This window comes from Mobula birostris, chromosome 11, assembly GCF_030028105.1.
Source record: "Mobula birostris isolate sMobBir1 chromosome 11, sMobBir1.hap1, whole genome shotgun sequence".
In the NCBI taxonomy this organism is placed as follows: Eukaryota; Metazoa; Chordata; class Chondrichthyes; order Myliobatiformes; family Myliobatidae; genus Mobula; species Mobula birostris.
The window spans coordinates 7,788,503-7,932,681 of record NC_092380.1 but is presented as its reverse complement, the minus strand read 5'-3'; the positions used below and the strand labels follow the sequence as shown (position 1 = coordinate 7,932,681).

Genomic DNA, 144,179 nt, shown 5'->3' with positions numbered 1-144,179 from the left:
CTGGCAACACCAAATCTGCAGAGAGAGAGAAACAAAATGTGCGAACAATAAAAGTAAGCAAATAGCATTTGGAATGGAAGTGCAACCTCGGGCATGGAGCCCAGAGCAGGCCACAGCCTTAGCCTCAGTTCAGTGCAGAGCCAACGGCAACAGAGAGCAACGAGCAGAACCGACCCCCAGAAGTGCATTCCAGGCACCCACCACCCCCACGTGTAAAAAATCTACTTCTGACATCTCCCCGAAACTTACATCCACTCACCTTAAACGGATGTCCTCTGGTACTGGTCATGGGAAAAAGGTGCTGCCTGTCCACACTATCTATGCCTCTCGTAATCTCTATCAGTTCACCTCTCATCCTCCATCACTCCGAAGTGTAAAGCACTTCAGAAGGTTCAATAGGTACATTTTAATGTCAGAGAAATGTATACAATATACATCCTGAAATTCTTGTTCTTCATAAACATCCACGAAAACAGAGGAGTGCCCAAAAGAATGAATGACAGTTAAATGTTAGATTCCCCAAAGACCCCCCTCAGCTCCCCCCCCCGTCCCGTGCATAAGCAGCAGCATAGCGACGATCCTTTCTAAAAGCCTATTATATGTCTTTTCCTCATGAGACATGAGAATAAACCTTTCCTCATAGGACCTATTTCTTAATTCAGGCAGCATCCTGGTAAATCTCCTCTGCACCCTTTCTAAAGCTTCCACATCTTCCTATAATATGACTAGACCGGAACACAATAGTCAAGTGTGGTCTGAACAAAGTTTTATGCAGAGCTACAACATTAATTCACAGCTCTTCGACATTCAAAGTATTATCAAAAGTATGTATACATTATGCAACCTTGAGATTTGCCTCCTAATAGTCAGCCACAAAACAAGAAAGCAAAAAGAACCCATTAAAAAGAAAACACGAGGAAATCTGCAGATGCTGGAAATTCAAGCCACACACAAAGTTGCTGGTGAACGCAGCAGGCCAGGCAGCATCTCTAGGAAGAGGTACAGTCGATGTGACGAAGGGTCTCGGCCTGAAACGTCGACTGTGCCTCTTCCTAGAGATGCTGCCTGGCCTGCTGCGTTCTCCAGCAACTTTGATGTGTGTGCCATTAAAAAGAAGACTGTCAAACAATAAACGCAAGCAAATGACACTGTAGAGGGAGCTTTACTCTCTGTCTAACCCACACCATCCCCGCCCTGGGACCATTTGATGGGATATTGTAGAGGGAGTTTCACTCTGCGTCTAACCCACACCGTCTCTGCCCTGGGACCGTTTGATGGGATATTGTAGAGGGATTTTCACTCTGCGTCTAACCCACACCATTTCTGCCCTGGGACTGTTTGATGGGATATTGTGGAGAGAGCTTGGCTCTGTATCTAACCCATGCTGCTCTTACCCTGAGAGTGACTGAAGGAACAGTGTCGTTGAGGAAGATTTATAGTTCGTGCTGTTGTGGAACTGAGAAGGTTTAATATTAGTTTTCGGATCATTGAATGAAATAGTTGGATTCCACCACGTCTTATCAGAAGAAAATAATAATCAAGAAACACACTAAACCAAGACTTTTCTTTTGAGTGCACAGCAGGGCAGAACAGTATTATTTTCCAGTCACTAGCAGTGGCTTTTCACCTCACAAAATGAGCTCAGGTGATTTTAATAAGTAGTTTCATCATGATTTCTTTTTGTAACCTTGTGCACTCAACCTTGCTGTATAGGTTTCAGCCGCTGAGACTCTAATCTTCCCATTACCACAGAACAAACAGCGCTAAGAGATAATTAATATGATGGTATAACCTTGTTGCACTCCCTGGTCGCTTCCAGTTGGATGGTACAGTGAGTCTCTCCATCACAACATTGTCGGGGGGGGGGGGAGATATTCCATCAAGACTTCAGCACAGTCACCCCCCCCCCATGGTCTGACTACTCCTTTCCACTGTTGATACTGTGCTCCACTCCGCTCAAAGTTCAATGGTTCCATTTACTAGACAGTATACAACCTGAACTTCTTACTCTGCACAGACATCCACGTAACAGAAGAAAGATCCCAAAGAGTGAATGATAAAAACATTAGAACCCCCAAAGCTCCCCTACCCCTCCCACACACAAGCAGCAGAGAAAGCACTAACCTTCCCCCTATCTGCCTGAGCAAAAGCATCAGCCCCCCCGACTCTGCACCATACAAACAACAGCAAAGCCCCCAAAGAGACCATGATCTAGAATCCATCAAAAAAACATCATTCAACCCAACACCCTCAGCACCCCACAGGCTCCCTCCCTCTCCCACTAATGAGGGAGAGAGAGATATCGCTTCTGCCACAGCGAGAAGAGGGAGGCCAACGACTCGCGGCTTCGATGTTACGGTCTGCAGCGCCGCCCATTTCAACAGCAGCGTGCGCTGCTCCCTCGAGGTTCCAGTCTCCCGCCATGCCTCAGCCGGCGACACCCCGGTGGGGAATCAGGTCGCCCATGGGGGCTGCACCCGCAAGGCACACGTCTTTCAGTCCGCTCCGGGAGATATTGAAATCACTAGGCCGCTCGGCGAGCCTGGGAGTGGGAGCGCGCCGCCTTGTAGAGCCGCAGTTTGAGTGCAGCTGTCGATCACCGACTCCAACAGGAATCCCAGCCACCTTGAGAAGGAGAGAAGGTATTAAAGAGAAGAAATTAAACTTTATGCGGATGAACTGGAAGAAGTCGCCCTCTGGTGCCAACTTCAGCTCCTCCTCCATTCCTCCTCCAATGTTCAAAGTAAATTTATTATCAAAATACCAGACACTAGCTTGAGATTCATTTTCTTGCAGGCATTTACAGGAAGAAAGAAATACCATAAGACATAGGGGCAGAATTGGGTCGTTCAGTCCATTGAGACTGCTCTGCCATTCCATCGGAGCTGATTTATTATCCCTTTGTAACGGGCTGGGTCGATCAGACCCAAAAGGTGTGAACAATTCAAGTGACCAGGAAATATTGCAATAAGCTTACAAGCAAAACAAAGTAACTTAAACGTAATTTATTAACGTAAGTAAGAAAGCACAAATAGACCACACAAACTACTACGTGGTAGGTTACAACGACTTCTGGGCTCCCGGTTCATAGTCTCCAGTTGATTGCCACTGCTGTCGGGGGGGGGGGTCCGAGGTATTATGGTAACCGTTCAGTTCAAGGCTACAGGAAACCGTGGAAAGTTGTGGACGTAGGTCAGCCCCTGGATAATGCCTCACAGCACAGGCCGCCCAGGTTCAATTCCCGCCACTCTCTGTGAGGAGTTTGTATGTTTACCCGCACCCCTCATGTCTGCATGGGTTGCCTCTGGGGGTGCTCCAGTTTCCTCCCACAAGCCAAAGACGTTCCGGTTCTTAGGTTAATTGATCATTGTAAATTATCCTGTGATTAGGCTAGGGTTAAATCATTGGGTGTTTAGGTGGTGTGGTTCGAGACGCCGGAAGCGCCTATTACACGCTGTACCTGAATAAACAAAAATCATAGAAAACAACCCCCCCTCCTCCAAGAACTCTACCTGCACTTCTTGCTGCCTCAGGGAAACAGCCAACATAATCAGACTTCTCCAAACCTGGACAGTCTCTCTTCTCCCAGGTAGAAGGTACAAGACACCGAAAGACTGTACCACAGATTCAAGGACAGTTTCTATCCCACTGCTATAATTGAATTAAATTGGCTTTACTACGTACATCCTCAATATACATGAGGAGCAAAAATCTTTGTTACATCTCCGTCTAAATGCGCAATGTGCAATTTGTAGTAATTTAAAACAAATAGAATGTACAACAGGATAGTCAATATAACATAGAAATACAATTGTGTCAGCTTGAGTTAATCAGTCTGATGGCCTGGCCTGGTGGACCTCTGAATGGACCTCTTGGATGATGGGCTCTCAACTTTATAGGCCACCTTGTCATGTTCTTGCACCATATTGTCTGCCTGCATTGCACTTTCTCTGCAACTGTAACACTTTATTCTGCATTCCCTTGAACCACCTCAATGTACTGACGTGATGGAATGATCTACATGGATGGCATACAAAACAAAATTTTTCACTTTACCTCAGTACTCTTGATAACAAAAAAAAATGCAGTTTGCCGATTAGTCAGTAATCCCAGCCTCTAACCGGTCTAACCTTGGAGCCTAAATCACCTATCCCTGGAACCATTCCAGAAAATCTCTTCTGCATTTGCTTAGCAACCTTCAAATCCTTTCTGAAGTGTGGTAACCAGAATTCAATACTATACTGTTGTTTGGTTAGATGAAGTTTCTATAAGGGTTCAGCCTAGTTTCCAAGCCTCTATCCACATTCTGGACCCCCTTGCCCCCACCTCAACCCACAATCACCCACATTCATAACTAACCTTTATAGTCAGTTATAACCACTTAGATCTGTTTTATTTAGAAAAGTGTAGGAGAGGATGTTTCCTATAGTGGGGCAGTCTAGGACCAGAGGGCACAGCCTCAGAATAGAAGGATATCCCTTTAGAACAGAGATGAGGAGTAATTTCTTAAGCCAAAGGGTGATGAATCTGTGGAATTCACTGCCACAGATGTCAGTGGCGGCGAAGCCATTGGGTATATTTAAAGCGGAGGTTGATAAGTTCTCAATTAGTAAGAGTAGGGAGAAGGCTGGAGAATGGGGTGGAGGGGAATAATAAATCAGCCACGTTGGAATGGTAGAGCAATCTCGATGGGGCAAATGGACTAATTCTGCTCCTATCAAAGTACATTGATTAACAATGTATGGATGCAGAAAACAACCCTGATATTCGTCTTCCCCACAGAGATCCACGAAACAAAGAAAACCACGGAACTCGTTCAAAGAAAGACATCTAACCGGCACCCCCAATGTGCAAAAAAAAATCATGCAAGTGGCAAAAAAAACAAGTGAAAAACACAGAATACAAAGCACAAAATTGAAAGAGACTTTCAGCTCAGCTCAGATCAATCTAGTCCTGTGTTGTTCGTTATCTCACGCCGCCTCGTTACAAATTGCACGGAACAGCAACCAAAAAAAAGGAGTGACCAGAAACCAGAAACACATCGTAACGTGAACTACAGAGTCCAATCCAGAAACTGCCTGAGTAAACCCTGCCCAAGACCCAGAACTCCAGCAGCACCGAGTGAGAGGCTGGTAGACGGCGTTGAGAACTTGCTCAGTTTCCACACTCGCTTCTATAATTCCAGTCTTCCTTGACACTTCAATTGGCGAGCAATGGAGTCAACCATGGGTTCACACCCTGTCTTCAGTCTCCTTGGCCTCGAGACTGTATGCTTCACTCGAAACCTCACCGAACCCCCTCAAAGACAGCAAAGCCTACGCCTTATGGTTTAAAGTTTCACACTGAGACTAGTTTTCCATTAAACCTGTCAACCCACAAAGTTTTCCCCCAAGGTATGAAAGGTAAGAAAAATTAAATTAAACCCCAAGCAGCATGAAATGTATTTGTAGCAAGGAGATTTGATAAACAATTTTTCGATTAGTCTCAAGCGCTCCCTTAGGAAATCTATCTCGGCAAGATCGCTAGACTTTTATAATTTAAATTATATTAACCACTTGCGTCCAAAGATACATAATGCATATTAATATTGTATTTTTTTTAATGATCACACGAAGTTACAATAGACTTCAAGTGCCTCTTGTTGGTCATGTTAGAAATCCTGGCAAGGTTAGGCAGAGTCAAGGACAGGAAAGTCAGCTGTGAGTTAATTTTGATGTGATGAATTTTCTTTGTGCTTCATTCCAGAGTTAGACCACACTCAGAGGCCACTTTATTGGGAACACCTGTACACCTGCTCGTTAATGTAAATATCTAATCAGTCAATCATCAAAAATTTCAAAGGACATTTATTATCAAAGTATGTCTAAATTATACAACCTTGAGCTTTGTTTGCTTACAGGCAGCTACAAAGCAAGGAACCTGAAATAACCCAATTAAGGAAAAATCATATGAAGACCAACACCTGGTACGCAGAGAAAGGAAAGGAATCACAAATCATACAAACAATAGAAACGAGCAACAACATTCCGAACCAAATTGTGTCCTCAGATCCGAGTCCTGGGGCAGCCCAGAGTAGGCCCAAAGCCTCAGTGTCAGTCCATCGTATTAGCAGGCACAGAGCACAGCAGCTGGGACAGTCTTCACCGCCTCCGTGCCATGGACAGAGGCATGAACATTGCGGGAGAGCGAGAGAAATCAGCTCTGGCCTCTGATCCTGATACCCTGTCTTTCCGATATATCACTTAAGTTGTCCAAACAGTGTATTGTACCTCACACTAGGACCTGGGCACTGTTGTAGCAAAAGGCTCCAGGTCTAGAAGACGCCTCCCAGCAACTTCCTCATGTGGTGGCAACCCAATGCATAAAAGCATGCAAACGTGGTCAAGAGGTTCAGCTGTTGTTCAGACCAAACATCAGAATGGCGATGAAATGTGATCTAAGTGACGTTGACCATGGAATAATTGTTGGTGCCAGACAGGGTGGTTTGAGTATCTCAGAAACTGCTGATCTCCTGGGATTTTCACGCACAACCATCTTTATAGTTTACAGGGAGTGGTGAGAAAAACAAAAAATAAAAGTTCTGTGGATGAGAATGACTTGTTAATGAGAGAGGTCAGAGGAGTATGGCCAGACTGGTTCAAGCTGACAGGAAGGCAACAGTAACTCAAATAACCACGCTTTGCAACAGTGGTGTGCAGAAGATCATCTCTAAACACCGGACATCCCACCTCTCCCGGAAGTTCCAGAAGTCTCCCGCATATTGATAGCGGCTTCCTGATGCCTGCAAATTATATCCTGGAAATTGATTTTTTTGAGAGCAAGCAAGAGAGAGAGCAAGAGAGAGTGCGAGAGAGAGAGAGAGAGAGAGAGCGCGTGCGCGCCATGGCAGAGTGTTCCAAAATAAGAAAATATAAAACGTACGTCACTCCAGGCTACACTAAAGTGTACCCCTGCCTAATAGGGGTCAAAAATAATGACAGTGTTGCTCGCTGCACTGTTTGCAACAGTGACTTTTCTATTGCCCGTGGTGGGTTAAGACTGTAAAAGACATGTCGAGGTGAGTTTAACAGGTGTCATTCGTTCATTTGCATAGCTAACGTTATTTAAACTAGCCGGCTGGCTGCTCAGGAGCTACTCTATTGCAAACATCCCACCTCTCCCAGAAGTTCCGGGAGTCTCCCGCAAATTGATGGTGCTACCTCCCTGAAATGAGTTTTTGCAGGGTGGGATGTCTGAAACACACAGCACGTCAAACCTTGAAGCGAATAGGCTACAGCAGCAGAAGACCATGAACATACACTCAGTGGCCATTTTATTAGTATCAGACCACAAGATCTTACAGAGTATTAGGTACAGAAGGTAACTAATAAAGTGGCCACTGAGTGGGGTGGAGATACAACTTCACCAAAGGAGGTGGAAGGCGCTCCTTCCTTCTGCTAGCCTGCAGGTCACCCTTCGGCAAGGTGTATCACCTGCTTAGCCCCACCCCTCCACCGATCAGGATCACATGAAGCCATAGGAGCTGGTGGTGGATGGTCGTATGACCATCTGGGGTAGATCACAAGTCCTGGTTATGCAACCACTGATGCCAGGCAGACAATCTCTGAAGAGTATTGATAATGGCTGGGGTCACCCGTCTTGTAAAGGCACCGTCCAGAAGGCAATGGCAAACTACTTCTATAGAAAAATTTGACAAGAACAATCACCAACTCTCCCAATCATCATGAAGATCAAGAGGTGCACAAATTCGACTGGGCACCAGTGAAAGTCATGGCATAAGCAAACACAGGGCATGCAGGAGAATTCCTAGAGGTGTGGTTTTCCATAAACAATTCTATAAACAAACATATAAACCTTGATCCGATTTATGAGCTGATGTTGGCAAAATTCCAGACCACAGCGCACAAAGTTCGCTACACAGCCAGTCAGCGACGGGATTTCCTCCCCACATCACAACTCAGTTTCTGTAATGACGACCAGTCAGCTGGTTGATAAGTACAGAAAGGCCAAGCATTCGGAGGACAAATGACAATTTTATCAGCACACTGATCAGCACTCCTCGTATGGTGACGACATGTTTGCCAAATAAGTTGCCAAGATCGGAGAACAACTCATCCCAGCCGTCGAACACCCAAGCCACACGTTTTCCAAGTTATTGCCAAAGGACAGTCATGGTCAAAAGACCATGATCACCCACATATCGCAACAAAGCACATATCGATGGTGACTGATGCATGCTCTCCAGTGTTACCGTGAAAGAGATTGTCAGAATGCAAACATCAATCAAAAATATGGGCAGAAAGAGCTCACGATATTTTGCCAACGGACAATCTACCTCATTATGACCTTGCATCTCATCGTCTACCTCCACTTTTGTGGTAACTATAACACTTTATTCCACATGCTTGCTTTTCCCTTCTACTGCCTCAACGCACTGCATCATGAATTGATTTGTATGAACAGTATGCAAAAGCAGTTTTTCACTGTATCTTGGGACGTGTGACAATAACAAACCAAAACCAAATCCATTATTTGCATCTTTAAAACATGCCAAGTATCACCACAGGAGTTTCACCAAACATGAAAACAAAGAAACTCAGCACAGAGGATTTTATAAACCAGGAAACTCTGCAGATGGTGGAAATCCAGAGCAACACACACAGAAAGCTAGAGGAAATCAGGTGGCATCTGTGATAATGAATAGACAGTCGACATTTTGGGCCAAGAGCCATCTTCAGGACTGGGAAGGAATGGGGAAGATGCCAGAATCAACAGGTGGGGGCAAGGGGAAGGAGGCTAGCTGGAAGGTGATGGGTGAAGCCAGGTGGGTGGGAAGGGTCAAGGGCTGGAGAAGAAGGAATCTGATAGGAGAGGAGAGGGGACCATAGGAGAAAGGTAGCCTCCAACCTGATAGCATGCATATTGATTTCTCCTTCCAGTAAACAAAATTACCGCCCCCTCCTCTATTCCTGACTCTGACCTTTTACCTCTTCTTACCTGTCAAGGCGGGAGGACAGAGAGCAGCGCGCCGCACGCGTGCAGCCTCCCAGTGAAAATGATATCGTATCTGTTAAATAGGGGCCATGGACAATTCTGATTTGATGGAGACGGACGTGAAAGCAGAGAGGAACATCTGGAGAAATTTCTGAAACGCTGCTGTTGTTTGCTGCGCAATCGAGAATCTTCCAGAGGGAAGGCCTCAAAATCCCCGGCTTTGCCTGCTGCTGGCGACCGAGATGGAGGTCGAATCGTTCGGATAGAGATGGTGCTCAGTACTCGGTACTCGGTGTCGGAGAGCTGGTCGGAGGCTCAAAGTTTTCGGATGAATCAGAGTCGGACTGTGGTCAGGCATGGCAGGGAGAGTTTTCTTCCTTCTCCCGTCTGCGTGAGATGTGGGACATTTAGCAGACTTTGAACTTTTTACTGTGCTCATGGACTGTTCTTCATCAAGTTATGGTATTGTTGCACTGTTGTAACTATATGTTATAATTATGCGGTTTTGTTAGTTTTTTCAGTCTTTGTCTGTCCTGTGTTTTGTGATATCACACCGGAGGAAATATTGTATCATTACTTAATGCATGCATTACTAAATGACAATAAAAGAGGACTGCGTGTCTTCATAATCTAATCATCCCTCCCTGGGTCCTCTCCTCCTTCCCTTTCTCCTGAGGTCCACTCTCCTCCCCTATCAGATTCCTTCCCCACCTGGATTCACCTATCACCTTCTAATTTATCCTCCATCCCGTCCACCATACCTTTTTATTCTGGCATCCTCCCCCTTTCTTCTCAGTCCTGAAGAAGGGTCTCAGGCCAAAATGTCAACTATCTATTCATTTCCATAGACGCTGCCTGACCTGCTGAGTTCCTCAATTATTCAATAGTTAAATGGTTCCATTTAATATCAGAGAACGTCTGCAGTATACAACCTGAAATTCTTACTCTTCACAGACAACCATGAAACAGAATCAAACCCTGTAGAATAAATGACAGAAAACATTAGAACCCTAAAGCCTCCCCTCCCCTCTCATGCACAAGCAGCAGCAAAGCATCAATTCTCCCCGCTCGCCCTCCCCCAACTGTTCCAGCAGAAAGCATCAGCCCCCCGCCCCACTGTCCACCATGCAAGCAACAGTGAAAGCCCCCAAAAAGACCATGATCTAGAGTCCATCAAAAGTCACAGTCCATAACCCAGCACTTCAGCATGCCACAGACTCTCTCTCTAATGAGAGAGAATATCACTCCTTCCACAGTGAGGGGGGGCCAACTACAGTGCTATAGTCAGGTTCCTCCGACTCGAGGATCGGCAGTGGGTTCTCTCCCACCCTCGAGAGGGAGAGATTGATCGCTCGAGTGCAGCGGCCTCTGGCTGCTGCACCCGCGGCCTCGACGTTCCGATCTCCCGCGACGCTCCAGCCGGTGACGAGGAGTCTGGTCGTCTGCAGGGCCGCGCCCCGAAGAAGCCTGTCTCCCAGGCCGCCCCTGAGAATATCGAAAACACTAGGCCGCTCGGCGAGCTCCAAGACTGGGGGCCCACCGCCGTGAAAAATTGTCTTACAGAGGGTTCCTGTTGTAAATGTCGGAACCTTTAGAGAGAGAGAAGGGGAGGCATCAGGGTTTAGGGAAGGATCCGTACGGCCCAGGGAGTCAAGAGGATGGCTACTAGTGATGGGATGGTTATACTGTCAGACCATTCGGCTCAGAGGCTGTGCACCCATCTGCACTAATCCCACCTTATAACCCCCCCTCCTCCACCACCAATATTCCAAATTCTATCAGTCGCCCAATCTAAAGGGAACTTATAGCGGCAGATCAACCTACCTTTCAGACATGGGAGCACCAGACGGAACCCACACTGCCACAGGGAGAACGTGGAAACTCCACACAGACAGCGCCAGGGGTCGGGATTGAACCGGGGTTGCTGACGCTGCGCGGCGATGACTCTGCCAGCAGTACCACTGTGGCCCAGCTCCAAGGGAAGACAGCAGGAGAGGGCGGCGTGGAAGCTGCAAGGCATCGGACTGCAAGACCTGACAGAGTGCGGCAAAAAGCCACCAAGGGGATCACCAGGGTCTCCCGCCCCACTATCAGTGACATTTACTGCGAGTGTTTATATGAAGCATTGTTGAGGACCTCTACCAGCCATCCCATAATCTCTCTGACCCATTACCATCAGGAAGGAGGTACAGGAGCATCAGGACTAGGACTGCCAGACTGGGTAACAGCTTCTTCCCTCAGGCTGTGAGATAACAAATACCCTGCCACCACCGAGGTCTCACCTCGAGGACAGCGAGCTATTTACTGTTTGGTGCTCACCTGTTCTGCACACTTTGTGTGCATTTTGAATGATATTTTATTAACTTACTTGTGGTAATATTTTGTTTTAGGTAACACACGCAGAACGCTGGCGGAACTCAGCGAGACAGACAGCACGAGTCCTGATGCAGGGCCTCGGCCCGAAACGTCGACTGGTTACTCATTGCCGTAGATGCTGCCTGACCTGCTGAGTTTCCGCTGCATTTTGTGTGTTCTGTTTTTAAGTGCTGCGTGTGGGTGCACCGTGATCAGGAGGAAATATGTTTCATATGTGTACAGTCAGATTCAAAGATTCAAAGTACATTTATTATCAGAGAATGTATAAATTACACAACCTTGAGATTTGTTTGCTTACAAACAGCCACAAAGCAAGAAACCTGAAAGAACCCAATTAAAGAAGAAAGAAAAACGATACCCGATGCACAAGAGAAAGTAAAAGAATGCAGATCAACAACATTCCGAACCAAATTGATTCATCAGATCAGAACCCCGGGATGCCCGGAGTAGGCCCAAAGCCTTGGTATCAGTTCATCACATTAGCGGGCACGGAGCACAGCAGCTGGGGCAGTCTTCGTAGCCTCAGTGCCATGGAGAGAGGAGTGACTACCGCGGAGAGCGAGTGAAATTGGCTCTCGCCTCGGATCTCAACACCTTGCCTTTTCAATCTACCTGTGCCTGTGTTTAAATTGATCCAACCACAGAACAGCAAAAGGCTCCCGCACCCTGGATAGAGGAGTGAACATCATGGACAGCGAGCAAAATCAGCTCTCATCTCCGATCTGGGCCGGCATATAAATCGTGTAAACAGTGGATCCTACATTGCCCTAGGACCCGGCTACTGTGAAGAGTTCGGGGCCTAGACCACGCCACCCAGCAACATGCTCCGGGCCCAGATTTCGCCACCCAGCCCAAAGCCGCTCTCAAGCTCTTCAAATCAGCTTGGCATCCAGAGTGATCCAACCTCACACTGGGGCCAGTTGAAAAGGCATTGAATCTCCTCTGCCCTAACTTCTCCTCGGCACCCAGTCCAGTTGTACGGGTCTCGAATCCCCTCTGACCCAGCCCCGACTTCTCCTCTCTGAATGGCTCACTCGATCTGCATTGATTCTGCCACACGCCATCTCGGCACAGCAATAATTTGACTTTAATCTAAAGACGATAATTTAACTAGAAGACAATAAACTTGAATGTTGACCTTGAGAAGTCCCCCCCTGCGACACTGGCACAACAGGAACTTCAGGTCTGGGGCTTAAGGCAAGTGAGAAAAAAAAACAGGAGCAAGCAGAGGATAACAGAGAAGTTCTGCCGTTTCAAAATTGAGATTATTCAGTGAAGCGAGCCCAATGGAAACAGGAAATGCAAACAAGGTGGATAATTTTAGAGTGTGAAGTGCAGCAACTTCTGTAACCTGGGTCAAGTGAGAGAGAGTTCGGTCCATCAGAATACGTGTCACAGCTCCTCCATCTCCAGCCAGCTCTCGGTCTATTGGCAGATGACCAACTTTGACCGGTCTTATTTCCAGCCATTACGTGACAGCCCATAGAGGAGAAGTTGACACCCTGACACAGTGGTGCAAGATAACAACCTCTCTCGCACGGTCCAAAAAACAAGACAGCTGATGGTGGATTACAGGAGGAACGGAGACAGTCTCGGCCCGATCAACGTCAATGGGTCTGCAGTTGAGAGGGCGAGTAGTTTCAAGTTCCTCGGTGTACACGTCACCAAAGATCTCACCTGGACTGTAAAACACTGGCTGTGAGGCAAAAATTATTCGACCTCTCCCCGGCCGCTGAAACACGCAAAGCCGAGGATTTCGGGGCCTTCAGCTCCGGAGATTCCGGTTACCACACAGTAACAGCGGCAGCGAAGCGGACATTTCAGAGGTTTTCCAGATGTTCCTCCGTACTCTCACGTCTGTCTCCATCAAATCAGAATTGTGCACGGTCCCCTACTTGACAGATAACAGACACCATTACCGAAGTGGCCGCGCGCGCTCGTCGCGCTGCCATCTTCTCGCCCCTCCTTCCAACTTGATGCCAGAAATCCAGACCAAAGCACACAAAACGCTGGAGGAACACAACAGCTCAGGCAGCATCTATGGAGAGGAATAAATAGTCGGCGTTTCAGTCCGGGACTCTTCATCAGCACTGGGCCTCAGCCCGAAATGCAACTGTTTATTTCCTTCCATAGAGGCAGCCGGACTTCCTAAGTTCCTCCAGAATTTTGAGTGTCTTGCTGCCCGTAAGGAGTTTGTATGTTCACCCCGTGACCACGTGGGTTTCCTCCGGGTGCTCCGGTTTCCTCCCACCGTCCAAAAGGCATATGGGCTCGTTGTCGGCGTGCGACGCCGGTGCCGGATAGATGGCAACACTTGCAGGCTGCCCCCACCCCCAGCACATCCTCAGACTGTGCTGTCACTGACGCAAAACGGTGCATTTCACAATGTTTCGATGGACACGTGGCAAATAAAGCTAATCTTTAACATGAAAAGTTAATGATTTTATTAGATCAAAGAAATGTTGTCAAGAGCAACATTCAAAATGCCGTGTTAGGGACAGTGGTGGGAACAGATATAGCAGCAGTGATGTTCAAGAGGCTGTTAGATAGACAAGTGAATATGCTGGGATTGGAGGCATGTCGATCATGCGCAGAAAGAAGAGATTTCGTTTAACCTGGCATCAAGTGGGCAGAGTTAAAACAGCGCTGTGGCTGCCTGTTTGAGCTCATCTGCGAAAAGCAGCTTAATTTCTCTCTTTAAAATCTATTTTCTTTTTCCTCCTCAAGGTGGCTGGGGGTTCTATCGAAGCCCTAATCTGCAAGTGGCGCTCAAACTGCGTCTTTTTACAGCGGATGAGTCTCCTGCTCTCTGGCCGTCTCGGAAAATGGCACTCCGGGGTGCGGCCCTGTGGATGACTGATTCCAGGCTGGTGTCGCCGACGGAGGTGCCGCGGGAGATGAAACGTCAGGATTTCACTGCGGAAGATGTACGGAAAAGCGACGCAGCAGGCTGTAACATCGTAACAGCGATTGTCAGTCTCCCCTTTCGCTGGGAAATGGGTGTAATCTCTCTGTCCCTTGTTAATGACAGAGAGCAGACATCCCACCTCTCCCGGAAGTTCCGGGAGTCTCCTGCATATTGATAGCGGCTCCCTGATGCACACAAATTATATACAATATCCTGGAAATCGATTTTTTTGAGAGCAAGTGAGAGAGCAAGGGAGAGCACTGAAGAGAGCGAAAGAGAGAGAGTGAGAGAGATGCCATGGGCAGAGTGTTCCAAAAAAAGAAAATATAAAACGTACGTCACCCCAGACTACACTAAAGTGTACCCCTGCCTAATAGGGGTCAAAAATAATGACAGTGTTGCTCGCTGCACTGGTTGCAACAGTGACTTTTCTATTGCCCATGGTGGGTTAAGACTGTAAAAGACATGTTGAGGTGAGTTTAACAGGTGTCATTCATTCATTAGCATAGCTAACGTTATTTAAACTAGCTGGCTAGCTGCTAAGGAGCTACTCTATTGCAAACATCCCACCTGTCCCGGAAGTTCCGGGAGTCTCCCACAAACTGATGGTGCTACCTCCCCGAAATGAGTTTTTGCAGGGTGGCATGTCTGAGAGAGAGCCTGTGACATGTCGAAATGTCGGGTAAACAACAGTATTTGTTGACTGCAGATCATGGTCTCTCTCTGCATGCTTTACTGTTTCTTGGTGGGTGGTGGGTGTGGACGCATTTTTGCTGAAATGAGTGGGGGAACCAAAGGGTGATGCTTTGCTGCTGCTTGGGCAGGGGAGGGGGGAAAGGGGGGAGCTTTGGGGTGGGGATCTAACATTTTATTGTTGCTCATTCTTTTGGGGTTCTATTGTTATTTGTGGATTTCTTTGAAGACAAGTATTTCAGGTTGTATACTGAATTGAACTTTCTTACTTACATCCTTCACAGACATGAGGAGAACTTGAGGTACTGTCCCAGGACAGACGACAGCGAACTGCTGTCAGAGGCCTATGCCCCGGCAGGGCTGATGGGCTGAAGGGATGTGGGGTGGACACAGGAATGTAGGATGAGGGTAAAGGATTGACCGGACAGAATTCTCCTGTTCCCAAGAGTGGAATCAGGATCACGCTTTTAAAATCTCAGCCCTCCCACAGTACAGCGTTTTGCTTCGGCGCTGCACTGTGAGTGTCAGCCAGGACACATTCCTACCTTGGTCTCCAGAATGGAGTCTGAACCCAACAACTTTCTGATTCGGGGGGTAAGTTTCCAGCCCCGTGAGGAGCAAAGATGGACTGTGACATAACTGCGCCCTGCTCACCCAATCGTACCGCAGAGCAAAAGCCCCAGCCCCTCAATCATCTGAAGAGCGGAACAATCTTGTCGAAGAGCTCATGAATATCTATTCAAATCGCAACATGCTTCTGCAGAATCAGAAGCAGATGGTTCATTTAAAATACAGGATTTATTATTTTTAAAGCTGAATCATCATACAGCTAACCCAGAACAATTTATAAGTGTGAAATGGAATATTTCACCGACTGTCAAATGATATGAAAGCACTTTATATTATCAACTGCTCTAAAATAACCACCAACTCCAAGGTATGACTTAGAAATTGAAAGCAGGTGCTCAGGTGATTTAAGACTAATATGTAGTGTATCTTTTAACAGGGAAAGTGAAACTCATTTTGAGTTTCATTTAGATATCCAATTCCGACCTGACACTCAACTCGTATTAAGTCACAACCCAGTCTCCTTTCTGAAATCAGATCTCAGACAGTCAATGCAAAAGAGACGTCCCATTATAAAGTCATTACTCTGGTGTCAGTTTTCCGAATGTCGGACTGTTGATGGACAGCTGGAGGTGGGGATGCGCATTATTTCAAGGGAAATATTAATATTTGTTTGGGGAAAAAAAAAAGCAGAGTGGAAGTTACACGTGGTGGAGTTACCGCAATGTACATTCCGCATCAGAAACTTGAACCTACGTTCAGCGGCCACTTTATTAGGTACACTTGTACACCTGCTCGTTAATGCAAATATCTAATCAGCCAATCATGTGGCAGCATCTCAGTACATGCAGACATGGTTAAGAGATTCAGTTGTTGTTCAGACCAGACATCAGACTGGGGAATAATTGTGATCTAAGTGACTTTGACTGTTGAATGATTGTTGGTGCCAGATGGGGAGGTCTGAGTATCTCAGAAACTGCTGATCTCCTGGGATTTTCACACACAATAGTCTCCAGAGTTTACAGGGAATGGTGTGAAAAACAAAAAAAAAAATCCAGTGAGCAATTCTGTGGGTGAAAATACCTTGTTAATGAGAGCACTCAAAGGAGAATGGCCAAACTGGCTCAAGCTGACAGGAAGGTGACAGCAACTCAAATAGCCACGCATTACAACAGTGGTGTGCGGAAGAGCATCTCCGAATGCACATTTCGAACCTTGACGTGGACGGGCTACAGCAGCAGAAGACCATGAACATATACTCAGTGGCCACTTGATTAGGTACCAGAGGTTCCTAATAAAGTGGCCACTAAGTGCATAATCTATACAGACAAGGCAATGTGGAGGGAGTGCGGCATTGTTGAAGGAGCTGTCTTTTGGCTGAAACTGTTCCCATCTCAGGCAGACTCAAAACATAGAACAGTTCAGCAAAGGAACAAGCCCCTCAGCTCACATTTTTGTTCCAAAGTAATTGACTAACCAATCAATTGTATCAATCTGTTGTATCCTTGAACTGCATGAAGAAATCTGTGCAAGAGAGGGTTTAAAGTGGGAAAGCCCTAGAGAGAGTGTGCAGAGGAGATTTACAAGGATGTTGCCTGGATTGGGGGGCATGCCTTATGAGAATAGGTTGAATGAACTTGACCTTTTCACCTTGGAGCGACGGAGGATGAGAGGTGACCTGATAGAGGTGTATAAGATGATGAGGGGCATTGATCATGTGGACAGCCAGAGGCTGTTTCCCAGGGCTGAAATGGCTAATACGAGGGGGGGCATAGTTTTAAGGTGCTTGGAGATACGTACTGAGGGGACGGCAGGGGTAAGTTTTTCACAGAGAGTGGTGGCTGCGTGGAATGCACTGCCGGCGACGGTGGTGGAAGCGGATACAATACGGTCTTTTAAGAGTCTCTTAAGTACGTACATGGAGCTTAGAAAAATAGAGGGTTATAGTCATAGTCATAGACATACTTTATTGATCCCGGGGGAAATTAAAAGCTTATGCGCTAAGGAAATTCTAGACAGTTTCTAGAGTAGGTTACACGGTCGGCACAACATTGCGGGCCGAAGGGCCTGTAATGTGCTGTAGATTTCTATGTTCTATGTTCTATGAACTGAAGTGCACAAAGAAAGTCCGAGACCCATAGTGCCATGCAGAGCCAAGGGAACGTCGTGGAGCAGTGATCTGAACCGGCCAGTCTCTCGCTTTGGGCCCCAGCACCCTGACCTGTTCAATCTGGCCCGGCACCTAAATTGCCGTCCAAACATCGGGTTCTGTTGCTTCAATATGCTCTGGGGCCACGACCCCGCCGCCTAGATTCGGCCTGTGGCAGACCTTTCTGATTCTGCACGGCGCTTAAATCTCCGTCCAAGCACCAACACCCCTGGAAAAGAAACTTACCTGGAGAAGCATTATTTAAAAGCTTATTTACAGGCACGTGGCCAAGTGGTTAAGGCATTAGACTAGTGACCTGAAGGTCGTGAGTTCGAGCCCCAGCCGAGGCAACGTGTTGTGTCCTTGAGCAAGGCACTTAACCACACATTGCTCTGCGATGACACCGGTGCCAAGCTGTATGGGTCCTAATGCCCTTCCCTTGGACAACATCGGTGTCGTGGAGAGGGGAGACTTGCAGCATGGGCAACTGCTGGTCTTCCATACAATCTTTCCCAGGCCTGCGCCCTGGAGAGTGAAGACTTTCCAGGCGCAGATCCATGGTCTCGCAAGACTAATGGATGCCTTTTTTTTATTTACAGGATGGAAACAAAGTGGCCATTTAATGACAGTATCTAACTATCCTTGAGAAGGTGGGGTTGAGCTTCCTTCTTCAACACCTGCCATTCCTCTGATACGGCAGTTCCCTCAGTGTTAGGAGTTCAGCGTTCTGCACGAACAGCATCATAGTCGCAAGTTTTGGGTTTAGAAATGAAGATCACCAAATCCACTGGCAAGTAAGGCAACAACACGGAGAACTGGAAGTGGAGAGGGTTAGTCACTTTAAATTGCTGGGTGTTACTATTTCAGAGGATCAGTCCTGGGCCCAGCACGTAATTGCAATTCTGAAGAAAGCACAGCAGCACCTCTACTTCCTTATGAATCCGCGGAGATTCGGCATGACATCCAAAACTTCAACAAACTTCTGTCACTGTGTGGTGGAGAGTTTATTGACTGGCCACATCGCAGTCTGATAAGGAAACACCAATGCCTTTGAACAGAAAATCCTACAAGAAGTAGTGGATTTGGTCCAGTAAAGCCCTCCCAACCATTGAACACATCTACGTGAAACGCTGTCATAGGAAAGCAGTATCCATCATCAGAGACCCTCGTCACCCTGACATGCTCTCTTCTCGTTTCTGCCATCAGGTAGAAGGTACAGGAGCCTCAGGACTTGCACCACTAGGTTCAAGAACAATTACTACCCCTCAACCACCAGACTCTTGAATAAAAGGGGATAACTACACTTAAACACAAAATAATCTGCAGATGCTGTTGTCAAAGGAACACTCACAATGTGCTGGAGGAACTCAGCGGGTCAGTCAGCATCAGTTGAAAAGATTAGTCAATGTTTCGGGCCGAAACCCTTCGTCAGGACTGAAGGAAGAACTTTGGGGAGGGTTTGAAGAATGCTGGTAGTTGAAAAAAACAGTAATTTGAAAGACAAAGGGGTGGGGTAGGGGAAACAGGGAGGTGATCGGCAGGAGAACAATGTGCAGTAGTAGAAGGAGGCGGAACTATGAGGGAGGTGATGTGAAATAGGGATGGAGGAAGGGAGGGGGAGGGAATTACCGGAAGTTGGAGAATTCTATGTCCATACAAAGGGGCTGGAGACTACCTAGATGGCATTCTTCAAACCCTCCCCAAAGTTCTTCCTTCAGCCCTGACGAAGGGTTTCGGCCCGAAACGTCGACTAATCTTTTCAACTGATGCTGACTGACCTGCTGAGTTCCTCCAGCACATTGTGAGTGATAAATACACTTACTTGCTCCATCACGGAGATGTTCCCACAACCAATAATCTCACTTTAAGTACTCTTTATCTCATCATCTTATGTTCTCGCTATTTATTGCTATTTATTTATATTGGCATTGCACAGTTTGTTGACTTCTGAACTCCAGTTGATCTTTCATTGATCCTGTTATAGTTACTATTCTATAGATTTGCTGAGTATGCCCGCAGGGAAATGAATCTCAGGGGTGTATATGGTGACATATATGTACTTTGATAATAAAATTTACTTTGAACTTGACGTTGAGAACACAGAACAACAACAGGCTCTTCAGCCCACGAGGTTGTGCCAAACTTAGTAAACTAATAATTAATTGCCAAATTAAACTAACTCCTTCTGGTGACATAAGGTCCATCCATGTCCCTCCATTCTCCGCACATTCAGCATTCTGCCCGCACAGCCCCAGGGTGGGGGGTGGACACTGTATGACACGCTCCAAGTAACAAAGGTCCAAAGTTCAAAGGAGTACGTACGATCCTTTATTAATGAGCCAGCAAAAGACGAACAATCTTGTAACGACAAAAAGCTAATGGAACTAAAACCAGCGATATAACAGAATTAGCGGTCTAAGCAATGGTGTTACTGATCTTGGTGTATTTAAGTGTTCAACAAAAAATATCACTCCCTGGCTCTAAAATGAACCAAACCAGACAAAGCTTGAACACATAACTAAACTTGCTCAATTCTACCACGCTCCAGCCACATGACATAATAAACGTTCAATACAGACAGACAGAAAACATGGCCCCTGCTTCCCAGCTCCTAATTATTGCACTATAATGATTACAATTATACACTACTAAAAATAGGAGACAAGAAATCTTCAAGGGTAAACATCTTAATATTCATACAAATGTTCTCTTTTTTCTTCCAAAGAGTTCATGCAGCAATCATCTAGACCGGAGGTTACCAGCACTTAGCCCAGTGCAGTGTGATCTTTACCTCCACTCTCTATCGGTCAGTAACTCAAGTCAAAGTCATGAAGCTCCCAGAGCTGCAGCTCCGCAAACTTCTGCTCTTGGTTATAGGCCTGTCCAGACAGCTGGACTTCGTCTTGATGCGCACCTGCCGCACGTATCGTCTTCTGTCTGGAAAAACTCAAATGACTCTTCGCATGATCCCATGAGACGCTGTGTCGTCAACTACCCGCACAATGTTTCCCGGGAGGAAGTTGTGTTTTATACCTGACCATTTCTGATGTTCTTGTAACTCTGGTAAATACTCCTTGACACACCGTTTCCAAAATAACTTTGACATGTAGAGGACCTGCTTCCATCTACGATGAGAATCCTTTTGGAACTCTCCTGGTGGTAAAGAAGGTGAGGTCCTTCAGAAGCAACAGATGATTGGGTGTTAATGATCAGATGATGCTTTAGTAATTGGATGACCATTGATAATAGCCTCACAAAGAACAGTGTGGAAGCCCTCTTTGTCAGGGTGCTGTACCTTCATGGTGGAATTGGGGACCTTTCGCACAGACTCTATCAATCTCTCCCTTGTTCCTCCATGATGTAAACCAGGGGGTGAGTGGGGGATTAAAATCCACTTCATCTCCAATTGCAAGCTTGAGAATTCATCTGGAAACCTCTTTCTTTGGCAAAGGCCAGCGATCTCCATTTCGGTCCTTCTGAGCTGCTCCATTGAGACAACCTCAGCTGATCTGACGTTTGGACTTCTCAATCTCTCTCTCTCCAAGGAATCTCCTTCTTGTTCTTCATCCAAGTCAGACTGAGCAAGAGCGATCTTCACGTGCTTCCTCTTTCAACTAAGAAACAAGAGCGGGTTCTTAAATCTAAGAATCAAGGCCACCATCTCGGTCAAAAGGGTTGAAGATGAGAAATGATCTATTATATGTGTTCCTGCGTCCACCTCCTCGTCAATCTGCACAGTGTTCATTGTAACACTCCTCCTGACTTCCGGCTCATCTAGCAGAACAGTTGGGATTAACAGGCCATTCCCTTTCAGGCTGAAGAAGGTACTAAGGCCCAGATACCCAAGTTTCATCCTTCAGGAATGCTTTCACCTTCAACTTTCTAGAGACCACGTCTTCTAGGTTGCTTGAAGTGTTTCCATACCTCCGTTGAGATGCTTGTGAAGCTTTAAGAATTTCTGAAACCCTACCCGCAATGAACCCTGGAAGTTTCATTCCAAATATACTTCAGTACAGATGTACCATCAATGCAAAAAGCTGAGTCCTGAAGCCGCAGGTACAACTTTATCCTCCACAATGTGTCCATATGTCTTGCCATTGTAGCAGCAGTGAGCTCCATTAAGAGGGATGGCTACTGACCTCAATAGAGCTACCTGAGATTTACACATGAGAACACAAGTTTTGCAACAATAGGTAGGTCACTGCTCCACAGCCATCTCCACTCGCATCTATAAGGTAGTAACTTCTCCAAAATCCAGGGGTTTCAAACATCTAACAACCTTAAAGTCTCCCAGCTGGCAGACTTCTTCCAGCCAGCTTGTTCACTCATGAGCAACTGATGTTGGTATAGTGTCATCCCAGCTAAGCCCTTTCTTACGTAGATCTTATAGAATCTTCTTAGCAGATAATAAGATTCCTAAGTGGAGCATAGATGGAACTAATTGTGGAGAGGATCTGCCTTCTGGTAAATGGTCTTTCCTGGATGGTAATCTTAAACCTGAAAGTATCAGACTGAATGCACCATTTCACACCCAGTCCGCTCTCCACCAAAGAAACATATTGATTCAAATCCAAATCCTTCATGTCTTTCGCTCCTTATTCTTCTGGTATAACAGTTAGCACACCATGTCTACGTTTCGGGCCGAGACCCTTCATCAGGGTGAAGGGTCTCGGCCCAAAATGTCGACTGTACCTCTTCCTAGAGATGCTGCCTGGCCTGCTGTGTTCACCAGCAACTTTTATGTGTGTTGCTCGAAATTCCAGCATCTGCAGATTTCCTCGTGAGCACACTATGTCTGTTGCTTATCCACTTCGTGAGTCAAAAACCACCTCTAACACAAATGGGTACAAGGTCATGGTAGAGAGACATCGCTTCTTCCTCAGAGGACACTGACACAAGGCAGTTGTCGACTTGGAAGCAATGCAAAACCTTGTCCACCATCTCGCGGCTGAACTGCTCTTCATCATCTTCTGTGCATTTCCTAAGAGCAAATTGGCGCAGTTCGGTGATTATGTTGATTCAAAGAGATGCACCCCCGTTCTAAAGCATACCATATCTTGGCTGAGGTCACCACCAGGCCATCAAAGGAACCTCAGCAGATCTGTGTCTTCCACTGGTACTTTAACCTGATGAAATATTGACTCAGTATCTCCCATGGTCACCACAGGTTCCTTTCTAAATATGGTTATGACTCCTATCAGTGAGCTAGTAAGATCTGTGATATCCAAAAAGAAGGAGAATCCTATCTGCAGGCTGAGAATAAATGGGGAAGACATAAAACAAGTACAGAACTTTTGCTACTTAGGAAGCTGGGTGACATCAGATGGCAGGTGCGACTTGGACATCAGAAGGAGAATAGGGATGGCAAAAGACACCTTTACGAGAATGAAGAGTATACTGACCAATACTAAACTAGGCATGACAACCCGCCTCAGAGTGTTACGTTTATCCAGTGATGTTATATGGTTCAGAATATTGGACAATATCTAGCAACATGAGGAAACGAAGCAGAGATGTGGTTTTTGAGGAGGATGTAAAGCATATCATGGACGAAATGAATATCTAACGAGGATGTCATGAACAGAGCAAACACAATAAGAGAAATAATGTATGAGATCATGAAAAGACAATGTAACTTCATTGGACATGTGATTAGGAAAGAGGTGTTAGAATGCACAGTAATTATGGGAAAGATTGAAGGGAAGAAAGCAAGAGGAAGACAAAGACAAATGATGCTGGAGACAGCAGCCGGAGAACTGGAAATGAATACCAATGAATTGATCCACTGGACCTGAAACAGGAGTGTGTGGGCCATGGCAGTCAAAGCTCAAACTGGGCACGGCACCTGATGATGATGATGATGAGTAAGACCTGATCCCTGTAAAAGCTGAGCATTAATTGATATTCAGTGAAAAGTCGCTCCACAGTCAAACCCAACACAAAGTTCCCCTTTTCTGGAGTGGTGAGCACCATGATGTGGAATATACCAAACATTCCCATCACTGCGTTCCAGATCTTCTGCTGGCACTCCTTTGATATACCCTTGGAGCAGGAAGTTTGATGCCCTGTCGCTCGGGTTTATGGCATCCTGTGGGTCCTACCATGCCCCAATAACATGACAGATTACCCATAATAAATGTGCAGCGCAAATAATACAGACAAACCGAAAGTAGATACCTGGCTCCTACACCTGAGATTCATTTTCTTGCAGGTATACTCAATAATTCCATTAACAATAATGGAATCAATGAAAGAAACACCAACAGGATGGGCTAACAACCAGTGTCAAGAGACGCCGAACTGTGCAAGTACAAAAATAAATAATAATAATAAATATTGAGAACATAAGATGAAAAGTCCTTGAAAGTGAGTACATAGAACAGCTCAGTGACGGGACAATTGAAGCTGAGTGAAGTTATCCCCTCTGGTTCAAGAGCCTGATGGTTGGAGGGCAATAACTGTTCTCGAACCTGACAGTGTGAGTCCTGAGGCTCCGGTACCTGCTTCCCAGTGGCAGTAGTGAGAAGAAAGCTGGGCGATGGCTGTCCCGGATGATGGATGCTGAGTTGCTACAACAATGCTCCATATAGATGTGCTCAGTGGTGGGGGCAGTTCACCCATGATGGACTGGGCCGTATCCACTACTTTTTGTCGGGTTTTCCATTCAAGGGGATTGGTGTTTCCGTACCAGGCTGTGGTGCAACCAGTCAATATATTCTCCACTACACACCTATAGAAGTTTGTCAGAATGTTCGATATCATACCGAATCTTCACAAACTCCTAAGGAAGCAGAGGTGCTCCTCTGCTTTCGTCGTAACTGCACTTAAGTGCCGGGCCCAAGACAGATCCTCTGAAGTGACAACCCCAAGGAATTTAAAGTTGCTGACCCTCTCCACCTCTGATCCCCTGATGAGGATTGGCTCATGGACCTCCGGTTTCCTCCTCCTGAGGTCAATAACCAGCTCTTTGGTCTTGCTGACGTTGAGTGAGCAGACCCCTGTTGGTTATTGTTGTGTCATCATTCAGCCAAATTTTCAATCTTCCTCCTGTATGCTGATTCATCGCCAGCTTTGATTTGGCCAACGGCTGGTGTCGTCAGCAAACTTGAATATGGCATTGGAGCTGTGCTTAACCACACGGTCATAGGTGTAAAGCGAGTAGAGCAGGGGGCTAAGCACACAGTCCTGTGGTGCTCCTGTACTGATGGGGATTATGGAGGAGATGCTGCTGCCAACCAGAATGACTGCGATCTTTTAAATGAAGGGTATAATTAGCCACAGCACAACAAAGAAAGTCTTTCACATTTCATAAACTTTGTCTAGCTGTGTCCAATTCCAGCTGCGTGGCAACAAAGGCTATGTGCGTGGGAGCATTCAGTTATGGTGCAGCCACGCACCCTCACAGCTTTAGAGGGAACAGTGGATGATGCTGTGTGTCTGTGATGCATAGGGCAATAAACTCAACTTTGACTTTAAAACGTGGACAATTCTTCTCCCATTCCGACCTCTCCCCGCAGAAGCTGCTCAACCCATTGATTTTCTCCAGCAGATTGTTTGTTGCTACAGATTCTGACATCTGGAGTCTCCCTGTGTCCCCACTTCACTTATTCTCCTCATGTTCCCATCAATTCCCTGCAAGTTCTGGACGCAATTTATAGCGGCCAAGATAAGCCACCAACCCACTCGACTTTGAGGTGTGGGAGGAAACAGGAGCACCCGGAGGAAACCCACATGGTACACAAGGAGAGCCTGCAAACTCCACATAGGAATCACCCGAGGTCAGGATTGAACCCTGGTCTCTGGCATTGTGAAAGCAACAGCTCCGCTAACAGTGCTAAGAAACTCAGTCACTGACACTTACCCAGAGCAAGTTCCAACAGAAATTCAACAAATCTAATTGAATGCTTGGCTGTTCAGCAGTAAATATGGAACTTCGTGAGGTAATATTGTACAGAGATAATCTGCTTTTCATTACAGAACAGTACAGGCCCTTCAGCCCACAATGTTGTGCTGACCTATTAACCCACTCGAATATCAATCTACCCCCTTCCCTCCTACACAGCCCTCCATTTTTCAATCATCTGTGTGCCTACCTAAGAGTTTCTTAAAGACCATATTGGTTCTGCCTCAACCACCACCACTGTTCCTTCTAAGCTGCGCGGGTGCACAGCCGCACAGTAACTGAAACGCTCCCATGCACATAGCCTTTGTTGCCATGCAGCTGGGATAAAGACAGACGAGAAAAAGGTCATGAAGCGTGAACGATTTTCTTTGCTGTACTTTATTTCATTATATCCTTTAATTAATACATAAGTGATTTTTCAGTTTTCATTTTAAATATTCATAGCACGCATATTACAAAAAAAAACATTTAAAGTGCCACACAGTTTTCAGGCCATGTAAAAATTTCCTGCTCAGAGCAATACAGCTCAACACAGCTGTAAAGAATATAATGAGAGGGTATGTTGGTACCCTTGGCAGGGTGTTCCATGCATCAATCACTATTTGTGTTTAAAAAAAACTGCCTCTAGCACTCCCCGCCCCCCCCCGTACTTTCCTTCAATGATCTTAAAATGATGCCTCCCACATGTTTGCCTTTTTCCTCCAGGAAAAAAGTATCTGGTTGTCCACTCTAATTATGCCTCTTATCTTGTACACCTCTGTCAAATCACCTGTCATCCTCCTTCCGTAAGACAGAGGAGTAGAATTATAGGACATCAAAGAGAAAAGTTTCTCAGACCTACCTCGTCGAAAAGCATCTAGGAACCTTTCGAGAAACTCTTTGAGCGAGCAGGTGTTTGTCGCACCCGTGGCGGCCACGGGGAGGCGCTGCTGAGCCTCTCAGCTCCATTAAAGACCGAAAGTGACGATTCTGTGTGCAATTGAGGAATGCGGAAAAACAGCTCCTGGCAGTTTTTTTTTGCTTCTCACCTCGCCTGCTTCTTCCGAAAATCTGCTTTTCATTAATGCACACCATTTTGTTTTTTCTTCTTCTTTGCAAAGAACCGAACAGAGAGAGAGAGAGAAAATAAGTAGCCGTTCTTGGATTGCCGAGACTGGAAACCCGCGGAGCGGTTTAAAATTAAGCGACGAGGTATCTGAGTTTACCGGAGTTTTCAGAGCCGGTGCTTGAAGTGCCCTCGCTGTATTCAACCTCTGCATATCAGCCGCTTCTGCGATTTACACTAGGAGGACAAGTAATGTCAGCTGAGAAGGGGAGGATTTTTAGAGCGTTGAAGGAGATGGTACAGAGACCCGGGAATGGGGTCTGCGCCGACTGTGGGTTGCCAGGTAATGGTACAACTTTTCACTTATGCGGGAGAGGGTCTGTGAGATGTTTTTTTTTGGGGTGGGACTCTGAGTGTCAGCCCTACCTCGAGGGCACAGATCTCCAGCCAGGCACCCACCGTGGCGTGAGAGGAGAGGCGCGGTCTTCAACTCCTTTCTGATTGCGAGTGTTCCCGCGGTATCTAAAGGAAGCGTGCAATATCTTGATCGCTTTGTTGGAGTTTACTGTGCATACATTGGCAGTCTGGATAAGCACATGGATGGGAGGGGTATGGGAAATGCTCCTGCTGTGGGCAGAATAGTTCGGCAGGGACTAGATGGGCCGAAGGGCTGCTTCGGTGGCGTAGCAGGAGTGACACTAAAAGTACAGTACAACTGTAACTCATGATTGGACGGATGAAGTGGTTGAACGGCCTAGATAGTGTGGACGTGGTGAGGATGTTTCCTATAGTGGAGAAATCTATAACCAGAGGACAGAGCCTCCGAATGGAAGATTATCGCTCTAGAACGGAGGTGAGGAGGAATTTCTTGAGCCAGGAGGCGGTGACTCTGTGGCTTTCATTGCCACTGACGGCTGTGCTGCGGAGGCCAAGTCGTTGGGTATATCTAAAGCAGAGATTGATAGGTTCTTGATTCGTAAGGCATTAAAGGTTACGGGGAGAAGGCGAGAGAATGGGGTTGAGAGGGATAATAAATCAGCCATGATTGAATGGCGGAGCAGACTTCATGGGCAGCACTGCCAAAATCTTTACTCCTGTGTCTTATGGTCTTAACTTTAATCTCTCTCTCTCTCTCTCTCTCTCTCTCTCTCGATCTCGCTCTCGCTCTCGCTCTCTCTCTCTCTCTCTCGCTCGATCTCGCTCTCTCTCAAGTTGGCACTAGTTCAATGGAAACTTTATTAGAAAGCTTTTCCGCCGCAGTACCTTTCACTCTGAGGGCCTAGGCTGAGGATTTCCTTTAGGACATCCCAAAGCTCCCCGGGAGCAATTGAAACGTTTTTTTTTGAAAGTTGTGTCGGAGGAGACTTGAGGGAAGTTGCGCACATCAGACTCCCACAATCCATTGTTTTGTATTACGAACCAGGGATTTATATATTGGTGAATCTCTTCAGGTGGGATCTTTGCGGTATTTTCAGGTTCAGGTTTAAGTTATCACATGTACGTGGAAACATAGTGAAATGTGTCGTTTGCGTTAACAATCAACACACACGAGGGTGCGCTGGGGGGTAGCCCGCAAGTCTCGCCACACATTCCAGCGCCAGCATAGTATTTTCACAATGCTGGGCAGGGCAAGGCGAAACGGGGTACATTAAGGTAGGGCACAATAAAACAAGCCCCATTCCTCCTTCCAACCCACGCGCATACACAGTCCCCTAACCCAGGGGCAGGCTGTGTTCTTCAGCCCCTGCTGGGGTCTACATTAAACCAAGAGGGCAGGGGAAGCTGCACTCTAACATCTAATCTGAGAGCCATCTCATTGTTGCACCGGGGCATCAACATCAACCTAAATATTTACACCTAAGCCTCTGGGCATGGATTTGAAACTAAAATGCAATGACTCAGAATTGGGAGATGCTGGCAGCTTATTCACACCAAGTACATTATGTCTCCAATTCATTGTAAGCAATAAGATCAGAAATGGACCACTTGGCCCCATAAGCCTGCACTGCCAGTCAGCAGGATCGTGACTGGTGCTCACTGGTGGAGAAATTTAAGGGCTTGGTGCAGACCGCGCGTTGCCTGCGTCAGGCGTTGGAGTCAGTGCACAAAGGCAGAGGGCAGTCTAACAGCAGCCGATTGTCTTGGCCATTTTTCTTGTGATCACAAGACCCTGTTGGACGCAGGTGATGCAGAAAGCTGGAAGCCTGAGTCACTGACTTGGTGGCGGACAGCAGTGGCGGATGGCGGGGGAGCTGCGTGGCGTCGGTTGTAGCGAGGACTAGGCCTCAAGCCGCAGTGTCGCCTGTTTACAGCTGCCCAGGAGAGAGGCTTCGGGGTCGCTGCACTCCACCGGGGCGCTGTGCCGCAGCATCCAAACTGGTGTCGGTGCTGCCCCCCGGTGTTTGCTCAGCAAAATACAAGCTGGATTGTGTTCGACTGCAGACTGCTGCAACATTCATGCACTCAGGGACTTGGACTATATATTTGTTGTGACTGTATTTTAATGATATCTTTTATGTGCTGTATGTGACTGTTGACACTGTGTTGTGCACCTTGGCCCCAGAGTAACACTCTTTTGTTTGGCTGTATTCATGTGCGGTTGAATGACAATTGAACCTGAATTTGTTCTGAGAGTGTGTCTCCTGGTTCTAGACTAATCGGGGGGGGGGGGAAATGTCCTCCCAATATCTGCTCATTTTGTGCAGCTTTGGTCATCATATTCCAGGAAAAATGTCACTAAGCTAGAGAGAGTGCAGAGAAGATTTAGAGAACAAGAAAATTTAGTTTTATTAGTCACATGTACATCAAAACGCCCAGTGAAGTGCATCGTTTGCGCCAATGACCAGCACAGTCCACGGACGTGCTGGGGGCAGCCCGCGAGTGTCGCCATGCTTCTGGTGCCAACATAACGTGCCCACGCAACTCACTAGCCCCGACCAACCAGTACGTCTTAGGAATATGGGAGGAAACCCACACGGTCACAGGGAGAGCGTGCAAACTCCTTACAGGCTGTGGTGGGAACTGAACTCTGACTGGTGCTCTAAGGTGTAATACTAACTGCAATGTCACAGTGCCACCCCTTTATAAAGGCACTGCCAGGTATCGAGGGCCTTGAGCTACAGGGAGAGGTTGGGTGGGCGAGGACTTTATTCCTTGGTATGTAGGAGATTGTGAAGTGACATGACAGAGGCATATAAAATCATGGGGGGGGTTATTGATAAGGGGAATGCGCACAGTCTTCCCCACCCCCCGAGGTTGAGAAGTCAAAAACTAGAGGGCATAGGTTTGAGGTGAAGAGTGAAAGATTTGAAAAGGCCTGAGGGCCAACTTCTTCACACAGATGCTGTTGCTGGAGAAAGTGCTTCAGGCTGGTATAATGACAACATTTAAAAGATATTTGGGTAAGTGCATTCATAAGCTGGATTTGGAGGTAAATGGGCCAAACGTGAACAAATGGGACTAGCTTGGTGGGCACCATGGACACCATGGTCAGCATGGAAGAGATGGACCGAAAAGCCTTCTTCTGTACTGTATTACCCTGTGACTCTAAACACAAGAGACTCTGCAGAGGCTGGAAATATTGAGGAATGCACAGAACACTGGGGACTCAGCAAGTCACACGGCATCTATGGAGGGGAATAACTAGACAATGCTTTGGACCAAGACCCTTCATCTGGATGAGGTGGCCACTGGCTATAGTTCATTAGGAGTTTGAGGAGATTTGGTATGTCACCAAAGACTCCAGCAAGTTTCTACATGGAGAGCATTCTAACCATTCTCTGTAAACTCTAGAGACTGTTGTGCGTGAAAATCCCAGGAGATCAGCAGTTTCTGAGATACTCAAACCACCACGTCTGGCACCAACGATCATTCCACCATCAAAGTTACTTAGACCACATTTCTTCCCCATGATGGTGTTTGGTCTGAACAGCAACTGAACCTCTGGACCAGGTCTGCATGCTTTTACCCGTGGTCCCCAACCTCCGGGCTGCGAAGCATGCAGTGGTGCAGTGGTAGCCAGGACGCACCCAGCACATCATTAAGAGAAAAGCCGAAATAAACAAGCTAATTAATTACGTGATCTAACTAGTTGTATCACCCTCTAGTATGCACAAGATCATGAACAAAAACCTCAGGAAGTTGTAAACTCAGCCAGCTCCATCACGGGAAAAAAAGCCTCCCCACCATCAAGGTCATCTTCAAAGGGCGATGCCTCAAAAAGACGGCATCCAAAATTAAAGACCGCCACCACATGCCCTCTTCTTGATACTACCATCAGGGAGGAGGTACAGGAGCCAAAAGTCACGCACTCAATGTCTTAAGAGCAACTTCTCCCTTCCGCTATCAGATTTCTGAATGGACAATGAACCCATGAACTATTTTTGGTCTCTTTTTGCACTACGTTTAATTTATATTATAATTATCATTATAATTATATATTTCTTAATATAATTTATAATATATTTTATGTATTCCACTGCACTGCTGCCGCAAAACAGCAAATTTAACGCTATTCTGCATGTCGGTGATAATGAACCTGATCTGATTCTGAGCACAGTTGGAACAGCAGGGAGATGTTTGGCTTCAGACTTGCATCGCCCACTGTTCTCTCAACCCCAGGTTCGGCACTCCTCCCTTCTGAGCGTCGGCCCCAGGAACTCGTGCTGCTCGGGGTGCAGGAAGAAGTAACTTCCATCTCAAAGTTCAAAGTAAATTTATTATCGGAGTACGTGAGATTAATTTCCACCTGAGATTCATTTTCCCGGAGGCATTCACAGTGGAACAAAAAATACGATAGATTCAATGAAAGATTACACATAAAAAAGACTAACAAACAGTCAGCGTGCAAAAGACAAACTGTGCAAATACAAAAAAATGTTACTACTACTAATAGTAAATACATATTACTGAGAACATGAGTTGTAGAGTCCCTGAAAGTGAGTTGTGGAGTAAGTCCTTTGTTGAGGTGAGTGAAGTTAGCCACGCCGGTTCAGGAGCCTGATGCTTGAGGGTTAATATCTGTTCCTGAACCTGGTTGTGCAGGATCGAAGGCTCCTACCCTTGCCTGATGGTAGCAGTGAGAAGAGGACATGGCCTGGATGGTGGGGGTGGTTGATGATGGATGCTATTTTCCTGTGGAAGCATTCCTTGTAGATGTGCTCAATGATGGGGAGGGATTCTCCTGTGAGGGACCACACTGTATCCACCACTTTTTTATAAGCCTTTCTGGTCAAAGAACACTGAGGCTGTCTACAAGAAGGGTCAGAGCCGTCTATTTCCTGAGGAGACTGAGGTCCTTTAACATCTGCCGGACGATGCTGAGGGTGTTCTATGAGTCTGTGGTGGCCAGTGCTATCATGTTTGCTGTTTTGTGCTGGGGCAACAGGCTGAGGGTAGCAGACACCAACAGAATCAACAAACTCATTTGTAAGGCCAGTGATGTTGTGGGGATGGAACTGGACTCTCTCACGGTGGTGTCTGAAAAGAGGATGCTGTCCAAGTTGCATGCCATCTTGGTCAATGTCTCCCATCCACTACATAATGTACTGGTTGGGCACAGGAGTACATTCAGCCAGAGACTCATTCCACCGAGATGCAGCACAGAGCGTCATAGGAAGTCATTCCTGCCTGTGGCCATCAAACTTTACAACTCCTCCCTTGGAGGGTCAGACACCCTGAGCCAAGAGGCTGGTCCTGAACTTTTTTCCTGGCATAATTTACATATTACTATTTAACTATTTATGGTTTTATTACTATTTATTATTTATGGTGCAACTGTAATGAACCAATTTTCCCCCGGGATCAATACAGTATGACTAACTAACTAACTAACTAATTTCTTGGGCATTGGTGTTTCCATACCAGGCCATGATACAACCAGTCAGGACACTCTCCACTGTGCATCTATCGAAGTTGGTCAAAGTTTTCGTTGACGTGCCGAAACTTATAAGAAAGTAGTGGTGCTGTCGTACCTTCTTTGAAATGGCACTTCCATGCTGGACCTAGGAAAGATCCTCTAAAATAACAACAAAAAGATTAAAGTTACTGATCCTCTCCTATTCCTTTTGTTCTTCAATGAGACAGTCCCAAGTTGATAGTCCTGGTCAAGTCTGGCCCAATCCATCCTCATCCCCTTGTAGCTGCTTCTATTGAGATAATTAGATCCAGAGAAGGTGGAATAGGTTGCTCCTGACAGCTAATACAAACGCCCCATCCCCTTGGGCCTCATGACCAAGTGCTGTCATTTAGATACGTATCTATCTTCGCCCGGTCCTCTCATTATTTCTTATTGCTGTGGTAGCAGCCATCCTATAAGGTCCTCAGATGCCAGAGGAGATGTCTCGGAGTAAACCTATTATTTTTTTTTTATCCCTCTACAAACAGGTGGCCTCTTCCCAATTAATTAGGTCTCAGGGACCTTGGGACTTCGTAGTCCAAGTAAACTTCCCAACTCATCTTTGTCAGTTCGGGAAACAAAGGGCAAGTTACAATTGGCAGCAATCAGAACTCTTATCTCAAACAGTTCTGGTTGCAGCCTGTATTATATTGATTTTATAGAGTTTTAAATGAAGCCAATGGTTCCTCAAGGCAATTCCTGGCTCCAAGAGAAAAAAAAAATTCCTGGAGATCAATCAGATTCACTCATTTCATAAATCAGTTACATTTTATTAATGTTTACAAGGAACTTCACAGATCATTAACCATCCTTGTGTATGTCATCTTCTCAAAGTGGAAATACTGTCCCTCTTCTGGGATGGTTGCTTCTGACTGATTAACAACCACATTTCGCTTGCTTAAAATGGTGATGCTCTTCCTCCTGTTTCTGAGTCATAGAATTCGGGGTTCAGGACCCATCCCAGAGCATATAATCCCTTAACTTTAATTCCCTTGGCGCTATCGTATCAGAAGACCTGTTCTGGGAGGCACAAAAGTCCCTCTACTGTCTTAAAGGTTTGCACAGATTTGGCACGTTATCTAAAACTTTGACAAACTTCTACAGATGCACAGTGGAGAGTGTCCTGACTGGTTGGATCATGGCCTGGTAAGAAGGGACCAGTGGCCCTGAATGGGAAAGCCCACAAAAAGTGGTGGATGCAACCCACTACGTCACAGGGAAAGCCCTCCCCAGCATTGAGCACATCTACAAGGAGCAATGCCATAAGGAGGCAGCGTCCATCACCAAGGACCCTACCGTCCAGACGATGCTGTCATCCCACTGCTGCATTCAGAAGGGAGGTACAGGAGTTTCAGGAACAGTTACTACCCTTCAACCATCAGGTACCTGAACCCATGCAGATAACTTCACTCAGCTCAGCTCTGATCGATTCCATAACCTATGGACTCACTTTCAAGGACTCTACATCTCATGTTCTCAGTATTATTTATTTACTTACTTTTTTATTGACACGATTTCTCTTCTTCTGCGCATTGGCTGTTTGTCAGTCTTTGTGTGTAGTTTTCCCATTGTTCTTCGCTGTCCTCTTCTGAATGTCTAAAAGAAAATGAATCTCAAGGTAGTATCTGGTGACGTATACGGTACGTGTTTTGATAATAAATTTTACCTTGATGCTAAAATCTGTGCTGATGTGGATACCTGTGTGTAGCTCCGAGACATTGTCTGGGCAGGATGATAAACTGCAGACCCTTCTAGATGTAAAATTAGATTAGGTGAGATTAGATTATGAGGACACGCAGTCCTCTTTTATTGTCATTTAGTAATGCATGCATTAAGAAATGATACAATGTTTTTCCAGAATGATATCACAGAAACACATGACAAACCGACTGAAAAACTGACAAAAACCACATAATTATAACATATAGTTACAACAGTGCAAAGCAATACTGTAATTTGATAAGAACAGGCCATGGCACGGTAAAAAGTCTCAAAGTCTCTCGAAAGTTCCATCATCTCACGCAGACGGTGAACCTCCAGCGCCGCCAACTTGCCGATGCAACATCCTGGAAGCACCCGACCGCAGTCCGACTCCGAGTCCGTCCGAAAACTCCGAGCCTCCAACCAGCTCTCCGACACCAAGCACCGAGCACCATCTCTGCCGAGCGCTTTGACCCCGGCCCCGGCAACAGGCAACAGGCAAAGCCGAGGATTTGGGGCCTGCCCCTCTGGAGATTCTCGATTGCACAGTAGCAGCGGCAGCGAACCGGGCATTTCAGAAGTTTCTCCAGGTGTTCCTCCGTGCTTCTCACGTATGTCTCCATCAAATCCAGATTGTGCACGGCCCCTAGTTAACACGTTATGATATCATTCGGAACGACTGCGCGCACTGCGTCCGCTGCCATCTTCTCCTCCCTTTCACCTGCTCTGAAGGACTCATTCTGAAACTAGAATCAGAATCAGATATATTATCTCTGAGTTAAATGACATGAAACTTCTTCCCCTGCAGCAGCAGGACAGAGCAATGGCATAAAATTACTATAAATTACAAAAATAAAAGTGAGATAGACACTACCTCACCATTCCTTTTTTGGCCTTGTGCTTTGATTCTTGGTAGGGTCACCCATGCCAACCAGGTCAAAGGGTAGAGGCCAGACTAAGAGTGGTCTGCCGGTCCTCCAGGGTCGGGGGTTCAGCTCAGGGCTAGCAGCCCTGACTAGTCAGAAACAGCAATGAAGAATCCTCCTATACAGGCAGAGAAGAAGGACCTTCATTGCTGCCCTAAACGCTACTGGCGTAACAGGCGACAAGTAAGTAAGTGTTAGTGTCGAAGAGACTTCCGGTGGTGCGTCTGGTAGATCAGCGGCTGATGATCCGGGTTCAATCCGGACCTCAGGTACAGAGTGCGTGGTGTTTGAGTGTTCACTCTGAGGCTGCCTGAGTTTCCCCCTGGTGCTCTTGATTTCCTCCCACATCCCAACATTGTTAGGATAAATTGCCCCCAGTGTAAGGAAGGGGGGCATTAGAATTTGTCAGGGGGAGTTCAAAGTTCAAAGTACATAGATGTCACCATATCCAACCCTGAGATTAATTTTCCTGTGGGCATACTGAGCAAATCTATAGAATAGTAACCAGAACAGAATCAATGATAGGCCGCCCACCTACACCATTCAACCGGAGTGCAGAAGACAACAAACTCTGCAAATTCAACAAGAAGCCAATAATAATAAATAAAGAAGCAATATATATTGAGAGCATGAGTTGAAAAGTAGTCCTTCAGACAATCGAGGGATCTGTAGATCATTGAGTTGATTTAAAAGTACATTGCTTCGGGGGAAGTTTCATGCTGCAGATTCCTGAGCATAATTTGAAAGAGGTGTATTTAAAAGGATATCTGGACTATTGTCTACAGCTCACAAAACGTCGCTGTTGATCACTGACGCCATCTTGTCTCGTACCTGTTGGTGAGAATGTGGGGAGAGTATAATAACGTTAATGTAGGACGAGTTGTAGGGTAATGTAATGGGTGACAGGTGATATATATTGTTCACAATAGAAACTGTCCTTCATAATACAGTTCATCCACCTACACCAGGAGCGAGGTTTGATCAGCCTAAGCACCAGGCTGATTGTGAATGGGCGGGCATGGGCCGGAACGTGGCAGTGGGCTGCGGGCCCAGAGTATGTCGAACTGACTGGGCCCGGCTCCTAGTACGGGAAACGACCCGAGGTTTGGACCATTTAAACGCCAGGCCAGACGGATTGAAAAGGCAGCGTGTCAGGACCGGAAGGGCGGTGGGGGGGAGGGTCAGTTCTGCTCGCCGCTCAGCCACGTTTGCTCCGCTCTCCGCGGCGCTGAGGCCCAGGCGGTGAGCCCCCTCCGGGTTTGGGGTCTGCAAGCTCCGTGACGTTTTGCACGGCCGTGTGATGAACTGAGGCTGAGGCTCTGGGCCTGGTCCGGCTGCTCTGAGCTTCACTTCGGGGACTCACTTCCGTTCTGAATGCTGTCACTTGCATGGCCTGTGTTATTTTTTTTTCTTTCTCTCTGCTCGTTTGGTGTTTGTCGTTTTTACTTCATGGGTTCCTGCAGGTTTCTTGTTTTATAGCTGCCTTTAAGGAGATAAATCTCAAGGTTGCATAATTTATACATACTTTGATAATAAATTTACTTTGAACTTTTGAACTTTAATTCACAGACACCGTCATTCAGTTGTGTTCACTTTAGGAGGCAGTGTCTGATATAATGATGTCAGTGTAAAGCGACTGCCTTTGGTTGGCTCATAATGGAAGTGAAGGGCTACAGCTTTTATTAAGCACATTAAAACGACTCTTGGGTGTTTTATTCACAAGATCCTACATAGCGTGGAAGGCAGCTTGTTGATCATCGTGGACGAGGTTGGCTCCCATGCTGTGTATCCACGAATTATCAATGACATCGAGCAAGATGTTTGACTGGTCCAGCTAGCTGCTGTCGGAGGAAAATGCAGGCATTTTGGGATCCACATTAGCAGAATTGAGGCTGTGGGCTTATTTTGAGGGACTTTGAGGTCCATATTCAATGAGTTCCTGGATCCTGGTTACTTTTTCTTTTGCTGGTTTTGAGCGGTTTGATCGGGGCGATCGATGCAGACCAGGGTGCTTCGGCGAAGAATGGCCCTGTGTCCTGCATTGGCTCGCGGTGCAGCGCTGAACGGAACTAAACTGAGTACTTCTGGTTTGATGTTTGATACTCTACGTGCAGTTTGCTCGCCTTTTGCTTCGCACAACTTGTTTTTCTTTTCACGCTTTGGACGTTGGATGTTTTCTTGAACGGGTTGATTGGTGTTTGTTTTGTGGATGCCTGCCAAAGGATGAACCTCAGAGTTGCACACACCTTGATAACAAATATACTTTGAACTTTGAACTTCAAAGAAAAGGCAACAAAGACAGAAAATGATGGAAGCACACGGTAGTATCGAGTAGAAGACATCGGTCCAGTTCTGATAAAAGGTCAACCACCTGATACGTTCACACCGTCTCTTTCCCCACAGCTGCCTCCTGACCTGCTGAGCATTTCTGATTTTTATTTAGGACTTGTAGCATTGCTGGTTTCTCCTCTCGCTTTCCAAACGAGGACAGGGTCTTGAGGGGAGCTGCCGAACATCTCTGCGGATGAGCAGCTCAACGACCAGTTGGACAGGAGGCGATGATCCCCGGATCACCACCCCGTGGTGGCAGAGCGGCTCGTGCGTTCCTGAGAGACCGTGAGGGCAAAGCTGTCTGGAGCTTGGCTCCTGGTTGGGTCAGCCGTGGTGTTGAGGTCAAAGGAGAGGTTCCTAACAAAGAGCAATCCAACCAAGATCTCAACAGTGGGGCTGGAGGAAGATGAAGACACATCACGATGGCAATGAAGGTGGAGGGAGGCTTCTGCAGTGAAGGGCCCCCAGTTGTCCTGCATTCCATGTCACCGGACCCAGACACTGACCAGACATGGACTGTGTGGTGGCTCCCTATGCATCAGCACCCGCCCCCCCAATGTTAATCAAAATCACACATATGCATTCTCCTTTTAGGGAATCCACCGTTGGGAGAACATCATACTCTACTTGTGAGATTGCATTGCTACTGCTACTAGTAGAACATATATAGAATATTACAGCACACTACAGGCCCTTCGGCCCACATTGTTGTGCCGACCTTCAAACCCTGCCTCCCATATAACCACTCACCTTAAATTCCTCCATATACCTGTCTAGTAGTCTCTTAAATTTCACTAGTGTATCTATCTCCACCATTGACTCAGGCAGTGCATTCCACGCACCAACCACTCTCTGAGTAAGAAACCTTCCTCTAATTAATCTTCCTCTAACCTTCCCCTTAGGGTGGAGAAACGTTGTACTCCATCTGTGTAGCCTCCATCCTGATGGCATGAATATCGATTTCTCGGTTTTTTTCCCCCATCCCACTTCCCTCATCTTCTGTTCCTCACTCTGGCCTCTAACATCTTCTCCTCACCTGCCTATCACTTCTCCCTGGTACCCCCCCCCCACCTTCCCTTTCTCCGATAGTCCATTCTTCTTTCCTGTGACATTCCTTCTTCTCCAGCCCTTTACCTTTCCCACCCGCTTGGCTTCACCTATCACCTTCCAGCTAGTCCTCCTTCCCCTCTCCCCACCTTTTTATTCTGGCATCTTCCCCCTCCCTTCTCAGTCCTGAAGAAGGGTCCCGACCTGAAACGTGGGCTGTTTATTCAGTTCCATAGATGCTGCCAGACCCGTTGAGTTCCTCCAGCATTTTGTGTCTGTTACTCTAGAAAGGACAGCTCAGTAAGACACCTTGTACATCTCAGAAGCACTTAAGCAAACATATCTTTTTTTAGAGGTGTGCATTAATAGCGATAGAGGGCTGAGTTGAAATAACTTCTGACTCTGCTGTGTTGAGGTTGGAGATGAATGCACCAAATGATAAACGGACACTAAGCTGTTAAATTTAAGTGCAAGATGAAAAGCAGTTGTATTGTGCAGTAGTTCACAGGACGTAGATATTGCAAGCAGAGGCAGTACTAAAAGGACGTTCCTTCTTGCCTCGCAGTTAGAAATTCCCCTTCTTCGCCTGGTTCCATCCCAAACATTTTAACCACCTCCCCTCCTCAATTCCCTCTGTCCCTTGAATCCCCAATACACTGAACAACAAAAATTTTCCTTCCTGAATACTTTTGGGTGTATCTTACAGATTTGGAGCTGTTGATCATGAAAATCACCTTGAAATTTCCCTATCACACACCTTTTTATTTTAATCACCCATATTTGTTATTTCAGTTCATAAGTCAAGTCGGAATAATTGATGCCAAGATTGAGGAAGGCACTTTCGTTGGTCCACAAATCAACCAGGTCACCAATAACAAGCGACTTGAAAAACTTATAGTGGGACTGGAGAAAATTGCATAGAAGTCACTCAAGAATATTTCTGAAAATTTTCTTAGCAACTACAGAGTACTAATCTATGTGCAGCTGGTTGACAACACACCTCTGACTATCACCCACCTGACTTAGCCTCTAAAATCCACCCCTCGCCTTTCCCCACCGATCTCTCTCTGCCCATCACCCTTCACTCCTCCTTTCACCACCTATCACCTACTGGCCCGTTCCAGACCCCTCCCTCTCCCCTCCTCTCTTAGAACATAGATCATAGAACAGTTCAGCACAGGAACAGGCCCTTCATCCCACAATGTTGTGCCAAACCAATTAAATTAGTAACTAAATGGCCAACTAAACTAATCCCTTCCGTCTACACAATGTCCATTTACCTCACATTTATGTGTCCATGTTAATGGCTATCTTCCCACTCTTAAGTCCTGACCTTTCCCCCAACAAACCACCCACACACACACACAGATTCCTCTCGACCTGCTGAGGTCCTTCAACAGCTTGTAGATTTTTTTCTTGGCCTCAATCACGTTAAGGTCCTCCCCCGGTTCTGTTCCGGTGAACTCCTCATTAGCCACGCCGTTCATAGGTCCATAATGCGGAGGTGGACCAGTTCCCATCTGGCAGAAGATGTCTGCAGCCGGCAATCCCATCCCATCAGCCTCCCAAAGCTACAACGATACATAAGGGCTGAGCATGCACGCAGTGTCCACCTTATCATGTACCTAATAAAGTGGCCACTGAGTGTATGTTCGTGGTCTTCTGCCACTGTAGCCTGTCCATTTCAAGGTTCGATGTGTTGTGCGTTCAGAGATGCTCTCCTACACACCACTGTTGTAACATGTGGTTATTTGAGTTACTGTCGCCTTCCTGTCAGCTTGAACCAGTCTGGCCATTCTCCTCTGACCTCTCTCATTAACAAGGCGTTTTCACCCCCAGAACTGCGGCTCACTGATGCTTTTTTGTTTCTCGCACCATTCTCTGTAAACTCTAGAGACATTTGTGTGTGAAAATCCCAGAAGATCAGCAGTTTCTGAGATACTCAAACCACTCCGTCTGGCACCAACCATCATTCCACAATCCAAGTCACTCAGATCACATTTCTTTTGCCATTCCAGACATCCCACCTCTCCCAGAAGTTCTGGGAGTCTCCCGCATAGTAATAGTGGCTCCCCGATGCCCGCAAGTTATATACGATATCACGGAAATCAATTTTTTTGAGAACGAGCGAGAGAGCGCAAGAGGGAAAGCAAAAGAGAAAGTGCGAGAGCAACCACGAGAGAGAGCGAGAGCAAGCGAGTGAGAGAGAGAGAGCGAGAGAGAAAGCAAGTGAGAGCGCGCGAGCGAGAGAGAAAGCAAGCAAGAGAGCGACCACGAGAGAGAGAGAGAGCACGCCATGGCAGAGTGTTCCAAAAAAAAGAAAATATAAAACGTACGTCACCCCAGACTACACTAAAGTGTACCCCTGCCTAATAGGGGTCAAAAATAATGACAGTGTTGCTCACTGCACTGTTTGCAACAGTGACTTTTCTATTGCCCATGGTGGGTTAGGACTGTAAAAGACGTGTTGAGGTGAGTTTAACGGGTGTCATTCATTCATTAGCATAGCTACTGTTATTTAAACTGGCTGGCTAGCTGCTAAGGAGCTACTCTATTGCAGATATCCCACCTCTCCCGGGAGTCTCCCACAAATTGGTGCTACCTCCCTGAAATGAGTTTTTGCAGGGTGGGATGTCTGCCATTTGAAGTTTGGTCTGAACAACAACTGAACCTCTTGACCATGTCTGCATGCTTTTATGCATTGAGTTGCTGCCACATGATTGACTAAATAAATAATGCAATTAGCAGTTAGGTGTACTGTTGCACACCTAATGAAGTGGACACTGAGTGCATGCTGAGCCCTTTTATACAGCTGAGGCTTTGGGAGACCAATGGGATGGGGTTCCTGACTGCAGACATCCTCTGCCGGATTGGGAATCGATCCACGTCCGCATTATGGACGTGAACAGAGTAGCTAATAAGTCAGGGGTTCACGAGCTGGAGGGAAGTTTGGGATGGATGTGAGAGGTAGGCTGGAGGGGAATCTGCAAGGTGACGCTCTTCTGCACCCTCTCTAAATCTTCCACACCCTTTCTATAGTGAGACAACCAGAACTAAACACAACACTCCAAGTATGGTCTAACCAGGGTTTTATAGAACTGCAACATTACTTCATGGCTCTTGAACTCATTCCCCAAAATTAATGAAGGCCAACATCCCTATATGTCCTCCTAACCACCCTATCATAATGACTGTTTGAACAAAAGACCTGCATGTATACAGCAGCTTCCATATACCCTGCCCAACTATTTCCGTGTAGTGTGTTCAGTATTGGCTACCTTATTTAAGTAATAATGTGTATGTATTGGAACCATTTCAGATGCAGTTTATTGGATTGAAACCTAAAATGGCAAAATTATCTCATGAGGAAAGGGTTGGAGCTGAACGCTATCTTCTGGAGTTTCAAAGAGAGCGGGCTTGACTGAGCTTTCTAAGGGCTCGTAATCTTGTTATTTATTGCTATTTACTTATATCTGCACTTGCACAGTTTGTTGTTATTGATCCTGTTATAGCTACTATTCTATAGATTTGCTAAGTATGCCCACTGGGAAATGAATCTCAGGGTTGTAAATGGTGACATATATGTATTTTAATAATAAAATTTACTTTCTACTTTGAACTTCCAACTTTGGGAGGACTATGTTCAAGATGTGGGTTGATAAGACTAGGTAGAATAACAGTTTAGCTCCCACTAGATGGGCTGAAGGGCCTGTTTCTATGCTGTAGTGCTCTCTTGTCTATGTCTTGATCTTGTACTAATTAGTCAGGGTATCAAGGGATATGGGGAAAAGCCGGAAATTGGAACTAGACGAGAGAATAGTTTAGCTCATGGTGGAGTGGCAGAGCAGACTCGATGGGCCGAATGGCCTACTTCTGCTCCTTTGTCTTGTGATCTTGTCTCACACTGCTTCCACTACCCTGTGAGAAAGAGAGTTGCAAAGATCCATCACGATCTGAGAAAAGAAGTTTCGAATCGTCACTGCCTTAAATGGGTGACTCATTGTTAAAAACAGAGACGCCTAGCTCTAGATCCTCCCACAGGAATGATCAGCTACACACCCACTGTTAGAAGCTTTGGTTCAGGATTTGGGAAGTTATGTAAGACTGAGATGAGGTGACACTTGAGAGTCCAGTGTCGAGTTTTGATCACCCTGAAAGCAGAAAAGATTTAGCAGGATGTGGAATGGACTTGGGGGCCCCGAGGTGCAAGGAGAAATTGTATAGATTAAGATGTTATTCCCTGGATTGTAGAAGACTGAGGGGCGAACGAATAGAGGTATATACAACCATGAGAGGCATGGACATGGTGACAGCTCAGAGTCTTTTTCCCAGGGAGGGGGAGCTAAAAACAAGAAGGTTTAAGACCAGAGGCTAAAGTTTTAAAAGAAACATCAGGATGACTTCTTCTCACAATATGTGTCTGGTATGAGCTGCCGGAAGTACTGGTTGAGTTGGGCACGTTGAAAGGACATATATACAAGCACATTGAAAGGACATGTATTCAACCACATTGATAGACATTGATATACATTGATATACATCAATATAGATATTGATATACATTGGAACCATTGAAAGGACATGTATACAAGCACATTGATAGACACAAGAGGCTCTGCAGAAGCTGGAAATCCAGAGCAACACACACAAATTGCTGGAGAAACTCAGCAAGTCAGGCAGTATCCGTGGAGAAGTATAAATGATTATCGTTTCAGGCTGAGATGTTGACTGTTTATTCCTCTCCACAGAGGTTTAGAAGGCTACCTGTCAAGCGTGTGCAGATAGGACCAGCTCTCTGGGAAACACAGACAGTCAGTATGGATGAGACGGGCCGAAGGGCCTGTTTCCATGCGAAATTTGTTGTGTTTGCAGCAGCAGTACAATGCAAAACATAATAACCAGGAAAAAAACCTGAATTACAGTAACTATATACTGTATATAAACATGAATTATATATAAAATAGTTAAATTAAGTCAGTTGTGCAAAAATAGAAGTTAGAAAGTAGTGAGGTTATGTTCATGGGTTCAATGTCCATTCAGAAATCAGATGGCAGAGGAGAAGAAGCTGTTCCTGAATGGCTGAGTGTTTGCCTTCAGACAAATGATGATCATTTAGACCTCTTTATTAATGCTGCCTGACCTCCTTCCTGATGGTAACAATGAGAACAAGGCATGACCAGGATGATGGGGGTCTTAACAATGGACGCCGCCTTTTTGAGGCATCACTCCTTGAAGATGCCCTGGATACTACAGAAGCTAGTGCCCATGATGGAGCTGACTAAGTTTACAACTCTCTGCAGCTTACTTTGATCCTGTGCAGTGGCACCCCCCCCCCGATACCAGACAGTAATGCAACCAGTTAGAATGCTCAGTGAAACCATCTCAAAACTTCAAGCCATCTTAAAAGTTCCTTCCCCCAGGCAGTTAATCTAGTCAACCATTCGAGTTAGCCCCCCACCAACCCCTTTATTGCCTCAAGTTCAAAGTCTGAAGTAAATTTTATGATCAAAGTACATAAACGTCATCATATACAACCCTGAGATTCATTTTCTTGTGGGCATACTCAACAAATCTATAGAATAGTAACTATAACAGGATCAATGAAAGATCAACCAGAGCGCAGAAGACTACAAACTGTGCAAATGCAAATATAAATAAATAGCAATAAATAACGAGAACATGAGATAAAGAGGCCTTAAAGTGAGATCATTGGTTGTGGAAACATCTCAATGATGGGGCAAGTGAGTGTAGTTATCCCCTTTTGAGGGGTAGTAACTGTTCTTGAACCTGGTGGTGCGAGTCCTGAGGCTCTTGTATCTTCTACCTGATGGCAGCAGTGAGAAAAGGTGGTGAGGATATCTGAAGATGTCTTTATCCAAACCTCTCCTAAATGTTGAAATTGGAACATTTGAATAAGTGACGTGTTTAAGTATTTCTTTCAGCTAGAGGCAAAGAGATCCTTGATAAAGCAAGGATTGAAAAGTTGCGGCAGCTAGACAAAAATGTGAGGGTTGTGGTTAAAATTAATTAAAACGTAATACCATTGAAAATAGGAGAGGTGTTTAAGTCAAGTGGCCAGCTCCTCCTGTTAATTTATTAGCTTGTAAGTATGCAGTCAGTGGCCATTTTACCTCCTGTACCTAATCAAAGAATTTCAGGGTGTATATTGTATATATTTCTCTGACTTTAAATTGATCCTATTGAACATGTATGTCACCATAAACAACCCTGAGATTCGATTTCTTGCGGGCATACTCATTAAATCCATTCTAAAATAATAACCATAATAGAATCAATGAAAGACCGCATCAACTTGGGTGTTCAACCAGTGTGTAAAAGACAACAAATTGTGTAAATGACAAAAAGAAGGAATAGTAAATAAACAAGCAGTAAATATCGAGAACAAGAGATGAAGAGTCCTTGAAAGTGAGGCCATAGGTTTTGGGAACATTTCAACGATGGGGCATGTCCCCACATCCTGTGGACTCAATGTGTGTGTGACAAATAAAGCACATCTATCTTTAATCTTTATATCTCCCTTACACAACATAAATATATGCTTCACCTGGACAACTGTGGTTTCTGCCCTATCAAAAGAGTTTGTACGCTTTCCCTGTGACTGCGTTGTTTCCTCCAGGTGCTCTGGTTTCCTCCCATGTTCCAAAGACGTACAGCTAGGGTTAGTGAGTTGTGGGCATGCTGTGCTGGTACCACAAGAGTGGCAACACTTGCGGCTGCCCCCTGCACAATCCTCAGGCTCTGGTGGCCATTGACGCACGAGGCGCATTTCACTGTATGGTTTGCTGTTTTGATATATGTAGACAAATAAAGCTAATCTTTAATCTTTAAATCTCGCCCAGCTCTTTGGATGCAGGACCAATTGCCATACCAGGTACAAAGTGAGCAATTTAGTCCGGAACCATGAACCTAATGGAGATACTTAAGAATGCAGATGCCAGAATCTGCATTCACAAACAATCCGCCAGTGTCGCCATGCTTCTGACCGCAACAAAGCATGCCCACAACTTGGTAACCCTAATCCTAACAGCCTTTGGAATGTGGAAGCAAACTGGAACACCCGGAGGAAACCCACATGGTGATGGGGAGAACACACAGTCTCTGTACAGACAGCGGCAGAAATTGAACCCTGGTCACTGGCACTACAAAGCATTACAGTCGCTGCTCCGCTCAGTACCTAGCTCCAAACTTAAGAGAAAGTAATAGGGAAAACTCTGGGAAAGTGCAAGAGATACTCAGCAAGTCAGGCAGCATCTGCAGAGAAGGGAATTGCCATGTACCATTCAGCTAAGTCTTCTAAGTATACAGTAACAGACTACAACAAATTCAGAGTGGATCAAATTATATGCATTTTCATTACTTGCAAGGGAAGTCTACCTCCATAGGTTATGTCTTTAGAAAGCTTCGATCTTACAGCTCAAAGCAGATCATTTATGTATCCACAGAGTCCAGTGAGCTTCATGTCTTTGAGGTTGTTCCTTCTTTTAATTGCATTCCTGCCTTTTCTCGCCTCTGTCTTAAATGAGCCACATTTCTCTTTTAGGCTCCCCCCACTGCACCTCCCAACAGACATGTCCTGTTTTTCTCTGTTTTCAATCACGCAGTGTCAAAACACTCCCTGCTATAAATCACAGAGCCTGCAAGCTTCCCATCCAAACACGTCAACAAGCCAGCAAAGCACTCTGGGGGTCACACGGGTTCCATTTTGTCACATTGCATTTTACAACAGTTATAAATTCCTCGTCTTCAGGGTTACAGATGTATTTCCACAAAACATAGTGTTTAAAGAAAAATTCAAAGATTGAAAGTACATTTATTACCGATGTATACAGTATAAAACTTCGGGATTCTTCTCGCAGGCAAAACAAAGAAACACAATAGAACCCATTTAACAAAAAACCCCACTCAACAAGACTATCAAACACACAATGTGCAAAACAAAAGGAGAAAGAACACATTGCGCAAAGAATAAAAAGTAAACAAATAACATTAACCACGGCACTGCGCTGACGGCCACAGGCCGTAGCTGCAGAGTCAGCTCAGTTCAGCACCGAAGCGCCCTGATCAAATCATGCAAATAACAAAAAAAAAAGAAGTAAACAAAGACATGAGGAACGTGAACTACAGGGTTCCTGAAAATGAATCGACAGCTGCGGAGCCAGTTTATCGCTGAGGCGAGTGAAGCCTGCACAGAAGCCGGATAGCTGCAAGGCATCAACCACACCCAAACCCAGCAGCATGGGACCCAAGACTCCTGCACCTTCTGCCCACTGGCTGCAGTGAGTAAAGACTGGTCAAATGCAGGCAGACAGCACTGATTGCCAATTCATTTTCCGTTCTCATACTCAGTTATTTTAATCTTGATCAACATTTAATCGTCGTGGAGCAATGAAAACACCCTTGGGTTCGTGGACTGCCATTAGGAACTGATGCGGTGTAAACCCCATTGTAGCTGTAGCAAATCCCCTGGAAGATCACAGAAGAGCCATGTCGTTCAGTGGACACAAAAATACATTCTTAGAAGAATAATTGCAGGCTGCAATCATTCTTAGAAGAATAATTGCAGGCTGCAATCAATCGTAGTTCAGAAGAAGAAGTATATTTAGAAGAAGAAGAGTATCTAGTAGTTTTGTAAGCTGTCTGCAAGATGTCACCATTGGTCATTGGTGCTATCTTGCCAGCAAGTAGAGGGCTATGTGGGAGAGAAGGGGAAGTTTGAACTTGGATTAAGATAAAAAGGGCAACACAACATTGTGAGCCAAAGAAGCTGTACTTTGCTGTACTGGTGTATGTTCTATGTTAACTTCTGGCTTGTCAACCTCCCACCAGAACAGGAGAAAACAATTGTGCTAGAAGTGCAGAGAGGGACGGAGGGGTGGCTAGGACAAAGACAAGGTCTATGAGAGGGTGGAGAGCACAGTCGTCCACGTGACACGTGTTGGTGCCGTGTTGGAGAGCATGGTGAATGTCAATTCATTGGAGCTGATCTCTCTGAGGGGGGTGAATGAAGGCAGTGGAGAGAGGGAGATAAGACACACAACAGCTGAGGGGATGCAGAATCCAACTGTTGGTGGAATTTAACGTAGCAGTAATTGTAACACTATGACAGAGCTAGTGACCGAGTTCAGTTCCTCCCTTGTCTGTAAGGAGTTTGTACGTTCTCCACATGTCCACGTGGGCTTCCTCCAGATGCTCTGGTTTCCTCCCACATTCCAAAGTTAGTATATTAATTGGTCACATGGGTGGAATTGGATGGTGCAAGCCCATCAGGCTTGAGTGGACTGTTACCCTGCTATGTCTCTAAACACAGTGGAGAGTTTCCTGACTGGTTACATCATGGGCCCCCTATAGAAATGCCAATTCCCAGGAATGGACATGCTCTACAGGGAGCAGTAGACTGAGTTTGTCCCGTCCCAGCAAAGTCCATCATTGAGCAAGGAGCACCGCCAATGCACCCATCATCAAGCAGCCCCAATGTCCAGTCTATACTCTCCTCTCCCTACTGCCATTGGGCAGGACGTACAGGAGCATTGGGTTCCACACCACCAGGTTCAGGAACAGTTATTGCCCTCTAACCATCAGGCTCCATAACTTCATTCACCACAACACTGAACTGATTCCACAACCTCTCATGTTTTGTAACTTCGAAGCATTCAATTAATTCAAAGGAAGGCACAGGAGTCTGGGAAAGTGGGTCTAACTTTGTGTTTACTTTAAGTAGGACACACAAGTATCACATGGTGGTGTGATAACATATGCAATTCACGTATTCACACATATAACCACTAATGAATATGTGTATATGTATATATATATATATATATATATGTGTGTGTGTGTGTGTATATATATATATATATACGTGCGTGCGTGTGTGTGTATGTATATATATATATATATATTATTCAAATCTACTGGAATATTAAATACACGACACAACCTACAGACTCACTTTCAAGGACATTTTATAGCTCATGTTTTCAGTATTCTTTTTATTTACACAATTTGTCTTCTTTTGCACATTGGTTGTTTGTCCGTCTTTGTCTATGTATAGTTTTTCATAAATCCTATAGTATTTCTTTATTTTCCAGTAAATACCTATGAGAAAATGAATCTCAACATAATATATGGTAACACATCCATCATCAGCGATCCCCACCACCCAGGCCAAACTCTCTTCTCACTGCTGCCATCAGGTAGAAGGTACAGGAGCCACAGGACTCGCACCACCAGGTTCAAGAACAGTTATTACCCCTGAACCATCAGGCTCTTGAACAAATGGGGATAACTTCACTCACTTGCCCATCTATTGAGATGTTCCCACAACCAATGATCTCACTTTAAGGACTCTTCAAAGGTTTACTTATTATCAAAGTGTACAACTCAAAATTCTTCTCCGGATAGCCATGAAACCAAGAAAGAAAGGAAAGGCAGCATGATCTTCAACCCCCCCCCCCCAAAATGTCCCCTCCCCACACAAAAAATGACCAAAAACAGAACAGGCATATCAACCTCCAAATCCCTCCTCCCACACAAAAAAGCAAACAAAGCAGAACAGGCACATCAAACCCCAAACCCCTCCTCCTGCACAAAAAAAACTGGAAAAATTGGGTGAAAAACACAGAATATAAAAACTATAAGGCTGAAAAAAAAAGTCTACAGTCCAAGTCCACATCCAAAATGCAGAAAACCTGGACAACACACTTCGGGCCCAGCGGCAGAACTTTCCCTCTCCGTAGCAGAGCCATCAAGAGACAGGCAGCCGGCGCTCACCCTCCACACTCGCCCTGCCGTTTCAATCTCCCTCGTCACTTTAATCAGTGAGCCGAGCAGAAGCTTGAGCCCCGTCCTGCAGGCTTCTCGCCACGAGGTTTGTGTATGCCGTCTCTGTCTCGCAGAATCCTGTGGGAGACTACAGAACGCTCGAACACCCAAGCGATTCCAAACGGTAAATCACAGGCTCCAACAGTCCCAGAATCACATCCAAGGCAAAAAAAAACGTAAAAGACATAGAAGAAGTGAAATATATGGTTTCATGAACTATCTAGGAGATGTTACCTGAAGAAGCTTTGTACGCAGGCGCCATCTTGACTGAATGACCCAATTGAAGGTCTTTATCTCATTATCTCAGGTTCTCGTTCTTTATTGCTATTTATTTATATTTGCATTTGCACAGTTTGTTGTCTTCTGCACTCTGGTTGATCTTTCATTGATCCTGTTATAGTTACTATTCTATAGATTTATTAAGTATGCCCGCAGGAAAATGATATACGGCGATACATATGAACTTTGATAATAGAGTTTACTTTGAACTTTGATACACATTTCGATAATAAATTTTGCTTTGACTATGACTTTGCAATAAGTGAATTAAATTAAATTAAATTCAAAGAGGATTGCTGGATCTGCTCAGCAAATCAGGCAGTATCTGCAGAGGGGGAAATACCAAATAGCGTTACAGTTGGATGGCCATACATCAGAACTGCCCATTTCTAGCACAAACAGGAAAGAATGCTTACCATGTTCTAAATTGGTTATGACCCAATGCACTCTTGCAGATTACGTCCCACTACAGAAAGCTGACAGCTGTATTAAGATCCGTTAAGAGGCTCATAAAATTAAGAGAGGCATAACAGAGTAAAAAGCGCGGAAATGTTGAATAGTGGGGATATATCATTGTAGTAGGAGGAAAGTTTAAGGGACATGTGCGGGGCAATTTTTTTACAAAGAAAGAGGTACGTGCTTGAACAGCCTACCAGGGGATATTCATAGTTCAAACTACATATCAAAGTACTAAGTTGATGTTTTTCTTTGAATGTCTTCAATAGTTTTCTTTGTTTCATGGCTATCTGGAGAAGGTGAATCTCAGAGTTGTATACTGCATACATACTCTTATAATAAATGAAGCTTTGAACCTTGCATATGTCACCATATATTACTCTGAGATTCATTTGCTCGCAGGCATTCAAAGCAGAAAAATAAATCTAATATTTACAGAAGGCACCGTGAAGCATATTGTACAGTGAAATGTGTGTCAGTGACTAACACAGTTCGAGGATGTGCTAGGGGCAGCACACAAGTGTCACCAATGTAGCATACCTATCCAACATAGTGAGATTAAGGAACTTTTAGGTAGACTCCTGAACCCTACTGGATATTGGGAGGTCTAAATAGAGTGGATGTGGAGACGATTTTTACAGCAATGGGAGTCTAGGACCAGAGCAAACAGCCTCCAGAGATGGAGGGAATTTCTTGAGCCGGGGGTGATGAATCTGTGGAATTCATTGCCCCAGATAGCAGTGGAGGCCAAGGCACTGAGTGCATTTGAAGCAGAGGTTGATAGGTTTTTGATTAGTCAGGGTGCCAAAGATTACGGGGAGAAGGCAGGAGAATGGGATTGAGAGGGATAATAAATCAGCCATGATGAAATGACAGAGCAGATTCAATGGGCCGAATAGCCAAATTCTGCTCCCATGTCTTACAGTATTATAGACTGGAGGGGTTTGGATCATGTGCGAACAGAAGAGATTATTTAGAATTGGAATTGTATTTGTTATTACTGACTTAGATGTTTGATATTAGTTGTTTTAGTGCAGCCTTCTGGGGCAACAGAGAGCAGGAGCCACAGTTTGTCCCTGTCTGAAACAATTGTGACTGAGTGAGGGCCCCCCGCACCCCATCCGTCCATCACGGTCGACCGTGGATGTTGCTGTGCACAGACAGGCAAATGCATTCCCTGCATTGCAACAGTCACTCCAGAAGTATTTGGTGGGATGTACTACATCGCAGGTGCCCGGGGCTATAAGAATCCGAGCGTTTTTAAATATAAATACTGTTGGGTGTGTCAATGTGCAGCCCAGAGGCAGCAAATACTTATTGAGTGCCAGGTGCTTTTGAACATTCCTCTGCTCAGATTTAGGCTTGCGCTGCCCTGCTTTTGTCCGCCTGCCTTTCGTGCCCGCAGTGGCTAATGACTGGGTTCCAACCTGCCCGGACTTGGCCTGGTTCCGACGGAGATGCCCCACCCTCTACACGCTGCTGGGGCTCATTCTTCACTGGATCAAGGCGTCCAGGCAGCTAAAGCTCCAACCCTGACTGTTGGCTACTTGTTAGACCGCAAGAAGATTGAGACTGTTTCACAGTGTTTTCAGCATTAGAAAATGAAGAGCGTAGTATGGTGTTTGATATTATTAAAGTAGCAAAGTGGTGGAAGGTTCCATGATATCGTAGCGTTTTGTGCTACGCTATCACAGCTTGGGGCTTCGGAATTCAGAGTTCAATCCCGGCATCCTCTGTAAGAAGTCTTGTACAACCTCCCCGTCGTTTTCTCTGAGTCCTCCCGTTTCCTCCCATAGTTCAAAGGGTAGAGGGAGCTTCACTCCATGTTTAATCAATACCCTCCTTGATCCTGGAGTGTGTGATGGGACAGTGTAGAGGGAAAATCCACTCTGTATCGAACACGTGCTGTCACGGCTCTGGGAGTGTGTGGCGGGACAGTGCAGAGTGAGCTTTACTCTGTGTTAGTGGGTAAATTGGTCATTGTAACTTGTCCTGCGATTGCGCCAGGGTTAAACCGGGGCGGTCAGGGGTTGCTGGACAGTGTGGCTTGAAGGGCTGGAAGGGTTTATTCTGTGTTATATTTCTAAATAAATTTAAAATTTTAAAAATGCTCTTGGGATCACGTCAGACTTTCCAAGAGCAGGGACACTGTGGGTCAGATACAGAGTAAAACTCCCTCCACAGGGACAGTATGGGTGACATAGATAGTGAAACTCCTTCTATACCAGGGGTTCCACCCTGGGGTCCCTGCATCTGCGCAGGTGCGTCGAGCTGCAGCTCCTTAGGGACGGGGTTAGGGAACCTCACTACAGGAAGTATGTGGAAACTATAGAAAGGGTGCAGGGGAGATTTACAAGGATGTTGCCTGGATTGGGGAGCATGCCTTATGAGAACAGGGTGAGTGAACTTGGCTTTTTCTCCTTGGAGCGGCGGAGGATGAGAGGTGACCTGATAGAAGTGTATAAAATGATGAGGGGTATTCATCGTGTGGATAGTCAGAGGCTTTTTCCCAGGGCTGAAATAACTAGCATGAGAGGGCACAGTTTTAAGGTGCTTGGAAGTAGGTACAGAGGAGATGTCAGGGGTAAGTTTTTTAACGCAGAGAGTGGTGAGTGCGTGGAATGGGCTGCCGGCAACGGTGGTGGAGGCGGATACAATAGGGTCTTTTAAGAGACTTCTGGATAGGTACATGGAGCTTAGAAAAATACAGAGCTATGGGTAACCCTAGGGTAATTTCTAAAGTAAGTACATGTTCGCCACAGCATTGTGGGCTGAAGGCCCTGTATTGTGCTGTAGGTTTTCTGTGTTTCTTTGGACGCCTTGGTTAATGATAGGGGTCCATGGCATAAAAAAGATTGGGAACCCCCATTCTATTCTGTCCAATCTCACACTCCCAGGGCAGAGACAGAACAGGTTAGATACAGAGTGAAACTCCCTCTACACTGTCCCATCACACACTCTCAGGGCACAGACAGAACAGGTTAGATACAGAGTGAAGCTCCCTCTACCCTGTCCCATCACACACTGCCAGGACAGGGACAGCATGGGTTAGATACAGAGTGAAGCTCCCTCTACACTGTCCCGTCACACACTCCCAGGGCAGAGACAGAACAGGTTAGATACAGAGTGAAGCTCCCTCTACACTGTCCCGTCACACACTCCCAGGGCAGAGACAGAACAGGTTAGATACAGAGTGAAGCTCCCTCTACACTGTCCCATCACACACTCCCAGGACAGCGACTGTATTTCTTGGGTACAGGTCCTCCGCCCCCCCCCCCCCATCTAGTCCATTTCAGGGTTCACAGCACTCCTGCTCACTCTTAGTCTCCACCGCGTCCTCTCCTGCCACCAGGGGGAGGAGGCATCTGAGGGACTGCTCAATGCCCAGCTCCATGGGACAGCCTACTGCGTCTCTTTGCCCTTCGACAGTGTGCGGTGCCACACCCGAAAATGGGGCGCGATCTGAAGAACTAATCCAAATTCTAGACCACCCTTTGCCTATCGGCAGCCCAGGATGGTGGGGCTACCTCGAGCCCTCAACCCCTTCCCTTCTGCCTCGTGTGACCTTCCCATTTGGGGCATGGTCGCTTCGCGCTAAGGTTAGTGAGTTGTGGGCATGCTATGTTAGTGTCAATTGCGGGGTTTCCGGCACAATCCTCACATTAGCACATTTCACCGTATGTTTGAATGTGCATCTGACAAATAAAGGTAATCTTTATTTTCCTCCTGCTTTGTTATAATTTTACCTTATTCTAGCTCCATAAACTGTGTAATGATCTGATCTGTATGAACAGTAAGCAAGACAAACTTTTCACTGTATCTTGATACACGTATCAATAAAAAAACCACAAAACTAAATTTTGGAAGTCTGGGGGACTGAGGGCTATTGGGAACTGGCACAGAGGAGGAGTTAAGGCCTAGGGCACATCAGCAATTACACTGGAGGGAAGGCCAGGCCTGAGGGGCAGAATGGCCTTCTCCTCTTCTTTGTGTTCTTGAGGTACAAAGGCCACAGGAGGTTAGATGCAGAGTAAATCTCCAAACTTGCCTCACGATAGACTTCAGCCCAGAATCTGATCCTTACCCTCTTGTCTTGGTTCAAGACTGTGGTTAATCCATCACGAGGCACATTGGCCACAAGTACACGACCGCACCCATTTCATGGTGACATCACTTGGCCAGACTTGACTTGGTTTTCAGACAATGGGTGTAAGCTGGATGGGGAGTTGAGGACGCCAACGTGCCATCTCGCCTCCCCAACTCTAGATCGGTGGTTCTCAGCGTGGGTCGTACAGCTCCCCAGGGGGCCATGCCAGATTTCATAGGGCCCACAAGTTAAAAAACCACAAACTAGAGGCAGCAGGAACTTCTGAATGGGCTTTGATGAGTTTACCGTTCTAATGAAATATTACTCAAATATATAAATAAAAAAGAAATTAACATAATTTAACTGAATGAAATACGAAAATATGCAAGATTATGCAAATGAGGCAACAAAGCAGCTTAGCTGTGTGTGTGTGTGTGTGTCTGGGTGTGGGAGGGGTGGGAGGTGGGGGGGAGTGTAGTGGTATGGCACGTCAATCGTTATCTGTCGCTCCCTCTTGACCACACACACAATCACTGTTGACATTCTGCTGGACAGTCCGTTGAACCCCGCTCCACATTGACCACCCCCCAGTCACAAACTGCAGATGGGGCAGGACTCTCTCCAGCAAAGTCAGTCAACAACTATGCAGCAGGAAGCTGGTTTTGTTTGCCTTCCACTGACCCGTGCGTTTTGTAATAAGAGCTTTGAAGTAGTTTTGTTTTTCATATACACGTGAAACATTATATTTAACATATAAAAATACATATAACATAAAAATTGATTGTATATAAGAACAATAAGGGTTCAAAGATTCATTTGTTATCAAAGTATATATGCAGTTTACAACGCTGAGATTTGCCTTCTCCAGATAGCCACAAAACAAAGAAAAGCCATGGAGGTTGTTTAAAGAAAAACATCAAACCCACCCTCCTCCCCACAAAAAAAAGAACACCGCCAACATGATTTTCAAGCCCCAAACCCCTTCCCCTCGCAGAAAATGTATCAAGAACATCAACCCCTAAACCCCCCTTCACAAGAAAACTAACAGAACGCAACAAGAACAGTGATCTGCAAACCCCCTCCTCACAAAAAACACAACAAGATCATCAACTCCCCCAAACCCCCTTCCTTCACACAACAAAACAGAAAGGAATGGGTGAAAAACATAGAATATAAAAACCATACATCTGAAAAAGTGCACAATCCATAAATTAGTACAAAGTTCAAAGTAAATTTATTATCAAAGTGCATCTATGTTACCATATACAACCCTCAGAATCATTTGACCAAAAACCACTTAACAGCTAACTAACAGAGACTATGTAGGGTGGGGGCCACAGAGTTAACGGAAAGTCACAAGTGACCCACAGGCAGAAAAAGTTTGAGAACCACTGCTCTAGGTAACAAGTAACTCAAAGTTCACAAGAGCCCACCACTGGGAAGTTTGGCTGATTCAGGTCTGGTACATCCAAGGGGAGAGGGGTCTCCAGAGTTTGCCCCCGCTGGCTTCCAGTTTGTTCTGTCAGCTCATGTTGATTCTCTTCCACAGAACCTGAATGGGCTTCGACCACGCTCGGAATCTTCATTTGCCTCAACTGTTCGGGGATCCATCGGAACATTCCGGATGTTAGCGTCATCAAATCACTCCTCCTGGACCCTTGGAATGATTCCCAAATTCAGGTAAGAGATAGCAGGATAATGTTCACACAAAGGGGGAAAAAATCTCCGTTGCCTCCCATTTTTGAAGCCCCCTGTGTGCTCATTTATAGGGTGTGGGCTTCACAGCGAAGACCAGCATTTATTACACATCCCTAATAACCTTTAGAAAGGTGGTGGTGGTGGTGAGATCCTTCTCAAACCACTGCAGTCCTTCTGGTGAACTTGCTCCCACAGTATGAAATTGGGGAGGGAATTCTAGAATTTAGATGCCCAGCCATCAAAGGAACAGGAATGTTTCCAGGACAGAATGGAGGGGATTGTGTAGTCAGTGGTGTCTCCATCCTCCAGCACCTCTTGCCCTTCCCAGTGGCAGAGGTCACAGGTTTGGAAATAGATGCCTCAGACTTCAGTCATTGGGCATTGCTACCCTATCAACCACCAAGCGCTGTTGAGCTTCTTGAGGATTATCGAAGTTGAATGGAGGAAGTGGAGGACCTTCCTGTCTTCCTCTGTTTTCTTTGATTGCACTTCTAAGCACTGTTCCCTCTAAGCTGCGTGGGTGTGTGGCCGCAGAGTGGCTGAAATGCTCCCACACACATAGCCTATATTGCCATGCAGCTGGAATTTTCTTTTATATAATATTAATATAACTTTCAAATTATGCTAATATAATTTTGAAATCTATGTTCATATAATTATATGTTAATGAATATAATCCATAAATATCTAAAAATTAAACATACCACAGCCTTTACTTTGAAATATTTTAAAACATTGATGTATTTACATTGTCAGTGTTTCAAGTTGCCCGTTGGGAGGGGGAGGGTTAATGTTTTTCTTTGAATGGGTTCCATAGTTTTCTTTTTTTTGTAGCTGTCTGTGGGAGGCAGAATCTCAGGGTCATATACTGTATATAGCCAGCCGCTGGTGTAGTGGCAAACACCCCGGACTTTGAGGCATGTGGTCTAGAGTTCGAATCCGGCCGGCTCCTTGCACGTTTTCCATCCGTGCTGGGTTGAGCTTCGAACCGGCAACTTGACCTCGTAAAAAACAGACAAGTGCTAAAGAAACAGTAAGGTTGCTGCCCGATGCGCCACAAGGCACAGAGGGGAACAACAATACTGCATAAATTGCCCACCATTGAGAACATCTGCCATAAACGCTGCCTGGGCAGGGCGAAAAGCATTATCAGGGATGCATCTCTCCCTAACCATGGACCTTTTACTCTCCTCCCATCCGGTAGGCGCTACAGGAGCCTCCGCTCCCGCACCAGCAGGCACAGGAAGAGCTTCTTCCCTGAGGCTGTGACCCTGCTGAACCTCACATCACAGCGCTAAGCAGTATTGCACCCATATTGTACAGTCTCAGTACTTTTATATTTGTGTGCTGTAGCACTTACTTTTTATTCACAGTTATTTTGTAAATAACACTATTCTCTGTATTTCTGGTCAGATGCTAACTGCATTTCATTGGCTTTGTATCTGTACTCGGCACAATGACAATAAAGTTGAATCTAAACTAATCTAAATGAGAGAAAATCTGCAGACGCTGGAAATCAAAGTAACACACTCAAAATGCTGGAGGAACTCAGCAGGCTAGGCAGCATCTATGGAAAAGAGTTAAACAGTTGACGTTTCAAGCCAGGACAAATTCTTGGGTAATAATTGTACTTTGCAACGCTGAGTCTTTGAATGTTTGAATCTTGAATCTTGTGATACCGTACAGTATCTCTAAATAAAATAAAATAAAAATAGCAGCAGAGCAGAGACTCAAACAATCAAAAGGCCTGTTTCTGTTGTACAACACAGGAACTTCAGTCCACAGTGTCTGCGTCAAGCAGGTTGTCACGTTAAACTATTTAGTTCTGCCCGCATGTAAACCATATCCCTCCATTTCCTGTGCATTTACGTGTTTGTCTAAAAGTCTCTTAAACATCAATTTCACATCTGCTTCCACCGCTACCTCACCATCCTGTTCCAGACACCTATTATAGTGTAAAATTCACTCCCCCTTTTAAACCTTACCCCTGTCACCTTTAAACCTTGCCCTCCAGCATTTGATATTTCTACCCTGGGGAGGAGGTTCCAGCTGCCTGCACTACCTACACCACACATAAAGCTACGCTGTCTGGGCAGTGTGTGTTGCAGACAGTGGTCAGTTTATGGAACGAGCTGCCAGAGGAGGTGATCGAGGCAGGTAAAATAAAACTGCTTTTACATTTGTACAGGTGCATGAAAAGGGGAGGTTTAGAGTTGTGGGCCAAGCACAAGAAAACACCTTGGGGAATCTCGTGGGTTCGATGTCCATCGGAAATCAGATGGCAGAGGGGAAGAGGCTGTTCCTGAATCATTGAGTGTGTGTCTTCAGGCTTCTGTACCTCCTTCCTGATCATAGCAATGAGAACAGGGCACGTCCTGGGTGATGGGGTCCTCAATGATGGTTGCTGCCTTTCTGAGGCACCACTTCTTGACGATGTCTTGGATACTACGGAGGCTAGTACCCATGATGGAGCTAATTTTGCAACTTTCTGTAGTTTCTTGTGATCTTGTGCCATACCCACTTCCCCCGCTTCCCCCCATACCAGAAGGTGATTCAGCCTGTCAGAAGGTTAGCTTTGTTTGAAACCTGTACATCCAGACAGAGAGTGAAAAATCAAATCATCAAGGATTGTGCTGGGCAGTGTGCGAGTGTCACCACACTTCTGACACCAATACAGTTTGGCCGCTACTCACTCACCCTAACTCGTACATCTTCGAAATGTGTGAGGAAACTGGAGCACCCAGAGGAGACCCAGGCGGCTTACAGATAGCAGCAAGATTAGAATCCCAATCTTACAACTATCACTGTAAAGTGATTACGCTAACCACTACGCTTGCCACCATAATAGGATAGTGTCATGACAACAACCTTCCCCTCAATATCGACAAAACAAAAGAGCTATTCCTCCAAGAGGACCACATTCCTCCAAGAGGTTTGGAGGCTAGTGAGCCTCAGTGACCCAGAGAGCGATGATGTCTGCAGTCCGGGCTTTTTGCTTTGGCTCTTGGTTAGGTCTCCCATGCCAAACAGGTCAAAGGGTAGAGGTCAGACTAAGAGTGATTCACCAGTCCTCCAGGTTCATCTGAGGGCTATCAACCCTGACTGGTTAAACGATGTAAAATCCTTCTACATCTGAGTGTGACGGTATTCCTGAGTCTCCACCCGGGTCCTGCATGACTGACAGTAGTGAAAACCAAGAGGAAGCTGCTGCCATGACGAAGGAAGCCCTGAACACCCCCAGAGATGGAGGACCTTCATTGCTGCCCTAAACAATGTAGTGTAATGGACAGTAAGTAAAAGAGCTGGTCGTTGACTTCGGGGAGCAAAGTGGGTTACACACTCCTGTGTACGTCCATGGTGCTGAGGTTGAAAGGGAGGACAGCTTCACGTTTCTAGGAGTGAACATCACCAATACCGTGACCAGGTAGACGCCAAGGCCAAGAAAGCTCACCGGCACCTCTACTTCCCCAGGAGGCTGAAGAAATTTGTCACGTCCCATCGGAGCACACCAGTCTTTCCAGATGCACCACAGAAAGCTTCCTATCCAGATGTGTTACGGCTTGGTACGGCAGCTGCTCAGCCTGCGACCGCGAGACACTGCAGCGGGTTATGGACACATCTCAGCGCATCACAGAAACCAGACTCCCTCCCCTCCTTGGACTCTGTCTTCAGTTCTTGCCAGCAACGACCACCACCCCCTGCCCCCGGCCCCCACGATCCCTGAACATTCTCTCTTCTCCCCTCTCCCATCGGGCAGAAGGTACAAAAGCTTGAAAACACATGCCATCCGGCTCAAGAACAGCTTCTATCCCACTGTTATAAGAACACCGCTCTCTCAATTGACCTTGTCATGCCCTCGCACCTTATTTCCTGCTTCTTCCCTGTCACTTGTAGCACTTTATTTCTGCATTCTGTTATCATTTTCCCTTCTACTACCTCAATCTTCTGATGTGATGAAACCATTTCTAGGGATGACATGCAAAACATGAAAATAATAAACCTATTTACCACCTTGGTCAGTATGGATGAGTTAGGCTCAACATTCCCTCTGTTTTTTTTACAGCTGTGCCAACCAACCATTGCTCTGAGCAGAATATTTTTACACAGCCTGAAAACTATGCGCACTTTAAATGCTTTTTTTTGGTGATATACACGTCAGACGAACACAAACCACAACTCACAACACAAGTAAACGACATCAGGCAGTCAAAACAATTGACAGGCACAATGACAAAAGTAAAATGTTTTGACTAGATGGCGTCGGCGTTCAGTGGGCCAGCAGTTCATTACCAATGAGCTACTGACTTCCAATCTGTGTTTATTGTTACAATTTGTAACTTTGAACACTGACAATGTAAATACATTGAAGTTCTAAAATGTTTCAAAGTAAAGGTTGTGGTACGTTTAATATTTAGAAAATGTATGGATTATATTCACGAACAATTAATTACAGGGTATTTCATAATTGTATTAGCATGGATTTAGAAATTATGTTGGCATAATTTCAAAATTATATTAACATAATTTCAAACATTAACATCATATAAAAGAAACCCAGCTGTGCAGCAACAAATCTATGTGTGCGAGAGCATTTCAGTCACTACATGGCCGTGCACCTGCGCAGCTCAGAGGAAACAGTAGTTGGGTTGAAGGGCCTGCGTCTGTGCTTGGATATATGTACCAACCTTCTTTTGGTGTTGCTGGGTCAGACTCCAGGTTCTTCCCCCCTCCCCCACATCAACAGCACAGTCGGAGCACCTTCAACACACAGACTGCAGTAGACAAAAACCTAGCTCACTGTCCCATTCTCAGGGGGTAACGCTGGAAGGTTAATAAATTCTGGTCTTGCCCGTGATGTCCATGTGCTGGACTCTGATACACCTGTTCCAGAGGTTCTGACAATCCCTGCCACAAATGTACACTGAGGCCCTCCGTTGGTCAGTGTCCTAGCTCTCTATGAGTCAATACGCAATCCTGGGCAGTACAATACGGAAAGCAAGCTCACGCTCTCTGCGAATCTCATAAACCCAAAGGAATGGCTGAGACCGGTACAGTTTGGTACCAACGGCATTGCAGGAGCTGTCAGTCAGCTTTGAGCTCAATCTTGGGGACTCCAGCTCCCGATTTTCCCTCGGGGTTTACTCCCGAAGCCTTCCCCATGAGTGGGTATAGCCGCAAGACAGCAGAGGTTTGAAATCAGAGTTTTCCCTCTCCTAGATGACACGGCTGACAAGCCCCATCTGCCTGAAGCGACTGGTTTTAAAGCACCAGTAACCCGCCTTTGCCCCTTCTCCTGTCAGTAGAAGTGGTTCTGCCAGGCTTAGTAGCTAAACCACACGTGAAGGCCTGGAGCTGGATTTGGTTGTCAGAGGCTATTGGAGACGCACGCCTTTGGGAGCATTTAGTAGGTAGTGGGGGCTTATCTCCACTACCCCCTCCCCGAACATTTAACAGGCAGTGGGAGCTTATCCCCACTACCCCAACCTCCCCAGCTATGATAATCTTAAGGAACAAATGTACAACTTCAGAACATTAATGCAGAACACTGTTGAAATCATAGTCCAGAGTTTCCTGTCAGGAAGTTCTGTGTCAGCTTGGTTGAACGCTCTTGACAGAAGGTTCAGTTGCACGTTTTGCTGCGGAGACTCTAGCTCAGAGGCCCAGTCCGCCGACACAGTGCCGCACTGAGGGGCGTTCCGCTTCGTGGGAGTCCCCACACTGCCAGTGGTGCTGCCTTTCTGCTGAGCCGTTGAACTGAGCTGCCATATTCGCCCTGCTCTAGAGATTACCACACAAACATGAGGAAATCTGCAGACGCTGGAAATTCAAGCAACGCACACAAAATGCTGGTGGAACGCAGCAGGCCAGGCAGCATCTACAGGAAGAAGTCCTGACGAAGGGTCTCGACCCGAAACGTTGACTGCACTTCTTCCTGTAGACGCTGCCCGGCCTGCTGCATTCCACCAGCATTTTGTGTGTGATTCTAGAGATTATCAGCTCATTATCACGTCATCTGCAGGAGATCTCCAAGCAAAGGACGGCTAAAGCCAAATTAACGAGTAGATTTAACACTGAGGTTGACAGGTCCTTGATTAGTAAGGGCAACAAAGATTAGAGGGAGAAGTTAGGAGAATGGGATTGAGAGGGATAGTAGATCAGCCATGAACGAATGGTGGAACAAATCCAATGGGCCAAATGGCCTAATTCTCCTCCCATGTCTTATGGCTGCCAGGCTGGAACTGGATTTGGTTCATTATTGGTTTATTCTGCGCGAGATGGATTGATGGATCTGGTGATATTGATCCAGAGGTTCTTCAGAAGTCAAGAATGAAGCATAGAACTTGTTGGTCACAGCCGTTTGATTAAAGTGTTCCGATAGCAAAGAACCAACAAGGAAGACGAAGAAAAAGAAGTTGTGGTCATCTCATCTTCAGACTAGAGATTAACAACATTCCAGTAATAACAATTAACCTATGAAACAGCCAAAACCATAACATATAGGAGCAGAATTAGGCCATTTGGCCCATCAAGTCTACTCCACCTTTTCATCATGGCTGATCTATTTTTCCTCTCAGATCCAATCTCCTGCCTTCTCCCCATATCCCTTCATGCCTTGTCCAATCAAGAAACTATCAACCTCTGCCTTAAATATTCGTAAAGACTTGGCCTCCACAGCTGCCTGTGGCAAAGAATTCCACAGATTCACCACTCTCTGGCCAATTAAATTCTTCTTCTTCTCCGTTCTAAAAAGACATCCCTCTATTCTGAGGCTGTGTCCTCTGGTCCTCGACTCTCTTACCATAGGAAACACGCTCTCCACATCTACATTGTCAGGGCCTTTCACCATTCGATAGGTCACCCCTCATTTTTCTGTATTCTAGTGATTACAGGCCCACAGCCATCAAATGCTCTTCATGTGACAAGCCGTTCAATCCTGGAATCATTTTCATGAACCTCCTTTGAACAAAAAAAAGAGTGTGGCACCTGCTGCAGAAAAACTGAGAAGCTTCTAGAAAGTACAGAATCAGCTATGCTACAATTGTGTCGGCACGTGGCCAAGTGGTTAAGGTGTCAGTCTAGTGATCTGAAGGTCGCTAGTTCGAGCCTCAGCTGAGGCAGTGTGTGTGTCCTTGAGCAAGGCACTTAACCACACATTGCTCTGCGATGACACCGGTGCCAAGCTGTATGGGTCCTAATGCCCTTCCCTTGGACAACATCGGTGGCGCGGAGAAGGGAGACTTGCAGCATGGGCAACTGCCAGTCTTCCATACGACCTTGCCCAGGCCTGCGCCGTGGAAACCTTCCAAGGCGCAAATCCATGGTCTCACGAGACTAACGGATGCCTATATCTATACTACAATTACTGGAAAATTTACTGAACAATTACACATACAGTATATATTAAAACATTTACGCAAATATTGGAGAATTAGAACTACAAGTAAAATACTAGAAAATAATGCACCCTAATCCAGCATAGTCTGGTACACTGTTCATATAGATCAAAACATTGCACAGTGTAGTGAGGTAGAACAAGGTAAAACAATAACAGAATAAAGAGGTCAAGAGTCCAACTTATCATACTAAGGACCATCAAGAGTCTGATAACAGTGGGATAGAAGCTACCCTTGAGCCTGGTGGTACGTGCTTTCAGGCTTTTGTACCTTCTGCCCAGTGGGAGAGGGGAGAAGGGGGAATGTCTGGGGTCAGTGGAATCTTTGGTTCTCCTGTCTACTAAAGCAGCAAGAAGGTTAGACCAGTTACCAAGGCATTCTGGTGATGGTGATTCTGGAATCCCAGCCCTGTAAGATGTGCCTCAGGTGTTGATGGAGGGTTCTGGACCGAAGCTTGAAGGTAGTAACCATAACCATAACCATATAACCATATACTTACAGCACGGAAACAGGCCATCTCGGCCCTTCTAGTCTGTGCCGAACTCTTACTCTCACCTAGTACCACCGACCTGCACTCGGTCCATAACCCTCCAATCCTTTCCTGTCCATATATCTATCCAATTTAACTTTAAACGACAACATCGAACCTGCCTCAGCCACTTCTGCTGGAGGCTCGTTCCACACAGCTACCACTCTGTGAGTAAAGAAGTTCCCCCTCATGTTACCCCTAAACTTTTGCCCTTTAACTCTCAACTCATGTCCTCTTGTTTGAATCTCTCCCATTCTCAATGGAAAAGGCCTATCCATGTCAACTCTATCTATCCCCCTCATAATTTTAAATACCTCTATCAAGTCCCCCCTCAACCTTCTATGCTCCAAAGAATAAAGACCCAACTTGTTCAACCTTTCTCTGTAACTTAGGAGATGAAACCCAGGCAACAGTTTAGTAAACCTCCTAAAATGTTGGATTTGATTCTCAAGACAATCTTGGGTTCCTGTCCTCTCCCTGTCTTCTTAATGAGGTCTGTGCCTGCAGCTCCCTAACCCACCAGAGAAAATTTTGAAAGGATCCATGAGTCCGTCTTGTCCTTTGCCCTGTCCTGGTAACGAACAGCTTCTTTTCCTTCCAGCACATGGCCAGTCAAGGAAATGAAGCAGCCAAGAACAAGTATGAAGCATTTGTTCCTGCCTACTATTACATCCCGACGTACAAGGACTGCCAGTAAGTACAGAGCTCCATCCCGGGCTGCCTCTGTGTGCATCCTGATTGGATTGGGGACTAATTGGAGGTGTAGAGAAAGACTCAGTGATATGTCAGAGTCGTACGTAGATCAGGAGAGTCAAGTCAATTTTATTGGCACCGTGGTATTGTAGCGGCTAGCTCGGTATTGTGACAGATCTGTGTGTCAGAGTTCAGAGTTCAATTCCGATGTCATCTGTAAGGAATCTGTACGTTCTCCTCATGAAATGCGTGGGGCTTTTCCAGGTAGTCTAGTTTCTTCCCACAGTCTGAATCCTTACTGGCTGGTAGGTGAATTGGTCATTGTAAATTGTCCCATGATTAGGCTGGGGTTAAATCTGGGGTTGCTGGATGGTGGGGCTCAAAGGGCCGGAAAGGCTTATTCTGCACTGTATTTCAATAAATACATGCTGTGACATACACAACTGGGGTAGGGAAAGACTTGGAGACGTGTCTGAGTTGTTCGTTCATCAACACAGTCAAGCTGATTTCATTGTGACATTCACACGTTCAGTGTGGTTCAGTACAATGAAGATCTTGTGCGTGCAGACAACACAATATAAGTTGCACCTAAAACCATCCCATACAAAGACCGCTGAAGAGCAACACACTCAAAGTACTGGAGAAACTCAGCAGGTCAGACGGCATCCGTGGGGGCGGCGGGGGGTGGGGGGGGGAATGAAGAGGCGGCGTTTTGGGCCGAGATCCCCCAACAAGACTCAGAAGTAAAAGCAAGACCCTGGTACAAAAGAAAATGAAGGCACAATTGAAGATGTGTCGATTATAGTGCAAGAGGTGGTCTGTGTGTTCCATTGCTGACATCGAGGTCACTTTCTCTTCTTGTGCCCCTTTCATTTGTCTTCACTGAGATCCCCACACTGGGCAACCTGGAGAACTCAGATGGTCACCATATTCCCGATGGGATGGGTTGACAGGGTGAGGGGCAACAATGATTGGTAAATTTGTGGTGGGCGGAGATCAAGGGCAATGATTGGAGAATTCATGCTGCGCGGAGATCGAGAACAGTGAATGGTGAATTTATGCCGGGTGTAGATCAAGAGCAGTGATTGGAGAATTTATGGGAGGCGGAGATCGAGAGCAGTGATTGGAGAATTTATGGGCGGGCAGAGATCAAGAGCAGTGATTGGAGAATTTATGAGGGGTGGAGATTAAGAGAAAACTGAAGATGTGGTTAAGATTTGAGATTGGACTTGTGTGAGGAGAGGGTAAGAAAGGATAAATATCTGTATGTAGCAGAGGCAGTGGGAATGGGGGCACAGCTGAGCTCTGGAATCAAGGGAGAGAATTATTGATCCTTGGCTGTTTCAGGGTGCTGAGGGAACAATGGATACGAGCAAAGTACGAACGCAAGGACTTCAGTGAAGAGAACAAGAAACTGGCTTACGCCACTGGTACGTAGATTAATTTGTCTCGTCCCTCTTTACTTACTCTGGAAAAAGCAAAATCTGGCAGATATGGGGGCGGCTGAATTTAAAAAAACACTACATGTTGGTAAGTCCCAGCAGATTAGGCAGCTTCTGTAGGGAATGTAACCGAGTTAACATATCAGGTCTTTGATCTTCCACCTCAGAACTGGGAAAGTTGGTGATAAAATGAGTTTTAAGATGCTGAGAAGAGCTGAAGAAGAGAAGGAATGGATAGAGTGGGAAAGCAGGAGACCATGAATGATAAAAAAAAGCGATGGACCATCTGAAAGAGGCTGGTAATAGAAACAATCAAGAAACAAAAGATTAAAATCTTAAAGGCAGAAGCATTGTTTGAAATTGCAAAAATGCTGCAGATACCGGAAGGCTGCAACAAATACTTTATTATGTGAAACGGTTAAACTCATTGTTGAGGTTGGAAAGCTGTAGTCGACCCAGCCAGAAGATGAGGTGCTTTTGCTTCAGTTCATGAAGGGCTTCATTCAGTCGAGTAGGGAAATGAGAACGGCGCGATCGGAGCTCGATCTCTATCAAGTCCTCCTGGGCTTTGGAACATCCACAAAATGCTGGAGGAACTCAGCAGGCCAGGGAGCGTCTATGGAAAAGAGTAAACAGTCGACGTTTTGGGCCGAGACTCTTCATACGATCCTGATGAAGGGTCTTGGCCCAAAACGTCGACTGTTTACTCTTTTCCATAGATGCTGCCTGGCCTGCTGAGTTCCTGTTGCTTTAGATTTCCAGCATCTGCAGATCTTCTCTTGTTTGGACCATCCACTTTGAGCAGCTGTTGTACCCATGTGGGTGGTGTAGAGTATTTTCCAAATAAGGAGTGCATTCAGAAATCAGAGGTGCAAAGGGACTTGGGAGTTCTCGGAAGGTTAACTTGCAGGTTGAGTTGGTGGTAAGGGAGGCAAATACAATGTTGGCATTCATTTTGAGGACTGGAAAAGCTGGGATATAATGCTAAACCGATATAGTTTAGACTACATTTAGAGTATTGTGAGCAGTTTTGGGCCACATATCTAAGAAAGGATATGCTGGCACTGGAGAACATCCAGAGGAGGTTCATGAGAATAATCCCAGAAGTGAAAGGGTTAACATATGAGGAGTGATTGATGGCTCTGGACCTGTACTTGCTGGAGTTTAGAAGAATTAGGGGGAGATCTTATTGAAAACTACTGAAGATTGAAAGGCGTAGACAGAGTGGGTATGGCGAGGATGTTTCCATTAGTGGGAGAGTCAAGGACCAAAGGGCACAGTTCAGTCAGAAGCCTGTCCCTTTAGAACAGAAGAATGTCCCTTTAGAATTTTTTAGCCAGAGGATGGTGAATCTGTGGAATTCATTGCCACAGAGGGCTGTGGAGGCCAAGTCGTTGGGTATATTTAAAGCACAGGTTGATAGGTTCTTGATTAGTCAGAATGCCAAAGGTTACGGAGAGAAGGCAGGAGAATGGAGTTGAGAGGGAAAATAAATTAGCCATGATCATATGGGGGAGCAGACTCGATGGACCGAATGCCCCTAACTCTAATCCTATATTTTATGGTAACATCACTGAGGCAGGAAACTTCATCCGTCTGCTGGTCATGTAGACCGGCATGCAGAAATCAGGAAGTGTGCTGGCATCCAGCAGTTCAGAACTCTGATCAGTGATCTGTAAGAGAAGGGGTACCCTGTGGGTGCAGAGTAACAGAGGGAAGGCAGTAAAGAATTGACATAGACATAGAACAAGGGACTTTCTCAACCAGTCGCTGTGAATCCTGTTGACCAGCTAAACCCCAGAAGCTTCCTTTGCTCTTTGCGACAGAGAAGGCCATCAAGCTACGGCAGTCCCACTGTGGTGGACAGGCTCTACAACACGTAGCCAAAACTGCCCAACAAATCACCAGAACCAGCCTACCCGCCATCAAGGATCTGTATACAGAAAAAGTGCCAGAAAAGGGCCAGTAACACCATGGTGGATCCCACCCACCCTGCTCATGGACTGTTTGTCTCACTCCCATCAGGGGGTTAGGGCAGGAGTCCCCAACCTTTTCATGCACCGCGGACCGGTTTAATATTGACAATATTCTTGCCAACTGGCCGATCAGAGCGGGGGCGGGGAGGGTGTTCAAGTAAGGTTGCCAACTTTCTCGCTCCCAAATAAGGGACAAAAGTAGCAGTCAAATACGGGACACTTGTGTTTACCCGGAGAAAGACTACCATGACCATGAAGCCTTGCGCGGGCACCTATGTGCACATGCGTGACGTGCGCATGCGTGTACGTGCCGATTTTTTTTCTGCAAGTCGATTTTGGCTTAATTTTCCCGATTCTGTTAAGTGAAACTACACTGTACATACATTATTTCTACTTTATATAGGCTGTGTATTTATCATATCATTCCTACTTTTACTATATGTTAGTGTTATTTTAGGTTTTATGTGTTATTTGGTATGATTTGGTAGGTTATTTCAAGTTCAACAGCGCGTGACAGGGAATGAGGAAAGGTGCAGCTGACTTATATCATTTCATATCACCAAATCATATCGTTTCCTCGCGGCCCGGTAGCACATGCTTTGCGGCCGGGTGCCGATCTGCGGCCCGGTGGTTGGGGACCGCTGGGTTAGGCTACACAGCGTCCGCACCGGTGGCACCAGACTCGAAAACAGTTACTGTCTCCAAACAGTAAGGTACCTCCACCCAGCCACCACTGCTTTATCACCTGATGCACAAACACTCCTGTGCCTAGCGTCACTTTACGGACGTACAATCAATCGATGTACCCAGGCTACACAATGCTGGAAGAAACTCAAGCGCCATCTACGGAAAAGAGTAAACAGTCAACGTTTCAGGCCAAGACCTTTCTTCAGGACATTCTCGTGTTTATGTACATAAGCTATCTTGTGCTTTGATATTTATTGTGGGTTTTTTTTAACTATTGTATTCTTTATCTTACCGTAAAGATAAGATCTTGTGCAGCATTGGATCCAGAGTAGCAATCATTTCATTCCCCTTCACACTTGTGTACAGGAAATGACGTTAAGCAAGGGCCAGCATGGTAGTGTAGTGGTTAGCACAAGGCTTTACAGCACAGGAGACTGGGGTTCAATTCCCACCACTGCCTGTAAGGAGCTTGTACGTCCTCCCCGTGACTGCGTGGGTTTCCTCTGGGTGCTCCCACAGTTCAAAGGCGTACCGGTTGGTAGGTTAATTGCTCATTGTAAATTGTCCCATGATTACCCTCCAGTTAAATCAGGGGGTTGCTGGGTGATGCGGCTCGAAGGGCCATAAGGGGCAACTCTGCGATGTGTCCCAATAAATAAATATCAATAAAATCTTGAATCTTGAATCTCAACGGAACTGTTCTCCCTCGTCTGCCCCATCGCCTGTTTGCCATTAACCTGCGTCAAGAGGTGATTTGCGGCAGGCAGTCAGCCTCCCCGCGCGTCTTTTCGATGCGTGAGGAAACCAGAGCGCCCCACGGGCGTCTGCGCCGTCACGAGCAGGGCATGCGGACTCCACGCAGACGGCACCCGAGGTCAGACGTGAACCCGATTCATTGGAGCCGCGCGGCGACAGCACTACCCGCTGCTCGCCAGCCCGCTTCCCAACGCATCTGGCCTCAGTGCAGATCGCTCCAAACGCCAGAAGAAAATGGATCTGGGCTACGACAAGTCTTGCTGGGCTGAAACCGGCACTTCATAAACTTGTGCAGCAGGGAAACAGGCCCTTCGTCCCATCTCGTCCATACTAACCCAGGTGCCTATCTGAGCTAGCCCCATTTGGCTTTGTTTGGCCTGCCACTCTCTAAACCTGTCCTATCCATGTACCTATCTAAATGTCTTTTCAAGCTCAGCTTTTGGACCTAAGGGGGTCTCCTGCGGCGGGGAGGGGGGGCTTGCTGAATATAGTAGTGTGAGCCTACTGAGTGTCAGAAGTTGCTCTCCCCATCACTCTCCCCCGTTCTTCTCAGCCAACAAGGAGGGCTTGGCTTCACGCTGGCTTTGTAGATTACAGGTAGTCAGTGTGGGAAACACTGCTCCCTCCACAGATAGGGCAGCTAGTGGGCGACTGGACAGGAAGGTGAGTGGTTAGTGAGCTGGCACGCACCAGTAGACACACAGAAGTGGGCCGCACACACAAAATGCTGGAGGAACTCAGCAGGGCGGGCAGCATCTACGGAGAGGAATAAAGAGTCGACGTCTCAGGCCAAGACCCTTCATCGGTCTAAAATAGTCATAGTCATACTTTATTGATCCTGGGGAAAATTGGTTTTCGTTACAGTTGCACCATAAATAATAAATAGTAATAAAACCATAAATAGTTAAATAGTAATATGTAAATTATGCCAGGAAATAAGTCCAGGACCAGCCTATTGGCTCAGGGTGTCTGACCCTCCAAGGGAGGAGTTGTAAAGTTTGATGGCCACAGGCCAAATGTCAGCTCTTTACTCCTCTCCATAGATGAATAAAGCCGCTGAGTTTTGTGTGTGTGTGTGTTTGTGTGTGTGTTGCTCTGGATTTCCTGCATCTACAGAATCTCATGTGTCTGTAGTCCCGAGCCAGGTTCGATCTGGTGTTGGATTGGGAGACCCCAGTCATTCCACTGGGACTCCAGATCCACAGAACGGGTCAATCATTTTAAAGTTACATCCCTTCAATTTAATGTTTTTAAAATTATTTTTAATGCTTTAATTGAATTTTTTAAATGTTCTGAATTATTTGATATGTTTCTAATTAATTTTGTTGAATGTTTTCCAAACTAGAACACAGGATAGGAACAGGACCATCAACCCAAAAATGTCTATAGTGAACATGATGTGCCCACCCCCCCCCCTCACTGCAGCCCATCACCCCATCACCCCTACTGGGGCATATGCCAACCCCAGCAGCTCTCCAGAGTCCTCTGTCCTGGGCCAGTCCTTTAAATTGTCCCCATACGCAGACCATCAGAGATCCCTCTTCTCCCGGGGATGGGGTGTTTCGGAGCCTTGGTTGCCGTCTCTGCAGCTGTGGGTTTTTACTGGGTGGGGTTGCTAGCCCTGTGCCTACCCCTCCTCTTTTCGCAACGGAGCTTGGGTCCGGCCAAGGCAAAGCTGAACGCGAGGCCAATTTAAACCAAATTTCTTTTATCTCCACACAGTCCATTTCCTTCCATCCTCTACATAAAAGCCTCTTAGCTGTCACAATCATATCTGCTTTATCTCCGCCCTTGCAAACCCCTTCTAGGCACCTTCCACCTACTATATCATTTTTTCTATTATTTTAATTGTTATTATTTGCTTTAAGTCACTTTATTTCTAGTTTAAGTTTATAAATGCCTCTGAATGTTCTGCAGTCTCAGAGTTCAACAAGCCCCAACTCAGTTGGTTGCTTGTTGACTTCCATGGGCAGCAGCCACTAGCCAGTTTGGGGTTATTTGTAAGCCCAGCCTCCACACCAAGTAAGGAGGTCTGCTACACCCACCCGCTAAATGTTCATATTTTATTGCAGTATAAAAGGAGGCCATTCTTCCTGTCAACTCTGTGCCGGCTCAACAGCACCTATCCCACTAATATCAATATAACCCAGCCTCTCTCTCAGATGCCCTCACCGGAGACAGATATACAGACAGATAAATATTGGCTTCCCAGAGAAGGCAGTAGGAAATAATGTAATGTGATTGGAAACTGGGGATATCATCTGACCACCGTAATCCAGCAGCCAGTCAGAGACTGATCACAGGATTTTAGAAGCTCAAATTGTGCTATTTATTATTGTGTCAAGTTTTTTTTTCTGAATCGATTCTCCTTGCCTGATTGAACTGACACAGTGTGTGGCTCAATATTTTTAGCCACAGCTTTTAAAAGCCGCAGCCTTTATCAGAAGATCAGCCTACCCGGCGTGTCTGAAATTAGCTCAGTTTTTGTAAAGAGGAACTGCATTCCTAAGAATTACCACATGATGTTCTTAAAAAAAAAAGTGCGATCTGCAGACTAGGAACTGCCTCACCAACAGGTTTCAGACTGGCCTTGGTGGTTTCCATCCCACTGAGGAGCTTGCAAATCTAACATTCCTAAATCTGATGAGGAATTCACACGTGTTTTTGTTTCTCAATGAACACTCACTGATGTAGCAACAAGAAGAAATGCAGATGCAGAAGGGATTAATGTACAGGTCCTACATCAACTGCCTCTCTGTACCCCTCCCTCTGTGCTCCCCACCCTCCATACCCCCCTCACTACCCTGCTCCCCTTTACCCCTCTTCTATATCTCCCTCAACCCCAATTCTCCTCCCCTTTCCATTCTGCCCCCTCCCTCACCCCCCTTTCCAAATGTGCTTCCCACACACCCGATGGTGTGAATGAAGGAACCCCAATCTCTGAATTGGTGAGACATCAATACTCCCGATTACACCTCTTTGCCCTCTCCAACCTTCAACCGTCCTTGAAATGGGCCATTTCAGGACCGATAACCAGTTAGCAGTGGATGCCAACACCAGTGACGGAAAGAAACATTGGTCGTAGCCAGGACATCCCACAGCTGGTGGCGAACGTGCTGTGTAGACATAACTAGTTTTCTCTCCTGTGAAGTTATATTCCTTCTGCCTTCTGTTTCCTCCTCCAGGCTACAGAGAAGGGTTTCTATGGAAGCGTGGCAGGGATAATGGGCAGTTCCTGAACAGGAAGTTTGTCCTGTCGGAGGCTGATGGTGTCCTGAAGTATTTCACGAAGAACGACGTAAGTCAAGATCTGTTCAGAGTTGTTCCTTGGGGATTGAGACAGATGTGGGGCGGGGAAGGGGTGTTGTCAGTCAATTCCACCCGTTGGTCCCAGCAGTAACACTCAGAGGGTCTTTGGGAAGAGAAACATTTCAGGTCAAAAAGCATTAAAACTAAGCGTTACTTCAGTCTATTTCCGCAGAGGCTGCCGACCTGCTGGGTGTTTCCAGTGTTTTCTGTTTCTATTTTAGATTTTCACCATCTGCAGTATTTTTATGATTTCCACACAGGGAATGTTTGTTCCCAGCGCCAGTAACCCAGGTCCAGTTCCCCCCATTGTCTGTAAGGAGTTTGTGCATGCTCCCCATCCTCCGGGTGTTCCAGTTCCCTCCCACCTTCCAAAGACGTAAGGGTTATTGGAAAGTGGTCGCATCTTTATTCGTCCAGAATGATGTGACGTCTTGATAAATAAAATAAAGTGCCAGACAGGGAACCTAACACAAACAGGACACCTCACAGGTTGTAAACGTAAAATAGTCTGCCGATCTCGAAATCCTGAGCAACACACTCAAAATGCTGGAGGAACTCAGCAGGCCAGGCAGCATCTCTGGAAATGAATAAAACAGTCGATGTCTCAGGCTGAGAACCTCCTTCTGGACTGCGAAGGAAGGGGGAAGATGCCAGAATAAAAAAGTGGGGGATGGGGGGAGAGGAAAGAGGCTGGCTGGAGGGCAATAGGTGAAGCCAGGTGGGAGGGAACGGTCAAGGGCTAGAGGAGAAAGAATCTGATCGGAGAGGAGAATGGACCATAGGAGAAATGGGGAAGGAGGAGGGGAGCCAGGAGTAAGTAATAGACAATAGACAATAGGTGCAGGAGTAGGCCATTCAACCCTTCGAGCCAGCACCACCATTCACTGTGATCATGGCTGATCATCCACAATCAGTACCCTTTTCCTGCCTTCTCCCCATATCCCCTGACTCCACTATCTTTAAGAGCTCTATCTAACTCTTTCTTGAATGAATCCTGAGAATTTGCCTCCACTGCCTTCTGAGGCAGATCATTCCACAGAACCACAACCCTCTGTGTGAAAAAGTTTTTCCTCAACTCCATTCTAAATGGTCTACCCCTTATTCTTAAACTGTGGCCTTTGGTTCTGGACTCACCTAACATCGGGAACATGTTTCCTGCCTCTAGCGTGTCCAATCCCTTAATAATCTTATATCTTAATAGGCAGGTGAGAAGAAGTAAAAGGTCAGAGTGGGGAATAGAGGAAGTCAGGAGGGGGGAAATTTGTTTACCAGATGGAGAAGTCAATATTCATGCCCTCAGGAGGGTACCAAGACAGAATCCCACTCTTCACGTCACACTGAGGTACCTTATGCATAATCTCCTGAAAAGGTTCATTGGGCACCTCTCAGGGTCCGAAGGGCTCAGGTTTGGGCTTTATTCCAGAGGAGTGAATGTCTGCTGCAAGCTGGCGCCCTCGCTGCAGCGATGGAGTGTCAGAGGTGTGATTCTTTGGACCGAACACTAACTCAACGTCCTGCCTGAAGGAGGGTAAAGGTCCACGGAGCACTGTTTTGACGAAGGGTTGCAGGAGACTTTTCCCTTCGACCCCACTTCCCCCTAACCACCCCCACCGCAAACTGGAGATCATTTATCTCTCTGCCGATGCGACAGAGCGGATTGTCGAGTCGTTGAAAGGTTACAGGCACAGAAGGAAGGCATCCACGCATCCCAGTCCCACTCCAGCACTGCTGTGTATACCCATTGATTTAGGCTCTTCAAGCATTACCCTACAAACATACAATCACTCTGTGAATATAAGCTATTTTATGTATTTATAATTAGACCATAAGACAAAGGAGCAGAAGTCGGCCATTTGGCCCATCGAGTCTGCTCCGCCATTTTATCATGAGCTGATCCATTCTCCCATTTAGTTCCACTCCCCCGCCTTCTCACCATAACCTTTGATGCCCTGGCTACTCAGATACCTATCAATCTCTGCCTTAAATACACCCAATGACTTGGCCTCCACTGCTGCCCATGGCAACAAATTCCATAGATTCACCACCCTCTAGCTAAAAAAATCTCTTCGCATCTCTGTTCTGAATGGGCGCCCTTCAATCCTTAAGTCATGCCCACTCATACTAGACTCCCCCATCATGGGAAACAATTTTGCCACATCCACTCTGTCCATGCCTTTCAACATTCGAAATGTTTCTATGAGGTCCCCCCTCATTCTTCTAAACTCCAAGGAATATAGTCCAAGAGCGGACAAATGTTCCTCATATGTTACCCCTCTCAGTCCCGGATTGCAGTATTTTTTGTGCAGTATCAGATCTGGAGTAACAATTATTTCATTTTTCTTTACACTTGAAAGTCAGGTAAAATCATGGGGACTGGTGGTGGATGGTCGTATGAGCAGCTGGTGCATATCACAAGTCCTGGTTATGTGAACACTGACACCAAGCAGACAATCTCTGAAGAGCATTGATAATGGCCAGGGTCACCAGTCTTGGAAAGACACTGACGAGACGAAGGCAAAGGCAAACCACTTCTGTCGAAAAATTTGCCAAGAACTATCATGTTCAAAGAATATGGTTGCCTACATCATACAACATGGTACATAACGAACGAATCCTTTCAGGCAGAGTGTTGTCTGGACCTGACATCGTCTGGGTGGGGGAGGGGGTGCGGGAAGAATATTTCCCCATCTCCTCTTTAAATTCCATCGTTTACTATAGCCACTAAGATATAGGAGTAGAATTAGACCATTCAGCCCATCAAGTCTACTCTGCTATTCATTCAATAAGATCATGGCTGATCTGGCCATGGACTCATCTCCACCTGCCTTTTCCCCATAACTCTTAATTCCCCTACTATGCAAAAATCCATCCAGCCTTGGTCAAGGGAAGCACAGGAGCGCTTACAGGACTGTTCTGAATTGGTGGACCTGATGAGTATGCCACAGTTATTACCAACTTCATTAAAACCTGTATGGATGAGTGTGTGCCTACGAGAACTTACTGTGCATTCCCAAACCAAAAGCCATGGATGAACCAGGAGGTACGTCATCTGCTGAGGGCTAGATATCTGTGACAGTTAAGTCTGGTGATCCAGGTCTGTACAAGGAAACCAGGTTTGACTTGCGGAGGGCTATTTCAAGAGTGAAGAGAGAATTCCGCGCGAAGTTGGAGGCGACATTAGATGCATGTCAACTTTGGCAGGGTTTGCAGGACATTACTTCCTAAAAAGCAAACTCCAGTAGCATGACTGGCAGGAATGTTTCACTACCAGATGAGCTCAAACCTTCTATGCCCGCTTTGAAAGGAAGAATATAACTACAGCTGTGAAGATCCCTACTGCACTGGGTGACCCTGTGATCTCTGTCTCGAGGCCAATTTCAGGCTGTCTTTCAGGGGGGGTGAACCCTCACAAGGCAGAAGGCCCGACAGAGTACCCGGTAAAGTTCTGAAAACTTGTGCCAACTAATTGGCAGAGTATTCAGGGACATTTTCAACCTCTCACTGCTATGGTCAGAAGTTCTCACCTGCTTCAAAATGGCGACAATTATACCGGTGCCTAAGAAGGGTAGTGTGAGCTGCCTTAATGTCAGTAGCGTTCACATCTACGGTAATGAAATACTCCGACAGATTGATCATAGCTAGAATGAACTCCTGCCTCAGGAAGGACTTGGACCCATGGCAATTTTCCTATCACCGCGATAGGTCTATGGCAGACGCAATCTCAATGGCTCTTCACACAACCTTAGACCACCTAATCAATACAAGCACACTATTTTTAATTTATTCAAAATACATATATATACTTATTTACTTATTTTTTATGTTCTCTTTTTTTCCTATATTATATACTGCTTGTACCGCTGCTGCTAAGTTAACAGATTTCACAACACATATAAACCTGATTCTGATTGTGAACTACAGTGCATAGCCGAGCATGTCGGTTTCTCAGACAGGCTTTCTCACACCAGTGAGGGAGAGAGTTTTATAGATCACAATTAATTCACCTTCAGCAACATCTGGTCAAAGGAATTCAATCCTAAATCACCCAGTTCCTCTCTCCACCCATTATGTTCCTCTGGAATCTGGAGATCAGATGCCACACTTCAAAAGTAAGAACACATCTGAAAGTATTTATAAACACCAGGTCCTGCAGATGCTGGAAATCTAGAGAAGCAGACCCAAAATGCTGGAGAAACTCATCAGGTCAGGCAGCACCTATGGAGAGGAGTGAACAGTAGACGTCTCAGGCCAAGCCCTCCTGATGAAGGGTCTTAGCCCAAAATGTTGGCTCTTTATTCAAACCCAAGATCCTCCAGAATTTTTTTGTGTGAGTTGCTGAGGGAGTATTCATTTAGCTAATGGCTATGGCTTAGCGCCATGGGTTCATTCCTGTACTAAATGGCTTCAAGGGTTCTGCCAAATTGACTTCCCTTTTAGGAAGGGAAAAGGATGAGTCATTGTTCCTCAAACCAATAGATGTCAGAATACAGGAAGTCGTGGGCCCACAGTTCAAGTTGCAGATCTTACTCTGCCTTCTCCGCAACCCCTGTCCCTATCACATTATTCTCAATGAGTCATGGAGTCTTGTAGAGTAAAACAGACCCATAGGCCTGTTAGTACACCAATCCAATTTTATTCCCTTTGCATTCCCATCAAAGTCAAGTCCAAAATGAAAATTAATTTGTATCAAAGTACATCCCAAAACCCTTCAGCACAATTAAACAGCACTCAAGGGTGTTCCTGAAGAGCTGTGATCTGTGGGGTTACAGAGATTGTGCTGGAGGGGCGGGGCTAGGCTGTGTTGTCTGGGTAACGAGACAAAGGGTTGAATGGCCTCATGTGTTATAACCTTCCAGTGGCTCACTGACCTGTTTTGCCTCATTGGCGGAGAGATAATGAACTCCTGCACACCGGTTTGCAGTGCTGGTTAGGGGAAAGTACAAAGTAGGTCTATTATCAAAGTTCACAGAGTACTGTGCAAAAGTCGTAGGCACATTCTGTAGATATGCCGTAGCGAGGACGCCTAAGACTTTTGCACAGTACTGTATTTGTCAACAAGGAGTGAAGAGCAAGTCTGTAAATCTGGCGGGGAGCAAAGGATGTTGAGAATGGCAAGGGTGGGGTGTGTTACAGGTGGCAGAGAATGAGTGCCAGGGATGGGGGGGTGTTGGCGTGGGTGCAGACACACCCAGCCCTGAGACACCAGGCAAGGTCATTTGATTCCAAACAAGCGGTTTATAGGTCATTACAGTATATCTCTCTGGTGCTTCCCTCTCTCTTCCCCTTTTCCCAACCAAGATTCCCCTCTCCCTACCCCCTTCCCACTCCCAGTCCACAACAGAGACCCAAATCAGAATCAGCTTTATCATCACCAGACATCCCACCCTGCAAAATCTCATTTCAGGGAGGCAGCACCATCAATTTGCGGGAGACTTCCAGGAGAGGTGGGATGTCTGCAATAGAGTAGCTCCTTAGCAGCTAGCCAGCTAGTTTAAATAACGTTAGCTATGCTAATGAACGAGTGACACCTGTTAAACTCACCTCAACATGTCTTTTACAGTCTTAACCCACCATGGGCAATAGAAGAGTCACTGTTGCAAACAGTGCAATGAGCAACACTGTCATTATTTTGACCCCTATTAGGCAGGGGTACACTTTAGTGTAGTCTGGGGTGACGTACGTTTTATATTTTTTTTGGAACACTCTGCCATGGCGCGCTCTCTCTCTCTCTCTCGTGGTCACTCGTGCACTCTCAAGCGCTCTCGCTTGCTTTCTCTCTCGCTCACTTGCTTGCTCTCTCTCTCGTGCACGCGCTGTCTCTCGTAGTCACTCTCACGTTCTCTCTCAAAAAAATTGATTTCCGTGATATTGTATATAACCTGCGGGCATCAGGGAGCCACTATCAATATGCAGGAGACTCCCGGAACTTCCGGGAGAGGTGGGATGTCTGCATCACTCACATACATCAAGAAAGCTGTGGGTTTTTTGGGGAGCAGTACAGTGCAATACATAAAATTATTATAGCACTGTGCAAAATAGGCACCCTAGCTTCCTATACGTGCTTAAGACTTTTGCACATTACTGTATATGTCACCATATAACAATTACAGCAAGGAAACAGGCCATCTCGGCCCTTCTAGTCCGTGCTGAACTCTTACTCTCACCTAGTCCCACCACAACCCTGAGATTCATTTTCTTGCAGGCGTAGTCAATAAATCTATAATAGTATAATAACCCTAATCTAATCAATAAAAGACCACACCAACTTGGGCAATAAACCAGTGTGAAAAAGACAACAAATTGTGCAAATACAAAAAGAAAGAAATAATAAATAAATAAATAAACAAACAAACAATAAATATCAAGAACTTGAGATGAAGAGTCCTTGGAAGTGAGTCAATAGGTTGTGGGAAGATCCCAGTGATGGGGCAAGTGAAGTTCAGTAAAATTATCTCCTTTGGTTCAAGACTCTGAAGGAAAGGACTTGTCCAACGCTTCGTTGCTCCTCGCTCCTTGAGATTGCAGACAGGACTTTGAGTTAATGTTCATTCTAAAAGGACCACACCTCTAACTGTGCAACATTCCCCCATCTTCTACGGTGTGGATGTCAGCACAGAGTAGACATTCACCTCTCTGGTACAAGGTTGCAATTCAAGCCATTTCGACTCAGACCGGACACTCTGAGAGGTCAAGGCAAGTCAAGTCAAGTTTATTCTCATTTAACTACATACATGTATACCGTCAAATGAGATAATGTTTCTCCGAACCAGGGTGTAAAGCACGGTAGTACGCATAACACACATACAACACAAAATAATTTATCAAAGTAAAGGATAAAATGAATTACGCATTGATAAACAAAGTGAGATGCATAAATTTAATATTGTAGGGTACAGGACAGATTAACCAGTGACACTTCAAGTGCAATGCAGCAGGGAGTTCAAAAGCATAATGTTTTCCTATCCTGTCCATTTAGAGTCTCCTGCCTGGTGGTAGAAAGTCAAAGAGGATGCTGGATGGATGGGTTGGGTCCTTGATAATACTAAGGACCCTGCGTACGCAGCGCTCCTGGTAAATATCCCCGATGGATGGTAGGGAGACCCCTATGGTCCTCTCAGCCATTCCCACAGTCCCTTGAAGGGACTTCTGATCTGATGCTTAACTGCTCCCATACCAGATGGAGATGCAACTTATCAGGACGCTTTCAATGGTGTTCCTATAAAATGCAGTTAAGATGGTGTCTCAATCTTCTCAGGAAGTGGAGGTACTGCTGTACCTTCCTGTTCAGGGAGGTGATATTGAGGGGCCAGGCGACACCGTCCAATGTACAAGATATACAATAGAATTTATGAAAAGCTATGCATAAACAAAGATTGACAAACAACCAATGAGTAAAAGAAAAGAAGGCAAATTGTGTAAATATAAAAAATACTAAGAACAGGAGTTGTAGGATCCTTAAAAGTGAGTCTGTAGGTTGTGGAATCAGTTCAAAGTCGTGAGAAATGAAGTTATCCATACTGGTCCAGGAGTCTGATGGCTGTAGGGTCAAGTAACACAACCATCCCCCCCACACACATACGTATGCGGCAGTGATGCCCTACAGGGCTAGTTAATCCAGCAACTTGCTCGCCTTTGAGATGTGGGAGGAAAGGGAGACACCAGGAGTAAACCTAAACAGTCACAGGGAGAACGTGCAAAGTCCGCACAGTCAGTACCCAAGGTCAATACCGAACCTGAGTCACAGGGGGCTCTGAGGCAGAATCTCTAAATTCTCTCTTGCCTGAGTCTAACTTCCCCATCTCTGGGTAGCCGTCGGTGGCCTCCAAGTGCCCGCTCCCAATACCATGCACTGAATTGTACTGTACAGTCAGCCTCAGAGTATCCGTGACCACAGGCAATTTTCTGACCTTGCCAATAGGGAGCGCAGTGATAGATTAACAGGGACAAAAACAGAGGGTTTAAAGTGAGGGGTTATAAGATATGAGGAGGAATATTTTCACCCAGAGCGTGGTTGCAATCTGGATGGAACACTGCCTGAGAAGTTGATAAGGCAGAGACTCTCACAACATGTAAAGGGAAGTATCTAGATGAACGCTTGAATCACCAAGGCAATGAAGCCAATGAACTAGCGACAGTTTCCATACACTAACGGAGTGGCCCTCCCTTCATTCTGATCGTATACTCTTTGAATCTTTGGTTAACATTGCGAATCAAGCTGAAAATCTCACACACTGCCTTCTCCAACAGGCTAAAGAGCCCAAGGCTGTGATTAAAGTGGACAACATCAACGCTACATTCCAACCAACCAAAATTGGAAATCCTAATGGCCTCCAGCTCACGTACCTGAAGGATAATAGCACGCGGAATATTTTTGTTTACCACGAAGAGGGAAAGGTAAGTTCCAAAGTCCTACAGCACAGATATGAGCCCTTCCACTCCCCCCACCCAACCAACCGACACCGAGGTACACTAATTCCATTTTAAGCTCAGTAGCCACTTTATTAGGTACACCTGTACACCTGCTCATTAATGCAAATATCTAATCAGCCAATCATGTGGCAGTAATTCAATGCATACAAGCATGCAGACATGGTCAAGAAGTTCAGTTGTTGTTCAGCCCAAACATCAGGATGGGAAAGAAATGTGATCTAAGTAACTTTGAGCGTAGAATGATTGTTGGTGCCAGATGGGGTGGTTTGAGTATCTCATAAATTGCTGATCTCCTGGAACTTCCACACACAACAATCTCTCGAGTTTATAGAGAATGGTGCAAAAAACAAAAAACACCAAACGAGTGGCAGTTCCATGGGTGAAAATGCCTTGTTAATGAGAGAGGTCAGAGGAGAATGGACAGACTGGTGCAAGCTGACAGGAACTCAAATAACTCGGTGGTCAGTGATGTGCAGAAGAGTATCTTTAAACCCACAACATGTTGGACCTTAAAGTGGATGGGCTACAGCAACAGAAGACCATGAACATATCAGTAGCCACTTTATTAGGTACAGGAGAGACCTTATTAAAATGCCCACTGAGTCTATTCTCTTCACGTCACAATCAACTCTCCCACCCACATCCCCCAGTTCTATTGTTCAGCCAACACACCAAGGACAATTTACAACAGTCAGTTAACTGACTAATCCCCCCCCCCCCCATCTTTGGAATGTGGGAGAAAATTCACATGGTCACGAGGAGAACATGCATACTCCACTCAGACAGCACCTGAGGTCGGGACTGAACCTGGGGCTCTGGAATCGTGAGGCAGTAGCTCTACCCATTGCGACAATCTCCCTCAAGTGGGAATTCCCATTAGCCAAAGATTTTGATTCCGATTCCTATTCCTGTTCCGAAGAGTCGGACCATGGCCTCCCCGTTTGCCAAGGTGAGACCACCCTCGGTGGAGGAGTGACTCCGTGTATTCTGCCTGGGTACCCTCCAACCTGATGGTATGAATATCGATTTCTCCTGCCAGTTAACAAATCCACCCCCTCACCACCCACTTCCTTTTACTTCTTCTCACCTGCCTATTACTTACCCCTGGGTCGGCCCCTCTTCCTTCCCTTTCTCCTATGGTCCACTCTCCTCTCCTATCAGATTCCTCCTTATTCAGCCCTTGACCTTTCCCACCTGCCTGGCCTCACCTGTTACCTTCCAGCCAGCCTCCTTCCCCTCCCCCCCAACCTTCTTATTTTGACGTCTCCCCCCCACTTCCTTCTCTGTCTCGGCCCGACACATCGACCGTTCACTCCTTTCCTCAGATGCTGCCTGGCTTGCTGAGTTCCTCCAGCATTGTGTGTGTATTGCTTTGGGTTTCCAGCATCTGCAGAATCTCTCATGCCTGGGGCGTATGGGGTGTGGGGATGTGGAGAGCACTGGGGATCTTCATTAAGTTTGGAAGGAGTTGGACGAGGAGGGAGTGGGTAGTAGATAAGTAGCATGATAACAGGCCTTTCGGTCCATCTCATCCGTGCTGATCAAGATGCCCGTTCAAGCTAGTCCCACTTCCCTGCATTTGGCTCATTTACTTACCAACCTTTCCTATCCATGTACCTGTCAAAATCTCTTTTCAACATGGCTGCACCCACCTCTACCCATACGACATGGGAGCAGAACCGGGCCGTTCAGCTCATCGAGTCTGCTCTGTCATTCCACCATGTCTGATTTGTTTACCCTCTCCTGCCTTCTCCCCATCATCCCTGATGGCCTTACTAGTCAAGAACCTCTGCTTTCAATGACTTGGCCTCCACACTGCTGTCCGTGGCAAGGAATTCCACAGACTCCTCACCCTCTAGCTGAAGCAATTCTCCCTCATCTCTGTTCTAAACGGACATCCTTATTTTCTGAGGCTGTTTTCTGGTCCTAGACTCGCCCACTATTGGAAAAATTCTCTCCGCACCCACTCTATCTAGACCGATCAATATTCAATTGGTTTCAAGGATATCCCCTCTCGTTCTTCTGAACTGCAGTGAATACAGAGCCCAGCCTGGGATCATTCTCATAAACCTGCTCTGACCTCTCCCCAATGCCAGTGGCTGTCCAGACATCTTTTCAGCATGGCTGCATCCACCTTTACCAGTACCAGCTTAACCCTACATACTCCAGTGCATTCTTTCTTCGAAAGGGGCCTAAAACATGTTCCCGATGTTGGGGGAGTCCAGAGCCAGAGGCCGCAGTTCAGGAATAAGGGGTAGACCATTTAGAACGGAGTTGAGGAAAAACTTTTTCACCCAGAGGGTTGTGGTTCTGTGGAATGCTCTGCCTCAGAAGGCAGTGGAGGCCAGTTCTCTGGATTCTTTCAGAAAAGAGTTCGATAGAGCTCTTAAAGATAGCGGAATGAAGGGATATGGGGAGAAGGCAGGAAAAGGGTACTGATTGTGGATGATCAGCCATGATCACAGTGAATGGCGGTGCTGGCTCGAAGGGCTGAATGGCCTACTCCTGCTCCTATTGTCTATTGTCTAAAACCGCTTACAATACTCCAAATGTGGTCTGAGCAGTGCGTTGTACAGCCTCAGGTTTACACCCAGGCTTTTATATTCCAGTCTTCTCAAAATGAACCTCCACACCCCCCCCCATGAGGAAAAGATCCTTCCACTAAGAACCCCGCAAATCTTTCATCTCTTGGCCTTAACCCAACACCTTTGGATTCTCCTGCCCTGGTTCCTAATAGTTTTGAAGCAGCATTCCTACTGAAATATTCATGAAGAACTTGTGCTGACTGAACTCATTTGCATCAACCATCCAGGTCCACTAAAAAGCAAAGTTAGAGGCTGCAAACGAGACACAACCCCACGGGAGTGGGGGGGAGTGAAATGCATATTAAACAGCTGATTAATTCCTCCTGAATACTACTAATATAGTGATTCTCCCCTGCCTGTCAGTTTCCCTGCAGTTAAATTTAATTACATTTCCCTCTCTCCACCCACCGACATCCCTTCAAGGGCTATATATAATTTGAGAGTAGTTAGATGGTAAACATGTGCAAAGCCAGACTGGACTATCTGGGCTAGTTTTGCGTTGTATGCTCTAGATCCTCTGTACTAGTAGTACCATCACTCGTGTCGAGTATGGTGTTCTTCTAAGGCAAGAGTTCCCAACTTTTTTTAAGCCATGGACCCCTACCATTAACCAAGGGTTCCGTGGACCCAAAGGTTGAACACCCGCCGTCCTAAGGGGTAGTCTGTCTGTGGCCTCTCAGGTGGCTGTCAAGGCTGATCCAGGATCCATGTAGTCTGGTGCAGTGTGGTCAAGGGTAACTGGTGTTTGGGTCTTTTTCTTGTTCACTCTCTCCTTTCACAGCTGCCGCTTGTCCTCTGCGGCCCAGCGGAGGTCGTTCTCTTGTAGCGCGGCTCCCTCTTGAACAGATTTCCTCCAGGCGTATCTATCGCGTGAAACGCCTTCCCAGTTTTTAGGTGTCATGCTGAATTTCTTCAGGCTGATTCTGATGTCATAAGACCATAAGGAGCAGAATTAGACCATTTGGCCCCTTGAGTCTGCTCTGCCATTTCATCTAATTTTTCCTCTCAGCCCCAATCTCCTGCCTTATCCTTTCATGCCCTGACCAATCAAGAATCAATCAACCTCTGCCTTAAATATACCCAATAACTTGGTCTCCACTGCTACCTGTGGCAACGAATTCCACAGATTCGCCACTCTCTGGCTAAAGAAATTCCTCTTCATCTCATTCTAAAAGGATGCCTCTCCATTCTGAGGCTGTGTCCTCTGGTCTTAGACTCCCCCACATCCTCTCCACATCCACTCTATCGAGGCCTTTCAATATTCAATAAGGTTCAATGAGGTCACCCCTCATTCTTTTGAATTCCAGTGAATACAGGCCCAAAACCACCAAACACTTCTCGTATGACCAATCTTTCAATCCCAGAATTGTTTTCATGAACCTCCTTTGAAACCTCTCCAATGTCAGCACATTCTTTCTTAGTTAAGGGGCCCCAAAGCTGTTCACAATACTCCAAGTGAGGCCTTATAAAGCCTCAACTATACATTCTTGCTTTTATATTCTAGTCCTCTTGAACTGAAAGCTAATATTGCATTTGCCTTCCTCACCACCAACTCAGCCCGCAAATTAACCTTTAGGGAACCCTGCACAAGAACTCCCAAGTCCCTTTGCACCTACAGATATCTTTGAAGCATTTTCTTTGCCCACCAGGGGCTTGCTGTCTTTCCCTCAACTGTGAGGAAAGGATCTGTTTGAGGATGTCTAGAACATGTTGTCGAATAATACAGAGGTGAATACAGGCCTTTCAGCCCATCTCATCCATGCCAACCACCCACGCTAGTCCCAATTGTCCACATATGCCCCATATCCCTCCTAACTCCCCTTATCCAAGTTTTAAACACAAGTCTTTTAAATTTTGTTATTTTATCGGCCTCAAACACTTCCTCATCCCATGTGAACACCACCCTCTGGTCTCTTTGAAATCTTTCACTTCTCACCTTAAACCTTAGATACAAGAGGTACTGCAGATCCTAGGAATCTAGAGCAATACACACAATGTGCTGGAGGAGCTCAGCAGGTCAGGCAGCATCTGTGGATGGAAATAAACAGTCGACTTTTCGGGCCTAGACCCTTCGTCAGGACCTTAAACCTTTGCCTTAGTTTCCATTTCCTGGGAAACAGGCTGAGTGCATCTGACCTATACACCCTTCGAGATTATATATATCTCTGTAAGATCACCCCTCGGTCTCCAGTATTCCAAGGAACTTAGTCCCAACCTGTCCAAGCATTTCCCTGCAAAACAGGCCCTCGAGTCCTGGCAAAGAATGTTACTGCATCTTCTATATTCGTCTAGCTTCATCTAAAGACTTAACATTAGACTCAGCCTAGTTGTTAGCACAACGCTTTACAGTACCAGCTACTGCTAGGGTTGCCAACTTTCTCACTCCCAAATAGGGGACAAAAGTAGCAGTCAAATACGGGACACTTGTGTTTACCCCGAGAAAGACTAATATAACCATGAAGCCTTGTGCGGGCACCTGTGTGCACATGTGTGACGTGCACATACATGTACATGCCAATTTTTTTCTACAAATCGGTTTTGGCTTAATCTTCTCGATTTTGATACACTGTACAGATATTATTTCTACTTTATATAGGCTGTGTATTTATCATATCATTCCTGTTTTTACTATATGTTAGTGTTATTTTAGGTTTTATGTGTTATTTGGTATGATATAGTCATAGTCATAGTCATACTTTATTGATCCCGAGGGAAATTGGTTTTCGTTACAGTTGCATCAACCAAGAATAGAGTATAAATATAGCAATATAAAACCATAAATAATTAAATAGTAATATGTAAATTATGCCAGGAAATTATGAAATAAGTCCAGGACCAGCCTATTGGCTCAGGGTGTCTGACCCTCCAAGGGAGGAGTTGTAAAGTTTGATGGCCACAGGCAGGAATGACTTCCTATGACGCTCAGTGTTGCATCTCAGTGGAATGAGTTATTTTTTGGGTCTGGGAACGCTCAAAAATTTTTCCCATGTAAATTAATGGTAATTGCTTCTGCGCTTTTCACCATTTCGGCTTACGAACGGTTTCATAAGAACGCACTATGTTAGCGGGGGAAATACGGGACAAGGGCGGTCCCATATGGGACAAACCAATTTAGCCCAATATACGGGATGTCCCGGCTAATACAGAACAGTTGGTAACCCTAGCTGCTGTCTGTAAGGAGTTTCTACGTCCTCCCTGTGACCGCATGGGTTTCCTCTGGGTGCTCTGGTTTCCGCCCACAGTCCAAAGACGTACCGGTTGGTAGATTAATCGGTCATTGTAAATTGTGTGATTAGGCTAGGATTAAATCAGGGGATTGCTGGGCAGCGTAGATCGAAAGGACAGGAGGGCCTGCTTCACGCAGTATCCCAATAAAAATTTTTAAAATAATCCAGAGAAGCATTGTTAGAAGTTTGTTCTGAAGTCACCATTTCCCCGTTTATCCAGGTGGGATTGGGGGAAGTCATGTTTGGCTAATCCATTGGAGCTTTCTTTTTCACCAGGGAGAATCCTAGATAGAGAGGAACTGATTGATGGGCAATGTAGGTGAGCTGGGGAGGGGAGGGAGATGTTCCTGGCATATCATAAACTACGAGAACTAGGGGACACAGCCTCAAGACTCGGGGGAGTAGATTTAGGACGGAGATGAGGTGAGGAGGAACTGCTTTTCCCACAGAGTGGTGGATCTGTGGAATTCTCTACCCAATGAAGCAGTGGAGGCTACCTCAGTTAATATATCTTTTTATAAGGAGTTTTGTTTTATATTTAAGACAAGGTTAGATAGATTTTTGCATAGCAGGGGAATGAAGGGTGATAAGGAAAAGGCACGGAAGTGGAGAAGAGTCCAGGGCCAGATCAACCAAGATCTTATTGAATGGTGGAGCAGACTCGATAGGCCAGTTGACCTACTGCTGCTCCTATTTCATATGTTCTTATGATCGTGGAACAGCAAAGCAGGAAAGTGGGGCCGAATGGCCTGCAACTCCTAATACTTCTATTGTCATCAAGCTCTGTCATTGACCTCATCCTGATCCAGACCTGAGGTGAGGAAAGAGACGGGGGCAGAGACCCATGGAAAGGAATCCACAACCGTAGGGCATCGCGGTTAGCGTCTTGCTTTACAGCGCCGGCAACTCCAGTTCAATTCCTTGCCGCTGAGTGTAAGGAGTCATACCTTCTCTCCGGTTTCCTCCCACAGTCCAGATGTGTGCAGGTTAGCAGGTTAATTGGTCGCACGGGCTTGTTGGGCCGGAAGGGCCTGTTATCGTGCTGTATCGCTGAATAAAATAAAATATCTCTCATGAACTTTGGCGCTCCGCCTGGACAGCCTCTCGGTTAGATCTTGGCTGACTTGTGACCACAATTTGTACGCCCAGATTTCACCCACGTCCCAAAGTTCATTTCTTGATTTCTGGCTATTAGAATGGAGTTCATTTCCGGCGCTGTCTGCAAGGAGTTTGTACGTTCTCTCCGTGACTGCCTGGATTTCCTCCGGGCGCTCCGGTTTCCTCCCACAGTTCAAAGACGTACCGGTTGGTCGGTTAGTTGGTGATTGTAAATTGTCCCGTGATTAGACTAGGGTTAAGAAGATGGCTTTCTGGGTGGTGCAGCTGGTTAGGCCGGAAGGGCCTGTTCCACACTTTATCTCGAAATAAGTACAAGTGACATAGGCACAGGAGGGAAATCTTGCTGTCAGCCACAGTATTGTGCAACATAAGGAGCCGAATGGCCTACAGGGTTTAGTTAACAACAATCTCTCAGTCTCAGGCTTAAGGGTGACCCATAACCCAGCATCAAGGGAAAAGTATTCGAATATTTGCACTGTGGTTATTCCCAACTTGTTAGAAGATTTGGGCACCATTTAATGTTCAACATTAAATGGTAGAGTATTTCATCTACTGAGTTGCTGAATGGCTAGGTTCCAATTATTAGGCCGCATTCCCTGATCCTACTCTCAGCCACAGGAAACACTTCCTTCTTCAAAATTAACCAAAAACCATGAACAAAGGGCCATGTGGAAAATTTGGGAACTCTCTTAAATCAAGGCAATTCACCAACCACAACTCATGAACCGGGAATCATACACCTTTCAGTCTCCATTCAAACATAACTTGATTCGTTTCCCTTGATCCAAATCTCCTGAAGATTAAATGGTGCCCAAATTTTCTGACAGGTTGGGAACAACCTCAGTTCAAATAGTCAAATCCAGGTGGCATTCTGGTAAACCTGGACTGTGCTCCCCACTGTGACTCCCACATTCCCTACCCCCCCCACCCCTCCCCATGACCACTTTATGTTCCCAAATGTGTGATGCCCAGAACTGATCACAATGCACCAGGAGAGTTTAAAAGGGGTTTGTAAGTCGTGGCGTAATCAGTGGGTGTTGTAGCCCTGGACAGGCCAGTTTTTAACTCTCTTAATACCCTGTGGAAATGAATTCTTAAGTTTGTTCAGACTTCCTCCTTACTTGAGGAAGGATATACTGGCTTTGGACGCAGTGCAGAGAGGGTTCACCAGGTCGATTCCAGAGATAAGGGGGTTAGACTATGAGGAGAACTTGAGTCGCCTGGGACCGTACTCGCTGGAATTCAGAAGAATGAGAGGAGAGCTTACAGAAACAGTTAAAATTATGAAAGCAATAGATAAGACAGAGGCAGGACCCAGGTCTCTGGCACTGTAAAGCGTTGTGCTAACCACTATGCTACCGTGCCGTCTCACGGTCATTTGTCTTGCATTTCCTGTACCAAAATTAGATGCAGTTGATCAGGACTCTTTCAGTGGTGCTCCTGGGAAAAAAATATAGTTTGAATGTGGAGGACGATACAGGAATGGGCATTTGGGCTGAACGTGATGCCAAATTAGAATGAATCTCTTCTGTCTGCCTGTGGTCCGAGTCTCTCCATTCCTTGCGTGTTCACGTGTCCACCGAACAGCCTCTTAAAAGCCCCTATCATATCTTCTTCCACCACTACTACCAGCAGCCCATTCCAGACACCCACAGCTCTCTGTGCTGTTAAACGAGCAAGGTGATTCAAGATGAAGCCACCCTCAGGGTGGAGGAGCAACACCTTATATTCTGCCTGCGTATCCTCCATGAATATCGATTTCTCTTTCTGGTAAAAGATCAAATTCTGTCCCGCCCAACTCCCCTCCTCCTCTATTCCCCACTCTGACCGTTTACTTCTTATCTGCCTATCACTTCCCCTCCTCCTTCCCTTTCACCGATGGTCCACTCCCCTCTCCTATCAGATCCCTCCTGCTCCTTGACCTTTCGCAGACACCAGGATTCACCCATCACTTTCCAGCTAGCCTCCTTCCCCTCCCTGTCCCCCCACCTTCTTATTCTGGCATCTTCCCCCTTCCTTCTCAGTCCTGAAGAAGGGTCTCGGGCCGAAACGTCAACTGTCTATTCACTTCCATAGAGGCTGCCTGACCTGCTGAGTTCCTCCAGCATTTTGTGTGTGTTGCTTTGAATCTGCAGACTTCCTTGTGTTTATGTGTGGAGCAAATTTTTTTAAGCCATCAGCCCAGTATTTGACATTTCTACCTTGGGAAAAAGATTCTGATTGTCAACTTTACCTCAATCAGATGTAATGACAAAATATGTTGCTTACTGAAGTACAAAATGGCTGTGTGAACATGGATTTCAACTCTGGTAGCCCTAACCAGGAATATTTGATGATTCCCTCTGGAGCTACATGCAAACTATTGCCACTTTCTGGCACCATCTTATGTCATCGATGCCTCTCTGAATTTGATAAATTTGTGCTGTAGTTAGCACCAGAAAGGGATTTGTGTGCAGGTCAGCTGCTAACTAAATTTGCCTCATTACCAAATCCAACCAGCCCTGCGTTGGTACCGAAAGGTTTCAGAGCAAAAATCTTCCAATGCATTGGCTCCTTGACTGCCATCCTGAACATTCTGTCTCCCCACTACCCATAATCAGCGTGCGTTTTTCTTGGGCGCTTAGCTCCCAGTGGAGCATAGACCACTGATGACCTCCCGTCTCCATCATCCAAAGTCGATGGTAGGGTTGGAGCTCAGCAATGTTTCTTCAATCCATTGTGTCCATGATACAGGGTATTGGACAGTACATCTTCACCAGAGCCCTGTTGCCTGGGCTTACCTGTTTCCACCTCTCACTTCGCGGATGTAGGGTTGGACTTTGAGAGGCATAATCAGTGTGTTCCATCCACAAGACGTACCATGGTCACTTTGCCAGCTAATTCGCCGACACCTCCCACATAGTCTTCACTTTTCTATCATTCATCTGCTATCTAATCTAAGAGCCTCTTTAAATGTTGCTAATGTAGCCGTCTGTACCGCCACCCCTGGCAGTGAATTCCACCTACTTATCACTCTCTGTAACAAAGAAACTACCTCTGACATCTCCCCTACACTTTCCTCCAATAACTTTAAAATTATTCCCTCTTGTATTAGCCGTTTCCGCCCGGGGAAAACCACCTCTATCCTGCAAGGTGAAAGATATCGTGCTGTGCAAGAGTCTTGGGCACATATATATAGCTCAGGTGCCTTTTGCACAGTACTGTAGTAATTTTATGGATTACTCTTTACTGCTACCCAAAAAAATGCAAATTTCATGACATATATGAGCGATGATAAACCTGATTCTGTTATGGGTCTCTACTGTGGACTGAGATTGGGAAGGGGGCAGGGAGAGGGGGAATCGTGGTTGGGAAAAGGAGAAGGGAGAGGGAAGAAAGTGGCAAGCACCAGAGAGACATTCTGTTAAGATCAATAAACCAATTGTTTGCAGTTAAATGATCTTGCCCGGTGTCTCAGGGCTGGCTGCGTCTGCACTCACTCACCTGTCCCCCCGGCAGTCCTTCTCTGCCACCTGTCCCACACCCCTCCATCACCATTCCCAACATCCTCCCGTCCGATTTACAAACTCGCTCTCTGCTCCACGTTGGCAGTGTGGAGGAGCAGAGGGGTCTTGGGGTCCAGATCCATGGATCCCCCCAGAGTTGCTGCACAAGTGGATGGGGTGGTTAAGAAGGTCTAATTAGTCAGTTGATTGAGTCCAAGGGTGCGAGGTAACATTACAGCTCTAGAAAACCTGGTTCGGCCACACTTAGAGTATTGTGTTTGTTTCTGATGGCCTCACTATAGGAAGGATGTGGAAGCTTTAGAGAGGGTGCAGAGGAGATTTACCAGGATATTGCCTGGATTCGAGAGCATTATGAGGATAGGGTGAGCTGGGGCTCTTCTCTTTGGAGCAAAGGAGGATAAGAGGTGACTTGATGGAGGTGCATAAGATGATTAAAAAGCATAGATAAGAGTGGACAGCCAACACCTTTTTCCTTGGACGTATACAAGAGAGGATGCTTTTAAGGTGATTGGAGGAAAGTATAGGGGACTAATGTCAGAGGTTTTCTTTACACAGAAAGTGGGTGCGTGGAACGCACTGCCAGGGTTGGCGGTAAAGGCAGATGCATTAAGTGACACTTTTTGGCATAAGTTTACTTATTGCCGATTGCACCGCTGGCATTTAGGGCAGCAATAAAAGTCCTCTATCTCTGTCTGTCCTTGGCCTCTCAGATGTGATAGGATTCTTCATTGCTGCTTCCTGTTTGACCAGTCAGGGTTATTGGCCTTGAGCTGCAGCCCCAGACCTGGACCGCTCTTAGTCTGACCTCTACCCTTTGACCTGTTTGGCATGGGTGACCCTATCAAGAGCATAAAGCTCTGACTCCAGCCAACACAACTCTCCAAGTCATCGAGGGACACAAGCCTCTAAACCCTACCGCAAGGGTTGTGGTCCTCTTGGAGGCTTATAGGCACATGGAAGAAAGGAAAATGGAAGGATATGTTAGGGGAAAGGGTTGGATTTATCTTAGAGTAGGTTTCAAGGTTGGCACAACATTGTACTCTGCAGGGCGCGTACAGTGGTGTTCCATCTTGTATGAGCGCTAACTACTCCCTGCCTCAGCCCGAGGAGACTCTTCCATAAACTGTGCTCACAAGCGTGTCTTTACAGACTTTTAGTTCAATATTATTGCCCTGAAAGGAACATGAAGCAGCCTGTTGTGTCAGCAGTGAGCCAGCCCCTGAGAGGCAGCCTCTGCCAGACACAACATGCCCAGTCTGCACCCAGTCGCTCGGCAGAAAGGACTCCACCCTGCTCACTGACTGAGTGAGTCAGTCTACCCCTGGAGCTAGCTGCAGACGGAGCACGATCCGATTGGTTTGGTCCAAGAGTTCGTGATTACTGGTTATTTTGTTCAGTGAGAACTTTAAGGTGGGGGAGGAGGGGAGAAAACTTCAGCTTGGAGAACCGGTTTTATAAGGGCGCAAACACGAGGAATTCTGTAGATGCTGGAAATTCAAGCAACACACATCAAAGTTGCTGGTGAACGCAGCAGGCCAGGCAGCATCTCTAGGAAGAGGTACAGTCGACGTTTTGGGCCGAGACCCTTCGTCAGGACTAACTGAAAGAAGAGCTAGTAAGAGATTTGAAAGTGGGAGGGGGAGGGGGAGATCCAAAATGATAGGAGGAGGGGGAGGGATGGAGCCAAGAGCTGGACAGGTCTCAGACTTCCGCTAATGCCCACCCTCCCCCTCGTACCCCATCCGTTATTTATTCATATACACACATTCTTTTTCTTTCTCTCCTTTTTCTCCCTCTGTCCCTCTCACTAGACCCCTTGCCCATCCTCTGGGCTTTTCCCCCCTCCCCCTTTTCTTTCTCCCTGGGCCTCCTGTCCCATGATCCTCTCATATCCCTTTTGCCAATCACCTGTCCAGCTCTTGGCTCCATCCCTCCCCCTCCTGTCTTCTCCTATCATTTCGGATCTCTCCCCCCCCCCCCCCACTTTCAAATCTCTTACTAACTCTTCCTTCAGTTAGTCCTGACGAAGGGTCTCGGCTTGAAACGTCGACTGTACCTCTTCCTAGAGATGCTGCCTGGCCTGCTGCGTTCACCAGCAACTTTGATGTGTGTTGCCCGGTTTTATAAGGCGTTGGTCAGACCGCACTTGGAGTCTTGCGAGCAATTTGGAGCCCCTTATCTAAGAAAGGATGTGATGGCATTGAAGAGGGTGCAGAGGGGGTTCACGAGTATGATCCTGAGAAGGAAAGAGTTAACATATGAGAAGTATTTGATGGCTTTGGGCCTGTACTCACTGGAATTTAGAAGAATTTGGGGGGGGGGGGGCACGGAATCTCATTGAAACCTATTGAATATTGAAAGGAGAGGATGTTCCCAATTGTGACAGGCTCTGGGACCAGAGGACACAGCCTCAGGATAGGAGGAAGAGTTGCTTTAGCCAGACGGTGATGAATCTTTGGAATCCAGATGGAGTTCAACCTGGAGAAGTGTGAGGTGGTACACTTTGGAAGGACAAACTCCAAGGCAGAGTATAAAGTAAATGGCAGGATACTTGGTAGTGTGGAGAAGCAGAGGGATCTCGGGGTACATGTCCACAGATCCCTGAAAGTTGCCTCACAGGTGGATAGGGTAGTTAAGAAAGCTTATGGGATGTTAGCTTTCATAAATCGAGGAATAGAGTTTAAGAGTCGCGATGTAATGACGCAGCTCTATAAAACTCTGGTTTGGCCACACTTGGAGTACTGTGTCCAGTTCTGGTCGCCTCACTATAGGAAGGATGTGGAAGCATTGGAAAGGGTACAAAGGAGATTTACCAGGATGCTGCCTGGTTTAGAGAGTATGCATTATGTTCAGAGATTAAGGGAGCTAGGGCTTTACTCTTTGGAGAGAAGGAGGATGAGAGGAGACATAATAGAGGTGTACAAGATAATAAGAGGAATAGATAGAGCTGACAGCCAGCGCCTCTTCCTCAGGGCACCACTGCTCAATACAAGAGGACATGGCTTTAAGGTAAGGGGTGGGAAGTTCAAGGGGGATATTAGAGGAAGGTTTTTTACTCAGAGTGGTTGGTGCGTGGAATGCACTGCCTGAGTCAGTGGTGGAGGCAGATACACTAGTGAAGTTTAAGAGACTACTATACAGGTATATGGAGGAATTTAAGGTGGGGGTTATATGGGAGGCAGGGTTTGAGGGTCGGCACAACGTTGTGGGCCGAAGGGCCTGTACTGTGCTGTACTATTCTATGAATTCTATGAATCCATTGCTGCTGATAGATTTGGAAGCAAAGCCCCTGTTGTCACCTTTGTTGTTTGATTTCACTTTGAAAGAGATGTTGATGTTCAAGCCCTGTCACAGGTTCATTGTTTCAGCTTTAGCCCGGAATTGCCACTTCACCCATGAGATAAGTTTCCGGAGATTGTACCTGGACCTCTTGTAACTTTGTGGTTACACACTTTCAACCCGAGACCACAAAGCCCTCCAACTTAAATTGGTGGCAACTTAAAAATAAAACTGCAGTGCATACATACCAGGTGGATGGAGAACTGGTTCCTAGTCAGGCAGTGTGCATACTGACCTGACTCTGAGGCTCCAGGAAGCAAAGTTTGCCAGACCTTTGATGGGACATTCCTTGTCAAAATCTTTATGACTGCCAGCGTTCTCCTGATGTATCTTAACAAGCTTTTCATCCTCTGCTGCATGATCTTCTCAACACCCCGTGCATCTAGATAGACCAGAAGACCGTAAGATACAGGAGCAGAATGAGGCCCTTCGGCCCATCGAGTCTGCTCCACCATTTCATCATGGCTGATCCATTTTGATCTATAGTCACGGAGTAATGTAGCAGAGAAGTAGGCCCTTCGGCCCATTGTGACGATACTAACCATTACCTATCGACACTAATCCCAGTTATCAGTACTTCATCTGTAGCCTGCCACGGCTCAGCAATTCAAATGGTGTGAGCAGACTAGCCTCCACTACCACCACCACCTCAGGCAGTGTGTTCGCCCCTGTGGGAGAAAAATAATTCTTCCTCAGGTCCCCTCTAAACCTTTTGCCCCTCAACTTAGACCTTTACTCTCTGACCCTAGACACCTTTGTTATGGTGGAAGTTTCCTGCTGTTCACGGACAGTCTGTCTCTCATGATCCTGCTAAACCTTTACCAGGCCACCCTCGAGCCTTTGCTTCTTGGTAACCGCAACATTTTATTCTACCTTCTGTAAGTGTTTTTCCCTTGTGTTAGCTCAATACGCTGACGAGATTAAATGATCTCTGTGCATGCTAAACAACGTTCTTCACTGTACCTCCGTACTTTTTTTTTACCCAGCGATACAGCTTGGAATAGGAATTTCCAGCCCTTTGTGCTGTGTTGCCCAGCAAACCCCCCGACAACCCCAATCTAACCCGAACCTAATCACGAGACATTTTTCGGTGACCAGTTGCCAATGGGTGCCATGGCAGAGTGGTGGTTGGCAATAAACTGTTCCAGCTCGGAGTTCGGTTCCAGGGCCATCCTGTAAGGAGTCTCTGTACGTCCTCTCTGTGGAAAGGGCAGATTTTCCCCAGGTGCTCTAGTTTCCTCCTGCAGTCTAACGGCATACCGGCTAGGTTAATTGGTCATTGAAAATTGCCCCGTGATTAGATAGACAGATAGATATACTTTATTGATCCCGAGGGAAATTGGGTTTCGTTACAGCCGCACCAACCAAGAATAGAGCATAAATATAGCAATACAAAAACCCCAAACAATCAAACAACAATATGCAAACTATGCCAGATGGAAATTAGTCCAGGGCCAGCCTATTGGCTCAGGGTGTCTGACCCTCCATGGAAGGAGCTGCAAAGTTCGGTAGCCACAGGCAGGAACAACCTCCCATGACGCCCAGTGTTGTATCTTGGTGGAATATGGCCGGAGTCCGACAGCAAAAAGTTCAATATCCGCTCTACAAACACGTTAGGTTAGGGTTAATCGTGGTTTTGTCAGGGATTGCTGGGGCGCCGTGGCTCGAAGCTCTGGAAGGACCTACTCCACACTGTTTCACGAATTGATTAATTAAGCTACTGATTGGTTTGCCTTTGGAGTGTGGGAGGGAACCAGAGCACTCGGAGAAAACCCAGGCATTCCACGGGGAGGACAAACAGAGGATGCCAAGGACGAATTCTGATGTAATTTGACCTTTCGGAATCTTTCTTATTAACTTAAAACATATGAATAGAGGAGCTGAGTTGACGACATTACTGAACGTGTTCAATTTAAGATATTGGTCTAGACCTGTTTTGTTCCGTTTGCTTTTTTGGGTTTAGTATTTAGTTCTTTTTTTCTTCTTGTTTTTTTTGGGGTGGTTTTCTTTGTATTTTTTTTCTTTTTATTTCTTTTTTCTCTATGATTAATTACATCATGAGTTTGGAAGTCTATTATACCTGTGTTATCTGAAATCTTTTCTGTATCTGTTTATTAACAATAAGATTATTTGTATTAACATTGTTATTTTGTTTATAACTTTGGAAAGATTAATAAAAGGATTTAAAAAGAAAGAAAGAATTCCGAGCTCAAAGCCCCGAACTGTAATAGGGCTGTGCAAACCACTAGCCTACTGTAGCGCAATGATAAACAATAATAAACCAATATGTGACAATAATAAACCAATTTCCCAATTTTATTTGCTCAGGGAAGATATATCCCGCCTACCCAGTGTCTTCTCAATTGAAACATTGAGCAAGTGAGCCCTCAACCACCAGACTCTTGAACGAAAGGGGATAACTACACTCACTTGCCCAGTCATTGAGATGTTCCCACAACCAATGATCTCACTTTGAGGGCTCTTTATCTGATGTTCCCGTTATTTATTGCTATTTATTTACATTTGCATTTGCACAGTTTGTTGTCTTCTGGTTGATCTTTCATTGATCCTGTTTACAGTTTCTATTCTCTAAATTTGCTGAGTATGCCCACAGGAAAATGAGTCTCAGGGTTGTATATGGTGACATATATGATAATAACATTTACTTTGAACTTTCAACAACTTGGTGACTCCCTTTGGTAACTCTTTCCACTGCTCTGCATCCCTTTACAACATCAGTTTCCATTTAAGATTCCCATTATCATCGTCCCTCTGTTGTGCTGTCCACACTGCTCCATATCCCCGTGAACGTGATCCGGCCCTGTACCCTGTGATATCTCTGTGCTCTTCCAGTGCTGGCCTCTGAGACATCACCGAATGCGCCACCACTGGTGGCCGTGCCCCGATCTGCCAAGGTGCTAAGCTCCAGAACACCCTCTCTGCTGCACTCTTGTCCTCTTCAGAACCTGTCTGTCTCTCTGAGGGATTTGGTCATCCATGGGAACTACCCCTTCAGTGGTTCAGGCTGAAATTCTGGTTGATAACTTTTTCAGTTGTGAGACGTGAATCAATTTCTGGTTGTTGCGTTTACAAGAGTTCATCGACCCAGGCAGGGTGCAGAGGGGATTAATGAGGATGATACTAGAAAATATTTATTTATTTATTGAGATAGACTGTGGAATTGACCTTCCAACCCTCCAAGCCTTGCCGCCTGGCAACCTATGATTTAATCCTAGCAAAATCATGGGACAATTTACAACGACCAATTAACCTACTAACCAGTGCTTCTTTTGACTGAGGGAGGAAACCAGAGCACCTGGAGGAAACCCACGCATTCCACGGGGAGGACATACAGATTCCTAACAGATAATGTCGGAATTGAACTCTGAACTCTGAACTCCGACACCCTACGCTGTGATAATGCCATGAAGGTTACGGCAATGAGGAAAGATTGGATTGGCTTGGGTTATTTTCTTTGTAACAGAAGAGTCTAAAGGGAGGTGCCAACAACTATACCAGACCTAGATGACGTAGATAGAAGGACTTTATCGTCTTAGCATGGAGGTGAAAAATCAGGAGGCATAGATTTAGAGAGGGGAACTGAGGGAAGGTGGAATTCAACAAAGGAGCTGGTTGTGGACTACAGGAGGAGTGGAGACAGGCTAACCCCTATTGACAGCAATGGATCCGGTGTTGAGAGGGTGAACAGCTTCAAGTTCCTTGGCATTCACATCACCAAGGACCTCACGTGGTCTGTACACACCAGCTGTGTGGTGAAAAAGGCACAACTGCGCCTCTTTCACCTCAGACGGTTGAAGAAGTTTGGTGTGGGCCCCCAGATCCTAAGAACTTTCTACAGGGGCACAATTGAGAGCATCCTGACTGGCTGCATCACTGCCTGCTATGTGAACTAAATCGCAGTACTCTGCAGAGTGTGGTGCGGACAGCCCAGCGGCAATGTAGGTGTGAACTTCCCACTATTCAGGACATTTACAAAGACAGGTGTGCAAAAAGGGCCCAAGGAATCACTGGGGACCCGAGTCACCCCAACCACCAGCTGTTCCAGCTGCTACCATCCGGGAAACGGTACCACAGCATAAAAGCCAGGACCAACAGGCTCCAGGACAGCTTCTTCCACCAGGCCATCAGACTGATTAACTCACACTGACGCAATTCTATTTCTATGTTATATTGACTGTCCTGTTGTACCTAATATTTATTATTAATTACTATAAATTTCACATTGCACATTTAGACGGAGATGTAACGTAAAGATTTTTACTCCTCATGTATGTGAAGGATGTAAGAAATAAAGTCAGTTCAATTCATGGTCTGAAGGCAGACATGTTCAACAGACTGAAGCACAACTTGGATGTGGGCTGAGGTTGCAGGAACACACCCAGCACGATGAAGATCTTTCTCAACTGGCACCAATACGATGGACAGAAAGGCCTCACCCTGTACTGTACTATGCTACTGTAGGTGCCCCTGTGCGTTCGCGCAGCTCCCACAGTGAGCAATGGAGGTGGGACGTGCAGGCGATGAGGCAGGAGGACTTCCTCCGCTCTGACGCATGGAGTCCCCTTACTTATTTACACTCAGACATACCGCACGGCGACCACGGTAGCGTTGCAATTAACATGACGCTATTCCGGCCTGGAGATCAGAGTTCAACCCCAGCATCCTCTGTAAGGAGTCTGTGTATGTCCTTTCTGTGGTTTACCCCAGGAGCTCCAGTTTCCTCCCACAGTGCAGTGACGTAGCGGGTAGGTTAATTGGCCATTGTGAATCATCCTGTGATTAGGGTAGGGTCAATCGGAGTTGTTGGGGGGGGTTGCCGGGGCAACGTGGCTCGAAGGGCCGAAGGGCCTACTCCACACTGTATGGCTAAATAAATATATCCATATAACCATATAACAATTACAGCATGGAAACAGGCCATCTCGGCCCTTCTAGTCTGTGCCGAACTCTTACTGCTCAACGCCGTGCCTCTCAGTTGCACCCATGTGACCCACTAACCGATGACACGTACGTCTTTGAAATGCGGGAGGAAACAGCTGTAACATTTTGTCTGTTTGGTGGCCTATCCAGGGTGTATGGGGGGAAACCCTGGCCTTTGAGCAGTTTAGGGTGAGCTTTGAGGGGTGAGACAATTGTTTAGTATGTTCCAGTGTTTTCTCGTTTCACTGAGCGCCCGTCGCGAATTAATCTCCGTCGCAGAGCTTGTTCCTGTGTAAAGTGAGGCATCTGAGTTTCTTCCCAGTAAGCTCAATACAATCTGCGGCATTCCATCATGAAGCAGTTGAGAGTAGAACAGACTTTAGCTGCTGGTGAACAGTGTGACGAGCTGAGAATGAAACCCTCCATTGAACATAAAAATGGGACTCATTAAACCCCTGGATTGTCTCCCATTGTTCAACTGAACACACAATCACTCACGTTCTCCGACTTTCCCGGTGCCCTGTAATCTTCCAACGTCCAGGAGAGCTGACAGTCACCGTCCACACGACGTTCAAGGCTCAACTCCTACAATCGCGACTTTTGTTTCCCCCAACAGGAGATCGTGGACTGGTTCAACGCCATCCGAGCCATCCAGTTCCACTACTTAAAGGTGGCTTTCCCAGGGGCGAGTGACCATGAGGTAAGTGAAGCACGGGGAGTTACACTGATGGAAGGGAGCGACAGGTACAGCACGGACACACCCTCCTTCAGACTTCCTGATAACTAGTTCCGTGTGCGTGCCTGCGTGTGAACGTGCACGTGAGGGAGATTGATACAACACAGAAACAACCCAACTTGTCCACGCTGACCCAAGTTGCCTACTTGTGCCAGCTCAGAACACGAAAGGCCCTTCAGCCCCTTGATCTTGTGCTGACCTTTTAACCTACTCTAAGTTCCATCATGCCATTCTGATTGCCCCACTGTAGGAAGGACATTGAGGCTCTGGAGAGGGTGCAGAAGAGGTTCACCAGGTTTAGAGGGCATGTGCTATCACGAGAGGCTCGATAAACTTTTGGGTTGTTGTCTCTGGAGCGCCAGAGGCTGAGGGGAGATCTGATAGAGGTTTACAAGATTATGAGCGGCATCGATAGAGGGGACAGAGAGTGTCTGTTTCCCAGGGTTGAAATGTCTAATACCAGAGGGCATGCACTGAAGCTGAGAGGGGGTAATTAAAGGGGGTATGAGGGGTAAGAGTGGAGGATGCCTGGAATACGCTGCCTGGTATCATGGTAGAAACAAATGCATTAGAGGTTTTTAAGAGACGTCTGGATAGGCACATGGATGTGAGGAAGATGGCGGGATATGGACATGCTGCAGGTAAGAGGGATTAGTTTCCTGTAGTTTTTGCTTTACTTTTTAGCTGGTACAGCACAACATTATGGGCCGAAGGGCCTGTTCCTGTGCTGTAGTGTTCTGTGTTGTATATTCTCTGATTGTTTATTCATTACCATTGATGTTTATGAGAGAGAGGAAGAGTGTGTGTGAGGGAGAGAGAGAAAGAAAGAGAGAGGGGGAGGGGTGGGAGAGGGAGAGGGGGGGAGAGGGAGAGAGTGAGAAAGAGAGAGTGAGTCAGAGACAGAGAGAGAAAGAGGAAAAGGGAGAGCAATAATGAATCCCTAAGGCTGGAGGCATGTGAGTGGCCATTTGCGGCCTCTGTGTTGCTACACGTCTGTGTGTACAATGTAAGATAAGGTGTGTGTGTGTGTGTGTGTGTTTGTGTGGGGGGGTGGTAGTGGTGAGAATGTGGAACCCCTGGAGAGACTGATACTGTGAACATTTTTTGAACAAATATACAGAAGCTTATTCACAAAACAAACAATAAACTTTTGACAATTTCAAATGAAAATACGCTTACTATTACGATTGAACTCATCTCGGGCTTCAGCCGGGTACGGGTACTGATGATAACCGACGTTTCAGTGAAGATCCCGGAAGAAGGTGGCAGAGTTTGTCATTGAAACGTCAGTTATTATTGATACCTGTACCCGGCTGGGAGCCCATGAAGAGTTCATTCATCACGTACGCCGGAAGAGCACTAGGTCCTTTTTCACGCTTTCTGTTATCTTTCAAACCCTTCTCTGTGGGGTCCACCATTCCGGAACTCTCCCACTGTGCCCATAGAAACTGTGGGCTCCCTCTCCAGGGACACTCGGGCACAGACATAAGAGGGACAGGCATTGAAGAGTGGTGAGGGGTTGGGGGTTCGGTGCCTACATGGAGATCAGATGAAGAGCGACAGGTGCCTAGTGTGGGGAATGGCTCTTGCACGGAGATGGTATGAACACAGACCATTTGGACTGAAGTGATTGCTGTATGTAGCAGCTACAGGGGCTGTGTTGGGACCTGATGAAGCAAAGGTCAGATTTATTTCTCCCTGGGGACGCTGACACTTCTTTCATGTGTTGCAGCTGACGCACAAACTGACCCGAAATTTCCTAAAGGAAGGTTACATGGAGAAGACTGGGCCCAAGGTAAGAGAACACCGTGCAACCAGCCAAAGCCATTGGTTTGTCATCTCCGAGCAATCACATATCTCCCACTCAACGCCCGGGACTAGGGTGTAAGCACAAAACTCAGTCTGTTCCTGTAATCTGAACTCAGTGTGCTCATAACTTCTGCCAAAGTCCCTCACTGAGTGTTCCGGTGGTACAACAGGCAACATGTAGTGTATCAAGGACACTTATTGCGCCTTTCTGCAAACGGGCAGTGGAGTGGTCAATCACATGACAGAGTCACGAGAGGGATGGGAGCCTTGAAGTGACAACGATTGGTTTTCAGCGACAGGTTCATTCTTGTAGTTGGCTTTGCGGTCCTACCGAACATGGATCTTGGGCCACTTTCCAGAGTGCACACTGATCGTCAAGGGCTAGGGCAGCACGGTAGCGTAGTGGTCAGTACAAAGGTCCGCAGCACTAGTGACCCGGACTCAATTCCTACCGCAGCCCGTAAGGAGTTTGTACCGTCTCCCCATGACCGCGTGGGGTTCCTCCAGGTGCTCCGGTTTCCTCACGCTTTCCAAAGATGTTTGTGGATAATTTGGTCATTGTAAATTGTCCCATGATTAGGTAGGGATTTAATTGGGGGATCGTTGGGTAGCACAGCTTGAAGGGCCTATTCCATGCTGTATCTCAATAAAGAAGTCAAGAAGAAAATAATATCTGGAAGCATACAAGAAAACATTGAGAACATAGACCTCAGGGAAAATGATCCACTTCCCAATGTTCTCACCAATCTTCAGGACATAGTATCTTGAAACATATAAGGAGAAGACATTGAAATCATGGACCTCAGGGAAAGTGATCCATTTTCCAATGTCCTCATTAATCTTCAGGAGATAATATCTGGAAACATACAAGGAGACATTGAGGACATAGACTTCGAGGAAAATGATCCAATTCCCAATGTCCTCACCAATCTTCAGGAAATAATATCTTGAAACATACAAGGGGGAGATTAAGAACTTAGTACACTTGAATGTCTAGAAGAGTATAGAAAGTCTAGAATAGAATGGACAGCTTCAGAGTGAAATGAAAGGGAACTTAGATAAACAAAAGATGTGGAAAAGATCAGAAACTCCAGGGGTATTTTACAGGTACATAAAGAGTGAGTGGATATCTTGGGAACAAATAGGGTCAATTAGGGATCATAAAGGCAACCTAGGGGCAGAGGATGGGGTGAAGGTTTGTAATGAATATTTTATGAACATCATGAGTATACTGACGTTGTGATTAAGGCAAATGAGTGTGCGATGGGATAAGCCTATTGAGGGGTGATATTTATAAATGGATCGATCACCATGAAATGGATCGCAGGCTGTTAAACAAAGCTAGGAAGGAAATTGCAGACACTCTCACTACAATTTTCCAATCCTCTTCGACTACAGGATTGGTGCCAGAGGGCAGGAAGACACTTAACATTGCACCGGGAGGAAGAAAGGTGTAAATGAAATAATTATTGGCAGGTTTTTGGAATCTATTTGAAGGAACAGTATAAACATTAATGTGTAAAGGCAGAGATTGCTGGGGGCAATCAACATGAATTGATAAGAGAAGGATGTGTCGGACGATTGTATTCTTCCAGGACGTAACTATGAAGGTAGATGAGGGTGGTACATTTTAATGTTTTCTACCTAGATTCTAGCAAGACTTTTAATGGCAGTCTGATCAAAATGGTGCAGGTTCAGGAGATCCAAAGGAGAGTGACAAATTCAAGGCAGAATTGATTTGGGTGTGGTGTAGGAAGCAGAAAGTAATGGTTGCTATGTGATATTGAGAGTAGATGAATGCTGCACAGAGGTCAGTGCTCAGTAACACACACAAAATGCTGGAGGAACTCAGCAGGTCAGGCAGCATCTATGGAGGGGATAAACAGTCGACATTTTGAGCTGACAATATCAATTAGGGTCTCAGCCCAAAACATTGACTGTTTAGTCAACAAAACATATAGTGAAATGCATCATTTGTGTCAACAAGAGTCACCACACATTCTGACACCAACATCACAGGCCCACAGTTCTTAGCTGAATGACACAACACAACAAGCAACCAGACAACAGCAGTGAAAAGAGCCCCATTCCTCCCTCCCACCCACACACATACACAGTCCTCTAACCCCTGGCCAGGCCCTCGTCTTCGGCCTGCAGCCTCCAGTGGACTCTGATTCGGACGCGGACACACAGACATTGGGCCTTTGACTACCCCAGCAGACTCGCAGAGATTGGCAGAGTCGGGGCTCCGGCCAACAGGCTTTGAATTCAGACTTCCGATTCGACTTTCAGGCCTCGATCCTCGGCACCAATCCCTGGACCCACCTATCACCAAACACCAGACTCTCGTCCAGACTCGCTGCTGACAAGATTCCAAACTCCAGGCCTCGAACTCGGGTCACACCGATTCGTGAACCCAGGGGTCATTAAACCCCGGTCCCCCGTCCCACGTGGCATTTCGACTCTGGAACCCGCCAACAACTCAAAGTCCGGTCTTTTTGTGCATCCCAAGGTTCTATCGTTGGGAAAACCAACTTCTATCGCCTGTAGAGCAAATATTCTAAAACAATAATGGAATGAAAACGTGAAATAAATGCAGACGATATTAGAAACGCTCGGCAGGGCAGGCAGCTTCTGTGGAAAAATAAGCAGCGTTAACATCACAGGTGAAAGACGTGTCAGATCCAGGAAAGAGAGAAGAACAAGTTTGTTGTTTGTTTATTTATTTATTTATGTGTTTATGTATTTATTTATTTAAAGATACAGCGTAGAACAGGCACTCCCAGCCCAACAAGCCACATTGCCTAGCAACCCACCTATTTAACCCTAGCCTAGTCACAGGACAATTTACAATAAACAATTAACCTACTAACTGGTACGTCTTTGGATTGTGGGAGGAAATAGGAGCATCGGGAAGCAACCCACGCGTTCCACAGGAAGGACGTGCAAACTCTTTATGGAGAGCGCCGGAACTGAACTCTGAACTCCGACACCCCGAGCAGTAATAGTGAAGGGCCAACCCCTACGCAACCCTTAAGTTGTAGAGAAGGTGAGGAGGGAGGATTGAGGAGTTAAAGGAGGAGAGCTGAGAAACGGCTGAGGTCAAGCCAAGGTGGGTTAATGGGGCAGGCAGAGTTCACTCTTCTTGGTGCGTGTTATGAGTTACTAATAGCAGGGTTGTAGATGTGCCCACATTTCAAGCTGGGCTAATGGGGGGGAGAGAAAAATGATCATAAGCAGCAGAAATGAAGAGGATGTGCAAACACGAGGAAATCTGCAGATGCTGGAATTTCAAGCAACACACATAAAAATTGCTGGTGGACGCAGCAGGCCAGGCAGCATCTATAGGAAGAGGTACAGTCGACGTTTCGGACCAGGACCCTTCATCAGAACTAACTGAAAGAAGAGATAGTGAGAGATTTGATCTCTTACTATCTCTTCTTCCAGTTAGTCCTAACGAAGAGTCTCAGCCCGAAACGTCGACTGTACCTCTTCCTATAGATGCTGCCTGGCCTGCTGCGTTCACCAGCAATTTTTATGAAGAGGATGTGCCTCACTTAAAGTTGGAGAACTCTAGGCCACTGTTATAAGACTATTGAATGCCCCCCCCCCCCAGTATGATAAGATAGGCTCTTGGCCTCACAGTCCATTTCACCAAGGTCTTGTCCCTTATTGTCTCGTCACTGCAGCCCTGTAACTATTCACTTCATTTTGCATTCCATCATTGCTTTTCCTCTCAGGCTACCTTTTCGAATAAATGATCTCACTTTCAGGACTCTACACCTCGTGTTCTCTATTATTTATTTAGTTTATTTGCAGAGTGTGTCTCCTTTTGCAAATTGGTTGTTTCTCTGTCTTTGTGCGTAGTTTTCCATTGGTTCTATTGTATTTCTTTGTTCTACTGTGAATGCCTGCAGGAAAATGAATCTCAGGGTAGTATGTGGTGACCATGGAAACTGTACAGATTGAAAAGGAGGAGGTGCTTGCTGTCTTGAGGAAAATTAAAGTGGATAAATCCCTGGGACCTGACAGAGTGTTCCCTCGGACCTTGAAGGAGACTAGTGTTGAAATTGCGGGGGCCCTGGCAGAAATATTTAAAATGTCGCTGTCTACAGGTGAAGTGCCGGAGGATTGGAGAGTGGCTCATGTTGTTCCGTTGTTTAAAAAAAGGATCGAAAAGTAACCTGGGAAATTATAGGCCGGTGAGTTTAACGTCAGTAGTAGGTAAGTTATTGGAGGGAGTACTAAGAGACAGAATCTACAATCATTTGGATAGACAGGGGCTTATTAGGGAGAGTCAACATGGCTTTGTGCATGGTAGGTCATGTTTGACCAATCTGTTGGAGTTTTTCGAGGAGGTTACCAGGAAAGTGGATGAAGGGAAGGCAGTGGATATTGTCTACATGGACTTCAGTAAGGCCTTTGACAAGGTCCCGCATGGGAGGTTGGTTAGGAAAATTCAGTCGCTAAGTATACATGGAGAGGTGGTAAATTGGATTAGACATTGGCTCGATGGAAGAAGCCAGAGAGTGGTGGTAGAGAATTGCTTCTCTGAGTGGAGGCCTGTGACTAGTGGTGTGCCACAGGGATCAGTGCTGGGTCCATTGTTATTTGTCATCTATATCAATGATCTGGATGATAATGTGGTAAATTGGATCAGCAAGTTTGCTGATGATACAAAGATTGGAGGTGTGGTAGACAGTGAGGAAGGTTTTCAGAGCCTGCAGAGAGACTTGGACCAGCTGGAAAAATGGGCTGAAAAATGGCAGAAGGAGTTTAATACTGACAAGTGTGAGGTATTGCACGTTGGAAGGACAAACCAACGTAGAACATACAGGGTTAATGGTAAGGCACTGAGGAGTGCAGTGGAACAGAGGGATCTGGGAATACAGATACAAAATTCCCTAAAAGTGTCATCACAGATAGATAGGGTCGTAAAGAGAGCTTTTGGTACATTGGCCTTTATTAATCGAAGTATTGAGTATAAGAGCTGGAATGTTATGATGAGGTTGTATAAGGCATTGGTGAGGCCGAATCTGGAGTATTGTGTTCAGTTTTGGTCACCAAATTACAGGAAGGATATAAATAAGGTTGAAAGAGTACAGAGAAGGTTTAGAAGGATGTTGCCAGTACTTGAGAAACTCAGTTACAGAGAAAGGTTGAATAGGTTAGGACTTTATTCCCTGGAGCGTAGAAGAATGAGGGGAGATTTGATAGAGGTATATAAAATTATGATGGGTATAGATAGAGTGAATGCAAGCAGGCTCTTTCCACTGAGGCAAGGGGAGAAAATAACCAGAGGACATGGGTTAAGGGTGAGGGGGGAAAAGTTTAAAGGGAACATTGGGGGGGGCTTCTTCACACAGAGAGTGGTGGGAGTATGGAATGAGCTGCCAGACGAGATGGTAAATGCGGGTTCTTTTTTAACATTTAAGAATAAATTGGACAGATACATGGATGGGAGGTGTATGGAGGGATATGGTCCGTGTGCAGGTCAGTGGGACTAGGCAGAAAATGGTTCGGCACAGCCAAGAAGGGCCAAAAGGCCTGTTTCTGTGCTGTAGTTTCTATGGTTCTATGGTTCTAAGTACTTTGGTAATATATTCACTTTGAACTTTGATCTTTATAGATAGCATGCAAACCAAAGTTTTCCACAGTGAAAGTTTTAACAATAAAAATTAATTTACAAGTTAATCATTTTATGATTAAAAACAATAAACTAATGCCCACAAGAAAATGAATATCAGGGTGACAAATACAGTACTGTGCAAAAGTCTTAGGCAGGCATATATATAATTAGGATGCCTCAGACTTTTGCACAGTACTGTCATAATTTTATGTATTGCACTGTACTGCTGCCGCAAAAAAGACAAATTTCATGTCATATTAAACCATAAGACAAAGGAGCAGAAGTCAGCCATTTGGCCCACCGAGTCTGCTCCGCCATTTTATCATGAGCTGATCGATTCTCTCATTTAGTCCCACTCCCCCGCCTTCTCACCATAACCTTTAATGCCCTGGCTACTCAGATACCTATCAATCTCTGCCTTAAATACACCCAATAACTTGTCCTCCACTGCTGCCCATGGCAACAAATTCCATAGATTCACCACCCTCTGACTAAAAAAAGTTCTTCGCATTTCTGTTCTGAATGGGCGCCCTTCAATCCTTAAGTCATGCCCTCTTGTACTAGACTCCCCCATTTTGGGAAACAACTTTGCCACATCTACTCTGTCCATGCCTTTCAACATTCGAAATGTTTCTTTGAGGTCTCCCCTTATTCTTCTAAACTCCAAGGAATACAGTCCAAGAGCGGACAAATGTTCCTCATATGTTAACCCTCTCATTCCCAGAATCATTCTAGTGAACCTTCTCTGTACCCTCTCCAATGTCAGCACATCCTTTCTTAAATAAGGAGACCAAAACTGCCCACAGTACTCCAAGTGAGGTCTCACCAGCGCCTTATAGAGCCTCAACATCACATCCCTGCTCCTATACTCTATTCCTCTAGAAATGAATGCCAACATTGCATTCGCCTTCTTCACCACCGACTCAACCTGGAGGTTAACTTTAAGGGTATCCTGTACAAGGACTCCCAAGTCCCGTTGCATCTCAGAACTTGGAATTCTTTCCCCATTTAAATAATAGTCTGCCCGTTTATTTCTTCTGCCAAAGTGCATAACCATACACTTTCCAACATTGTATTTCATTTGTGAGTGATGATAAACCTGATTCTGATATGGGTCTCTATTGAGGACTGAGAGTGGGAAGGGGGCAGGGAGAGGGGAATCCTGGTTGGGAAAAGGGGAAGGGAGCAGGAAGCACCAGAGAGACATTCTGTAATGACCAATAAACCAATTGTATGGAATCAAATGACCTTGCCTGCTGTTTTAAGGCTGGGTGTGTCTGCACCCACACAACTCTTCCCCCCCCCCATCCTTGGCGCTCCCTCTCTGCCACTTGACCCACACCCCTCCCACGGCACTCCACCCTCGCCGTTCACGACATCCTTTGCTCCCACCAGATTTACAAACTCGCTCTCTGCTCCAATTAGACAAATACAGAACCGTGCAAAAGCCTTAGGCACCCTAGCTATATTATATACATGAATATATATATGTGTATGTACCTAAGAGTTTTGCACAGTACTGTGTGTACTCTGTTATGCATTTGCTCTGAATTTCAAACTTTAACTTGTGCAGATTGCATGCAAATCAAACTGAGTGAAACGTTTAATAATTTCAATATTAAATTATTTAAATTAATTTTAAAATAATTTTTATTATTAAAACTAGTGAGCCAATTTACCAATTTATTTATCAGAGTTTGATATTGAGTCCAAAAGGCCGCAACGTAGCCACACAGTTGATAAAGCTTTGTTCTTCAAGCTAGTGAGGAGGTCACAAACAGGTCAAAGTTGGATTGGGAGGGAGAATTAAAGTAGTGGGCAACCATTTCTCTGCGTTACCTCGGTGGACTGACCTCAGGGCCTCAGCAAAGTGATCATCCACACACACACACACACACACACACACACGGGTAGTTCTGAGATCCTTGGTTCCCCGACCCCTGCCATGCTACGTAGTGGAATAGAGGCCCCAGTTCACGTGAGAGATGAGGAACCCGCTCACAGGGAACAAGTTTACTCCCTGAGCAGGCAGTGTTTTTTCAGAACCTTCTACAAACATTGTTGTGGGTCAGAGAGCAGTTGGTCACATGACATGATCGCATTGACAGGCTTGGAAGTGATAGCTCCTGTTCATAATCGCCCCATGGACCCCTAACTGTTTGTCATTTTCCCCTCAAGAGCTTTGGTCATCAGCAAAACTTTTACATCTGGAAGTTCACGGTCCTGAAGGGGAATTCTGGTGACTTCTTCCCATTAATGAAGTCACTTCCCTATATAATTGGCAACTTGGTTCTTTTAGCATAAGGGGCAGGTGGTGGTTGTGATGTTCTTCATTTGGAAGGGAGTGTGAGCATCCCCGTAGAAGGTTCTAGCTCCAAGGTGACTTTCAGTGAACCAAGAGGTCAACAATCTTCGTGTCTGAGCTGCTCTAGTCAGGGCTAGCCCAGACCCCAATGCACAGCTCAGGCAAGCAAACTGGAGAGACTTAGTGGGAGAACAGACACCCCACAGAGATGGTGGAAAAGGCACTCAGTCATAAACACGAGTCTGCATAGAAACATAGAAAACATAGAAAATAGGTGCAGGAGTAGGCCATTCGGCCCTTCGAGCCTGCACCACCATTCAGTATGATCATGGCTGATCATCCAACTCAGAACCCTGCACCAGCCTTCTCTCCATACCCCCTGATCCCTTTAGCCACAAGGGCCATATCTAACTCCCTCTTAAATATAGCCAATGAACTGGCCTCAACTGTTTCCTGTGGCAGAGAATTCCACAGATTCACCACAGGTGCTGGAAATCCAGGTCAACGCACAAAAAAATGATGGAGGAACTCAGTAGGTCAGGCAGTATCCATGGAGAGGAATAGACAGTCGGCGTTTCGGGTCGAGACCCTTCCTCAGGGCTGGGAAGGGAGGGGGAAGATGCGAGAATGGCGGCAGGGTAGACGGCACCCAGTTTCCCTCTTAAAGCAATTATACGCTGCGGAGGTGTCGGTCAGACCGCATTTGGAGTGTCGTGAGAAATTTTGGGCCCTGTGTCTCAGGAAGGATGTGCTGGCCCTGAAGAGGGGCCAGAGGAAGTTTGCAGAATGGTTCAAGGAAAGAAAGGGTTAATATCTGAGGAGCATTAAATGTCCCTGGGCCTGTACTCAGTGGAATTTATTTAATACAGCCCTTCAAGACACACTGCCCAGTAACCCCCGATTTAACCCTGGCCTAATCACAGGGTAATTTACAACAACCAATTAACCTACTAACCGGTACATCTTTGGACTGCGGGAGGAAACCGGAGCACCCGGAGGAAACCCACACGGTCACGGAGAGAACGTACAAACTCCTTACAGGCAGCAGTGGGAATTCGGAAAGATGAGGTGGGATCTCACAGGAACATGCCATGGTTTTGTGGTGAGGATGTTTCCAATAGTGGGAGGGTCTAGGACCAGAAGGCCCAGCCTCAAAATAGAGAGACACACCTTTAGAACTGAGATGAGGAATAATTTCTGCAGCAAGAAGGTAGTCAACCTGCAGAATTTGTCGCCACAGATGCCCTTGGATGCGTTTGAGGCAGAGAATGGTAGGTTCCTGACTGGTAATGGGGGGTTTAGGGTTACAGGGAGAAGTTGGGAGAAAATATCAGTCATAACTAAATGGCAGAACAGACTCGAGGGGCTGAATGGCCTCATTCTGCTTCCCTATCTTGTGATCTTGTGGTCTTTCCAAATCTAGGTTGGCATGCCCAGTGCCTGGGACTGTCAACCTTTCCGCTCCCCACCTCTCCCCAGCCCCTTTTCTTCAGCCGCACTTGTTCACTCACTGGCTCCCTCACTCACCTGCTCTCACCCTCGGACTCACTCACTCTTTTTTCGCACTCAAACAATTACGTTCCGAAGAAAAATCTTTGTAGTTCAAACATTCAGGAACAAGTGGAACGTGCGTCGCCGCAGCCCAAACTGCCGAGTGCTCCCACCGGTCGTAGGTTCGATTCTGGCCTCGGGCACTGTTTGAGTTAGGTTCCCCGGTTCTCTCCCGTAACTGCTGTGGGCAGTATGGTGGGATAGCGGTTAGCGTCACACCATTACTGGGCAGTGTGGTAGGGTAGTAGTTAATGTCACACCATTACAGTGCCATTGGCCTGGGTTCAATTCCCGCCACTGCCTGTAAGGACCTTACACATTCTCCCATAACTGTGTAGGTTTCCTCCGGGTGCTCCAGTTTCCTCCCACATTCCAAATACGTACCAGTTACTAGTTTAATCGGTCACGTGGGTGTGATTGGGCGGGGTGGGTTCATTAGGCTGGAAGGACCTGTTACCATGCTGTATCTCCAAAATAAAATAAAGTCTTTTAGACTAATTGGTCACTGTGAATTACCTCTCATGGGGGTAAGTGGCAGTTAATGAGTGAGTGGAAGAGAAGAGGTCACGGGGATGTAGCGGGAGAATGGGATTGATGGGTTTGGTTTGAGGGCCAGCATAATGCAATGGGCCAAGTGGTCTCAGTTATTAATCAATATGAGAATAAAGATAACAATCAATCCTCTGCCTTACTCACTAGCTCCATCTAGTGATACATAATCAAATTACATAACCTACAACCTTAAGCACTTCATTCTCCATAGTTACGCAGAGTCCAGGTATAGGGTCTCGGCCCAAAGCATCGACACTTTATTCCTCTCCATAGGTGCTGCTTAACCTGCTGAGTTCCTCCAACATTTTGTGCGTGATGCTCTCTATTTCATACCTTGCAACAATATTTCACTAAGCTTCATAGAACGCGGCAGGGTAGTGGTTAGCACGGCGCTTTACAGTACCAGTGACCCGGGTTCAATTCCCACCGCTGCCTGCGAGCAGATTGTACGTTCTCCCCGTGACCCCGTGGGTTGCCACGGTCCAAAGATAAAACCGGCTGGTGGCTTAATGGGTGATAGTAAATTGTCCTGTGATTAGGCTAGGGTTAAGTCGGGGTATTGCTGATTAACGGGCCGGAAGGGCCTATTCCGTTATTTAACTGTCTGTCTATTTACCTATGCCGGCTGGTGGCGTAGTGGCATCAGCGCCGGACTTCGGAACGAAGGCTCCCGAGTTCGAATCCAGCCGGCTCCCTTGAACGCTTTCCATCCGTGCTGGGTTGAGCATCGAGCTAGCAACTCGGCCTCATAAAAATAAGAAAGCCTACAAAAAAAAACGCCGTCACGACGGCGTCCTGATGACTCCACTCGGAGTTAAGGGCTTTCTTCTTCTATTTATGTATCTATCTTGACTTCACCGCTAACTAAAATGTATATTCGCCATATACATTTAGGAATTTGCTGTGGTGTGACGTACAGCAATAAAACATTCAATAATATTCAACAACAATGAAGAAAGAGAATTAAATTTAAAAAATAATGTTAGACCTTAAAGCGGATATGGAATAAAATGTGTAAATACCAACATGTATTTACAGTGTAAACAGCATTATAAAAAGTGGCACATACAAAATGCAGGAGGAACTCAGCAAGTCATGCAGCATCTACGGAAATGGTTTAAAGTCTTTACTGTGTGGTGATGGGCGTCATAGACAGAGGGGGCCAGGAGACTAACAAGAATGGTTGATCAGATTAGCTGCCTGAGGGAAGGAAACTTTCACGATCAACACTTGAATCTGACCCACGTCTCCATTGTCCCGGCCCAATTCCACGTGCCTTAGGGCCGTGAGAGTGAATGTGTCTGAGGCCTGCCTTGCAGATGGCAGGAGGGGACTGACAGGAGCCGAGAAGTGACACCTTCGGGGAACCCAGAGACAAGTGCTAAACCAGCAGTGTCGGTTCCATCTGCAACGCAAGCTGCACCAGTACCTCTTAATGTTGAGGAGAAACGTGTGAATTGGTCAATGCTGTAAAAGTTGTCAAACATATCTCACTTGCTTAGAGGAGAAGGGCTGTGGCATTTGTGCTGCTGTGTTGTTTATCAGTATGCATGGATAAAGCACCCGTACCTTCTGGGCCGTGCTGCGTTAGACATATAAACACTACACACTCATTGCTGCCCCCAGTGCTTAGAATTCACTGATACCTGTATACCACCTAGATTTTATCTACCCTCTATGTGGGACCCTGGAGCTCTCAGTAAAACCCAAAGTTTGAAATAAATGTAAAATAAGTGCCTCTTCTTCTAAAACATTTTCCCTCCCCATCCCCTCTTCTAATTTTTTTGCCTCCACCTCCCCTCCTCTTCCTTCCCCATTCTGGCCTTTTACCTCTTCTCCTCACCTGCCCATCATCTCCCCCTGGTATCCCTCCTCCTTCCCTTTCTCCTATGGTCCACACTCCTATCCCATTTCTTCCTCTCCAGCCCTTTACCTTTCCCACCCACCTGGCTTCCCCTATCACCTTCTAGCCCTCCTCCTTCCCTTCCGCCCCACCTTTTCATTCTGGCATCTTCCCCACCGTTCCTTCTCAGTCTCGGCCCAAAACGTCGACTGTTTACTCCCTTCCATAGATGCTGCCTGACCTGCTGAGTTCCTCCAGCGTGTAGTGTGTGTCGCTGAACCGCATATGTGTCACTGTATGCTATCCGGAGATTTAATTTCTTGTAGGCATTCACAGTAGATACAAAGAAGCACACTAAAATCAGTGAATGTGTGGACACGTGGCCAAGTGGTTAAGGCATTGAACTAGCGACCTGAAGGTCGTGAGTTCGAGCCCCAGCCGAGGCAACATGTTGTGTTCTTGAGCAAGGCACTTAACCACACATTGCTCTGCGACGACACCGGTGCCAAGCTGTATGGGTCCTAATGCCCTTCCCTTGGACAACATCAGTGTCGTGGAGAGGGGAGACTTACAGCATGGGCAACTGCCGGTCTTCCATACAACCTTGCCCAGGCCTGCGCCCTGGAGAGTGAAGACTTTCCAGACGCAGATCCATGGTCTCGCAAGACTAACGGATGCCTTTAAAATCAGTGAAAACAATGGTCACCAAGATGGGCAAGCCACCAATGGGCAAAAGAATACAAGCTCTAAAATTACAAGCCAGTAAAATAACTTTGAGAACATGAGTTGGCAAGTCCTTGAAAGTGAGTCCATAGGTTGTGGAGTCAGTTCAGTGTTGAGGTGAGTGAAGTTACCCACGCTGGTTCAGGAGCCTGATGGTTTGAGGGGTAGTAGCTGTTCCTGAAGCTGGTGGTGTGGGACCTAAGGCTCCTGTACCTCCTTCCTGATGGCAGCTGAGTGAAGAGAGCCTGGCCCAGATGGTGGTGGGCCCTTGTTGATGGATGCTGCTTTCTTGTGGCAGAACTCCTTACGGATGTGCTCGGTGCTAGTGTGGCTCCTGTGTTCTGTATCAGTGGGCGTGGGAAGTACCCATACCTTCTGGACCATGCAGTGTTGGACACATAAACCCTATGCTGTCCCCAAGACACAAACAGAACCTACACCTCATCTACCCCCTTCTGCAGGACCCCAGGAGCCCTCAGTAAGACCCATTTATCACCAGCTTTTACTCTCAGCCCACTCACTATCTCCCACTCGTGCACTTCAGGAAGAAAAACTTACAAGTAAGACAGTCTGTATCATTCATGTCCCAAAGTGCTTCAGAACCAATGACATTTGGAAGTGTAGCTTCTGTTGTAAAGTTGGAATCATGGCTACCCACCCATGCAGAGCAAGATCCCACTGGCAGTAAGGACCAAATCGTTGTTTTACATTGATTGAGGAATACATCTCAGCCAAGCATGCGAGGGAGAACAGCCCGCCACTCTTCAAAATGGTGGTTGGGGGATTTTTTTTAACCTCCCAAGTTCTCGTCCGTTATTGTGAAAGGCATGCATGCACAGGGTACAAATGCCATGAAGGTAAGTTTATTGCAGAGGACAAGATGAGCATGGACAAGTAAGTCAATATTAAATTAACAAATTATGGATCATTTACACAGGTGCAAAATAATCAACAATAAAACATAACAATATTAGCGCCCATGAAAATATAGGTGGGGTCTCATCTTATCATCTTGTCTGAAACGATGTAGCACTCCCCCGGTTCTTCACTGGTATCACAGCATAGAATCACTCCCCTATTTTTTATTTCTTCACCCGTTACACCGCTGGCATTTATGGCAGCAATCTCTGACGGCGTTCACAGCTTCCTTCACCGTGTCAGTAGATCCTCTCGGTTTTCACTACTGTCAGTCATGCAAATTCCTAGTGGAGACTCAGGAATACCGTCATGCTCCAGATGTAGAAGGATTCTTCATTGCTGTTTCTGTAACAGTTTTGTTTGACCAGTCAGGGTTGTTAGCCCTGAGCTGAACCCCCGAACCTGGAGGACCGGTGGACCACTCTTAGTCTGGCCTCTACCCTTTGACCTGTTTGGCATGGGTGACCCTACCAAGAGCCAAAGCATAAAGCCCTGACTCCAGCCAACATCGCTGTCCAGGTCATTGCGGCACGTGAGTCTCCAAACCCTATAACGAGGTGGTGGTCCTGTTAGGGGACCTCTCCCCTATTACCGAGCATCCAGCTCAAATTTTGCCCTCAGTTTCTGGAATGGGCCTTGAACTCACGACTTTCCCATTTGTCATGCGTATTTCATTGGGACGTCAACAAACCCTCCGCCCTCCTATTGTTGACTCCAGTGGCTGACCTCCTCGCAGTGGGTGCAAGCCCTGTGTAGGCCACACGACAACTCCAACAGTGGACACGGGAAGTAAGCAATGGCTCATCCGGTTTGTTCTCTTTCTCTCAGCAAACCGAAGGCTTCAAGAAGCGATGGTTCACACTCGATCATCGGCGCCTGATGTACTACAAGGATCCCCTGGTACGTACGTCCTCAAGATAATCAAACAGGATTTCAGGATGGAGGTTATTTTTCCCTCTCCTCCCTTACCTCTCTGCCCGTCTATCCCTCCCCATCCCCCACTCTTTCTTCCCACCTCTTCCACCCCACCCCCCACCGGGAGCCCATCTCCCTCTCTCTCTCTCCCTCCCCAGCCTCCCCCCTCCCCTTCTCCCTTTCTCTCCCTCCCCTCTCCATTCTCTCTCTCCCACTCTTTCCACCTCTCTCTCTCTCCTCCCCCTTTCCTCCCCTCTTCCCTTCTCTCTCCCCCTCTCTCCCCCTCTCTCCTCCTCTCTCTCCCCCTCCCCTCTCCAATCTCTCCCTACCCCTCTTTTTCCCTCTCCCCTGCTCTCTCTGCCCTCTCTCGCTCTCTCTTTTCCTCCCTCTGTCCCCTCTTTCTCCTCTTGCTCTCTCCTTCTCTCTCTCCCTCCCACTCTCTCTCCTTTCTCTCTCTCTTTCACCTTCTCCCTCCCGCCCGCTCTCCCTTCTCTCTCCCCCCCTCCCCTTCACCTCCTCTCACTCTTTCTCTTTCTCCCTCTCCCTTTCTCTTTCTTCCCCTATCTCTCTCCCTCTCTCCCTATTGCTCCCCCCCTCTCTTTCCTCTCTCTCCCTCACACACACACGTTCCCTCTCTATCTCTCCCTCCCCCCTCCCCCGGGTGAGCTGGACCTCTGGGCCTATACCCGTGCTGAGTAAACCTGTGACTTTACCTATGTTCCATTTCTACTCCCCCACCTCCGTTCAGCTCCCACTCTCTCAATGCCACCCACTGCCTGCCTCTCTCTCTATTTCATGTGCACCCACTGACCTCTGGATAGGGAGATAGTTACATTGATAAGAAAGAATATGGTCCCAACAGGGGGCAAATTTATTTACTTATTTAGAGATACAGTACGGTAACAGACCCTTCAGGCCCAATTACACCCATGTGACCAACCTGCACGTCATTGGATTCTGGGAGGAAACCAGAGCACCCGGAGGAAACCCATCTGGTCGTGAGGAGAAGGTACAAACTCCTCACAGCTGGCACTGTAACGCTGTTACACCAGTGCCTTCACTACTGTGCCACCACGAAATGGGAACAGAGGTTGGCATGGACCATTTGGGGTGACAGACCTCCTTCCATGCTCTGTGACACTCTTGACTAATCCCTCTCTCTACCACATCCACTGGTAATCCTTGCATTCTAAGATCTAAATTCAGAGGGAGGCTGTGATGCGAACACTAAGCTAAATGTATTGAATCACCCTTAAATTCACTTGGTCCATCTCTGGCACTTCCCTCCTCTTTCTCGATCTCTCTGTCTCCATCTCTGGAGACAAGCTGTCAACAGGCATCTTTTATAAACCTACCGATTCCCATGGTTATCCCAACTATACCTCTTCCGGCGGCCAAGCATTTTAATTCCCATTCCCACTCCCGTTACGATCTGTCGATCCATGTCCTCCTCTTGTGCCAAGATAAGACCACCCTCAGGGTGGAGGAGCAACACCTTATATTCCATCTGGGTAGCCTCCAACCTGATGGCATGAATATTGACTTCTCCTTCCAGTGAACAAAATTCCTCACCCCCTTCCTCTATTCCCCACTCTTGACATTTCATTTCTTCTCATCTGCCTATTACTTCCCCTATCCTTCCCTTTCTGCCATAGTTCATTCTCTTCTCCTATCAGATCCCTTCTTCTCCAGCCCTCGACCTTTCCCATCACCCATCACCTTCCAGCCAGCCTCCTTCCCTCCCCCCAAACCTTTTCATTCTGGCATCCTCCCCCTTCTTTCTCAGTACTGAAGAAGGGCCTTGGCCCGAAATGTCAACTGTATACTCCTTTCCACAGATGCTGCCTGACCTGCTGAGCTCCTCCAGCTGTTTGTGGGTTTACAGCATCTGCAGACTTTCTTGTGTTTGTGATAACCCTTAGTGACTTTGTTTTTTAGAAATATATTAAGATTCTCCCCTGACATGTCCAGTTTCTGACTATACTCAGCACGTTACAGAAACCAGCCTCCACTCCATAGATTCTGTCTACACTTCTCACTGCCTAAAGCAGCCGGCATAATCAAAGACCCCACCCACCCACCCGGACATTCTCCCTTTTCCCCTCTCCCCTTGGGAAGAACATACAAAGGCCTGAAAGCATGTCCCACCAGGCTCAAGGACAGCTTCTATCCCACTTGTAATAAGACATAAATGGTTCCCTAGTACAATAAGATGGACTCTTTACCCCATATTCTACATTCTTGTGGTCTTGAGCTCCATTGTTTACCTGCACCGCACTTTCTGTGTAGCTGTTACACTTTATTCTGCATTGTTATTGTTTTCCCTTGTTTAGAAGGCTTCATGTTACTGGCATATGTTGTGAAATTTCTTGCCTTTGTGGCAGAAGTACATTGCAATACATAATAATAGGAAAAAACTGTGAGTTACTGTAAATATATATCAATCAAATAATTAAATTAGTTAAGTAATGCAAAAATAGAATTTAAAAAGTAGTGAGGTGGTGTTTATGGATTCAACGTCCATTCAGCCATCAGATGGTAGAGGGGAAGAAGCTGTTCCTGAAACGTTGAGTGTGTGTCTTCAGGCTTCGGTACATCCTGATGGTAGCAATTTGAAGAGGGCATGTCCTGGGTGATGGGGGTCCTTAGTGATGGACAGTGCCTTTGTGAGGCATCGCTCCTTGAAGATGTCCTGATACTACGGGTGCTGGTGCCCTTGATGGAGCTGACTAAGTTTACAGCTCTCTGCAGCTTATTTCAGTCCTCTGCAGTAGCCCCGTACACCAGATGGTGACACAGTTAGAATGGTCTCCGCAGTACATTTGTAGAAATTCTACAGTAATGTAATGAATTGATCTGTACAAAGAATGTGCAGGATAAGCTTTTCACTGTATCTTGGGACATGTGACAATAATAAACCAGTTCTAATTCCAATTTCAATCTAATCTAGTCATAGTCATAGTCATAGTCATAGTCATACTTTATTGATCCCGGGGGGAACTGGTTTTCGTTACAGTTGCACCATAAATAATAAATAGTAATAGTAATATTACTATTAGTAAATAGTAAATAGTAATAGTCATAGAAATAATAAATAGTAATAGAATAGTAATAGAAAATAGTAATAAATAGTTAAATAGTAATATGTAAATTATGCCAGTAAATTATGAAATAAGTCCAGGACCAGCCTATCGGCTCAGGGTGTCTGACCCTCCAAGGGAGGAGTTGTAAAGTTTGATGGCCACAGGCAGGAATGACTTCCTATGACGCTCTGTGTTGCATCTCGGTGGAATGAGTCTCTGGCTGAATGTACCCCTGTGCCCACCCAGTACATTATGTAGTGGATGGGAGACATTGTCCAAGATGGCATTCAACTTGGACAGCATCCTCTTTTCAGACACCATCATCAGAGAGTCCAGTTCCATCCCCACAACATCACTGGCCTTACGAATTTGTTTCAATTCGTCCAATTTGTTTGCAATTGGCCCGTACCTTATGATCTTTTCCAATCCACGTACCTGCCTATGGAACACGCACACAATGCTGGAGGAACTCAGCAGGCCAGGCAGCATCTATGGAAAGAAGTACAGTCAACGATTCGGGCTGAAACCCTTCGGCAGGGCTGGAGAAAAGAAAGCTGAGGAGTAGATTTGAAAGGTGGAGGGAGAGGAAAGAGAAACACCAGATGATAGGTGAAACTTGGACGGGGAGGGATGAAGCAAAGAGCTAGAAGGTTGATTGGTGAAAGAGACAGAAGGCCATGGAAGAAAGAAGAAAAGTGAGGGATGGAGGAGCACCAGAGGGAGGCGATGGGCGGACAAGGAGGTGACATGAGAGAGGGACAAGGGGATGGGAAATGGTGAAGGGGGGAGGGCGTGGAGCCATTATTGGAAGTTTGAGAAATCAATATTCATGCCATCAAGTTGGAGCTACCCAAATGGAATATAAGGTGTTGTTCCTCCAACCTAAGTGTGGCTTCATCACGACAGTGGAGGAGGCCAAGGATGGACATATGGGAATGGGAATGGGAAGTGGAATTAAAATGGGTGGCCACTGTGGGAGATCCCGCTTGTTCTGGAGCGAGGTGTTCGGCGAAGTGGTCTCCCAATCTACATCAGGTCTCACCAATATACGGGAGGCCACACATATGGCCGCAACGGACTCACAGATGAAGTGTCGCCTCACCTGGAAGGACTGTTTGGGGCCCTGAATGGCAGTGAGGGAGTAGGTGTAGAGGCAGGTGAAGCACTTTTTCCACTTGCAAGGAAAAGTGCCGGGGGTGGATCAGTGGGGAGGGATATTTGCCTGTCTGTGGACTTGTTCCATATACACACCACCCTTCGTATGGAAAAATATACCCCTCAGATTCATAATAAATCTTTCCCCTCTCATCTTGAATCTATGCCCTCTAGTTTTTTTTTATTCTCTTCCCTTGGGAAAAAGACTGCTTGGATTTGCCTTATCCATACTCCCCCCTCATAATTTAATACACCTGATGGTATTGTGTGATGAATTGGCGCACTGGGACATCTGGATGACTCTGGGCCGGGTTACCGGGACAGTGAGATGCAGTGACAGTGAAAGGAAGAGGCTTGATAGAGGTGTACAAGATGATAAGAGGCATACATAGAGTGGACAGCCAGGGCGGAAATAACTCATGCAAGAGGACGTGCTCGAGGTGATTGGAGGGAAGTATAAGGGGGTATGTTAGAGGTAAGTTTTTTACACAGAGATTGGTAGGAGGGTAGAACACCCCGCCAGGGGTGGTCTTAGAGGCAGACACCTTCGGGGGATTTAATAAACACTTAGGTAGGCACGTTTTTTGATAGAAAAATGGTGGGCTAAGTAAGAGAGAAGGGTTAGATTGATCGTAGAGTAGGTTAGATGGCAGACACATCGTAGGACAAAGGGCCAGAGGCAAAGGAGGATGAGAGGTGACTCGGTAGAGGTGTACAAAATGAAAAAAGGCATATATGTGGACTTTCTTCCAGAGCGGAAATGTCTAATACAAGGGGAAAAGATTTTGAGGTGATTGGAGGAAAGTACAGGGGGATTTCAGAGATAAGTTCTTCACACAGAGAGTGGTGAGTTATATTCTATATTCGATTGGGGCAGGGACTGTCCTATGAGAGCAAACATATTGAGAAAGAGAGACCTTGCAGCAATACTATAGTGTAGCCAGCAGGTCCAGCCCTTCCTGAGCAAAAGTGGAAGTTACATTGCTTCCGATGTTGGTTCACTGATTTCACAACAGATTGTGTGACTTTTCACCCACTGCAGAGAGCACCCAAGAGATCAGAGACATCCCAAGTCCAGACATCTCTCAGGGTTGCCGCCCAAGTTCCTAGGGTTGTTACGTAGGCGTACAGTAAGTTATCCTTCAATAGTTAAACGGTTGAACTGAAGAGCCAGGAGGTTATGTTGCCTCTCTGTAGAAGTCTGGTTAGACCGTACTTGGAGAATTGTGCTCAGTTCTGGCCACCCTATTAAAGAAAGGATGTGGAAACTTTAGAGAGGGTGCAGAGGAGATTTACCAGAATACTGCCTGGATTAGGAAACATGTCTTATGAGGAAAGGTTGAGTGAGCTAGGGCTTTAGAGCCAACAAGGATAAGACGAGACTTGATAGAGATGTATAATATAAGAGGCTTTGACAGAGTGGACAGCAGAGATCTTTTCCCAGGGCGGAAATAACTAATGCAAGAGGACATACTTTTAAGGTGTTAGGAGGAACATTTAGATGGAATGTCGGAGGTAGCTTTTTTTAATAGCTTTGTTAGTTTTTCTATGCAGGGGGTGGTTGGGGGTTGGGGGTTAGATGTTCTTGTTGCTAATTGACATAATTTGTTAGTTTTTTTGTGCAGGGGTGGTTGGGTTTGGGGGTTAGATGTCCTTGTTGCTGTTTGACACACTTTGTTTTCTTTTGTGCATGGTGCTGGTTGATCATGTTGCCGTTTGCGAGATTTGTTTTTTTTTTCCTGTGTGGGGGTGGTCTTTGAACAACTCCCATGGTGTTCTTTGCTTCTACCCGGAGAAGACAAACCTGAGGGTTATATACTGCGTACGTACTTTGATAAAAAATGAGCCTTTGAACCATTTATGGAGAGTGGAAGTGCATGGAACACCCTGCCAAGGGTGGTGGTAGAGGCAGGTACATGAGGAATATTTAAGAGATTCTGAGATAGGCAGCTAGGTGAAAGAGGACTATGAAGGAGGGAAGGGTTGGATTGATCTTAAGAGGTTAACAGGTTGGCACAACATCATGGGCTGAAAGGCCCGTTCTGTGTTGTTTCATGTTCAGTCTGATAGCAGAATGTTGCAGTAGGTTACAGGCTCACTCGATTGGAAATGTAAGGACCTAACATGAGACACAGAGGATGTTTTACCAGAGTGCCATCGGGAGCTAGTACCTCAGTGACGTGGGTAGAACAGAGAACTTGTGATTGCTCATCTTTGGACATAGAAAGCAAAGGGGGGGAGCCAAGAGAGGCCTAAAACCATGAAAGGCTTTGACAGAATAAACACAGAGAAGATTTCCACTGACTGGGTGAGACGGAGACTGGAAGTCAATGAACCGCAGATGCCAAAAAGCTGAAATAAAACAGAGAAAGATGGGAATACTGAGCAGGTCAGATGCATCTGTAGCTGGAAAAATCAGGTGATTTTTCCTAAACTCGAGTGAGTCTGCAGATGCTGGAAATCCAGAGCAACACACACAAAATGCTGGAGGAACTCAGCAGGTCAGGCTGCATCTGTGGACATGAATAAACAGTCGACATTTCGGGCCAGGACCCTTCACCAGGCCTCGAAAGGAAGGGGGAAGATGCCAGAATTAAAAAGGTGGGGTAAGGGGGAGGAAGCTGGCTGGAAGGTGATAGGTGAAGCTAGGTGGGTGAGAAAGGTCAAGGGACCAGAGAAGAAGGTATCTGATAGGGGAGGAGAATGGACCACAGGTGAAAGGGAAAGAGGAGGTAAAATTTAGAGTGAGGAAGGGGAGGGGGGGGATTTGTTTGCCGGAATGAGAAATCGATATTCATGCCATCTGGTTGGAGGTTATCCTGATGGAATATGAGGTGTTACTCCTCCACTGAGGGTGGCCTCATCATGGCACAAGAGGAGGCCATGGTCCGACACTTTGGAATGGGAAGTGTCCCCGGGACCCCTTTCAGTCCTGGTGAAGGGTCTCGGCCCGAAACGTGAACTGTTTATACTTTTCCATAAATGCTGCCTGATCTGCTGAGTTCCTCCAGCACTTTGTGTGCGTTGCTTTGGATTTCCAGCATCCGCAGATTTTCTCGTGTTTGAAGGCAAATATTTTTCGTTGGCATGGGGAGCGCTGCCGTAAAGCAGGTTCAGGAAGAAATTTCAAAGGGGGCACGGATGCAGGGCTGCAGGGAGTGGGAGTAATCTGGGAGGTCGCTGATCGAGAAGCCACTGGCAGCACGTGTTAAAGGGCCGCTGTGCACATTGTCCCCACAGGATGCATTTGCCAGGGGTGAGGTCTTCATCGGCAGCAGCGACAATGGCTACATGGCCAAAGAGGGACTTCCGCCTGGCACGCAGGGCAACGGGAGCTGGCAGTTCGGCATCACCATAGTAACGCCGGACCGGGACTTCCTGTTCACCTGTGAGACGGAAAGAGATCGCCGGGACTGGATAGCAGCCTTCAATGGAGTGATGAATCAGCAAATGTCACCACAAGAATACACAGGTACTCTTACCTCAGTTCCTACGTCACAACCATCTCCCCTTTTCCTATCAGCTCACCTCGCAGTTTTCTTCCCCAGTCTCTTCTCACATCACTGCCTCTGCCTCCCAAATATTGACCTTCCTTTGCTCTATTTCCTCCTCCGACCCCTGGCCTCTCCCCCCTCCAGCCTTACCTCATTCACTCTGCCCCTCAAATGTTCTCTTACCTCCATTTTCTTTTACCCCCTATCCCTCACTCTCTCCCCTCAAAGCAGACCTAGCTCTCTCTCTGCCACAAATGTTCCCCTCACCCTCCAGCCTCACCTCATTCTCCTCCCCCTCAAATATTTCCCTACCCAGCCTTGCGGGCATACTCAGCAAGCCTATAGAATAGTAACTATAACAGGATCAATGAAAGATCAACCAGAGTGCAGAAGACAACAAACTGTGCAAATGCAAATATAAATAAATACCAATAAATAATGAGAGCATAATGAGTGGGTCCATAGGTTGTGGGAACATTTCATAAGACCATAAGATATAAGAGCAGAAGTAGGCCATTCGGCCCATCAATTCTGCTCTCCCATTCAATCATGGGCTGATCCAATTCATCCCAGTCATCCCCACTCCCCTGCTTTCACCCCATACTCTTTGATGCCTGGCTAATCAAGAACCTATCTATCTCTGCCTTAAATACATCCAATGACTTGGCCTCCACAGCCGCTCGTGGCAACAAATTCCACAGATTTACTACCCTCTGACTAAAGTAATTTCTCCACATCTCAGTTCTAAAAAGACGTCCTTCAATCTTGAAGTCGTGCCCTCTTGTCCTAGAATCCCCAACCATGGGAAATAACTTTGCCATATCTAAGCTGTTCAGGCTTTTTAACATTCCGAATGTTTCTATGAGATCCCCCCTCATTCTCCAGAACTCCAGGGAACACAGCCCAAGAGCTGCCAGACGTTCCTCATACGGTAATCCTCTCATTCCTGGAATCATTCTCGTGAATCTTCTCTGAACCCTCTCCAGTGTCAATTATAGGGCAAGTGAAGCTATCTCCATTGTTCAAGAGCCTGACGGTAACTGTACCTGAACCTGGTGGTGCGAGTCCTGAGCCTCCTCTGCCTTCTTTCTGATGGTAGCAGTGAGAAAAGGGCATGACCTGGGTGGTGGGGGTCCCTGATAATGGCTGCTGCTTTCCTACCACAGCGTTTCATGTAGATGTGCTCAATGGAGGGGAAGGCTTTACCCGCAATGGACTGGACCTAATCCACTACCTTTTGGAGGATTTTCCGTTCAAGGGCATTGGTGTTTCCATACCAGGTTCATCTCAGAGCCCACTACGTCCACACCAACCATCACTCATTTCCAATAATAATCTAATTTTACTCTCAACTTCCCAACAAGTCGCCCCTGACTCTACCACACACTCGGGGAAATCTACAGCAGCCAGTCAGCCTACCTTTGGGACAACGGAGGAAATCAGAGCACGTGGGGAAGCCCACACAGTCACAGGGAGAACGAGCAAACTCCACACAGACAGCACCCGGGGTCAGGATCGAACCAGGCTCTCTGGTGCTGTGAGGTAGTGGTTCTACCCACTGTACCACCATGCCGATCCTCACACGGGCAGGGGAGAAGGTGTGAAAAGCAGGGCACAGCAAGAGTCCAGGAACCCAGGGTGGGGGGGGAGGAGGGGAGGACCTACAATGAGGAGGAGATGGGGGCTAATCTGGGAAGGGGAACTGAACCAAAGAAAACTGTTATATCCTGCAGATGATATCAAGTCTTATCCTTGATTTAACCAAGAGCTTAATATTTAATTAACTGAATTCCAGTGAAGATCCAGTGATGAGAACACAGAGATATGTAAATTCAATTCATAGAATGGAATAGGAGACCATTCAGCCCATCTTGTCCATTCCCTGGTTCCACACCCCAGGTCCTGTCTCTATCGAACAAAGTGAATTCTGGAATTAAGCTCCCACAGAGTTGAGAGTGGGACCCAATTTGGAATCCTGTAGGAAACTGGAGCATCCAGGGCAAAACTACACAGTCACAGGGAGGTCCTGCAAACTCTACACAGACAGTGCCTGGGGTCAGGATCAAACCCGGGTCGCTGAAGCTCGGAGCCGACAACTCTACCCGTTGCGCAGGTGCACTGCCAAATCAGGGCCCGAATCATAGATACAGGAGATCCTGAAGGTGCTGGAAATCCCAGAGTAACACACTGGAGGAACTCAGCAGATCAGGCAGCATCCATGGAGGGGAATAAGCAGCCAGCGCTTCAGGAATGAAGAAGGGCCTCAGCCCGAAATGCCAACTGTTTATTTCTCTCCATAGATGCTGCCTGGCCTGCTGAGTTCCTCCAGCATTTTGTGTGTGTTGCTCGGGACCCGAGTCAGGAGGTTTCCCAGAGTCACTGCTTACTGAAGGCAGTGAGAAGAGAGAGGGCAAGGCAAAGGAGGGAGGTAATGGGGACCAATAAAGAGTTTTTGTGTCCATTACTTCCTCGATTTAGACCATGAAACCATAGGATATGACGATGATGATGACATCCGTCTGTCTCAAAAGGCAATGGAGTCATGTGACCTCTCCAGGCCACAAGCCTGGGCAGAAGGTGTAGAGAGCCTGGCATGCCCAGTCGTCACGGTCCCCCTCTCAACCTCACCGGTGTAGTCCAAAGGAAAGTGAAGCAGTACGTTTGGCACCACCTTGGCTGCAGGAGCTGCCAGGAGGACTTTCGGACTGGGCTTACCCCCGTAGCCTTCATCTCTCCCGAGGCTGCCCGCAAGGCAGTGGGTCTATTTACCCACAGCTGGGGATCTGGTTCACGAGCAGCAGGCCGTGTCCACACACCAGTGGGCCTCCGTGCTACATCCTCGGTAGCTCAGCCTGAGTCTGAAACGAGTTCGGTTTCTGTGTGGGGAACACGAAAGAGGAGGCACTGCATGAGGCTTGCTGTTGGGGAGGCTATGTACGGGCAGGGAGAGACTTACATATTCCGCCCTCCTTTTTGCAAGACGGCTAGCCAGTGGTGGAAGCTGAAACAGGAGTGACACGCTCTACCCACTACCCACTGGATGCATCACAGCAACCTCTTGATACCAACCATAAAACAGGAGCAGAATTCAGTCATTGGCTCTGCCATTTATTAATGTCTGGTCCGTTTTCCCTCTCACCCCCAATCTCCTGATTTCTCCCCTTATCCCTTCTCATGCCCTGACTCATCAAAAATCTATCAACCTCTGTCTGAAATTTACATAAAGACTTGACCTCCACAGATGCCTGTGGCAACGAATTCCACAGAGTCACCAATCCCTGGCTAAAGAAATTCCTCCTCCTCCCCATTCTAAAAGGATGCCCCTCTATTCTGGGGCTGTGTCCTCTTTTCTTAGACTCAGCCACCATGGGAAATGTCCTCTCCACATCCACTTTTTTGAGGCTTTTCAACATTCAATAGGTTTCAATGAAGTCACTCCTCAACCTTCTGAATTCCAGTGGGTAGAGGCCCAGAGCCATCAAACGCTCCTCATACAACAAGCCTTTCAATCCCAGAATCATTTTCATGAAGCTCCTTTGAACCTTCTCCAAGGTCAGGTTATCCTTTCTTAGATAAGGAAAAGGAAGGAAATTTCCTTTTAAACTCACAGGGAGCATAGGCCATCAACTTTTTGCTGTTGATGTTTCTGTAGCAGGCAATTACTTTTTTACGAGGTCGGGTTGCTCGCTCGACACTCAACCCAGCACAGATGGAAAGCGTACCAGGGAGCCGGCTGGATTCGAACTCAGGAGCCTTCGCTCCGAAGTCCGGCGCTGATGCCACTACGCCACCAGCCGGCTCTTTCGTAGATAAGGGGCCCAAAACTACTCATAATACTCTGAGTGAGGCCCCACCAGTGCTTGATAAAGCCTCAGCACTACGTCAACGCTTAGTGAATTACTCTCATCTCTCTTTCAGTGGAAGCTTACTTCAAGCACAGACGGTAGACGACGTTGGCCAACCTCTGACCTCCTACCCACCTTTACAGACAGACCACACAATGCTGCTGGAAGACATGTCGCCAACCTCTCCACCCATTACTGATGGAAGCAGATGCCGGCTCCCCAGAATCCCAGCTTCATCCTCCTGTGGGCTGGCAGATGGGAACAGCCTGGGGATGAAGAGGGACAGACACGCCCGGCCTCATTAACTGACTTACTCAGAAGTGACCACTCCTTTGCCTCTGACGTGGCAGCGCTGCAATTAGCTTGTTGGTGGGAACACGGTCAATAGGTCATGTTCTCCAGCTGCCATTCCTGGTGGAGAGCTCTTCAGGAGCTGGAATTGCATGCTGTGAGGCACAGTTCATTGAGATCAGAAAGCCCCAGCAGAATTATATGCCCCATGTAATTAATTAGGGAACAAAATAGAATAGGAAAGGGGGAAAATGATCGACAGAATAATAGAAGGGCGTTCTTCAGAGGGAGAATGATAGGACAAGTGCAAACAAGGTACTCCAACCTACACACAGAAGAAGCGCATAAGACCTAGGAGCAGAATTGGGCCATTTGGCCCATCAAGTTTGCTCCATCATTCCATCATGGCTGAGTTAACCCCATTCTCCTCCCTTCCCCCAATGCCCTGATTAATCAAGAACCTACCAACCTTCATATATCCAATGACTTGGTTTGCACAGCCGTTTGTGACAAAGAATTCCTCGGATTCGCCACCCTCTATATTTAACCAATACTCTAGCTCCCTGGAAGGCTTAGATTGGACAGTGTAAAGGAGTTTTCCTTTGTACTTAATCCTTAGCTAACCTCCCTGGGAGCCAAAGGTGGGACTGTGTGTATTTAATCCTTGCTTAACTTCCCTGGAAGAGTTTAGTGGGACCTGGTAGAGGGATTGACCGATCCTCGTATTCTAAATTGTATTTAATTCACTGTGGATCAAGAAAACAGGGTACCCGAAACATGAAAATGCTCGATTCCTCAGTACTGACATCCCAAACTTGTTCAGCCCCCAGAACCTCAATGATAATCCTCCTCTCAGTTCAGAGGCTCTTGCAGCCACTCAAGAAGGACCAGGGCTTTAGGCCGTTTGAGTACCCACCCCACCGGTGGTCCCACCACGGTCTGAAGTCCTGTTTCAGATACAGTAAGGCAACTGCTGATCAGCGATGGTGAAACATTCCTCAACGCATTAAATACTTTGACCGGGAAAACATAAGGAAAAAAAATGACATGTAAACCTTTCAATAAAATGGTGCAATTTTCCTGATATTTCCAAAACAGTTTGTCGACACACACACACTAGTATAAATACCGAAACGTTCAGTACGCAACTAGTATTTTTTTTAGAGAGACTCCACGATAATGGACAAAGAATATTGTGTTGAGTTGTGGTCACCTCATTATGGGAAGGATGTGGAAGCTTTCGAGAGGGTGCAGAGGAGATTTACCAGCATGTGCCTGGATTAGAGAGCATAGAGGGTGAGAGGTGACTTGGTAGAGAAGTGCAAGATGATAAGAGGCTTAGATTGAGTGAATAACCAGAGCCTTTTTCAACAAAAATGGCTAATACGAGAGGGCATAACTTTAAGGAGATTGGAGGAAAGTGTAGATGGAATGTCAGAGGTAGATTTTTACAGAGAGAGAGAGGTGCGTGCATGAAATGCACTGCTGGGGTGGTGGTAAAGGCAGATATATTAGGAATATTTAAAGAACTCTTAGATGTGCAAATAGTTGATAGTGTTAGCCAGAAAGAACTACAGTCTACAAATCATTGAATTCAAATGAATGAAGAACAGTAGAAGTAGGCAAACCGATCGTCTTTATTCTTGACATGTGCATGAAGGAGATGGAGGTGGCCATTTTGTGAAACTGTCCTTGCAGCCCCCCATTTTGTGAACTCTTTGAGCTGATTCTTGCTCTGGGACAATGTGATCAGAGCAATTCAATGCAGACACAAGGAGCTTCAGCTAATGACCTGCTAAACCTGAGACCACTCTCAGACGAGCAGGCTTGCAGGAGAAGCAATCTGTAATCTCATCAGACCCAGTGTCTGGGTCACCTGGTCTGAACCAGAGTTGAAAAGGACAAAGGAACAAGGTTGAGAGCAGAGACCATAAAACAATGCTGGTTGTAGCCCTGGACAAGAGCCAGTAAGAAGGTGACCCAGCTAGGTCAGGTGACTTTGAGTCAGCGGGATGCAAATGCATCATTTGAACTGATGAGGAACACTATAAGAGTCAGGAGCTTCAAGTACCAGGGAGTAATAACTCTCCAGAGACCAACCATCACTGACGTGGATGACCCCACGGACATGTGGAGATTGGAGTGGGACCACGAGGAATGCCTGGCCAGTGTAGACCCCTTCTCCAGGTAATACCTTTTCTCTGCATTGACTGTTCATGGAGGGTCAGGGATTCTAGAGGAGTGCACACAGGTGGTTAATTTGTGAACCCACATGTATTTTAGCTGAGACAATAAAGGTTACTTGTGGGTAATTACAGATTCTCTCTGTGCTTCTCTGATCTTTATTACAAAGGGGTATGAGAGAGGAACTGGCCCAAGTCAATTGGAAAAGTAACCTAAATGGAGGGATGGCAGAGCAGAATTGGATGAAATTCCTACAAGAAATAAGGAAAATGCAGGAAAAATATATTCCAAGAAAAAAGAAAATCATGAATGGAAAAATGGCACAAATGTGGCTAACGAGAGAGGTTAAGGCAAAAATAAAAGCAAAAGAAACGGCGTACAAGGAAGCAAAAATTAGTGGGAAAAATGAGGACTGGAAGACCTTTAAAAACTTACAGAAAGAAACTAAGAAAGTCATGAGGAAAGAAAAGATGAATTATGAAAGGAAGTTGGCAATTAACATGAAAAAGGATATTAAGAGTTTTTTTAAATATATGAAGAGTAAAAGAGTGACAAGGATAGATATGGGACCGATTGAAAGTGATGCTGGAGTAATTATAATGGATAACAAAGAGATGGCGGAGGAACTGAATGAGTATTTTGCATCAGTCTTCACAGTGGAAGACATGAGCAATATACCTGATAGCCAGAGGTATCAGGGAATAGAATTAGGTACAGTCAAGATAACTAGAGAGAAAGTGCTTGGGAAGCTAAGTGGACTAAGAATAGATAAGTCTCCCAGCCCGGATGAGGTGCACCCAAGGGTTCTGAAGGAGGTGGCTTTGGAGATTGTGGAAGCATTGGAAATGATCTTCCAGGAATCAATAGACTCTGGCATGGTTCCGGAGGACTGGAAGGTCGCAAATGTAGTTCCGCTATTTAAGAAAGGAAGGAGGCAGCAAAAAGAAAATTACAGACCTATTAGTCTGACATCGGTGGTTGGAAAGATATTGGAGTCAATCCTCAAGGACAAGGTTATGAAATACCTCGTGGTGCACGACAAGATAGGCCGAAGCCAGCATGGTTTCATGAAGGGAAGATCCTGTCTTACCAATTTATTGGAATTTTTTGAGGTAATCTCGAATAAGATTGACAAGGGAGAGGCTGTGGATGTTGTGTATTTAGATCTTCAAAAGGCCTTCGATAAGGTGCCGCATATGAGGCTGCTTAATAAGATGAGAGCCCATGGAATTATAGGAAAGATATTGAAATGGTGGAGCATTGGCTGATAGGCAGAAAGCAAAGGGTGGGAATAAAGGGATCCTATTCTGATCGGTTGCCGGTTACTAGTGGTGTTCCGCAGGGGTCAGTGTTGGGGCCGCTTCTTTTTACGATGTATATCGATGATTTGGATTATGGATTAAATGGTTTTGTGGCCAAGTTTGCGGATGACACCAAGATAGGTGGAGGAGCAGGAAATGTTGAAGAAACGGAAAGGTTGCAGAGAGACTTAGTCAGTTTAGGAGAGTGGGCAAAGAAATGGCAGATGAGATACAACGTTGACAAATGTATGGTTGTACATTTTGGAATAAGAAATAATCGGGCAGATTATTATTTAGATGGGGAGAAAATTCAAAAATCAGAAGTGCAAAGGGACTTGGGAGTCCTCGTGCAGGACACCCTAAAGGTTAATCACCAAGTCGGATTGGCGGTAAGGAAAGCGAATGCTATGTTGGCATTCATTTCAAGAGGAATAGTGTATAAGAGTAAGGAGGTGTTGATGAGGCTCTATTGGGCATTAGTGAGACCTCATTTGGAATACTGCATGCAGATTTGGGCCCCCTATCTTAGAAAGGATATACTGATGTTGGAGAGAGTTCAGAGAAGATTTACAAGGATGATTCCTGGAATGCAGGGGCTAACATATGAGGAGCAACTGTCAGCTCTTGGACTGTATTGATTAGAGTATAGAAGAATGAGAGGGGATCTCATAGAAACGTTTCGAATGTTGAAAGGGTTGGACAGAGTAGATGTGGAAAGGTTGTTTCCCTTGGTGGGTGAGTCCAGGGCAAGAGGCCATAGTCTTAGAATTAGAGGGTACCCAGTTAAAACAGAGATGAGGAGAAACTTTTTTAGCCAGAGGGTCGTGGATTTGTGGAATTCGTTGCCACATATGGCTGTGGAGGCCCGATCATTGAGGGTGTTTAAGGAGGAGATTGACGGGTATCTAATTAGTCAGGGTATCAAGGGATATGTGGAAAAAGCCGGAAATTGGAACTAGATGGGTGAATAGTTTAGCTCGTGGGGGAGCTGCGAAGCAGACTCGATGGGCCGAATGGCCTACTTCTACTCCTTTGTCTTGTGATCTTGTGATCTTGTGATCCTTATAACAATAGAAAAGTGGAAGGCTATGGAGGAGGGAAGAGTTAGATTGACCTTAGAGTGGGTTAAAAGGGTCAGCACAACATTGTGGGCTGAAGGGCCTGTACTGTGCTGTCATTCATGCGTTCTATGACGTGGGCAATCATGGTCTTTCCATGACCACGATTGTTCTTGGCAAATTTTTCTACAGAAGTGGTTTGCCATTGCCTTCTTCTGGGCAGCGTCTTTACAAAGACGGGTGACCCCAGCCGTTATCAATACTCTTCAGAGAATGCCTGGCATCAATGGTCGCAGGACCAGGAATCGTGATATACACCAGCTGCTCAATGGAGCGTCCACCACCTGCCCCCATGGCTTCATGTGACCCTGATTGGGGGGGGGGGGTGCTAAGCAGGTGCTACATCTTGCCCAAGAGTGATGTGCAGGACAGCTGAGGGAAGGAGCGCCTTACACCTCTTTTGGTCGAGACAGATCTCCAACCCTGACACCCACCGTGCTGTACTGTTCTATATTCTGTGTCTAATCTGCTATCAGAACGTTGCAGTATGCTGGGGGGTCACACGAAAGGTAGCCATAATATAATGGGCAGAAAGGCCTGTCCTGTGCTGTGATGACCACCCACGTGACCCATTAAGCTACTCACCCATACATCTTTGGAATGTTGGAGGAAACCAGAGCACTGAGAGGAAACCCTCGCGGTCACAGGGAGAACATGTGAACTTACAGACCGTGCCAGAATTGAACCCCTGTCACTGGTGCTGTAATAGCATTGCGCTAACCGCCACACTACCACGCCGCCCTCAATCGTAGTGGAAATAAAGAGTAATCAGCAGGTCAGGCAACATCCATGAAGAGAGAACCCAGTGCTAATCCTTCAGGTCAAAGTTCAAAGCACATTTATTGTCAAAGTATGTATATATTCCACAACCTTGAGATTCACCTCCTTACAGGCAGCCACAAAGCAAAGAAACCCTGAAAGAGCCCATAAAAATCCATCAAACGCCCAATGCACAGAGAGAGAAAAAAAATCATGCAAACGATAAAAGCAAGCAACTAGCATTCGGAGCTGAAGTTTTATGAAAGACGCAAAGCCGGGCGTCACTGCAGACGGAGCAGGCCACAGCCTCAGTTCAGCGCAGAGCCGGGTAAATGTTGCAGGACCACAGACGTGAGACCAGGCGTCACTGCAGACAGAGCAGGCCATGGCCTCAGCTCAGCGCAGGGCCAAGCAAGCATTGCGGAGGAGTGAGTTAAACCAAGCAGAACCGGCCCTCGCCTCGCCTCCGGTCCCGACACTCTGACCTTTTCAATCTGGCCCAGCGCCTAAATCATCCAAACATCGGGACTTTCCTCACTCCAGCCTCCGCCTCCTCCCACCTCCGCTCGCCTAGCCTCACCACTGCACGCCTCCTCTTTGTTAGTAGTGATCACTGACAACGGAGTGGAGGCGGAAGTTTGACCTCAATCAAAACAGTGAACAGGGAGATGTACTCTGATAAGTATAAAAATTCAGGGGCTGTACAGGAAACTGGTGAGGCCGCACTTGGAGTTTAGTGTGCAGTTTTAGTTGACCCTTTTTAGGATACGTGTTAATAAGCGACACACACAAAATGCCAGAAGAACTCAGCAGGTCAGGCAGCATCTATGGAAATGAATATACAGTCAATGTTTGGGGCCGAGACCCTTCTTCAGGACTGAGGTGGAAGGGAGAAGGTGCCAGAATAAAAAGACAGGGGTGGGGGGAAGGAGTCTAGCTGGAAGGTGATAGGTGAAGCCAAGTGGGTGGGAAAGGTCAAGGACTGGAGAATAGGAGGGGAGAGTGGACCATAGGAGAAAGGGAAGGAGGAGGGGAACTGGGGGGAAGTGATAGGCAGGTGAGAAGAGATAAGAGACCAGAGTGGGGAATAGAGAAGGGGGACAGAACTTGCTCACAAGAAGGAGAAATCGATATTCATGCCATTAGGCTGGAGGGTATCCAGACAGAATACAAGGTGTTGCTCCTCCATGTTGAGGGTGGCCTCATCTTGACACAAGAGGAGGCTGTGGACTGGGAATAGGAATCAGAATTAAAACATCTGGTCAGCAGGAAGTCCTGCGTGTGGCGGATGGTGCAAAGGTGCTCTTCGAAGCGGTCCTTACAGCAGTCCAAGCGCAATTATTACAGGAAGTAGCAAATTGGAAAGAGCTGCTGAATCGATTTGCAAGGATGTTGCCAGGTCACGAAGAGAGGTTGAACAGGCTAGAATCTTATTCCCTAGGAGACTGAGAGATGATCTCACTGAAATGTATAAAATAATGAGGGGCATAGATGGGTGAATACACAAGTTTTCCCAGGTCTGGGGAATGTTGAACAGGTGAGGGCACAGAGAAAATGGGAGAGACGGAAGATGAGGAACAGAAAGGAGATCATTAAGATCCTCGGAAATGAGAGGAAGGGAAAAAATAAGAGCCAAGACGAAAATGAGCAAAGGGTTTCCGCTGGCCCAGGCCAGGAGCAAGGAGATACGGAATATCACACGTAGATGTTGGAAGCCGAGCCTGAGACAGGAATGAGCTGACAGGGGCAGCAACCAGGCTGAAGGAAGGGACGGGGGGTGAGAGAGAAGCTCGAGCGCCAGAGAGGGAGGGGAGTGTGAGGAAAAGGTGGTAGCAGGGGAAAGGAAAGAGAGAAGGGAAAGATCAAGAGGTGGAAGGGAGGAGGAGGAGGGGGTAAATGGGGTGAGTGAGGGAAGGGAGAACGAATGAGGAGGGAAGGAGGATGGAGAGGGAGAGAGAATGGTGGGAATAGAATGGGGAGGGAGGGAGGGAGGGTGAATGGGGAGAGGGGGTGAATTGGGAAGGGTGGAGGGTGAGTGGGGAGAGAGAATGGGGTAAATGGGAAGGGAGGGGTGAACGCAGAGGGAGGGGGTGAATAGGGAGGGAGGGGGTGAATGGGGAGGGAGAGATTCACAAAGGAACGCAGAAGGAACAAAGAGAGAGCAGCTGAGGAAAGGCAAGGAAGATGAAAAGGGGTGGAAGATGTGATTGAAAAGAGGGGGTGTACCAGTAAGTGAATGAAATGGAGGGAGAGAGGGAGGTGAAAATGAAAAGAAACAGTTGAAGAACGGAGAGAGAGAGAGGCAGCAGGAATGGGTGGGAGTGTGAAGGAGAGAGGAAAAGAGATTCCGGAAGTTAGAAAGGAGGGTACAGAAACCCATTTTCTGTCGCCTGTGTGAGGCCCTCCGCCCAGCGAGCGAGATGCTGGATTGCGTGACTATGGAAAACCCACTTGATTGATGGCACAAAATTCACGCACAGAGCTGCAGTGGGAAAAGACAAAAGAATAATCCCATTGGCAGGAGGTAAGGCTGCCACCCCAAGCCCGAGCTCTGGGACCAGCTTCTTTAAGGAGAAAGCAACACGGTTTTAGTTTGGATCAAGCGAAGAAGAATGTGGGAATTCCTCTGAAGCCTGCGCGGGTGGACAGGGCGGAGGGAGAGCAGGAGTAGCTACGACCCTGGATCAGTGTAAGCTCAAAGCAGTATTTTTCTACTTTGTATTTACATACCTACTTTCATGTCTTCTTCTTTTCTTTTGTGCCTCCAAAATATTCTTCCCCGTCCCTCTGTGACCGACTGTTCTGTATTTTGGCTTGAATGTCCATTCCGGGAACAGGCTAGACTCTGGAAGCTTGAAGGGACTATTTGGCTAGATAAGGCATCACTCAGAACCCAGGACTGTCTCCATCTGGGGGAGTGGGGGAGAGAGGGAATAAGGGGTAATCACAGCATTTCTCCTCCCAGCTCTGACAGGGTGTTCAGCAAGGATATGAAGGGAGTGTATTTTAATGACCTCTCCCCCTGCATGCCTGAGCACACGTCTCCGAGTCAGCCTTTAACTCAGAGGCCGAAAGACAAAGTTCGTACAGAACCCTGGTCAGTATTAGTGTTCAAGCCTGTAGTGTCTGCAGACAAAGTAAGAAGGCTGTGAAGTGTTGAAAATATAAACCTATTTTTTGAAGGTCTTTTAAAAAGTTTTCAACAGGATGGACGTACACTCAGTGGCCACTTTATTAGCTACTGAACCGTCCACTTCAAAGTTCAACATGTTGTGAGCTCAGAGATGCGTCTGCACACCGCGAGTTACTGTCACCTTCCCGTCGGCTTGAACCAGTCTGGCCATTCTCCCCCGACCTCTGACACTAACAAGGCATTTCTGTCCACAGAACTGGATGTTGTTTTGTTTTCCTGTTGTAGAGATTGTTGGGCATGAAAATCCCATAACATCAGCAGTGTCTGAGATACTCAAACCACCCCATACGGCACCAACAATCTCTCCTTGGTCAAAGTCACTTAGATCACATCTCGTACATGTATCTCGGTACATGTGACAATTAATAACCCAATATTAATGCCAATGCCACTACTAAGTAAATGGCATTTTGTAAACTCATTTTGCACACCATCCATACAGATCATTTCACAATCTAAATATGTTGAGGTAGTATTTGGGAAAAGCAATACCAATCTGTTATAGAGAAAGCAGAGTGCAGGCACAAACGTCGTGACAAGGTAGATTGTGAGGTCAGGAGTTTATCTTTGTCATCCAGTAGTCTGATAACAGTGGGATAGAAGCTGTCCTTGAGCTGGGGGAGGCGTTCTTTCAGGCATTTGTATCTTCGACCCAACAGAGGAAAGAATGCCTGGGGTGGGAGAGGTCCTTGATTAGGCTTACTGAGGCAGTGAGAAGTGTCGACGGGTGTCCTTGAAGGAGAGAGCTGTGTCCGCAACTCTCTGCAATTTCTGAGTGTCTTGCTTTAATAATGTATTGATAAAGATTGCTGTGGGTTGATGGGACATGTCAAATTTCCATAAGACTGTAAGACATAGGAGAAAAATAAGGCCATTCAGCCCATCAAGTCTGCTCCACCATTCCATCATGGCTGTTTATCAACTCTCTCAACCCCATTTTCCTGCCTTCTCTCTATATTATTTAATGCCCTTACTAATCAAGAACCTATCAACCTCTGCTTTAAATATACCCAAAGATTTGGCCTCCACAGTCATCTGTGGCAATGAGTTTCACAGATTCACCACCCTCTGGCTAAAGAAATTCCTTTTCATCCCTGTTCTAAAGGGGTCTCCTTGTATTTTGAGGCTGTGCCTTCTGGTCCTGGACTCTTCCCCCACCCCCCCACCCTTGCCAGAATAGGAAATATCTCTCTCCTTCCACTCTATGCCTTTCAATATTTGATAGGTTTCTTTTTTTTTCAGATCTTTTTATTATATTATTCAAAAAAAATAACACGAGTACATCGAAGTAACAACACTTGCAATGTCTCAAGGAAAAAAAAATCTTAAAGAAAAGTGGGGAAAAAACCCACATCAAAGTTGCTGGTGAACGCAGCAGGCCAGGCAGCATCTCTAAGAAGAGGTACAGTCGATGTTTCGGGCCGAGACCCTTCGTCAGGTAAAGAAAAACCATTAGGTGTACAACCCCAGAGCCATGCGTCATACAAAAAGCTTCTAAAGATAAACATTGAACTGCCAGCAAGAAAGAAAAATATACCAAAAAATTTACCATTAGATCATGGAGAAAATCTATCAATTAGCTCAAATGATAATAACGAGCAAATGAGCCCCATCTTTTCTCAAAATCAAATAAAGGTTCAAAGGTTGGAACTAATTTTCTCCAAACTAAGACATAGCATCACTTGAGAGAACCATTGTGACAAAGCTTGTCTGCCAGAGAAAGCAGGATCTCCCAGTGGCCACACGTTTTAATTCCATGTCCCATTCCCATTCTACTGTAAAGATGAAGCCACACTCAGGTTGGAGGAACAATACCCTATATACCATCTGGGTAGCCTCCAACCTGATGGCATGAACATTGATTTCTCAAACTTCCTCTAATGCCCCACCTCCCCCTGTACCCCATCCGTTATTTATTTATATACACACATTCTTTCTCTCTCTCTCCTGTTTCTCCCTCTGTCCCTCTCACTATACCCCTTTCCCATCCTCTGGGTTTTTCCCACCCTCCCCCTTTTCTTTCTCCCTGGGCCTCCCGTCCCATGATCCTCTCAAATCCCTTTTGCCAATCACCTGTCCAGCTCTTGGCTCCATCCCTCCCCGTCTTGTCTTCTCCTATCATTTCAGATCTCCCCCTCCCCCTCCCACTTTCATATCTCTTACTATCTCTTCTTTCAGTTAGTCCTGATGAAGGGTCTCGGCCCAAAACATTGACTGTACCTCTTCCTAGAGATGCTGCCTGGCCTGCTGCGTTCACCAGCAACTTTGATGTGTGTTGCTTGAATTTCCAGCATCTGCAGAATTCCTGTTGTTTGCAAAAGACAACAAACTGAGCAAATACAAAATGAAAGAAATAATAAATAAATAAACAAACAAACAAACAAACAAGCAAGCAAGCAATAAATATCAAAAACATGAGATGAAGAGTCCTAAAAAACTGAGTCCATAGATTGTGATGGGACAAGTGAAGTTGAGTGAAGTTATCATCTGATTCTAGACCCTGTTGGTTGAGGGGTAATAACTGTTCCTGAACCTGGTGGTGTGAGTCCTGCGGCTCCTGTACCTTCTTTCTGATGGCAGCAGTGTTAAGAAGAGTGTGTCCTGGGTGGTAGGAATCCCTGATAATGGATGCTGCTTTCCTGCGATAACACTCCATGTAAATGTGCTCAGTGTTGGGGAGGGCTTTACCCGTGATGGACTTGGCCGTGTCCACTGCTTTTTGTAGGATTTTCTGTTCAAGGCTGGAAGTTCCATTGCAGACAAGCATTTCCATCGAACTACAGCCCAGAAAGAAAATGTTCAATGGACCAGACTTGAACCCACTAGAATTAAAAGAGTGAGGCGACTTGATTGAAACACAATTGGATTCTGAGGGGTCTTAATAGATTGGATGTGGAGAGGGCGATTTCCCTCGAGAGAGAATTGAGAATTGGTGGACACTGCTTAGAAATAAAGGTTGACCTTATAGATCAGTGATCTATTGATTGGCTGCATCACAGCCTGGTATGGAGACACCAATGACTTTGAACGGAAAATCCTACAAAAGCTGGTGGATTCAGCCCAGTACATCACAGGTAAAGCCCTCCCAACTCATTCAGCTCATCTACATGAAACTTTGTCCACAGGAAAAGAGCATCCATCTTAGAGATCCTTACCACCCAGGCCATGCTCTTTTCTCACTGCTACCTTCAGATAGAAGGTACAAGAGTCTCAGGATTCACACCACCAGGCTCAGGAATAGTTACTACCCCTTGACCATCAGGCTCTTGAACAAAAGTGGATAACTACACTCACTTGCCCCTTCCATTGAGACATTCCCACAACCAATTATCTCACATCAAGGAAACAACAGGAATTCTGCAGATGCTGGAAATTCAAGCAACACACATCAAAGTTGCTGGTGAACGCAGGAGGCCAGGCAGCATCTCTAGGAAGAGGTGCAGTCTTCCTAGAGATGCTGCCTGGCCTGCTGCGTTCACCAGCAACTTTGATGTATCTCACATCAAGGGCTCTTTATCTTGTTATTTCATGTTCTTGTTATTTATTAATCAAGTCAAGTCAAGTCAAATTTATTTATAAAGCACATTTAAAACAGCCCATGTTGACCAAAGTGCTGTACAAACCATAACAGGTAGCTAAAATCACAAATACAAGAAACACAAATATAAACAACAAGGCACACAGCTTATAGGCACAAAATAAACAACACATGAGCCTAGGCACAAGCCAAAAATCAGCCACATCAGGAAGATTCAAATGCTAGTGAATAAAGGTAAGTTTTGAGCCTGGACTTAAAAGAGTCAATTTGTGTTTGCACAGTTTGTTGTCTTCTGCACTCTGGTTGATCTTTCATTGATCCTGTTATAGTTACTGTTCTATAGGTTTGCTGAATATGTCCACAGGAAAGTGAATCCCAGGGTTGTATGTGGTGACATATTTGTACTCCGATAATAAAATTTACTTTGAACTTTGAATCTTTGGAACTGTCTTCCTCATAAGGTGGAGGGAGATGCATGACAACAAGGGTGAAAGTTCGCCAGTGTGTGCAGGAAGGAAAGAACTGACGTTAGGCCGATTATCCATAATCTTGTTACAGTAAGTGTGGGGGGGGGGGGGGGGGGCCTTAAAAGATCAAGTAGCTCACTCCTGCTCCAATACATATGGTGGCCTTCTCCTGTGAGTAAACGGTAAATTAGTCTTACCGTATCTGGTGCTCGTGGTGTGACCTCCTGTATATCGGTGAGACCCGACATGGATTGGGAGACCACTTCGCCGAGTGCCTTTGCTCTGTCAGCCGCAAAAAGCAACCACCCATTTCAATTCTGCTTCCCATTCCCGTTCTGGCATGTCAGTCCATGGTATCTGCTCCTGCTGCAATGAGGCCACACTCAGGTTGGAGGAGCAACACCTTATATTCCATCTGGGTAGCCTCCAACCTGACGGCATGAACATCAACTAACGGTAATTGCCTCCACCCCCAACTTTCCTTCACTATTTCACATTTCACTTTCCCTCTTTTATCTTATCTCCTTACCTGCCCATCACCTCTGTCTGGTGCTCTCCTCATTCCTTCCATGGTCCTCCGTCCTCTCCTGTCAGATTCTCCTTTCAACTTCCCAGCTCTTTACCTCACCCCTCCCCTGTCCTGGTTCCACCCATCACCTGCCACCTTGTACTTCTTCCTCCTCTCCCCCCACCTTCGTACTCTGACCTCTCCTCTTCCTTGCCAGTCTTGACGAAGACAGGTCTCGGCCTGAAATGTCGGCTGTTTAAATCTTTTCCATCGACGCTGCCTGGCCTGCTGAGTTCCTCCAGCATTTTGTGCGTGTCTTGTTCTGGATTTCCAGCGTCTGCAGACTTTCTGATGTCTGAAATCAGTCTAGCTTACAGGCTTTAGAGGCCACAGTTTAAGAATAAGGGGTAGGCCATTTAGAACGGAGTTGAGGAAAAACTTTTTCACCCAGAGAGTGGTGGATATATGGAATGCTCTGCCCCAGAAGGCTGTGGAGGCCAAGTCTCTGGATGCTTTCAAGAAAGAGATGGATAGAGCTCTTAAAGATAGCGGAATCAAAGGTTATGGGGATAAGGCAGGAACTGGATGCTGATAGTGGATGATCAGCCATGATCACAGTGAATGGCGGTGCTGGCTCGAAGGGCCAAATAGCCTACTCCTGCACCTATTGTCTTCAATCTCCGCAGTGTGGGCACTGCAGCAGTGAGCTGTCACTGGGTCAGCCACTGATTCCCAAAGGGTCAGCTGCCACTGTAAAGAGAGAGGGGGGAGAGGGAGAGAAAGAATGTTTCTGAGCACAAGTAAAAAATAGAAAATGTGTGATGGAGGAAAGGGATGATAAATGAAGGCAAAACCCTGAAGTGTTGCTGAGCAGAGAGATCTTGGGGTCCAGGTCCATACCTCCTTGAAAGTGGCTACACGGGTCAATAGGGTGATTAAGTAGGCTTATGGAATATTTGATCTTATTACCAAAGTATTGAGTTAAAAACATTTCACGGCTGAAGGTGATGGCAATAGGGCTGAATTCTATCCAATTAGAGAATCACACAGCATAGAGAGATGCCCTTCAGCCCAGCTAGTCCGTGCCAGCCCACGTTTGCATCTAAGCTAGAGCCGCTTAACCAAATTTCAAAGTTCAAAGTAAATGTATGATCAAAGTACGTATACACTCAGAGGCCAATTATTAGGCACCTTCTGTACCTGATAATGTGGCCGCTGAGTGTGCGTTTGTGGTCTTCTGCTGCTGTAGCCCAACCAATTTAAGGTTCGATGTACTGTGCATTCAGAGGTGCTCTTCTGCACATCACTGAGGTGACGGGCGATACTGTCGGCTTGAAACAGTCTGGCCTTTCTCCTCTGACCTCTCATTAACAAGGCATTTTCACCCCAAGACTGCTGCTCACTGGATGTTTTTTACGCTGTTCTCTGTCATCTCTAGAGACTGTTGTGTGTGAAAATCCCAGGAGATCGACAGTTTCTGAGCTACTCAAACCTCCCCATCTGGCACCGCGGTGAAAGTCACTTAGATCACATTTCTTCCCCATTCTGATGTTTGGCCTGACAAGCAACTGAACCTCTTGACCATGTCAGCATGCTTTCGTGCATTGAGTTGCTGCCACGTGATTGGCTGATTAGAAATATCTGCATTAACAAGCAGGTGTAGAGGTGTACTTAATAAAGTAGCCACTGAGTGTAGGTCACCATGTACTGCCCTGAGATTCATTTTCTTCCAGGCATTTGCAGTAGAGCAAAGAAATACAACAGAATTAATGAAAACTACATGCACACAAAGACTGACAAACAACCAGCATGCAATTAAAGGCAAACTGTGAAATTACAGAATAAAATAGTAATAATAATGATAGTAATGATCCAAGCACACCTATGGAGATCGGGCAGTGCTCTGGTCAGCATGTTAGGGCAGCTTAAACCAAAACCTGGCTGTATAAAAAGCTATATCATTTCGCTTTACAGATGGAGAGATACAATCATTGGTTGGGGATCTCCAGGGCATGCCGCTCGTGGCGCGGTGCTGATTAGGTGGGCAGGCACCAGGAAACCCGAGAAAAGATACTGCCAGCGTTCAAAGTCGCCCACCAACACCACAGGCTGCGACCGCTGCAGGTGTTGCTCGGGGGAGCAGTCTACTGACAACTGGAACCGCTCAAGCGGTTAAGGGAAGACAGACACGCATGACATGGTTGTTAGAAGTAAACACATTCATGATGCGTGCATATTATCGAGTAACGAAACTTGAAATTGACGTGACAGAGTAGAGGGACAAACTTAGTCAACAGCTTATTTCTCCGTGCTCCGAACAGAAGATCAAAGTAGAGCGATAGTTAAAAAAAACTTAATCCCTGTAGACATGTTCAACCAAATAAAACAAGGTTGTTCAAGAGCTAGAAGAAGCCAACTGAAAGACCACGAC

The 144,179-nt window shown here is 46.3% G+C and overlaps 1 protein-coding gene across 1 annotated transcript; it reads left to right on the top strand.

Moving 5' to 3' along the window:
• Positions 1-26,573: 26,573 nt before the first annotated feature.
• On the top strand, positions 26,574-129,764 carry LOC140204792 (arf-GAP with dual PH domain-containing protein 1). The gene is made up of 11 exons (XM_072271592.1): positions 26,574-26,978; positions 55,750-55,880; positions 64,423-64,514; positions 65,862-65,944; positions 72,561-72,673; positions 80,932-81,078; positions 100,448-100,531; positions 102,300-102,362; positions 116,726-116,797; positions 124,291-124,522; positions 128,463-129,764. Exons 1-11 carry the CDS (start codon positions 26,888-26,890, stop codon positions 128,489-128,491), a joined length of 1,137 nt encoding a protein of 378 aa, XP_072127693.1. The 5' UTR covers positions 26,574-26,887; the 3' UTR covers positions 128,492-129,764.
• Positions 129,765-144,179: the final 14,415 nt, after the last annotated feature.

Excerpts from the sequence above, each read along its gene's own strand:
- LOC140204792 (XM_072271592.1), top strand. The coding sequence starts at position 26,888 with ATGTCAGCTGAGAAGGGGAGGATTTTTAGAGCGTTGAAGGAGATGGTA. Across the intron at positions 26,979-55,749 it reads CGCCGACTGTGGGTTGCCAG|AACCTGAATGGGCTTCGACC; the intron begins GTAATGGTACAA and ends TCTCTTCCACAG. Across the intron at positions 72,674-80,931 it reads AGTATTTCACGAAGAACGAC|GCTAAAGAGCCCAAGGCTGT; the intron begins GTAAGTCAAGAT and ends CTTCTCCAACAG.